Source organism: Mercenaria mercenaria, chromosome 1 (genome assembly GCF_021730395.1).
Source record: "Mercenaria mercenaria strain notata chromosome 1, MADL_Memer_1, whole genome shotgun sequence".
Classification (NCBI taxonomy): domain Eukaryota; kingdom Metazoa; phylum Mollusca; class Bivalvia; order Venerida; family Veneridae; genus Mercenaria; species Mercenaria mercenaria.
The window spans coordinates 44,561,422-44,705,600 of NC_069361.1; the positions used below are offsets into that span (position 1 = coordinate 44,561,422).

A 144,179-nucleotide genomic window follows, 5' to 3' on the forward strand; every position below is an offset into this window, starting at 1 on the left:
TTCATTAGCTCGGTTCATATTAGCTGATGATGTTGGATAATCGGGTAATGTCAGAATATTTTTTTCAAATGTGAATAAATTTCTCTGCTCTTTTCTCACTTATTTTATTCATATATTTATATGTTTAGAATGATTTTCTTACAACTTTCATTATTTATAATTGCTTTTTTGTACAGCTGTGATTGAAACATTATTTTGCTTTCTTATGAACATTATTATACATTTTAGTCAATATATTTTTATACCATTTGTTCTGTAAAATAATCATTTTCATTATTTAAACACCATTCGTTACAATGGAATTTATTTTCATAATAAAAGCATGTACATGTATATCGTTTGTTCAACCTAAAGAGGCGACATGAGTTTTTTGTTTTGAATCATTTAATTCTGAAATGTCGAGCGCTGTTCACGGACATAACTGTTTTATACACATTTTTGTAACACTAGACTGATTAAAAGCACTACCTGTTTAATTATTTCGCAATCAATAATTTCGTTAATGTTACTGAGTTATGTTTTGTTCTTTTTCAGTTTAGTGCGTTTAAAGAATACGTGTCAATGGAGTCAGTATATATGTTTGTTCTTTCAGGAAGGCATGCAGTCTCAAGGATATTATACACTTGATTGATTTAAATATGTTTCTGCATTATGAACATGTTCTATAATTCTTTACCTTTTGGATTTTTCAGAAAGGCCAGCAACCGATTGACGAACAAAGCCAACTATATTATCTCTATTTTGTTTTATTCATTATCTTCGGATCATTCTTCACACTCAACCTCTTCATCGGTGTCATCATCGATAACTTTAACAAACAGAAGAAGAAGGTAAGTTCCTTGTTACTCAGGTTAAGTCTATGAATAGATAACATTGTTAAAAACTCGGGGAGGGAATGAAGTTATAATATACTGCTTTAATGTTTAAACGTTTACATTAATACTAAATGTCTGATCTCGTATCAAGAAATTTAGAACTTCAACATGAAGACATTCAAATGACTTACAAATACAACTGCTTTGACCATAAAAACTTTTATTGAAATCACATGCCACGTACTTTCTTTTAAAAACAAAGACAAATATCCAATACAAATAGCAGCTTTCTGAGTCCATCCACTTTTAAAACGAAAGCGGCAGTGTAAGTACAATAGTTGTTGTTTTTATAAAGGATACTTACATCAAAATACATATACATGATAAAGAATACAAAACAAAAATAAAGAACAGTTCGGGAAACAGACAAAAACACTTTAATGGTAGAATTATAAAGTACAGGCAATCATATGTGCATTTACAAAATAATTTTGTAGATGAGTAGCAACAAAAGAAATATTATTAGAGTCCCAGTGAAACTATCTCTTCAGCCACAACCAACGATGGAAGGGAAGAGTCTAACTGTTAATGGAATGGACATCAAACTTGCGGGATATAACCTGTTATGATTTTACTGAATTCTCCTTATGACCAGGATTCTTTGAAAATAAAATATCCATAAAAGTCAAGTTACGAAGGACCGTTCCGCAGAGGTGTCTTTAGAATACAAACAAATGAGCCGCGCCATGAGAAAACCAACATGATAGTGGCTTTGCGACCAGCATGGATCTAGACCAGCCTGCGCATCCGCGCAGTCTGGTCAGGATCCATGCTGTTCGCTCACGGTTTCTCTTATTGCTATAGGCTTTCAAAGCAAACAGCATTGATCCTGACCAAACTGCGCGGATGCACAAGCTGGTCTAGATCCATGCTGGTCGCAAACGCATTATGTTGGTTTTCACAATGCGCGGCTCGTATATGAACGAGAAAAGTGAATAAATGAATTTACTGAAAGGAATATATCCATAAAAATGTAAATTCTTGTCAATGATATAATTAACAAAAATAGTATGATGAGGCGTTTTATGATTTTACACTAAAATGAGCATATCAGTCAAGGTGGTTTAAATGTTATGACATTCGAAAATGCTCGTATGATTACGGGTTATTGTATGCTTTTTCGACAACCTTTAGCCATAAGAGAAAATTTCATTTTTCATAGAAAAAAAACAACAAAACAAACAACAAAAAAAACGAAGTTCCATCCGAAGCAAAAGTAATCGAAAAGTAATTGCCGATTTGCTATTACAGGTCAACTACCTTCATTCTGTATCAATAGAATGAATGAAATATCACCCAGTGGATGTCAAAACAATATGTTGGTCTGTACAAGTCAGCAAGGAATACACTGAATGTCATATACATTTTTACCAATTCATACGTTGTAATAATACTATCCACCAAATAGAATAGAACATTTTATCAAAATTAATCAAAATAACAGCTTCTTCAAGATTCAAGATGAAAGACCAATTAGTGAATTACGTTTGAAAAAAAATACCTTCAGCTTTCAAATAAAAGAAAAAAAAAGAGGAACGTAAAAAAGGAGTCAAGTCGCAATTGTGCAATTGCTATATATGTTGTAGGCAATTGCCGAATAAACTGCACACTTACTGGATATTGCACAATTTGTTATGCCCCCGGCATCTACTGATGAGGGAGGCATATAGTGATTGCCCTGTCCGTTCGTCCGTCCGTCCGTACGAGGTTAACCAAATGGGACCGTTTCGTCTAGCATCAATACCCCTAACTAGATTGACTTGATACTAATGCAGATGTAACCTGTGACTATTCCTCATCTTCAGACATCACCTGACCTCAGTTTGACCTTGACCTTGAACTTGACCTCGTTTTGGACTTAGGTTGCTTTGTATCGACAAGGATGCCACCGGGGGCATCAAGCGTTTATTGAACGCAGCTCCTTGTTTTATGTTCTGTAATTATTTCATTATCAGTTCAAACAAGCTTAAAGATTCAGACGATATTTGACAAATAGTATCAAACTAAAGAAGAAAGAAGAAGAAATATAAAAACATGGGATGTATTGTTAGATGCTGTAATACCATCAGACTATGTGTGGAGAATACTCGAAATAATGAAATTTAACTCTTGATTCTGGATAAATTATAGACCTAACAAATACCTAATAAAAGATCGGGATCTTACTAACTGATTACTTACATTTCTTAGCAGACAAAAGTAAACAAAGACTAAATATTTGTAATTCACTTGAAAAAGCATAAACAATATAACGATATTTAACTGTTTTGAACAAGTATGCATAACCTTATTTTCCGACATAATATTTTTTTCGATAATTATCATAATTTGTTGTGATTAGTTACAGGTTTGGACAGATGTTTCCAGAATTCGAACGCTGTGGATTATTCTGAGTCCGTTTTAAATACTTAAAAATATTAAAACTCTTATTAATGAAGAAAAGTGTTACAATGTTTATGGGGGCCTCCGTGGCCGAGTGGTTAAGGTCGCTGGCTTCAAATCACTTGCCCCTCATCGATGTGGGTTCGAGCCTCACTCGGGGCGTTGAATTCTTCATGCGAGGAAGCCATCCAGCTGGCTTACGGAAGGTCGGTGGTTCTACCCAGGTGCCCGCTCGTGATGAAATAATGCACGGAGGGGCACCTGGGGTCTTTCTCCACCATTAAAGCTGGAAAGCCGCCATATGACGTATCATGTGTCGGTGCGACGTTAAATCAAACAAAACAAACAATATTTATGGTAGGCTTATTCAAAGCTATTATAGGATAGTTTTAATGTCATTGAATGTGTACGGTAGTGTATTGAATTTGTGGTGTAAGAAACCAATGTTTTTGACCTGATATAGCAATTGAATGTAGGTTTTATGGTTTTAATTAGTAATGAGGAAGATATAACAGTAAAAATTCTCGATTTTAAACTGATGGTATGTCCTTCGCAATGCAATGCCGACCAGTGGCACTTTAAAATTTATTCTACAATACATTCACTATATGCACGGTATAAACGAGGAAAGGTTTTTCGTTTTAGAAGAAAATGAGGTATACTTTTTCAATACACTTTTTTTCAGTATTACCTTAATAATAACAAGTAGGTTTAAAAATACTATTATAAGACTTAACAAATAAACTACTGGAAATTCATTCAAGTTTTAGGAAACAGCAGCAGCAAAGACAAAATCCGATCATGGTGCAAGAATCATAACACTAATATTTGATTGTTTCATTCATTCTTGATTTATCAGGCAGGTGGTTCATTGGAAATGTTCATGACAGAAGATCAGAAAAAGTATTACAAGGCGATGAAGAGAATGCAGGCCAGAAGTCCAATAAAGGCCATTCCACGTCCTAACGTCAGTCTAAGCCGCGACTATCTGTTTTGTCTTACTAAATCCTGGCATATCTATTGTGGATGGCGCTTTTCTAATGGTTGTCGTCTTTGTATATTGTCGGTCATTTTTGATTCCTTTTAAATTTTGCAAGTTTCAGTATATAATATAACATTTTCTTTTTCTGAAATATACACCTCCATTTACGTTATAATCTTTAATGAGCACTACAGTAGATTCATAAACTAAAAGAATGATTTACATAACATCTCGTTTGATACATATATCACAAGTTATCTTAAAATCGGTACATTTTTAGCAAAATAAACATGGTCTACTCAAAATAAAATAAATAGTTGAACGAATGTTTATAGAAATAAGTACAATAACAAAGGGAAACAAAAATGTACCTGCTGTGTCTTTCATGTATTATGCCGATACTGTAATCTAGTCCGCAACTAATAGCAACTAATGTGTGAGCTGATAATTGGGGCTTGGGGTCATATTAGTATAATTACAGTATGTGTGAGTTGATAATTGGGACATGGGGTGATATTGGTATAATTACAGTATTGTCAGGCTTTTCCTAGTGTTTTACAAGGCGTGTGAGTTTTCCTGGTACTTGTATTGAAAGCCATGTAAATATATGTGTTTGTTCCTTTGGTATAGCTCATGTCTTCTTGTTATGCTATTATGTTTATCATACTTTCCAGTGCAGTAGACAGTAGAAGTGCTTTCAGATTATCTGACTACTATTGCTGTGTCAGCTTAATAGGAATGCTATTAATTGAAGTCATGGGCAATCCAAAAACAGAATTTTATGGCTCAAACAAGTCAAGTAGGCATACTTGTCTTTTCTAAATAGTTATTCTATGATTTTGGACGTGTTGTAAAGAACATTTTTAGTGTTCCGCGATTTCTGTAACATAAAAATAAAGTAGAGACTGAAATGTTTAATATTTGGTATTTAAAAAGTAATTGACCATTTCTTTAAAACCTGTATAAAAGAGCATTGTTAAAACAAAATGTTAGTTTGAGTCATAAACACTACTATATCTGTTGTTGCGTGTATGTCCTGTGTTTTGCATTGCAGAGAGTTTGTGTTCTTTCAACGAGCTTTTATTTGTAGGTGGTGGAGCTGTCCAAGTCATTCATGCCAGTGATCAGCTTTCGTATCATAATGTTAGTGAAGATCATTTACTTTGTCCTGGAATGTACACGCTTATATATCTTACTACTTCAGGCCGGTTCTCTAGAAATGTTCATGACAGAAGATCAGAAAAAATACTACAATGCCATGAAGCGGATGCAGTCAAAAAGTCCCCAGAAAGCTATACCTAGACCAACTGTTAGTTTGCCCCTTCAGACCACATCATTCTTTTTTCTTTCAATAATTCTTCCTGCAATAAAATGAAAATATGAATAATTGAACCGCGCCAACATAATGATATTTCGGTAAATAAAATTGATATGTCATGAAGTAAAAAGGAAATTTATTCGTTTTACACATAAAACGAAACTAACATTCAGCCTTCAGAACTGAACATTACTTCTGTTTTTCGGTCAATGAACTGTTTATTTCACTCAGAAAAAAATGTAGATAAATATGATATTCTACTGATGATAAGTAAAACATGTTTTTGAAACCGATGTACATTTAGGCGGTTAAAATTATGACTGTTATTCTAAAACGGAGTAATAAACGCTTTTTTATAGAATTTACAACTTAACGTTGTAAGTATATTATAAAATTTAAAAATATTGTTTTAATCGCATTGAACAAAAACTAAATTTATGTAAGAAGATAGTATTCCAAAGACATTCATTTAATATTCTGCCTTGGTGACTTTTTTTTTAGAATACGCCTATACAAGATTCTGTCTGGTTGAGCTTTATGCTCTTAATACAATTATATGCAGGAAGAATTATAAAGACCTGTACCGATGTTCTAATACTGCACAAATGTTCCGAATATGTTTTCTTGATAAAGTAGCAGGATAGATCTGTGTACAATAGTTTAGTTTACATTAAATATTTCTTTTTAAATATATATTTATATCCTTGTAGTTTGTTTTAGCTAGAACTTAGTTCTATTTCCCTCAATTTTACATATAAGGTATTTTCATTGTAAAAGATATATTTCGTTTTAACGACACATGTAAAATATTTCAAAAATTCCGTATTTAAGTTCATTACCTCATAGAAACCTATAAAAAGGTAAACGGTCCAAAGATTCCCATTTCACAAGCTACTATTAAGAAATGTATTTGGAATTGTGCATTAAAAAACATCCGTTATAGGAATAAAACACACTTGTTCGAAAGCCTATCTCCGTGCCCAGTAAAAATTCAAGTCCGAGTGATACCTGATGGGATGCACCCGATGCGCATGCGCCTGACCCCTTAAATCTTTTTACCTTTTCCCAGATTTTTTCTCAATAAATTTCTATGCCGTAAGAATCCCTGATTTGTGAAGGTACTGTTTTGTAAAGAACAAGTATGTTTTCTTATACCAATACTTGCACACTTTTTTATCTCACTTTTAGCACTTAAATTATATATAATCACATTATCTTACACGCTTTCTTACTACAAAGCCTTGTTACTTGGAATAGGCGTATTATTTTATTTTTACACAGAATATTTTTCTTTTATATATGTATGAACAATTTTACTTTGAATTCATTTATCATTACTGGCCGTTTTAAATTCGGCAAACTTTGCCTTCAGCAGTTGCATCGTTTTCCAGTATAAAAAATACTGTAACAACCTTCCTACGAATACGTACACCTCTTTCGTATCTCCTTTCTTTATAAAACTATAAAATAGTAACTGTGCCCACTTCATAAACTGAATTGTATCTGTGTAAAATTTGCACAGCAAAACAAATCATATTAACATAAAAAGTCTGACCTAAATCTGACATTGATAGAACTGGTAACAAAACTTTTACAAAATTGATGTTCCCTGGCCTTTTTCTTTAACATAGTGCTGCATATGTGATTTCTTGAGTGGAAGTACCCAAGGTATACAGACATGAATCTTATTTATTCCTTAGGGGCGCAGTTTCGTTTATTTATCTTTTTTATGAAATTGATGTGTAGGTACATGCTAGAAGATTGGTGTCGGTGTGGAACGAGCTAAAACAGTTACCACATTTGAACATGCCTAAGCGATAGCCAGTTACCATATACAGCCATTTAGCTCACTTCCTAAAATTGACATTTTATTTTAATTTCAGCTGGTTTTAAGCAGCACACCTGATTCCACCAGCCATAATATGTTGTTGTTTTTTAATGGGTTGACTGCTTAATACCAATTTGATTACTTTTTTTAAGTAAGCCAGTAGTTCTACGATGATATTGGTTGTAAGGATAAGGTGACCCATTTAAAAAAGACTCTGGCATCATGGCTCTTTTTCGAAATTACCCTTTTTGAAAAAGCCTACTTCCTTTTGAACTCTCGTTTATCAATGTGCTGGACCTGTATTGGCAATTGGCCGTTTCCATGCAATTTGGTATTACACCTACCACCTACATTTTCGACTTTCTTGAGCGGTTGTAAATATATAGTTTTCCTAACAAAAGCAAAATGCCGAAATCAGCATATGCAAAAAAAACGTTGAGCGGTTGTAAATATATAGTTTTCCTAACAACAGCAAAATGCCGAAATCAGCATATGCAAAAAAAAAACATAATCAAACGGATGGCCATTAAGGGTACAATATCTTTTTTCTTATACGACTCGATTAATTTTCCTATCAAACAATGGAAATTGAAGCTTTGTGTTGAAATAATTTTTCTCAAACAGTGATTTGCTTTCGAACAAAATTACTGTTTTGTCGTCCAGATGCGTATCATTATATAATTCGGGTTGCGTGATACAATTTCTTGAATCTGAACTCCAATGGCCTTCAACGACAAATTACTATTTGGAATACATTATTTCTTAAATATCCTGGAACGTATCTTTATTGTATGGTTGCAAGTGAGTATCCCTTGACATTATTCTGTAGATTTTTTTTAGCAATTTTATGCAGATTCAACTTATTTTAATCATAAACCTTTTTATGAAGTCCATTTTTACGTTATCAGACATCGTTAAAGTTCTTCTGTAATGTGTCTTGTTTCAGTAGGCAAAACTTACTACCCCTTTTCTAATATGTCTGCTTTTGTCCTGTGAAACTTGACATTTTTGTAAGACTGTTATTTGATTAGTTGAGACTTTATTACGTAGTATCTTCGTTCATCCACGGAGCCTGCTATTATTGATATTCTATATTAATATTATGGCCTAATCGTTTGTGTTTTCTATGAAGTGTTTCAATAATGTAAGGATTTGGGTGACGATTTTACTTTAAATCTTGCTATTTCCATGAACATTTCTTTTGCTCTTATATATGCGATAATCATTCTTGAATCGTTGTGTAATATGTTTGTTCTTCCGTGACACCTGAAATTTTATAAGACCCTGTCTAATAATCTTTTGGCATGATTTCATAAGATCTTGCTTCTTAAAAATTTGCAACTGTCGCATGGCTAGTTCCGATAGCCTTTCTGACATTATTGCGTAAAATTTGGCTACCCTGTGATACCACGTGTGGTAACTATAATTCTTATGTATAGATAAATATGTAGTCATTGTCATAATAATACTTGTGCTACCCTTCTTGCATTATTGTGTGATTCTCATATCCTAAAGGCAACGTTGTAAGGCCTTTTCAAAATATAACGTAATACCTTTGCTTTCGTTCCTTTATGATACAATGTCAATGCATAATAGGATACAGATTTTGGCTTTATCATAAAACTTGTGGTCAGTGTCGTAGCGCTACTTGTGATGAACTTAACTTAATTCTCCTGTGAAACGAGTCACAGAAGTGACACTGTAAAAACTAATCATTTTACTTATCTCGCTTTTCTAACATCCTGAAAAATGGAATAATGAATGCGCATGCATGCATGCTTCCTTTGTTCATTGCGGTATAATTTGATCTGTTGTGTTATTTGTTATCTATATTACCTTAACGTACTTTCCTTAACTTCTTTAAATCAATTTTCGAAAACGTTCTTATATCAAAATAGTGTCTTGTTATTAAGCAGAAGAACAAGAGCATCAATAACTGTTATATTTTACACTATCTTGGTAAGAATTTTAATATTATGCATTTAACTATTATCGATTCCAAGATTTTTTTATTTATTAAATGATATTACATTTTAAGGCAAATAATACATTTAGATGTTTACAGACAATTTCACACTTTCGCTCTACTCCGCGTTATTTTACTGTAAAATACCATGTTGCTTAGAATAATTCCAATGCACATCATTATGACTACATATTTGACCAAGTTAATCATCATAAACAGTATGTCTTAACTGACAAAATATATTTTGTTCCTATCTTTATAGTGGTTTCCAGCAAATCACCTTTTTGATCTGACGACGAGCCAGAAATTCGACATTCTTATCATGATTGTGATTATGCTCAATATGGTGACCATGACGATGGAGCATTATGGCCAGACAGAAACTTTCACCGATACTTTGTACTGGGTGAACTTCAGCTTCATCGTCATATTCACAGCGGAGTGTGTCATGAAACTCCTTGCCCTTAGACAATACTACTTCAAGATCCCGTGGAATGTCTTTGACTTTGTAGTTGTCGTTTTGTCAATATTAGGTATGTTAATAGTATAACTGAAAATATTTATGTCGTTTTGTCAATATTAGGTATGTTAATAGTATAACTGAAAATATTTATGTCGTCGTTTTCCCGTATAAGGTACGTAACTAATAAAGGTGTGATAATAAAATTGTCATTTTGTCCATATTAGACATGTTTATAATATTATTGTGAAAATGTTTTCGCCGTTCTTGTTCGCATGAGATATATAAATTGTAATGTCGTCTTGCCCAAATTAAGTATGTTAACTGTTCCATTGTAAAATAATTACAAAATCTTCCAAACTTTCTTAGGATATATGTGCATTCAACGAAATATTTGCATCCCTCACTGTAATAATAAATCATTCGTTGCAATATATGAGTCCAGGTACCTTTGCCTGGTTCTAAGACAACAGTTTTTTGCAACTTTAACAAATCAATAACTGATAAATAAAATGTCTTGTACAAGAATATTCGGAGAAATGACCCAGTTTTCTTTGACTTTCTGTAGTTTGTTTTCATTTAACTTATCCAATATTTCATTATCTTTGTATATGAGTATTTCATCCACATTTTTGCAACTCATGCAGTCTATGTAGAACTGAATGATTCGGAATCTATTCAAAAAGTTTGTTGTTGTTTTTTTTTCAAAATTTCTGGTTCCATTCTGTAAGCATAATTGATAGTAAAATGCACTGTTTAAGTATGAATATTTTACTTTTTTTTAAAAAAATTCTAGAGGAATTGGTTAGTATTTTCTTTTAAGCCAGAGCTAAAAGTAGCAACTTCTCAAGATCCTATTTATTCATCTGAAAGATCCAAATAAATGAATTTACATGAAAACATAGTATTAAATAATAATGACATAAGGTCGTGTATTTCAGCTGAAACAGCAAGTAAGTGGATGATTTTTAAAGAATGAATTGAAATCCTTGCATTTCTTTATTTGGAAAAATAACACTTTAAGCATTTACGGTATGAAGCCCGGTGTGCGTTTGTTTTTATTCCCGTTAAACAAATGAACCAATGACATTGCGGCATTGAATTTTGAGAATTGCAGTGTATTACCACTTTATTTTGTTCGCCTGTCTCAATAAATTATGTAATAGGAGTATCCTACCGGTCCTTTTTACTAACTAACATTAATAACGTTTTATTTGAAGATCCTTTCAGTTTTGTGACTTTTGGTCGTGATTAATTTCTTTATTTATATTCCCTGTATATAGATAATTCAACACATACTTTTGATTTAAAGAATGTCATTCCGTTTTGTGGGAATTGTCCTGAATTATTTCAGGTTTTTGTTGTAAGTTTTTGTTAAAGAATCTGGAGCATTAACGTTTAGTTTCAAACTTTGAGTGCCATATATTTTTACTGGGTTAAATCTTGTCTGATAGAAATGATATTTATATAAGAATTAGGGCTAATTGTACATCTGAAATTTCTAATTTTAAACACGCAAAATATTTCTATGGTTAGTCCTGCCTAATAATATATGCATCTACTGGAAATTCGATTGGCTTGAACTACCGATGACTCAATCAAATTTCTACGGACCGTGGGGGTTCGAGCGAGCGAAGTTTTAGACTGTATATAAAATTAATTTCGTAAGCATGCTTTCAAGTGCATTTTTATTTTAGCATTAATTGTTTGTAAATTGACTTAAATCAAAAGGTCCATTGACAATTCACTGAAAAAAATCGAAGTTTTCTTGGATACATCCAGCCGTTATATCTATTGCTCGATTAGAGTTTTCTTGGATTATATTTGCATAGCGTAGTGATACATTCAGAAGAAATATGTGATAGTAATTTAGTAGAATTGTATATGTGTCCATATGAGGGCTAATGAAATACGAATTGTATCGTTCATGATGCAATTAATTTTTTATATATGTTTAGAAATGTTTGTCGAATACATGCATTAACTTTGTTAGACAATTTTAAACAATATGGAATTTTGATCAATGCATGTTCCATTGAAAAATGCAACAACGTGCAGTTTTCTGAAAATGCTATAATAAGCTGAGAGAGTTTTGAAGAACAAAAACAAATACAGTGTGTGCAATTATGAAGTTTTCGTCAAATGGACATCTGTTATCTTTTTAGAATTTTCACCAAAGAAACGTCAAGTTATTAACCATATACATTGTTGATATACTAACAAATTACACCTATTTAAACCGTTCATTTTAGGATCAGTTGTATATATGTTTTAAACTGTCTTCGATCAACTATATAAAACCTAAGTTTCGTGTTTGACAATATCTGTTAAAACTTACTTTATTTACCGGAATTCAAGGCATAATCATAAAACCAAGTATATATGTTGTAAAAAATATTATGAAATACCACTTTTACACTTGTCTTTCTTTCGATTGCAGGTTTAGCGCTTGGAGGGTACTTAGAAGAATTTCTAGTTTCTCCTACCTTACTTCGAGTCGTTCGTGTCTTCCGGGTTGGCAGAGTGCTACGTTTGGTAAAGTCAGCTAAGGGGATTCGAACTTTGCTTTTTTCGCTCGCCGTATCACTGCCAGCTTTGTTTAACATTGGTTTATTGTTGTTCCTCGTACTATTCATCTATGCTGTATTTGGTATGAATTTCTTCAAGGATGTTCATGTACCATACGCTGGTTTGGACGATGTTTTTAACTTTCAAACATTTTTCAAAAGTATAATTACGCTGTTTCAAATGTGCACATCCGCGGGATGGGATGGTGTTTTAGATGGTTTGATGAATACCGAGGATTGCACGAAAAAGGATGAAGAAGGGAAAAACACATGTGGAAACTATCCATTAGCAGTGTTGTATCTTATCACGTATCTCGTTATAAGTTTTCTAGTTGTAGTGAACATGTATATAGCTGTCATTCTGGAGAATTTCAGTCAAGCAACTGAAGATGTTCAGCAAGGTTTAACTCCGGAAGACTTTGACATGTATTATGAAAAATGGGAAAAATACGATCCGGATGCAACGCAATATATTCCACTGGAGAAATTATCCGATTTTGTTGACTATTTAGATGAACCATTGCAGCTTCCAAAACCAAACTACTTTTTATTGGTGAAATTAGATATACCAATTTACGAAGGAGATTTGTGCTTTTGTCGTGACATTTTAGATGCTCTGACAAAAAATTTCCTCGGGACTTCAGATACGGGTGACATTCCCGCGGAGGAAGCTGGAGATAAGAAAAAGATTGAATACGAAGTTATAAGTAGTACATTGCTGAGACAAAAGGAACATTACGCTGCAAGAATTATCCAAAAGGCGTATCGAAATTATCGTGCAGCTCACGGAGGCTTCCCAGACCCACCACCTTATGATGTTGCCATTGACATTGCTGGTGATAATACTGAAAGTAATTTAAACGTTGAAAGACATCAAGGAAATGAAATTATAGAAATGCAAGATATTCCAAGCAAAGAATCAGAAGAAAAAGATAAAGAGAAGGAAAAGGATAAAGACAGTAATGAAAATTTTGATAGAGGTGAATCTGATCATACAATTGTTGAAGTAGACTTAAAACCAGATAGTGACGTTGTTGCATGACAACTGGTGAAACGTTGAAACTCATATTATACTTATTTCTTTTTTGAAAAGAGTAGTAAGGTACATTGTGATATTAATTCAAATGCTGATGTGGAAGAGGTTCCTGACAGGGTGTTTTTCACACAACGATTAATATAAAGTCTGTTTATTCATAAAAATGCAACAAAAATGTGATTACAATGATAGTAGTAACGTAAATAAAAATTTGAATGGCATCAAATGACTTAAGATGTATTTAGTACGAAACTGAATAGCTGTAAAAGCTCTGATATTGTTTGATTTTTATTTATACCGCTTTAAAAATAATACGATGATGACGTCTATGTTATAGTGTGTAACTAAAACAGTACATTGAGTATTTACACACATTTACCAGGAACTATCAAAATAACGTTCAGATTTATACATTGTTTTATAACAATACGTCAATACAGAATGCTTTACTGATTATGGTATGTTTTTCATGACTATAGCTGTAAGAACAAGTAAGCACATGTAATAATCACAAAGTAGAAATATTGTTTGTGTCCAGGGCTTTTATATTTTCAAGTATATATTATGTTAAATGTTATGTAAAACACAACTCGACATCAACACCAACTTATTCCATTATCTCATTGATATCCATTTAAGACGATGCAATATAAATAAGCCATTTTTGCGTTAGTAAACTTGTCTGTTGATTGGTGGGTTGTAAGAATTATGTGTATATGTTAACTTTACCTCTTGTTATTTGGTTTTTACTTGCTAAATTTTGCACGGCAATAACATATGTTAAGTTTTATATTGTATTGTGTATATGTTTATATGATTGTTAAATTTTAACTGACGAATTCTTATAGCCAGAATGTATTAGCTTTTTAGGCTCAAATGATGTAGCCAGTTTGGCATTCTTCTACTACTTTGACTGTGTTGTTTCTAGATCTGTATGAAAAAAAAACAAGAAAAACAATATGCCTACGCCTAAGCTTGCGCATGTGATGAGTAGTAAAGAAACATTGTGTTGTCGTTTAAAGGCTTTATCTATGCACTCTGTTTACATAGTATACCACCGTAATGCCACTTGTGATTAAAGATATCTGTCGTGCCAAAAATGGTATCTTTACAGAAATTGTATTCCCCGACGTTTATTGTCAGAATTTCAAACAAACTTGGACCTAAGATTGCATCATTCCGTTTGCTAAACTTTCATTTATAAATCTGTAAGAGAGTCTGGAAGAAAAGTTTTACTACATATCTAACGTTGAGTTTCAACAAAATCAGTACCTCGTTGCCAAATTGACAAACACTTTCAAACCGTCTCTGAGTCTAAGTCTGCAACTCCTAATTAAAGAGAGTTGTCGTGCTTCCACTTCCGCTTCAAATGGAATTGTGGGTGTAAGGAATGCCAACTTATAAAGGATTCTCGCGGCATTGCACAGTTGTCTGTCGTATGATGATTGATAGCATGTTTTTATTGCTTACTGGATCAAAGACTGTCTGTGATTTTTCTTCGAGTTTGACTTTATTTTATTCATGTATTTAACATGGAATGTGTTACTTTCTAGGAATTGTAAACATTGTCTGCTACAAATATTCCATACACCATTTCATAATCTTTTATGGCACTGGTTATGAGTGTCCTCTATGTTTTATTTTTGTCATAACAAGTATGTGGTTCGAAAGTCTGAACTTTACGCTTGAAACACGACACTAAAACATATAACTGGTTTTTAAACATATATTCATAGAAAAACATGTGTTCTATTCATCGATAACAAATGTAGAAAATGTCAAAAGAAATAATATAGAGTTGGACACTTTATAATAACCATTTTACTTCTAATACCAAGCCAGATGTAAAACTTACCTCCATTATTTTGTGTGCCTATCAATAAGTATAAGTTAAACTGACAGAAAAGCATGTTTTCTACTTGCAACTCCCTAGTAGAGGTTGTATCACCAAGTACATGTTAAAGATAAGAATAAGTAAACTTCAAATAAATCAAAGCGAATGCGTTAAAACTTAAAAATAAAGTCTTTTTACATATTATGTAATATATTTTATTGATGGCATATTTACGGGCTGAATGTAATACGTGTATCTGAAATATATTTAAATGTTAATTGTGGCTTACTGTGTTTTTGTCCCGAGACGGGCATTTCAACCAGTCATTTACATCAGTTTTTATCATTGTTTGATGAATAAACGTATCATCTCATTAATTTGCTAATGTCATTGTTCAGATACGATCATTACTTCATAAGCATCATGTCATTACAAAATTATCATCGTGTCTCGGCTGGTGTCATGTTGTACAATCAAATTACCCTCTTCTCTGACGTAGTACTCATCTAGCAAATATTACATTTGCAAAATCTAATTACTTATTCTTAGATATCTTTAATTATTTTTTTACTTTATTAATTTGATATCACTATGGAAATGTTTAATACACTATTATATGTAATGCGAATATTATATTCAGTTTTCGGTAAGACGGTTTAGTTTTCTAATTCACATTAGATATGAATATTAACTTTTGGATAAGATGGTTAAAATATTAAATTCACTTCTGGATATGATGGTTCAGATAAAGTCACTTTACGGATATGATCATTCCCATGTCAAATTCTTTGTCTGATATGAAGCTTAAAGTGTTAAATCCGCTTTGAGATATGATAATTCACTTTTGGATATTAGTGTTCATATATGAAATTCACTTTTTGGACATGATGTTTCAGATGTTGAATTCGCTTTTTTATATGAAACTTAATGTGTTGAATTCGCTTTTAGATATGATGATTCACTTTGGATATGATGATTCAAATATTTAATTCACTTTTAGATATGGTGGTTCAAATATGGAGTTTACCTTTTGAACATGATCATTCAAATGTTAAATTCACTTTTTGTTATGAAACTTGAGATGTTGAATTCGCTTTTTTGTATGATAACTCAGTTATGACTTTTTTTGGATATAAGGGTTTTGCGTTATGTGAACATCTAAATTATCTCTTTTCAGCCATATGTGCGTTGTTTTGGTAGATAAATTTAACACACGATATCCTTAGAATAGTACAGAAACATGAGAAATGACGTGCTAATTCATTCTTATAACTAATAATTCTTATACGAACTGACACACACACACATTTATGTTTTTGATAGTTTCAGTTCTTGAGTTCTTCCAATTTCTTTTCTGTCCCTGTGTTTCTGATTTTTCATTCTTCATACCTAGCTCATCCTTTCTCTTATACGATGCCTTTTTTTCTTCGGGTAATAATGTGAAGAATGTATGTGGTGCATAAACAAATACTGAAAACCAGATTGGGATACGTTAATTTGACTTGTTCTTTACCACACCAATCAGTGATGGTTTGAAAAAAAAATGTGAAAGAAAAACAGGGACAACAGTCCAACAAAAAGCTACAGTTTAAAACATGCAGCCACCTATACACTTTATGGCCTTAATTGGTCATAATTAACGCCATTAAATAGGCCAGTAGAGTTTCTTTGACCTTAACTGGTCATAGTTGACTCCATTAGATATGCATGTACTAGAAGAATTAATTAAATGATAAATTCCTAAAGGTTAGTGGCTTAGATATTTGGAATACGAATAATTGTGATCAACATTCAGACAGACTCAGGATTTTCCAAGTGATTTACACGTGCGCAGACTCACGTATGCGATCAATGAAAAAACAGAAAGTTCTACCTGACACCAAAGAGAGCGAGGCTTGCTTTTGTGTTGTTAAAACTATCAGAATATTGTGTCGTTGTGTTTGAGAGATTATGTTGTGCCATATGTTCTATGAATGTATTACGTGTTAACTATTGCGTTCATTCTGCAATTTTCAAATTATGCTCAAATTTTATTAATTCAATCATTTTTATTCCATATTTGATAAAATGTGATATTAATGTGTTTTTTCTCTCTATACGTGTATGTGTGTATGAGTGTTAAGACTTATTACAAGAAGGTGTTTCATACTTTGTTGCATAGTGAAGTCTCGTAAGAAAAGGCATGGCAAATTTAGCCAGCAAAATAAACCCTTGCTAATTTGGATGTCAAAGCATATTTCATTTCATGTTATTACTAGCTAAATGTTTCGGCCAGGAACGAAAAGAAATCATTTGAACTTTTCTTAATACTTGACATGCCGGATTTTGCATAAAAGCAGAAATGAGAGCCTTCGTATTCCCTGTTGTCAGAACTATGTTATACTATATAACGTATAATGTTCGGCTGATATAAGTAAAACAGTACCTTCGAAGGACAGAACTGTTCACTTTGTAACAAAGTATGGGAAGCATAATTATAAAATGAGCTCCTTACTCTTAGCATATCTTGCTTTAAATCTTCGTGGATTTTTTCATCAATAAATAAGTTTAAATATTTGAAATCAGTTTAGTTTAAATCTGTGTTACTGTTAATTCTAAACAAGCTTCTTGCAAATGTATAAGAATATATATTAATTATATGCATACGGCTGTATGTTTATAATTATACAATTCTACTATAATATATTTTTGCCTTTTACAATACATACCTATATTAAATTGTACATCACATGTATATTGTCACACGGACAGAATTACTCCAAGGCACTTCTACGTTTGTTTAACATGTGTAGGCGAACGAAAACGCCCGTCGCTCCATTATTTATGTTTACAAATATATGCTGAACTTTTAAATTTACAAACAAAAATATAGATTTAATTTCTGGAATGATTTACCTTTAGAAATATTGATAATGTCATCGTCTTTAGGATGTAAAAAAGGCGTTTTCGTCCGCCTATATTGAATGGGCGTGGAAGCTTTCGCCTCGGAGTAATGTTGTCGTATAGTCAATAATTATCACAGAAGTGTGTTTTACAATTATCTTAATCAGGATTTATGTTAACAAAGATATAAATAACCATCAAATACTTTAAATACCTTGATAAAATAAAAGCCATGTTTGTTTTGTTCTATTTAACATACAGAAGCCCATTTTTTCAACATAACCTTTTTGTTGTTTCGAAATTTTTCTTCGAAACAAAATGCTTACAAAACACTTACGCAGTTAATTTATTCTTACCTTTTACGAGTACAACTTTTAAATTCAAAGTGAGAAAATGGAAATGTGTTTTCTATAATATTATTAATGTCAGCATGTTTCATCATTAAGGTATCATGCAAGAATGAAGTATCTCTTTAATATAATCAGGTAGGTCATTCGTGTTCCTCGCCTTTCTACAATATGGGCACTTTCTTTCACTCTGCTTTAGTATCCGCTATATTTTGCGCATACGTCACTATTAATTTGAGTGTGACTGGGCACAGTCTTAGCGTACCTACAAATTAGCGTCATATGATTGGCAACAGCGCCTGCGCGATATAATCGTCGAACAGAATGACGCCAGCGCATGCGCATAAAAGGAACGCTGAGACTGTCCCAAGGAAAAATCTATTAATTATTGCCGTGGTTAACTTAGTTCATGTAGATTTTTTGTAAATAAAATTTTACACATTACTGGAATTAAGGCATTGTTGTTTTATTGTTATTAAATGACCCGAGGATATCAGGGATTAGCTCACCAAAGGATGGGTTATTGTTACTAGGCCTACCCTTCATTCACAAGTTTTTGTCTGTCAATTCGTCGGCCGTCAACAGTTGAAATGTTAATTTATAGAAAACATCATGCTTTAAGCTTTATCAGAATGTATAAGACAATGTGCACTTTCTCCGACCTAAAATAACCTAAAGAGCCCCAGTAGGATCAGCCTTGTATTAATATGGATTTCCTCGACAGCGCTATCCTGTCACCAACAAGCAGTGTAACTAATAATATTACCATTTCACTGTTTTCAACACATTAGAAATCGCATTTCCTTGGCAAACTTCACAAACATGCATACAATGTGTATGGCCACATGATCTTGGAAGGCAAAATCAGAGATATGGCCATTCGCTTTGTCAAAGTTACCATATTTCAAATTGTTATCTCGTTAGAAGCCGTATTTTTGAAAGGTGATTTTACCAAAATCATCTCTTTGTAACCTGCAGAATTTAATCAGGAATAGATTTCCTCACAACTATTTCGTATCTATCCGCTGTACAATCTAGTTCAATGTGGAATAATTTACCACCTCTGACGTCATTATCGTTACAGACTACTCTATCACCACCTTTGAGGCAGCCGTGGGCTTGAGCACAAACTTACATGTACTCATGGCCAGTAAAAAATAGTTCAACATACTTTGAATATATGCCAATGGCGCAGTAATTTACTACGAATAACTATCGGCTGCATGCCTTTACTTCACATCTATTTACTTTACAGGGGGCTTGAATGCATAACTGTATATATCTCCAAAGCGCAGTATCATATTGATGATATGGTTAGCCGAATCAAATCCCATATGTATTGGGATTCTAACTATCAAAGCGCTGTTAGCGCGTGTATCATTTTTGGAATGGATTATTTTCATAAACGTAACTGACATAAATCACCTTCCATCAGTACTGTACTAACAGTACTTCGATTATATTTCAGATTGACACAAAATGTAAATAGAAAAGTTTCTGAGTTTAGAAAACTTCGACATAAATGAGGGAATTTTTCATAAACTTACTTGTGAGATGAGCGATATATGACCCCTTTGGCATCTAGTTAATTAACATTTTTTTGTAAGCCGTCGTGGCCCTGTTCGAACCTCACTCCTTTATAAATATATACGTTTTAGAAACCTTAAAAGGTCTTCTCTCCTGAAAAAAAAGACAAGAATGTCGATAAAGTAATATTATGAACATTTTAACATCAACGTTTTAATGCTATACTTCTTAAATAGTGTCTTAATCAAGTTAAGATAACATCATTTTATATACATATAAACATTCTGTAAAAACTGCGTATATGTCAAAAGAAAATCCGAACAAGCAGAAAATAAAGTCACATTTTCCACTTGGTTGAAATTCATTGATATTCATGACCCGCTTTTTCAGTATAGCATTAAAAATATAGAATAATAACTATCTTACACTGTAGGAACAGTGTGGTCTAAACTCACCTTAATATATAAAGTACTGTGAATACTGCTACATTAATTTAATAATTTATTTAGACATGAAACACATCGTCTTGACCGTAATTAAGTACCGTCAATTTGTAACTATATTCTTTTATTTCTCTTTTTTATGCAAATTGTGTATAATTACTTTCATGGAAATATAAAAAAACGGTTATTCTGTGACGCATCTTTAAAATAAATTAAGCATCTGGTACATAAAATCTGAACTAGTCTAGTGGTCATAAGCCTATAGAGCTGAAGTATGTTGGTTACCTATATAGTTCGATAAACAAAATTGCACCATTTGATACGTCACCAATTTTGAAGAAGAAAATACGATTAATAAAAGCATGGACGGCTGAAGATACAGAAGAAATGCTCCCTATTTTCTTCCTGTAAAAATATTAAAAGCTTGATCTCATTTTGGAAGCGGAGATTCAAACGGCCACTCGTCCTTGTATCTCCCGGTTAGACATGATCAGGCTCCATATTTACCCGTTAAACATGTGTACGTGATAATAGATTGTAATGGAACTCCTTCCAAGCCGCAGATATATCTCAGAAAATAAAGCAATGTCGTAAACCCCATTCCTATCCAATTCTGTGGGACGAACGCACAGTTTATCACAAGCTTACAATGAAACAGGAAAATGTTTCAACACGGACCATAATTATGGTCTTATTCACTCAGGTATTGGGGTTAAATGTTCAGGATGACCGACCCCCACTGACTTAATCATTTCATGGAAAAGCCATGATTCCTTATAAAATGCCACTTTTGTGTGATTTCAATTTTATCATAATGGTAAGTGCTGCTAAAATCTAATGTCAACTCACCACTAGAAAGATTTAATATGTCTATGAACAAACTTATACAGTTAAATCTATACACCAATTCTGCAATTTCCTTCACTTAAAAATATGTGTCAATATTGTCAGAAAATTCCTCAACTGTTCCAAACAAAATGCACGTAAATATCAGTATATGCTTAAGCATATAAAAATTAACATAAAACGTTCTAAAGTTTTAATTTCTTCTCAAATAAAAATAAAAGTCCAAAAGTCCTTAAATTGTCTCTAAATTTTCATGAAATTTCCAATCCAAAAAGAAGTGTTAAGTCCAAAGTGTAAACTAGAAGAGCAAACTGATAAGCGCATATTTATAGAAAACCACCAAAAATGCTCCAATCTGAATGTCCAATGATATTTTTCCAAATATGCAAACCTTTTTCTCATTAAATGCAAGAAATTGAATGAATGTTTTCAAAAATCAATTACATAAACATAAACGAGAGGAAAAAATATACCTTATCAGTATATTTCAAATTAAAACTATTGATATTTTAAGTACCTAAATCAAATGTCACAGAACTGACACAGAAATGACACAAATTCACCCCAAAAATTCAATATGGCCACCAAAACTTAATGTTCACGTCTAATGGTCATTTTTAATGGATTACAGGAGAACAAGGTTTGAATTAAGAATAATCTACAAAAATCAATGTAACTAAAATATAACATCCTTAACATGACTGTACAATTTCAGTCCTGAAAAATATCTTTGAATATTTTAACAAATCATTTCCGATGGCCAGCTCTAGTTATCCAAGAGAGTGGCTTGCAAAAATGTAAACAAAGGGACATTTTTCAAGATTTCTCTATAACTACAAAAACTCACGTCTTCAAACTTTACATAAATGTTAAAACATATATTTACAACGTATTGAAGGTAAAAATATCATACCAAAATATAAAATATTCATTTAGGAGCATGTATTATTTTTTTCAGCAATTGTGTTCCGAGTCGGGAAAAGTATGCAATATGCTTTTGCTCATAACCTATTCAATATCCGTCGGATTGACATGAAAATTCCACAACAGTTGCGCAATAATATGCTCTCCATGCCACTGTCCTTAAAACAGTGTAAAACAGTAAAATCACAAAGATATTCACGAAAAGCAATATTTATTTTAGCCAAAATCCAGGTTTACACAGCAGCATCATTTTTTATATACTTACCTATTTTAGGTAGATTGTAAAGCAAGTTCTGCAACTTATTTTTTTTTTTTTTTTTTTTTTTTTTGATTTAACGTCGCACCGACACATGATAGGTCATATGGCGACTTTCCAGCTTTAATGGTGGAGGAAGACCCCAGGTTCCCCTCCGTGCATTATTTCATCACGAGCGGGCACCTGGGTAGAACCACCGACCTTCCGTAAGCCAGCTGGATGGCTTCCTCGCGTGAAGAATTCAACGCCCCGAGTGAGGCTCGAACCCACATCGATGAGGGGCAAGTGATTTGAAGTCAGCGACCTTAACCACTCGGCCACGGAGGCCCCTACAACTTATTTTAATCACTCTCGACACGTTATCCCTGACAGAATCCATCGCCCAGAGGATTTGAGAGAAGAGAAGCCAGTTTTCCCTTTTAATGCTGAGCGCCAAGAAAGATAGCTACTGGTGCCATTATGCCATTGTTATTATCATAAATATTTTGTACAGAAAAATGTGACCAGTTGAATATTTTGCTTTTTTTAAACGTTGATGAAAACAAAAAGAAATTAACGATGGATATATTGATACAGCTCAAAGATCGAAGATCTTGGTCCATTTTTTTTTTGCCTTGAAGTTTTTCTTACTTTTTGTGTATGTATTCAACAGAACGGAAGTGCAGATCAATAGTATATTATTACTAAACATTCAGTTTCTATTGCTGTCTAATGTGAAAGTGATTTTATGGACCTACCCAAATCAGAATCCCGGGAAAGTTGCTGTTTAGTTAAGTTTAAAGTCAATAACGAACATTAAAGAAACAAGATACACCCCTAATGCGTAGCACAATTGTACCTACCGCACACTGCGTTGAAATCATGTTTGGTCGAATACAATGAAAATTCACCGGTTACGAAAAAATAGTTGTTGCTTGACAGTGTCATACTTGCGATTGGTGCAAAAACGTGCTCTGGGGTCGCTTTGTACAAGATTTTACTATTTTTGATGGAAATTCTACAAAAACGGCAGTCCCTCGTCAAACTGTACAGAAGTGTTTACATTAATGACAAAGAATTGCACTGTACAAGTGTTTATGGCTGGAAGATTACACATGTGAGCTCCTGTACATTCTAAAGGGAAAGTATTTTGTCCTGCCAATAAAAACAAACTGATGGCGGGATTGGATTGATCTTAGCAGCTCCAGTGGCAGGGGCCAGTTACGTATTTTTTAAATAAAATAGATACATGTACATTAAAGGCATTTGTATTCAATTGATTATATTATGATGTTAATAGAACTATGGATTCCTGCGTACGAGTAATTATTGTGTAAAATAGATATGTGCTTGAATCGATTTTCCTAGCTACTTGTAGACGGCCGGGTCTAAAATCTTACCTGAGGCAACGGAAGTCACACGAAATGGAAAGGGTCATTAAAAATTAATTCATCCAGATTCAGCTCAAACCGGAAAAAGTAAACGGTTATGAGACACTTTTCTGCCCACCATTATTTTCGTCTGGTCACTTGCTTTAAAAATATATATGTGTTTTTAGGTCAGTCATTTGCAGATAATACGGTACAGGTCGCACAAGGTGTGCATTTTGGGCCATTTTTGCCTCAAAAATTAGTGTCCTGAAAGCATAGTTTTACTCGTTTTTCATGATAGGAACAACAGAATCGGCAGGCTGAAAATGTCACATAATGAAGTGCTTTAGTATATCTATGTCTTTTTTTTACTGCTTCGCAATTGTTAACTATTATGACTAGCATGCGCGTTGTCAGGGATAGCTGTTAAAAATAGTAAAAACACAGAGATTATGTGCATCATAAAAGATAAAGTAAAAGAACTATTTTACAGGCCAGTTTAAAAGTAAAAGCAGTAAGTCGAATTAGAACTGATAGAAAGGTGGTAGCTGCCCAGCAAATATTTCTAAGCTGGGACTAGCTTGCAAATACAAATACAAATACAAATACATGGCATTTATATAGCGCAAAAATTATAAAATATTCTATTGCGCTTTACAATTACATAACACACATTTAACATATATACATACAAAATATGAACAGGATTCTAGAACTTAGATTTAAAGATTTGGACATGTATAAATACTATTTTACACCACTTCTGATATTTTGTATTTTAACAAGACTACACTCATTGTTCATGAAACTGCCTAAATAAATGTGTTTTCAGTTTTGATCTAAAGCTGGCTTCAGACTGAATGTTTTTCAGATAGCTAGGCAGATCGTTCCACCATTTGGGACCAACGACTGCCATAGATCTATCTGCTAATTTTGTTCGCCGTCTAGGGATGTTAAAGTTAGTGTCACTTTGTGAGCGAAGTCTGTATCGTTGTCGAGTAGGTACAAACATTTCCCTCAGATATACTGGAGCTGTACCATTGATGACACGGAAGACTATTACTAAAACTTTGAACATGACTCTAGCCTTAACTGGAAGCCAGTGTAATTCTTTCAGAAGTTCGGTACTTGGTTTTTCATAGGAAGCATTCTTGACTATTCTAGCAGCATGATTTTGGACTCGCTGTAGTTTATTGATTTGGTAGGCTGGAATTTCTGTAAATAAACTGTTGCAGAAGTCAATGTGAGAATGAACCAATCCATGCACTAATGATTCAGTTGACTTTATTGTGAGATGTTTCCGTATAGCCCTAAGGTTTCGTAACTGCACATGAGCTATCTGACACTTTTTCTGAATGTGATCCATGGTCAAAGTTGAGTGTATTGGTCATAGTTACACCTAGGTCTCTGACATGATCGACGCATTTTGCGTCATACCCACCAACGTTTACACTTGTGATGTTCAATTTCGCTAACTGTTGTCTTGTTCCATACATAATAATTTCAGTTTTAGACAGATTCATTTTCAGTTTGAAGGTTGTCATCCATTTTATGATTTCATTTAGACAACTGTCGAGTTGTTGAAGAACAGTTGTCTCATTTTGAGAATTTCCCGCTTGAATTTTTAACGCAATCTTGTGGTCGTCCGCGTATCCATAGAGATCAGTTGGATATTTCTGCACCACTCGGTTGAGAGCCGATATATACAGGGTAAAGATCACAGGTCCGGCACAAGAACCCTGCGGGACACCAAACCTCAGTGGCTCCGTGTCAGATGCTGACTGTTCGACTAAAAATTTCATTGTTCTGTTCGTGAGATAAGATTCTATCTATTTCAAGGGAGTGCTATGTATACCAAAGTCATCTTGAAGGATTTGAATCAGTATCGGGATATCGATGGTATCGAACGCTGCACTCAAGTCGATCATGACCACGATTGTTATTAACGTTGCGCATGCGTAGCAATGGCGGGTTGAAAATTTTCGTAGTGATGTAAAACATGAAAAAAATGGAATAATATTGGTATAAGGATATTATTTCAGCAATATATTGGATGTAATAAGTGATTTGACTTTTGTTGTTTAAATGAGAAAGAATTCTGTGGTCTATGGGTAACAGAAAACGTAAGAAAAGTAAGGAGTCACCACAGTCACCGCAGAACAAAGACAGTCAAACAAATCAGAAAAAACGCGCAAATATGGCATCAGGGACGCAGACTGTGGTTGGAGGTACTCTAAATGGACAACTGCAGCAAAATGGTATGAGCTATAATTATAATCAGGCAGGTCAGTGTTTTACACCTGTGCAGAATTTGAATCCAATGTTTTCTTCACCTGTTTATCATACACCTGTCGGAAATCAGGGGTCACCAAATATGGCACAGCCTTACTTTCCGCAAACGGTAAATACAAACAGTGATCAGCTCTCAGTGATTATTCAACGTTTAGAGAATATTGACAGTAAGCTGTCCCAGTTAGACACTATACAAAGTACCGTTAACAAAATAACAGGCCGTCTAGACAAAATAGATCAAAGGGTGATCAAAATGGAGACGAAAATACAGGACATTGAAAAAAGCAGAGAATTTGATTCTAAAAGTTTGGAAGAAATTAAATCAAAACAAGAAGAAATTGATCTAACGCTGAAAAAAGAACGACAGGATATTAATTCTATGAAAACAAAAGTGCAAGAATTTCAGAACGATCAGGTCGTAAATAGCTTAAAAAGGGAGGTAATAGACTTGAAAAGTCGCAGTATGAGGGATAATTTATTATTCTTCGGAATACCAGAAGAAAAAGAAGAAACTAGTGCAAACTGTGCTGATAAAGTTTTAGATTTGATAGAAACCAAGCTTGAAATAGACAATGCAAAACAGGACATCAAAATACATCGCGCACATAGAATCGGAAAATACGATCCGCGGAAAACACGTCCAATCGTAGCAAAATTCGTGTACTACCCCGATCGGGAAAAAGTGCGGCTTAATGCCAACAAACTTTCAAGGCCCTATGGAATACGTCAACAGTACCCCGCTGAAATCATGGAAACCAGGAAGAGACTCGTTCCAATTATGCTAGAAGTTAGGAAACAACACAAGGAGGCATACCTGGTGGGAGATAAACTCTACATTGACGGACAGTTGTACCGGGATACAGAACCACGAAGCGCAGCCACCGGAAGTCATTAGGACGGGAGCGGGAGTGTCGTAAAATGTTTGACTTGGAATGTTGAAGGTCTTTCGAAACAAAAAACAGAAAATTGTGATTTTGCTAATTTTATAAGTGGATATGATTTAATTTTTCTGAGTGAAACATGGACAAATAAGAATTCGAAAGTTAATTTAAACGGATATAAACTTTTCCATTCATATCGTAGGATCCAAAACAGGCGCGCGAAAAGGAACAGTGGTGGCATTTTAGTATATGTTAGAAATACACTCACAAAAGGTGTTAAGATGGTAAAAAATGATACAGATTGTATCATGTGGTTGAAGTTAGACGGGCAATATTTTCAGACAGTAGAAGATATTTATCTGTGTTTTACTTACATTGCTCCAGAAAATTCACCTATCTATGACATATACAATATTGACATATTTAATGAACTGGAAACAGATATAAATTATTTCCACAATAAAGGTACTGTATACTGCTTTGGAGATCTGAATTCTAGAACAGCCGTAAAACCTGACTATGTTAAATATGATGATCATTTGTTGGGTCACGAAAATTTTGACGTTGATATTCCTCTCCCAAGGACATCGTGTGATCGCGGAACGAACCGTTTTGGCGATAACTTGTTAGATTTATGTAAATCCGTCGGTTTAAGAATATGCAATGGTCGCTTAGGCACGGACAAAAACGTTGGAAAGTCAACCTGTTTCACACATAACGGCGAAAGCGTGGTGGATTATTTATTGACCAAGTCGTATAATTTTGACAACATCGCGAACTTCAACGTGCACAAGTTCAGTGTTCATTCAAACCATGCACCGGTAACGTTCGATTTGAAAATCATGACTTTGCCGCGGAGTAATATCCAGCAAGAACGCGTTACGCATAAATGGAGCGCAGAGTACAAGACGCAGTTTATGAATGATGTTGCGCGTGACGCGGATTCTTTGTGCGATGATCTTTTGAAATGTAAACAAGATAATCACGACCCTGACCAAATGGTCTCCATATTCACAGAGTTTTTAAATGTTAGAGGTAACCTATATTTTGAGAAACGAACGAAAACGAAAATTGAAACATATTTTGTTGATAGCAGTAACAGACGAAAGAAATGGTTCGACGCCGAATGCAAGAGAAAATATGATTTGTATATTGACTCTGTACAGCAATTTAATTCAAATAAAAATGATGTTAATAGGCAACATCTTTATAGCTGCAAAAAAGATTATAAGTATCATTGTAGAAAAGCGAAAAGGAAATATCAGCAAAAAGAAGCATCTAAATTAAGCGAAATGAAAAATAAAAATCCACGTGAATTTTGGAAACTATTTAAACAAAATAAAATTTCTGAAAATGGTGAGAATATAAATTTGAACGAATTTTATCAGCATTTTAAAAATTTAACTTCAGAAGTTGTTATTGAGGAAGATACAGAGGTCCGGGATTTTTTGGACAATTTTGAATTAAATGATGGGCAATCAACATTTGATGAGCTAGATTTGCCATTTACTTTAGAAGAAATCAGATGTGCAGTCAGATTATTAAATGTAAATAAATCATGTTCTTTCGATAATATTATTTATGAATATTTTAAAGAAGGTATAGAGATTTTAGAAAAACCGTTAGCTATTTTGTTCAATTATATATTAGATAAACAGTGTTTTCCCAAATCGTGGTCGAAAGGAGTTGTTATTCCAGTATACAAAAAAGGTGATCCGTGTGACACAAATAATTATAGAGGTATTACTTTAATCAGCTGTTTTGCCAAGCTATTCACAGTTGTTATAAATCAAAGATTAAAAAAATGGTCAGTCGAAAATGATATCCTGACAGACGCACAGCTTGGCTTCAAAACAAATCACAGTACAATAGATGCAATATTTTTATTAAAATCTTTTATTGATAAACACATTAGTTCAGGAAATACTTTATATTGTTGTTATGTTGATCTTATGAAATGTTTTGATACTATATATAGAAATGGCTTATGGTTAAAATTGATAAAGTCAGGGATAGATGGTCGCCTTTTCAGAGTAATTAGGTCTTTATATGATGATGTCAAATTATGTGTTAAACATTTAAAGGCCTAGATTCACTACTATATAAGTGTCCCCCTCCCCAAATCCAATATACAACTCCCATCTTATCTGCTGCTTATCAGCGATTATGTAATAGCAACTGATTAGAGGGCAATTAGCACAGCAGGGACCCTAACTAGACCATGAAGATGTGTGCAGTGGAGTTGAAAGAAGTTAATTTTTCTTCATAATAATTATAATGATGATGTCAAATTATGTGTTAAACATTTAAAGGCCTAGATTCACTACTATATAAGTGTCCCCCCCCCCCCCCCCCCCCCAAATCCAATATACAACTCCCATCTTATCTGCTGCTTATCAGCGATTATGTAATAGCAACTGATTAGAGGGCAATTAGCTCAGCAGGGACCCTAACTAGACCATGAAGATGTGTGCAGTGGAGTTGAAAGAAGTTAATTTTTCTTCATAATAATTATAATAATTATTATTTTGATATTTTGTAGATGATAATAACTATCACTTTAATGTTATAATAATGAAAATAATAATAATAGAAATAATCATAATCATAATAATAATTATTATTATTATATTATCATTAGTATATTATTATTATTATTATTATTATTATATTACATATAGGATGATAAAAGATACAGTAATAATATTGAAAATAATAATGATAATAAAACACAAGTACAGTGAAAACTTCCTGAGTTCTTTGTGCTGATAAACAATATTTTTCGATGTGGAAATTGATTTTCATGTATTCATGTAATCAACATTATTTGAATATAAAATTGTGTTCCATCTATACTCGATTTTCATTTTCAGTATGTTGCCTAAAGGGACTTTTATCATGCTTTGCTTTGTAACTTTGAAATTCACATTCTGTTTTCAATTTATACAAATGTTATTTACAGTATTCTGCAAGCTTTAGATGAGTGAAAGTCACATTTTTCAGAAATATCACAATTCTTATTGTGAAAATAAGTTTCTGATTATTTTATTATTGTGTTTGATCAACAAATATTTTTCTTTACATAGAAATGCCAAAAAAAATCTAGTATAACTTTAAAAGTTATCAATTATTCATTAATTTGCAATAAATTACATCTTTTCCCCTTTTCACTAATAGATACACTTGTAAGGTAGACTGACTCTCCAATAAACAATGATCCTTGTTTATTGGAGTCATACTGTGATGGTCATTAGCCCCCAACTGTGCTGGTGAAGACAAAAATCCCTTGGCCCACTGCCAAAATCTAGGCCTTTAAATACGTTGTCCGATTTTTATGAATGTGATATTGGATTATTGCAAGGGGAGATAATGTCGCCGATTTTATTTTCACTGTTTATTTATGATATTGAGATACACCTTCAAGAAAATGATAGTTCTTTAACATTAGATCAGCTTTCTATATATTTACTGTTATTTGCTGACGACGCAGTTATTTTTTCAGATTCAGCAAATGGATTGCAGCAATCTTTAGATAGCTTACATTCATACTGTGAAAAATGGAAACTTAAAGTCAATGTTGAAAAAACAAAAATCATGATCTTCAAAAAAGGAAGACGTGGTAATCAAAATTATCAATTCTATTATAATGGTGTCCAATTAGAAATAGTCACATCATTTAATTATCTTGGATTGGTTCTATCAAATGGTGGATAATTTATGACTGCAACGCAAACACTAGTTGGAAAAGCCTTGAAAGCTATGGGATCTTTATTTTCTGTAACCAAAGATTTAGAAGTACCTGTAAAATTAATGTTAAATCTGTTTGATACATATGTAGCATCTATATTACACTATTCATGTGAGGTTTGGGGTTTTACTAGGGCTGAAAATATAGAAAAAGTACATAGAAAATTTTTGAAAAGATTATTAGGAGTAAAAATGTCGACATGTTATCCGCTTTATACGGTGAATTAGGAAGATTCCCTTTATATATAGTTAGAAATGTTAGGATATTGAAAATATTCTTGAAATTGCACTCAGAGAAAAACAACAATGGTATTTTAAAAACAATGATTATGACAATGAGACAAGATATAGACAGAAATGTTAACTGTAATAACTGGGCCACACAAGTAAAACAGATGTTACAAAACGCCGGCTTTCCTGATGTATGGTTATTCCCAGAATCTGTAAATGTTAATATGTTTATTCCTTTATTTAGAAACAGACTTGTTGATATATATATTGGTAACTGGAGAAATGATATTGCATTAAGAAGTTCAATGATATTGTTTAAAGAATTAAAAACTATTGACAGCTTTGATATATCAATATATCTGGAAAAGATAAAATGTTATAAACTTAGAAACATGATAGCCAAAGTTAGATTGTCGTCACACAACTTAAACATTGAAACAGGAAGACATCAAAACATCACAAGAATAGATAGAAAATGTATTTTATGCACAAAAAATGACATTGAAGATGAATATCACTTTGTATTGATATGTGAAACCTATAATTTTTTAAGGCGTAAATATATATCTAGATTTTACTACGAACGACCAAGCATGTATAAATTTATACAACTATTAAATTCCACAAATGAAAAAGAATTATATAAGTTAGCCATTTATTGTAAATATGCTTTTAGACACAGATTAGAATTGTTGAATAATATAACTTAACTTTGTATTGTAATGGAAATACTCTGATGCATACTTTATGTTATTGCTAATTAATGTGTGACCGACCGTGAGGATTTGCGCATAATAATTTTATATAGTTTTACCTCTTTAAAAGAAACATTGTGTTAGTTACTGTATACTTTTGAATAATCTTAAATACAATTGCAAAATATACATACAAAATGCTCTATTTTTAGTGAATGCTTTTCGGCATGTTCAAGTCTTAAGATAAACCTTGTGTTTCTTTTCGGCAAGGTTTATAGTGATTTAAGATTGTTCGTGTCAACCAGTATTGTTCGTGTCAACCAGTATTGCGCGTCTAAAGTAATCCTTGCATTAGGTAAGGTTTACCAAAGTTCTGCATACTTTTACTTTATAATTATACTAGACGTACAGCGGCACGAAGTGACAGACAGTATTGTCTCGCGCGCTTTTTACATTCAATGAATGTGTACATTGTATCCTTCGTATGTTATCGCTCATATTATGCAATCGCTGAAGAAAGATTATCCCTGAGGGAATACTATCTAGAAAATATTACATATATGACTTTGGTTCTCACGGAAGGTCACACTGCAAATAATAATATTGATGAGTGTTCTTTTGTTTTGTTCACTCTCGCATTGCTATGCATGTTTAGTATATTTTGTTCTTATAACGATGAACTGTACATGTTCAAGTTGTATCAATAAATTACTGTTCTGTTCTGTTATTTGATTTTCATCTATGGTTTCCAAAAGATCATTATACATTTTGACCATTGCTGTTTCAACCCCATATTTTCTATAGGCACTTTGGTAAGCTGGGGGGAGATTGTTAGCTTCAATATGCTTGTTGATTTGATTTAGTGCAGCTTTTTCAAGAATTTTGGAGAGGAATGTTAAATTTGACACTTGGCGATAGTTTTGCAGTTCAAGTGGGAGACCTTTCTTCTTCAACAAAGGTTTTATCACAGCACTTTTCCATTCCTCAGGGAACACACCAGATAGCAGTGATCGATTTACAATTTCTGTCACAACGGGAGCAAGTTGTGAAAAATGCTCCTTTAGTTTCTTAGTTGGTATCACATCAAGTTCACAAGTTGTAGATTTTGATGCATATACAAGTTTCAAAATATCGTTTTCGGAAAGTGGTTTGAACGCAGTAAATGTATTCATAATCACAGGTGGATTTGAGTAGGAAGAATTACCATTGGGTGTTTCAGTTGATATGTTGTCAAGATCATTTCTCAACTTGATTATTTTATCAGCAAAGTATCGTAGAAAGTCATTTGCCAAAGATAGTGCACTTGTGTGTAATGGAAGTGGATTGTCCTTCGACCTTCCCAGTAAATCGGATGTTACAGCATATAGCTTTTTGATGTTTCCTTCTGCTTCTCCAATCTTGTTCTAGTAGTACTCATCCTTGGCCCTAGAAAGTTCAGCCAAAGAAGTATAAAATATTTTTTTTATTTTATAGCTCTTTGGTTCAGCACTATATACATTTCTTACACCACTATACACTTTCTTTGAAAGGTCAGATTTGTCATTCATAAAGATTTTTTCTATTGATCGTTTGTATTGTTTCAGCTGTTTTAAGGATCCAGAGTACCAAGGAACTGTCGGTCTACAGAGAATAGACACAGGGAGACAGTTCCTACAGCAAAAATCGAACTTATAGCGTTATCAGACCACAGAAATTGATTCTCACAAAATATTACTATCACAATTAACACCGAATAGTTGTAGACGGGGGAAATATCCGAAGGTGTCCGAAACTGTTTATCGACAAGTATTTTCAGGTTCAAAATGTATATTTTGATGTAAATATTCATCCGTTTGGAAATAGCATCATAGAAACATGGGCGAGAAAACAGCCCCTGCCTCACAGCTTCGCTTAGAATGGGTTTATGGTTACAGAGGACATCAATGTCGCAACAATCTTTTCATAACCGGTAGCAAAGATATCGTTTATTTTGTAGCCGGTGTTGGCATAGTTTATAACCCTAGAGAAAATAAACAGCGTTTCTTTCTTGGACATGATGATGACATTTTATGGTATGTAAAAGTGTACTCTTTAGTTTCTGTACTCTGGTAAACTTGTAATGGTCAGTCAAAGTAACTTAAACAGAGATTACATGACAAATGAATACCATGATAACTTAAGAGCATTTAGCTTATAAATTTGTATGAGAATATTTTCTGTTGTAAAATAAAATATGATGTTGTTTATTCTTTAAATGCAAGTATTTTAACTGTACAGACAACAGTATATTTGAACGTTCAATGAGGTTTTAACATGTTATATTTAGATGTAAATAATTGTAAATAAACATGTTTAAACTTGACTCAGATAAATGCTTCACTGGCTTTTCAATTTCATTGATTGATGTCAGTTATTTAAATATAGTACCAAATGCATTCTCCCTTTCACTATGTAGGCTGAAGGGCATACAGTATTTTGTTTCAATAAATTTATAATATTTATTTGCTTATTTGTTTTTTATATGCATTTTTATTTTCATTTTGTCTTTTTTTCTTATTCTAAAATTGAATATATGGCAGTGGCTAGAGAACTGAAATCGGTTCCCTAGACAGCCAACATATGCGTCCGGAACCTGTTCTCTACCTCAAGTACTGTGCATAGGCTAAGCAACCGGAATTTTATTTCTAAGCTGCCGAAATTCACTTTGTTTCATTTGTATCACACATGCTATTATCTTAATTAATAAGCCATGCCCTTGCATTTATGATTTATCTGCGTTCTCTAGCCACTGCCTAAATATATAGACTGCATTAACTAATTAGCATTATACTAATAATATTATGATGCTTGAAATCATTACAGCCTAACACTTCACCCTGACAAATCCCTGATTGCAACTGGACAGACTGGTAAATCTCCTTACATTTGCATCTGGGATAGCATCTCTCTTAATACCTGCTCCATTTTAAAAGGAGGACATACCCATGGAGTTGGAGCTGTTTCCTTTGATAAGGATGGGAATGTGAGTAAAATTCTTCAGTCCTGTAAAATGCTATCTGTCTTGTCTAAACTTTAGATGAAGTGAAATTTTTCAACATGTTTAATATTTCCAAAAAGTGTGACACATAGTGTATGTTTGACACTAAAAGTTGTTAAAGTCAGTGGATATAAATGTTAGGTACTGGTAAAATGCAAGAAATTACAGAAGAGTGTTGATTTTCTCATTTCTCAAGTGTTACACAATTTACTCCTTCTGATATTTTTGGTAATTATATTTAGGATATCTTGCAAAATTGATAGGTCAATATTTATTAAGTTTGTACTACTGGTCACTCACTTTCACAGCACCCACATTTTATTAATTATTTTTTTTTTTTTTTTTGAGAGAGAGAAAAAATCACATGAAAAGTGTGAATGCACAGGTTACTTTAAAAAACAACAAGAAATAATCATAAAACATTATTTGTATAGGGTAACAACACAAAAATTAGTAGGAAAAGTAGGTAAGCTGTTCTGTTTTAAACAGATCATCAAATTTCAAAAATGTTTTAGATTTATACCAGAAACTAAAATTGATGGTGCTATTTTTAATAGATAGAAAACATGAAATTGTATTGACAAATCAAGAGTTTGCTTGCATTATTCTATTAGAATCCCTGTTTTTTGCTAACTAATGAAAATGTTGCTACATAACTGGAAAAAAGTCTCTAGGGTTGGAAGAGATTTGCTAAAAAAGGTAGTAATACCATAAAAATATTTTTAAGCCAAATGAGTTTGAAAATTAAAGGGCCTCTGTCAAAAGAAGAGACATCTATAGGTCCCATGTATTCAAATGTCCATTTGTCTCTGTTACTAAACTTACTTTATGTTATGTTCAGTTATAAATTGTAACTTATATATTTTATTTTTTTCAGAGACTGGTGTCAGTTGGCATTGATCCTCAAGCAACAATCTGTGTTTGGGACTGGAAAAAGGGCAAAGTCATTGCTACAGTCAGAGGTCACACAGACAGGGTAGATATATTTACATTATGTAAAGTGGTAAAAATGGTTCAGTCTTGGAAAAAAATTACCATGTTAAAGCGCAGTTGATGTGTGATAATCAAAACCAGTATTTTTCATTTTAAGGAAACTTGTATTAAAATAGCATCATTTGATTTAACTTATATTTTTCACAGATTTGTGTTATGCCGTAGAGTGAATATTTCAGGTATTTGATGTTAAGTTCAATCCATATCAAGACAATGTGATTGTAAGCTGTGGTGTGAAACATATCAAGTTTTGGTCTCTTTGTGGAAATGCTCTTTCAGCTAAAAAGGGTAAGAATTAATTTAACTTAGACAAACAAATACTTCTTGTCTGAACTTAAACTTCAGATACATAGCCTGTTTGGCACTGCATTTTGCAAAAAATTGATCATTAGTGGGCACTTCTATGGAGCCAAATTTGGTAATGGTTGTAGAAATAAATGGTCACCTTAATAAAGTGCATTAATATTGTACAAAGTGGTTTTGTGTAGATGTCAGTATAATATTTTAATATCTCCTCTTACCGTATTAGATGTGCTTGTTTTCTGTTAAGTTGGTTTGGGCTATTGCAGGATCTTAAGGGTCCATGTTATATGACAAAAAAAATAGATTAAGAAAATATGTTTGTTAATATTATGCATGTAGTTACTTATTTCTACTGGTCAATTATATTCACTTTGATTTGTTTAAGTAATGCAGAAGGTACAGTACAGTAAAACTCAGCTCGCTCGAGGCCGCAAGGGGATGAGCAAAATGCTCGAGTTATCCATGGTTTTGAGCGACCCAAACATTGACCAACATACAAAGAAAATTGAAGTTTTACCAATTGTCATCGAGAGCATTTGCAGAGGAAACAGTGATGCGTAATAATAACACACTCGTGATATTAAAAAAAAAAACGTATTACAAACGTTATTTATGATAGATCGTAAATGACACATGTGAAGAAACAGCTAAGACATTTTATTCTTTTATTTGAAATACTGTAATCGAATTCGCAGTTTTCTTCTCCAAATTAAGATCTCGTAATTATCGTCTCAATTTTATGAAAAGGCTATATTATTTCCTTTATTTGCATGCAAACAACTGTTGAACAGAATATTAAGATCTCATAATTGTCTTCTCGATCCCGCAGAAAAAAAATAAGTAATAATTAATAACAATTTGGATCAATAAAATTTTTCTTCCACCTTTCATCAATTATTATTATAATTAATCTCATAATCAGATCAAATATACCGACAAACAAACATTTAAGATAGTCGGGGAACAGACCATGCAATTCTCACAGCGTGCGAAAGTTTTAAAATAACCGATACATTCTGACAGCCGAAGGTGTGAAATTTTTTGACACATCTGCTTGAGTTTGTCATAAGCAACAAAGAGTAAATTAATACACAGGGACCAGGTGTCATGCTCAAGCGATCGAGTTATCGATGCTCGACCCAGCCACGGTAATTTCACATAGAAAATAGAAGGAAATCGGCCGGGACTACATGAAGTGCTCGAGTGAGCACGGGTGCTCGAGTCACCGATGCTCGAGCGAGCGGTGTTTCACTGTATTTGGTTAAGTCAAAAATCAGTTAGGTTAAGTTGAAATTTCTATCAAGGTAGAGTTTCTTTTTGTCTGAATTAGTTTTTAAGGTGGTTGTTAACCCTTATTTTAACACTGTCATGATAAAATGCTAGAAAATAGCTCCAAAATCGCATTAGTGAAGTTATTTAACTGCTCAGCAGGAAATTCAACCAAATTTCTGTAGTATCCATACTCTCTAAATTCAGGTTTATCCACCTTTATATGGCTGATTACTTGCTTTTATACAAATTGATACGTCAGTTGAATTTCAATAACCATAGCTTGGTCTATGATTTAATTGTGTTAACCGAGTAGTTATCTATGACCAGGTATTTTCGGCAAGGAAGGGGAGATCCAGACGATATTGTGTGTTAGTTTTGGTCCTAGTGATATCACATACTCTGGTACATTGGGTGGGGATGTGTACATCTGGAGAGGAAATAAACTTGACAGAGTTATCCAAGCTGCACATAAGGTGAGATCTTGAATTGCCTACATGTAGGTGAGATGTTCAGTTACTGAGGTCAGATATTTATATGTCAAGGTCAGATATTCAATTGTTGTGTAGCAGATGAAGTTTTATCTACCATAAGCTTAAGTGAAATGCAGGGAAAGATCCATTTTTTGCAAAGACATGCCAAAACTTGACAGTAGAAGTCTTTTACAATGTTGACTCTAGTCTACCAAAATGAAATAGAATTACTAAATAGAATGGGCAGAAAGTGAAATTATTGTTATTTTAAAGTTTTTATGCCCCCGAAGGGAGGCATATTAGTTTTCAACTGTCCGTTCGTTCGTTCGTTAGTTCGTTCGTCACAATGTTAACTTTTTGCTTGAAGGCACTTTACTCGCGAACCACGTCATCCAGGACCTTCAAAATTCACATGCTGATAGTACTTATTGAGTACACTACCCCTACTGACTTTGGGGTCACCAGGTCAAAGGTCAAGGTCACAGGGGCCAACGTTAACTTTTTACATGAAGGCATTTTACTCGCGAACCACTGCACCCAGGACCTTCAAACTTCACATGCTGATAGTACTTATTGAGTACACCACCCCTACTGACTGGGGTCACCAGGTCAAAGGTCAAGTTCACAGGAGCCAACTTTAACTTTTTGCATGAAGGCACTTTACTCGCAAACCACTGCACCCAGGACCTTCAAACTTCACTTGCTGATAATACTTAATATTGAGTACACCACCCCTACTGACTTAGGGGTCACCAGGTCAAAGGTCAAGGTCACAGGGGCCAGCGTTAACTTTTTGCATGAAGGCACTTTACTCGCGAACCACTGCACCCAGGACCTTCAAACTTCACATGCTGATAGTACTTATTGAGTACACCACCCCTACTGACTTTGGGGTCACCAGGTCAAAGGTCAAGGTCACAGGGGCCAACATTAACTTTTTGCATGTAAGCACTTTACTCGCAAACCACTTCACCCAGGACCTTCAAACTTCACATGCTGATAGTACTTAATGAGTACACTACCCCTACTGACTTTGGGGTCACCAGGTCAAAGGTCAAGGTCACAGGGGCCAACGTTAACTTTTTGCATGAAGGCACTTTACTCATGAACCACTGCACCCAGGACCTTCAAACTTCACATGCTGATAGTACTTACTGAGTACACCACCCCTACTGACTTTGGGGTCACCAGGTCAAAGGTCAAGGTCACTTGGTCAAAGGTCAAGGTGCTGCGGGGGCATTTGTCACCATTAGTGACAGCTCTTGTTTTATGTTTTTGTACACTTTCTGTAAATGTTTTATGTTTAAATCCCTAACACTTATGATATTTAAGTCTAGTATTAGAATTTTAGAGTTGTTTTTCAGACTTTCTCATGTCTTGTAAATATGACATGCACATTTTAGCCAAAATTCCTACTGTAACAGTCAATTATTTAATTAGGATAAAACTTTCTAGATTTTAATATCTGAATACAAGTTAGTTTCCGTCAAAACATGCATTTTCTCCAGGATAGACCAAGTGTCACTTTAATAACCTTATGTATTATCAGTATGATCTCATCTTGTTTACAGATCATTCAAAATGTACAGATTTAAATGATGTTCACATCTGTTTTGGGAACAATTATATTGTGAAGTTTATATAAAGAAGGGTCCCTTAAAATAAAAATAGAGTATTTCAAATAAAACTAGACATTTTGCTTTGTATTTTAAGGGTGCTATATACTCCATGGACATGTCAGAGGAGGGTTACAGTACAGGAAGTAAAGACGGAACCGCTAAACTCTGGGATGGAGACTTCAAACCTATAACCACTGTGAACCTTGTCACAGCTAAAGATGGTTATAAAGGTATACAGTAGTTTGATGGCTTTTCGAAAGTTATTAATTTTGTTAGCTGTGTAAAGACACAAGAATGAGTTGTTTTCAGGAGACCATTGTTTAGACCATACCATATTAACATTAACATACTATATCTGTTATTAAAGCTTCTTTCTTCTGGTTTTGAACTGCAAGAGTATATATTTTTTGTGCTCAATGTTTTAATTTTAACCAACAAAAATGGAAGTACCTATTTGGAACTGATTAAAACTTTTGCAGGTCTTTGTGTTAGAAGTGTGTGTTGGCGTGGAGAAAAGGTTCTGATAGGAACTCAGGACAGTGAGATATTTGAAGTAGGAGCCCATGATAGGGACAAACCTCGCTGTTTGGTTCAGGGTCATGCTGAAGGAGAGTTATGGGCCTTGGCAGTGCATCCTCGTAAACCAGTGTTTGCCACAGGAAGTGATGACCAAACACTCAGGTAGGCATTCATTTGTTGTGTGATTTGAGTGTAAGTCATGGAGGATGTGCTTTGTTGTTGATTTGACATCTTCCTTGACCGTTATGTGCAACATTCACCAACAGACTGCCAGCCACTGCAGGTCGTATGCATCTGAACTTTGTAGAAGACTGTCCAACCCTTAACTGTCAATTTTGTGCAGACATGCTGAAACCAATTTGCCAAAATGATTCTCTAAACTAACATATGTGTGCAAACTCAGAGGACATTGTGCTACCAAAAATGTTGTTTACCTACTTACATGCACAAACTGCAACAAACAGTATGTCAGTGAAAGTAAACGCGAATTCCAAATTTGAATAAAAGAGCATCTAAGAGATATTTGTCTGAACAAAGACACACCAGTCACCAAACACTTTAACACAGTAAATCACAAGGTCGAACATGTACAATATCAAATTATTGAAATCATAAGTTCTAATCAGAACACAGAAAAAAGCACAAACGTAAGATGCAATAGAGAAATTTATTGGATCCACCAGCTGTGCACTCTTCACCCTGTGGGGATCAATATTTTCAGATAGAATGAGAATACTCAGCCACTTCACTTCTGCAACCATTTGTTATTTTTCAATAACAAGTGGAAAATAGAGCAGTTATAATTTCATCTTTGTATAAGTAATTTAGTACATGTATATGCAGGGTTGTGAAAACATTGTGTTATATATTTCAAAAAACGATTGGGAGTCAAAATTCAGAACATGACAATTTTGACCAAAATAATCTTTGGCATTCAGAACTTTTTGTGAGCAGCTTTATTAATTTTGGACATTTTTTAGTAGACACATTATTATATACAGAGGTTTTATCTAATACGTTTGGTGGATAATTTTTAGCTCATCTGATTTTTTGAAAAAAAAATGATGAGTTATTGTCATCACTTGATCGGTGTCGGCGTTGCCTGGTTAAGTTTTATGTTTAGGTCAGCTTTTCTCCTAAACTATCAAAGCTATTGCTTTGAAACTTGCAACACTTGTTTACCATCATAAGCTGACCCTGTACAGCAAGAAACATAACTCCATTCTGCTTTTTGCAAGATTTATGGCCCCTTTTGTACTTAGAAAATATCAGATTTCTTGGTTAAGTTTTATGTTTAGGTCAACTTTTCTCCTAAACTATCAAAGCTATTGCTTTGAAACTTGCAACACATGTTCACCATCATAAGCTGACCCTGTACATCAAGAAACATAACTCCATCCTGCTTTTTGCAAGAATTATTGCCCCTTTTGGACTTAGAAAATCAGTTTTCTTGGTTAAGTTTTATGTTAAGGTCAGCTTTTCTCCTAAACTATCAAAGCTATTGCTTTAAAACTTGCAACACTTGTTCACCATCATAAGCTGACCCTGTACAACAAGAAACATAACTCCGTCTCGCTTTTTGCAAGAATAATGGCCACTTTTGGACTTAGAAAATATCAGATTTCTTGATTTAGTTTTATGTTTAGGTCAACTTTTGTCCTAAACTATCAAAGCTATTGCTTTGAAACTTGCAACACTTGTTCACCATCATAAGCTGACCCTGTACATCAAGAAACATAACTCCATCCTGCTTTTTGCAAGAATTATTGCCCTTTTTGGACTTAGAAAATCAGCTGTCCTTGTTGAGCATTATGTTTAAGTCAGCTTTTCTCATAAACTATCAAAGCTATTGCTTTAAAACTTGCAACAGTTTTTCACCATCATAAGCGGATGCTGTACATCAAGAAACATAACTCTATCCTGCTTTTTGCAAGAATGATGGCCCTTTTTAGACTTAGAAAATCATGGGTAGGACAATATTTCTATTATACAAAAAAAATCAGATGAGTGTCGGCACCCGCAAGGCGGTGCTCTTGTTGTAATATCTACCTCTCTGGTGTTTCTCTCAGCATGATTCGTTTACATGTGATTTTGAGAAATAAACTAAAGCATTGTAAATAAACATTATAGACTTCTAATATCATCAGGTAATTTTTTTCTCATATCTCTTGCCTAATCCTTTTTAAACAATCATTGAATACACTTAGTTTCATGGTTAGCTTTTATTAGAATGATACAGAAGAAATTTCTGTGAGTGCATGATAACTACATGACTGTTATGTACTTGCCTACAGGCTTTGGAGTATGAACAGTTTTGAGATACTTTCAAAGACAACACTAGATCAGAAGATCCGCTCTTGTGCCTTTGACAATGATGGTGGACAGCTAGCTGTTGGCATGATGGATGGATCTTTCTTTGTGCTCAAATCTAGGTAATTGTTATGTGAAGTACATGTAAATATATTGTCAGATATGCGGCCAGATTAGCTCATTCAGGATAAAATAAGGCTTCCATTTGAGAGTTGGACAACTGGAAAGACAATTTATCTTTTTTTTAATTTTTATTTATGCAAAATATAGGTCCCAAGAAAAAAGCCCACAAAGTAAGCTCAGTATTTATAGCACAAAACTATTAATTGAGACTTTAAATCCTTGATGTTGTGACTATTTAACATAAGACAAAGTTTCTGAAGATAATGTGTCCTGCAGCTTTCATTCATTGGGAAAAGTTGGCAGTTACTTGCCAGAAACAATAGAGTGCTTGTTCAAAATCTAGGAACACTGGTTAGGCTAGCTGGCCAGTTGCATAGCTGAAACAGTGTTGAAAACTGGCATTAAATTGCTAAAAAAAAGACTGGTTCAAAGAATTGACAAATTGAAAATGGTTGAATTTATGCAAATGTTAAGACTTGAAAATATGGCCGAAATTATTACATCCGACTACTTTATAGAGTCTTAAAGTATTACCCAGATCATAGTGTTTAAGTGTTATGTATTGATTTAGCGTTAAACTTCAAAACATGCAATTGATAGAAATAATAAAACATAGATATATTCCTAGGCTTTGTAAAGATCATAGTAACAGAAAAGACTAGAAGTCAAGAGAAAAATCCAAGCAGGATTTGCATCTGATTACAGGTAATATATATTTCTTTTACCTTTGCAGGGATTTATCAGAAGTGATACATATTAAAGACAGAAAGGAGGTGATACATGAACTTAAATTTTCTCCCTGTGGTAAATTCCTGGCAGTCGGCTCAAATGACAACTTTGTAGATATATATTCCGTAGAACAGAGATATAAACGTGTCGGAACGTGCTCGGGCAGCTCAAGCTTTATCACACATCTTGATTGGTCTGAAGACAGCAAATACATACAGACGAACAGTGGAGCTGCAGAGAGACTTGTCTTTAAAATGCCAGGTAAGATAAAAATGTTGAGTTCTAGCTTTGGAGGCATGTATGAATTCAGGTTTACTATTTGAAAAGTGTGCTCAGAAACAGCATATCAGATACTTTCATTCTATAACCTAAAATCCTATGTTCAAGATTGAACAATTTGATTGAAAAGGAAAACTTAAAAAGATGCATGTTGTGACCCTGTTCCTGTCATGTTTCATAGGACAAGTAAAGTTCGCCACAAGTTTAACAGGAAAATATTTAAACCAGAACCAAAACCAGGTTCTATTGCCAATTTTGTACTAAACTCAGCATTTGCCTGAGTTAATTGTTTAGTCTGCAGGCCATAGTTAATTTAACCTGTGTGCTTTTTATGCCTCCGAAGGTGGGCATATTAAAATTGCATTGTCTGTGCTTCTGGACGTCCATCCATCCGTGTAAATTCTTGTCCAGGCTGTAAATCTGCCATCCATGAAGGAAATTAGAAGTAAATTGGCATAGATGTTTACCATAATAAAACAATGTGTCATGAGCAATGTGTCATGAGCAAAACCCAGACCCCTAGCTCCAAGGTCAAGGTCATACTTAGAAGTCAAATGTTTACAGGGTCTGTAGTGTTCGGTTCATAACTCAGCCATTCGTCAAAGGATTTTGAAATAATTTGGCATAAATGTTCCCAATAATGACGTGACATGTCATGAACAGGATCCAGACCCCTAGCTCTAAGGTCAAGGTCACACTTAGAGGTTAAAGGTTAACATGGTCTGTTTCTTGTCCGGTCCATAACTCTGCCAGTGATAAAGGACTTTAAAATTACTTGGCATAAATGTTCCCTATAATGAGATGACATGTCTTGCGCAAAACCCAGACCCCTAGCTCCAAGGTCAAGGTCACACTTAGAAGTCAAATATTAACATGGTCTGTTTCTTGTCTGATCAATAACTCTGCCATTTATCAAGAAATTTGAAAATAATTTCACACAAATGTTAATCATATTGAGAGATGTGTCAAGCTTATGACCTGGGTCTCTCAGGTCAAGGTCAAGGTCACAGAATTATTCATACCTAAACTATTCTGGCATATTTTGCGCAGACAACTGTAGCATTCTTGGGCATGCTTCGAAGGCATTTGTCACTATTAGTGACAGCTCTTTTTTGCACCGGGGGGTCGGGGAGGGGATTATGCTTCAGTGTTGAGAATGACCAAAATCATTGACAACTGATTCAAGGAAAAGCTAGAATTTCCTTTAAAATGACCTAAGGGCTATTTCAAAATCTTCATATTGCTAAGTGCTACAGTAATAAATCTAATTTTCACCACACCACTTTGATTTTAAGAAGTGAACGCAATAATATGTCAAGTTTATAAATTTATTATAATATTTCACTCATAAACACACATTAAGTTCTACAAAGTTCTAATTTGTCTGCTAATGAACTTGTGCAGTCATTGATTGTAAAGAAAATAATGCATAAATTCTGCAATTTCTTTCTTATAAAAATATAGATATGTGTCAATATTGTCAGAAAATTTCACAATCTGCATATAACTATGTCCAAGATAAAATTAACATAAATTTAAGTATATTCTTAGGCAACAAAAATTATGATAACACTTAGCAAAGTTCTGTTTTAATTTACAACAAATTTAAAGTCCAGAATTCCTAAGATTGATTCTATGTTTTTAAATAATAAGAGTTCAAAAAGCTGTGTTATATCAAAAGAGTAATTTACAAGAGTGTTGTAAACTTGATTCCTCTCCAGTTGCTTGGGATGATTGCAATTTACCTTGGGCTTAACAAGAATTTTTCAAAAAGGACCAGAATTATTTTTCCTTAAAATTGTCATTTTGCACTCAGGTTCAGTTGTCAATTTTGTATCAAACCCTGCATCTGTCCATGTGAAATGTTCAGTTCACAGATCATAATCATTATTTGACCAGAGGGTTTGTTTTTTTTGCATTCTGGTTCCCATGCTTCTAATGTTCAGGATGACTGTTACCACAGACTTAATGTAAGAAAAAGGAATTCCTTATAAACCACTTTCAGGGCAATTTCACAGTCTTTATTTTACTAGATGCTGCAATTATCAATTTAATTATTACAACACCGCTCCAGCCCGCCCACTTAGCTCAGTAGGTAGAGCGTTGGCCTATGGATCACGGGGTCGTGAGTTCGATCCTCGGGCAGGGCGTATGTTTTCCGTGACTATTTGATAAGTTTAGACATTGTGTCTGAAATCATTAGTCCTCCACCTCTGATTCATGTGGGGAAGTTGGCAGTTGCTTGCGGAGAACAGGTTTGTACTGGTACAGAATCCAGGAACAGGAACACTAGTTAGGTTAACTGCCAGCCGTTACATGACTGAAATACTGTCGAAAAACGGCGTTAAACCCAAAACAAACAAACAAACAACACCACTCTGATAATAAGAAAAGTCAACACATTTGTTTAACACAAGAATATTTTAGTTTTATAAATCTATTCTTTCACACCGAAAAAAACAAAACACTCATAACTAAAAGTGCTTACATGTCTATATATAAGTAAACATACAGAACAGAACATACATTTTATTATGACTTGTACATAGTACATTATCAAGTTCAAAATTGTAACAACTCAATATATACAAAAATATTAACAAAGTCACACAGTCGGTTGAAAAGTAAATAAACATTCACAAAATGTCAGTTAAATAATATACACAAATTCTGCAGTCTCCCTTACTTTATGATACACTGTCAGTATTGTAAGTTACACAATCTGCTTATGACTCTGTCACATATAGATTTCAACTTGATTCAAGTGTATTCTTAAGTAAATAAAAATCAACATAAAATTCAACATTTTATTTTATTTCTCCATCAAAGATTAAATCCAAAGTTCCTAAACTTGACTCTAAATTTCCAGATTATTTCAAAAGCTATGACAAAATGTTAACTAGAAAAGCTAAGAAATAACAGACAAGCCCATTTATCTTGCCTCCTACAAGTTTCTTGCATTTCTATTTGTCAATAGACGTCATGTGGAGACAGGATATATTCCATATCCTCCTAGTACATTTCAGGTATGAATTTTGATTTTAAAAAAATGGCTGCCGCTTTGTTAATTTACAAAATATTAGATTATAGCATGTAAGTAAAGGGTAGTCGGCAAGATAAAATCGTTACACAGCTTGTCAGTGACAGGATATGGGATATACGCTGTCTCGAAAATCCATATCATCCCGTATCCTGTCACCAACAAGCAGTGTAACTAATAATATTAATAGGCAAGCAATAGTTACTGCCATCTGATGGGTCAATAATATTTCCCCAGATATGCATTATATTTTCTTATCAAATGCAAGAAATTGAATGAATGTCATCAAAAACCAACAACAAAAATATTGACTAAAGGAAAACTTCCATCATTAACCTTTAGCCTGCTGGAGGTGAGTTATTCTGCCTTTGTGACCAGTGCAGACCAAGATCAGCCTGCACATCCGTACAGTCTGATCATAGTCTGCACTGTTCGCTATCCAGTCAGTAATTTTCAGTGAACACCCCTTGGAATAACTACTGGTATTGCCCAAACTGAATGATGGACCAGTCCATTTCAGAAATTTAGCATGCTAAGGGTTAAATAATAATCAAATTACAAATACTGGGTACTTAAATCAGGTGTAAAAGAATTGATGCGGAAATGACACATTTTCTTCCCCAAAAAAGTCCTGTACAGCTGCTCAAGTTCTCCGCATCTCTAAATTTGCATATAGGTTAAAGTATAAAATTTATTTACAACATATTGAAGATAGAAATGATCACAAGAAAATAAAATAGAATATATGTATTTAGAAACATGTGTTCTTAACTTGACTATTCAAAGAATAAGTAGAGCTATTCTACTCACTAAGGCGTTGGTGTTGGCGTCACACCTTGGTTAAGTTTTTCGTACCAGTCCATATTTTGACAAAGTCATTTGAGATAAAGCTTTGAATCTTTCAACACTTGTTTATCATCACCATGTCCAGTTTTAGGCAAATGTGCATAACTCCATCAAGGATTTTGGCTGAATTATGACCCCTTTTAACTTACAAATCTTGGTTAAGTTTTTTATACCAGTTCATATTTTGTGTGAAGTGTTTGACATAAGGCAGCTGTAGCAAGAGTATAGAACTCTGTCAACTATTTTGGCCTTATTATGGCCCTTTTTGTACTTGGAAATTGGTACATTTTTTGTACAAGTCCATGTTTTGTCAAAACTATTTGATATGTGGCTTTGAAACTTTGAACACTTGTTTATCATCATGATATCCATCAGTAGGCAAGAATACATAACTCTGTCAACTATTTTGCTGAATTATGGCTCTTTTTGGACTTGGTAATTGGTTCAGTTTTCATACAAGTCAACGTTTTGTCAAAATGATTTGACATGTGGCTTGTTTATCAACATGATTTCCATCTGTAGGCAAGAGCATATAAATCTGTCAAGTATTTTGGCTGAAATAAAGCCCTTTTTGACTTGGAAATCAGTTAAGTTATTCATACCAGTCCATATTTTGCCTAACCTGTTTGTCATATGGCTTTGAAACTTTGACCACTTGTTTACCATCATAGTCTACATATGTAGGCAAGACTACATAACTAGGAGAAGGACTTTAGCTCACTTATGGCCCTTTTTATACGCCCGTTTGAAAAACGGGACGTATTATGGGAACGCCCCTGGCGGGCGGATGGGCGGGCAGCGTCCACAGACCTTGTCCGGAGCATATCTTCTACATGCATGGAGGGATTTTGATGAAACTTGGCACAGTTGTTCACCATCATGAGACGGAGTGTCATGCGCAAGAACCAGGTCCCTAGGTCTAAGGTCAAGGTCACACTTAGAGGTCAAAGGTCAAATTCAAGTATGACTTTGTCCGGAGCATATCTTCTTCATGCATAGAGGGATTTTGATGAAAGTTGGCACAATTGTTCATCATCATGAGACGGAGTGTCATGCGCAGGAACCAGGTCCCTAGGTCTAAGGTGAAGGTCACACTTAGAGGTCAAAGGATACAAAAATGAAAACTTTGTCCGGAGCATATCTTCTTCATGCATAGAGGGATTTTGATGAAAGTTGGCACAATTGTTCATCATCATGAGACGGAGTGTCATGCGCAAGAACCAGGTCCCTAGGTCTAAGGTCAAGGTCACACTTAGAGGTCAAAGGATACAAGAATGAAAACTTTGTCCGGAGCATTTCTTCTTCATGCATGGAGGGATTTTGATATAACTTGACACAAATGTTCACCACCACAAGACGGAGTGTCTTATGCGAGAACCAGGTCCCTGGGTCTAAGGTCAAGGTCACACTTAGAGGCCAAAGGTCAGATACAAGAATGACTGTCTGAAGCATTTCTTCTTCATGCATAGAGGGATTTTGATGTAACTTGGCACAATTATACACCATCATGAGACGAAGTGTCATGCGCAGTTCCCTTCTTTAGAATTACTTCCCTTTGTTGTTACTATAAATAGCTTATATTGTAACTTTTTCATTACTAGACGTAGAGAAAAATCGAGACCACTTTTCTGTAGTACAACATGCATGTTACATTCAATTTTGAGGTGTATTTTGACCAATCTCTACCTAGTAAGGATTTTTATGTGGACTTATAATTTTTTTTTTGTATTTTTTTTTTTTTTTTTTTTTTTTTTTTTAAAAAGATTAACTTCCCTTAGTCGTTACTATAAATAACTTATATTGTCACTTTTTTATAAGTGACCGTAGGGAAAAACCAAGACCACTTTTCTGTGGTACAACATAGTTGTTACTTTCTAATTTTAGGTGTATTTTAAGGTATCTCTACCTGGTAAGGAGTTTTTTTGTGGACTTAAAAAAACAAAAGAATTACAATGATTACCAAACAACCACAAAATTAAAATTACATCAGCAAATACAGGTGCTAGAGTAAAGAAATTTGCTGTGACGGGCGTATATTGTGACATTCTTGCACTCTTGTTTTGACATAGAAATTTGTTAAGTTTCACATACTATTCCATATTTAGCTCACCTGAGCCAAAGGCTCATGGTGAGCTTTTGTGACTGCTCATTGTCTGTTGTCCATCAACATTTTCTAAAAAAATCTTCTTGAAAACCACTGGACAGAATTACATCAATCTTCACAGAAATGAGCCTTGGGTGGTCCCCTTTCAAAAGTATTCAAAGAATTGAATTCCATGCAGAACTCTGGTTGCCATGGCAACCAAAAGGAAAAACTTTAAAAATCTTCTTGTCCAAAACCGCAAGGTATAGAGCCTTGATATTTGGCATGTGACATCATCTAATGGTCCTCTATGAAGGTTGTTCAAATTATGCCCTTGGGTTGAAAAGAGGCCCCGCCCCGGGGGTCACAAGTTTTACATAGACTAATATAGGAAAAAACTTTAAAAATTTCTTGTCTAAAACCACAAGACCTAGGCCTTTGACATTTAGTATGTAGCATAACTTTGAGGTCTTCTACCAAAATTGTTCAAATTATAACCCTGGGGTGAAAAGAGGCCCTGCCCTGGGGGGTCTCAAGTTTTACCTAGACTTACATAGGAAAAAGCTTCAAAAATCTTCTTGCCTGAAACTGCAAGGCCTATGCTTTTGATATTTGGTATGTTGCATTGCCTTGTAGTCCTCTACCAAAATTGTTCAAATTATGCCCCTGGGGTGAAAAGAGGCCCTGCCCTGGGGGTCCCAAATTTAACATAGACTTATATAGGGAAAAAAATCTTCTTGTCTGAAAGTTCAAGGCCTAGGCCTTTGATATTTGGTATGTAGCATTGCCTAGTGGATGTCTAACAAGAATGTTCAAATTATTCCCCCTGGGGTAAAAAGAGGCCCCGCCCTGGGGGTCACTTGTTATATGAGATATAGGAATAAATACCTCAAAAATTATCAGATCATATTTCCTAGACTGTTTAATCATAATTACCTGATGACCCCAAGTGATAAGGGGTTACCTGACTGTGACCTTGACCTACTGACCTACTTTCTTGTAATTAAAGATACAGCCTTGAAATTTGGATGACACAAACAGTTTTGCACTCTGATCATAAAACTGACTTTCATTGACCATGAATATGACCTCCTGACCTACTTTCTAATATTGTTTTTGCTCATATTTTTATCAATATTGATACGATCAAGTTGAAACTTACTCTTAAGTTGCATATTAAGATGCGGTCTAGATAACTATCCTTAAAACGGTAAATTCTAAAATATACTCACAAAAAGCAATATATTTCTATGCACAGGTTAGCCACAACAGCAAAGAAATATGTGATAAGCCCATACATTTAGACAAGCACCTAAAACTGCTGCAGTCGGATTGATCAATGACATTTTCCCAAATATGCAAAACATTTTGTCATCAAATGCAAGAAATAGAATGCATGTCATTTATTATTATATAATAAACTAATAACAAGAACATGAACTAAAGCAAAAACTACATTTTATCAGTACATATCTAATTGCAAATAATGATTTTGAATTACCTTATTCAGGTGTCAAAAAATGAAACAATTTCTCCCTAAAAATCCATTATGACCATCAAAGTTAAGATCTTTACATCTAAGGGCCATTTTTAAGGATTACAAGAGAGCAAGACTTCTAAGAATACATAAATATCAGTAGAATTAAAAATAACAGCCTTAATATGACAGTAAAATTTAAATGTTTTTAGTTAATTATTTCCATTGGCCAGCTCTAGCCATAGATGAAATTCATAAGCAAAAGTGCATTCTTCAAGATTCTTCTAAAACTACAAAATATCATATAATCTAAATTTGCATAATGGTAAAGGTTTAGACAGACAGTTTATTTACAACATATTGAACACTGAAAGAATCACAAATAAATATGAACTATGTATTTAGGAGCACGTACATTTGAACCAATGTTAAAGACCACCTCTGAACAGAGACCACCTGGCTCTAAAGACCACATGTTTTGTTTCCCATTTTAACATTTCCAGTGTATTTTAGTCTGGGAATAAAGACCACCTCCCAATAAAGACCACATTTTCGCTCTCCCAAGAGTGGTCTTTATAGACAGGTTTGACTGTATGTTTACATGCAGCAGCTCAATTTGATTAACACTAAAAATGCATACTAAGATGAACTATCCTCAAACAGTACAAAACAGTAAACTCAACAAGAAATTCACACATGAAAAATATTTCTACATGAAAATCCAGTTTTACCACACATGCATTAATTTCACTAACAGGAATCCATTCTGAACAATAATGCTTTTTTGTGCATAATGTAAAAGTGTTCTATCCACCATGCTTTAGTAATCCTGTGATGTCACTGAGAAATCATGACATTTTACCTTATGTACAGTTAGACACCGATTTTGACTAAATGAACAGGTGACATTAGTAAATAAAGGAGATAAGCTGAAATCTTTCTGTTACGTGGAAGAATGAACTAATCATTGCACAAGGCACGGAGATTTTTTCATTCTTCCAAAATACAGGTAGTTCAAGGCTTTTCTCACAAACATTTAGGGGCAGGACACCCCCTCCCATCCGTCACTCCTGCCAACTGTTAGCCAATATTTTTTTTTGCATTTTAACATGAACCAAGCATAGAGGACAAAAAAGAGCATGTTTTATTACAATTTAAGCATATTTTTAACTGCACATTTTGCCATCAGTGCTCATTACGTTACAAGACAGAGATGTGAAGCTCCACTTAAAACAAATGGTGGATACCCATGATATTAAATGGATTTTGATCATGGTGACTATACAATATTTTTTTCCAGCTTTGAAATTCAGTGAAAACTTTGAATATATTATGTTAATGAATTAATATGACAATTACTAGTACATTGATTACAGTTAATATGCATTCTTGTCTCACTTTTATGCTCACCTGTCACATAGTAACAAGGTGAGCTTTTGTGATCACCCTTCGTCCGTCGTCCGTCGTCAGTCCGTGCGTGCGTGCGTCAACAATTTCTTGTCTGCACGATAGTGGTTTCATTTATGATTTTATTTTAACCAAACTTGCACACAACTTGTATCACCATGAGATCTCGGTTCCTTTCTTGAACTGGCTAGATCCCATTATGGGTTCCAGAGTTATGGCCCCTGAAAGGGCCAAAATTAGCTATTTTGACCTTGTCTGCACAATAGCAGCTTCATTTATGATTTGAATTTAATCAAACGTACACATAACTTGTATCACCATAAGATCTTGGTTCCTTTCTTGAACCAGCCAGATCCCATTATGGGTTCCAGAGTTATGGCCCCTGAAAGGGCCAAAATTAGCTATTTTAACCTTGTCTGCACAATAGCAGCTTCATTTATGATTTTATTTTAACCAAACTTGCTCACAACTTGTATCACTATAAGATCTTGGTTCCTTTCTTGAACTGGTGAATTTCCATTATGGGTTCCAGAGTTATGGCCCCTGAAAGGGCCAGAATGAGCTATTTTGACCTTGTCTGCACAATAGCAGCTTCATTTATGATTTGAATTTAATCAAACTTGCACAAAACTTGTGTCACCATAAGATCTCGGTTCCTTTTTTAAACCGGCCTGATCCCTCAATTGGTTCCAGAGTTATGGCCCCTGAAAGGGCCAAAATTAGCTATTTTGAATTTGTCTGCACAATAGCAGCTTCATTTATGATTTGACTTTAACCAAACTTGCACACAACTTGTATTACCACAAGATCTTGGTTCCTTTCTTGAACTGGCCAGATTCCATCATGGGTTTCAGAGTTATGGCCCCTTAAAGGTCCAAAATTGGCTATTTTGGCTTTTGCAGCCATATAGATACTTCATTTATGGTTTTGTTTGATACAAACTTCCAAAATATCTTCAACAACAATAAATCTTGGATTCCATGACAAATCAGATCCAATCGTAGGTTCCAGAGTTATTTTATATCTGATTACCTCCCCTGATTGTAATCAAAATGGATTTATATCAGTAAGTACTTATAGGACTTATTTGAAATTTCATTATTGTCATTAGTTGGACTGAGCCAATCAGGGTAGATAACTATGGACTGATTTTATGTCAAATTACCTCCCTTTATTTCAAATTAAGATGGGTATATCTCCATAACTTATGAAGATACTGATCTGAAATTTCATTTATGTCAACAGATTTATTTGGCAGATCCTTCTTTTGTTCACTTACAATAATTTTTTTTTTAATTACTTCCCTTTTACATTACTATAAATAGCTTATTTTTAGTAACTTTTTTATTATTGGCCGTAGGGAAAAACCGAGACCACTTTTCTGTGGCACAACATGGATGGTACCTCCAATTTTTAGGTGTATTTTGACATATCTGTACCTTGTAAGAATTTTTTTTCTTTTTGGTTAAATTTCTTCTCTTTGTTGTTCCTGTCCTTTGTGGACTTAGATATTTTTTCTGAGGACCTTCTTGTCCTCAAGTGCAATGATAACAGGTGAGCAATATAGGGCCATCATGGCCCTCTTGTTTTTATTTTCATTTATTTTATAAACATGTAGAACTTTTTGCTCTTTAGCATATATTAAGTAGACTCCTTTCAGTATATATTCAATAGTCCATTGGAAGTTCTTATAGTAACAGAATAATTTATGTTATAATTTTTGTTCTTACTCTGTATGTTTGTATTTTCATCATTCTTGAAAGGACTGTTAACAGAATTTTTTATGCCCCCAAAGGGAGGCATATAGTTTTTGAACCGTCTGTCGGTCTGTCAGTCTGTCGGTCTGTCCGCAATTTTCGTGTCCGGTCCATATCTTTGTCATCGATGGATGGATTTTCAAATAACTTGGCATGAATGTGTACCACAGTAAGACGACGTGCAGTGCGCAAGACCCAGGTCTGTAGCTCAAAGGTCAAGGTCACACTTAGACATTAAAGGATAGTGCATTGATGGGCGTGTCCGGTCCATATCTTTGTCATCGATGGATGGATTTTCAAATAACTTGGCATGAATGTGTACCACAGTAAGACGACGTGCAGTGCGCAAGACCCAGGTCCGTAGCTCAAAGGTCAGGGTCACACTTAGACGTTAAAGGATAGTGCATTGATGGGCGTGTCCGGTCCATATCTTTGTCATCGATGGATGGATTTTCAAATAACTTGGCATAAATGTGTACCACAGTAAGACAACGTGCAGTGCGCAAGACCCAGGTCCGTAGCTCAAAGGTCAAGGTCACACTTAGACGTTAAAGGATAGTGCATTTATGGGCGTGTCCGGTCCATATCTTTGTCATCGATGGATGGATTTCAAATAACTTGGCATGAATGTGTACCACAATAAGACGACGTGTCACACGCAAGACCCAGGTCCGTAGCTCAAAGGTCAAGGTCACACTTAGACGTTAAAGATCATTTTTCATGATAGTGCATTGATGGGCATGTCCGGTCCATATCTTTGTCATTCATGCATGGATTTTAAAATAACTATGCATGAATGTGTGACACAGTAAGACGATGTGTCGCGCGCAAGACCCAGCTCTGTAGGTCAAAGGTCCTAAACTCTAACATCGGCCATAACTATTCATTCAAAGTGCCATCGGGGGCATGTGTCATCCTACGGAGACAGCTCTTGTTTTAAGGTTGTTTAATAACAGTTATGTAAATCAAAGCTTACAAATAACTTTGTTACAAGTTATTGCTAATTAAGGCTGCTGACTTAGAACCATTTGCCCCTCAGCTCTCTGGGTTCAAACCCTGCTTGTGGTATCATACAAGGAAGCCATGTAGCTGGTTTATGTGGAAGTACAGTGGTTCTACCCAGGTGCATGCTTGTGCCTGAAATACTACTTGGAGCACACTTTGATTTTCCTCCTTCATTAAAGCTTGAATGTTGTCATTTGACCTGAATTGTGTTAGTATGATTTAACCCTTAGCCTGCTGCAGGCGAATTTAACAGCCTTTGCAAACAGCTTGGAACCAGATCAGACGCCGATTAAATCGGCGTCTGATCAGGTTCCAAGCTGTTTGCTACTCTGACAATATTTCTTCCAATTTTGGAGCAAATTGAATGAACTTTACAGTTTTAGCAGACGACATTTCCAGCAGACGACAATTTATCTAGCATGCTAAAGGTTAAAACAAAATCAAGAATGGGATCATTCATTGTTTCAAGTTGTGATGTCAGCAGCAGTAAATGTATCTTATTCCAGTTCACAGACTTTTATAGTATTGCTGTCTTCGTGAGTAAAAACTAGTTTGTTCTGGTAGGGATCAATGCAGATTGATCCTGGATTTGGTTCTGTTTTGATTAGGCTGAGCTGTGTTTTTGAATCCTCACTTATCTGGACAATATTTGATGATTTCCACCCACAGACCAGTATGTTTCCTCTTTTATCTGTACATACTCCCTGAGGCCAAGTTAAATCAGGATCAGTAAATGTTGATAGATAATTTCCCAGCATGTTTAGAGTTATCACACCTTTGTCCATATCAGCCACATACACACAGTCTCTGTTTGTACTCACACTAATATGTCTACAGCGAGTGAAAATTGGTTTGCCAAACTTGTCATTTGTTATTTTATGTAACATGGTGCCCGTTATGTCATAAATATAAACTGTACTGTTTCGATCAGATATGAAAAATTTTCCATCATTGAAGGCCAAACCTTCACAGTGATGATCCATCTTCAGCTTCCGTGTTGTTGCCATCTTGTCTCCAAGTGATACAAACTGTATGATGTTACCGTTAAGACTTACTGCAGCTTCTTGTTTACTGGTTATACATACAGCAATAGGTTTCGACTCTAGATCTATATGATCTATGATGGTATATGTAGACATATCCAGATGTTTCAACTTTAGATTATTGAAATCAGCAAGCAGCAGGGAGCCATCCTCAGTAAAACAGGACCCATATATTGAACATTTATTTTTGTCTTCTTTAAGCTTAGTATCAATATATCTCTGTTGTTTTACTTTGTATGCTGTGGTTCTTGGCTTGTAAGTTGCTTCTGCTATGGACACCTGACCTAATGTCTTTAACTGTTTTAGGTAGTTTTTTATTTTCATATCTGCAGAAAAAATTATTTTTGCTTCTTCTTGTTTTTGAATGCAGCTTGCAAAAGTTTTAGTTGAAACAATTTTTTTCTGGGAAGTTTTGACACATACATATTCTTGGGCTTTATTTCCAACAGAATTTTGCAGCTTGTCAACAGATTGTTCCAGGTCATCTATATGCTCCTCTGCTTCCTTGATCTCACTTTGTAAATTACTTTCCATACCAGTATACTGCATTTCAAGTTCTTTGATCAATTCATTTTCAAGTCTCTTGAGTTCTACCTCCAGTTCTTTTCTGTAGTTTATGATAGAATCAGTTGCTCTCTGCTTTTGTTTCTTTACCTCACTGAGGATTTGTTGTTTTGCTTTCTTTATATCTTCTACATTCTTCTTTGATGCAAGGAGTTGTTTCTTCGTTTTATCAGAAGCTGATTGTTTGTACAGATTGTCAACTTCATCAGGAATGGAGTGTATATCCAGACATGTTCTGAAAAAAGGGGAGGTGATTCACTGATCTGCATTTATATTCTTATATGAAATATTTCCATTATTTTTATAGGTGTTACATATTTTCCTATATTTTTCATAATTTTTATCGAGCCCGCTTACGGTGAGATTGATATAGTTGTCACTTTTGGTGTATGTGCGTGTGTGTCCGCCTTTGCATCCATCTGATTTTGTCCAGACCATAACTTTGACATGCATGGACCAATCTTGTTTATATTTGGCATGAATGTTAACCTCAATGAGAAGGCATGTCATGTGTAAACCCCATGTTCCTATCTCAAAGGTCAAGGTCACAGTTGGAGGTCAAATGTGAAATTTAAGTTTGTCAAGACCATAACTTTGACATGCATTGACCAAATTATATTTGGCATGAATATTTACCTCAATGAGAAGGAGTGTCATGTGCAAACCCCATGTTCCTATCTCAGAGGTCAAGGTCACAGTTGGAGATCAAAGGTCAAATTGAAGCTTGTCCGGAGCATTTTTTCTTCATGCATGGTGGGATTTCGATGTAACTTGGCATGAATGTTCACCTTTATGAGAAGGAATGTCTTGCACAGGAACCAGGTCCTTAGGTCAAAGGTCAAGGTCACACTTAGCAGCCAAAGGTCAGATACAAGAATGACATTGTCTGGAGCATCTTCTTCATGCATAAGGGGATTTTGATGTAACTTTGCACATATGTTCAACACCTTGAGGCAATCTTGTTTTTTAGAATTACTTCCATTTGTTATTACTATAAATAGCTTATATTGTAAATTTCTTATTATTGGCAGAGGGGAATAATTGAGACCACTTTTCTGTGGAACAACATGCATGTTACATCCAATTTTTTGGTGTATTTTGACATATCTCTACCTGGTAAGGAGTTTTGTTGGACTTATATTTTAAAATTATATATATTTTTTTATGAATGATCAAAAATATTACAAATGCAAATACAGGTGCTAGTATAAATCAGTTCTGACGCCACCAAATAGGATAATAAATGTTTCTTTTTTAGAACCGCTGGCAGGCTCAACATTCTGCCCATGGGCATGCAGAATGTTTTTCTTGTCATATAATTATGTTTTTGTGCATTACTGGTTGACCAGAAACAACGTTTTGGGGTTCAGTAATCGGATATTATTTAAAGGTGTATAAGTTATCATTAATTTAACATAGCAATGTTAAATGTTGACAAGCTTTAAGGTTTTATGTAAAAATGACACAGGATGAGAATTGCAAAAAAGTAAACTACATCTTGAAAATGTAACAGATCACAATAATTAATATTTCACAATTTAACTGTGATTTTTAATAATTTCCTGCAAAGTCAAGGCCATTTCTGTATAAATTAACATAGTTCTATGTGTGTGTGTGTTCAGGTTTAACGTTCTTTTCAACAATGTTTCAGTCATATAAACGACGGTGTCTACTTGTAACAGTGAGCACAAGGCCCAGGTTTATAGTACTGCCTCACTGGAATATCACGCTGTATACACGTGGCATGATACCCCACCCAGTCACATTATACTGACACCGGGGCTGACCAGTCTTAGCACTGTCCTCTTAATGCTGTAACGTAGTTCTAGCATGGTGGGCAGAATGATGTGTTTGGGAATATGACAGAACAGACAGATCAACTAAAGACTGGCATGACTCTTAGCTTACAAGACCAAACATTATAGAAAAATCGTCCACACAGTAATGAAAAATATTGACAAACATAAACAGTGTCTTGATTGCTTCAAAAAATGCCATGTCAAGGAAAGATTCAGGATTGTGTCAAGGTCAAAATTATTAGTCTCTTATTTCCTTAATATATATATGAGCCGTGCCATGAGAAAACCAACATAGTGGGTTTGCAACCAGCATGGATCCAGACCAGCCTGCGCATCCGCGCAGTCTGGTCAGGATCCGTGCTGTTCGCTAACAGTTTCTCTAATTACAATAGGCTTTGAAAGCGAACAGCATGGATCCTTACCAGACTGCGCGGATGCACAGGCTGGTCTGGATCCATGCTGGTCGCAAACCCACTATGTTGGTTTTCCCATGGCACGACTCATATGTATTTTTTTTATGCGTCTGTGAAATGGAATGAATTATGTGATTACAGGCTGGCAGGCGGTGTCAAAAAAAGTTGCTGCTGTCTAACTTGAGAAGTTTTTATCCATTGTTTAACAAACTTGGTCACATTGTTTATAGGCATAATATGTTGGCCAAGTTTGATAACCTTCTGGAGTGTCCTGACCCTGTCTGGCTCTGAACATATAGCCCTTGAATTATCAAGATGTGTAAAAATTGACAATGTCAGTTCTGTAGCTTGAGTAGTCTGCTCAACCACAGGAACCTGAAATTCTGTACATAAGCCAACACAAGTCTATATAAAAAGCCCCACTTTCCCACTCTTTATAAGGGGGTGGGGGTCTTTTTATAAAGACAAGTTTGTGTTGGCTTATGGATATAATTCCAGGTTCCTGTGGCTCAATAAGTACAGTAATTAAATCTCAAAAGTGATTTTCTTTGATGGGTGTGATTATACTTTGAATGTTTAGCACTCTAAAATAATGTTAGGATTGCTGTAATTATAGTGAAATCTAAAAGTATTTACCTGTGATTTAAAGCAACACAAGTGGCGCAGACAACCTCATCATGGTTCTTACAGAACATATCCATTAGTTTTGCTTTATGAATCAAGCATCTCTCAGTAGGGAAACATGGTAATGTTGACTGTAAAGCATGTGTACTGAAAGCAGCTTTATCCAGCAATTTGTGTGCTCTCAATGCCGGAAAAGCTTTATGCATGTCTATACATGGAATACAGTAATAGTCCTGACATTCTACACAGTATTTTTCAGCTTCTTGCGTTATATTTTTTCCAGCACACACGGAACATTTGGTTTTTATTATTTCATCTGATGCATTATCCTCACCCTTAGCCGCCATTTTATCCAATTGCCAATTTTACTCCCTTGTTTACAAATTAAGTAAGATTTAAGATTTACATGTATATCTGCGTAAATGTATCTCAGGTATTGCAATCAATAATTTTCTACCTTCAGTTTCAGTTCCTTTTCTATGAAAAACTTTAAAGGTAAAGTTTACATATTTATTTCAGAAAGTACAAAGGCCACCGGCCCATACACAAAAGTAAACTGTATTATAGCTTAAAGCTGATTTCAAAGTTTACGTCAATATGAAAGCCGTTATCTTTCAATGACATACTTTATGCTTATAAATTGAACTGAGCATTACCATTTATTATTCGAAGGGATGTTCTCTGAAAATTTACTGACAGAATAGCAATGAATCTGCACTGGTTGCAAAGGTGCCAGCAAGCTAAAGGTTTAAAAATTCACACTAATATTCCAAAATAACTTGCTAAGGCATCCAGGATACAAAAATTAAATTTTAAGAAAAAATTTGTTGCAGATTTAATCTTGAATTTAGCACTCAGTGAAAACAAGTGTTAACTGTAAAAGATCAGTTGTTAAAATTGGGAACAAATCTAGCTGTTACTTGGCCAAAATCTGATTAACCACCTTTAAAAGAGTAATGTCACTTACATAACATATCTTAAACTCAGAAAGAAGTATTAGTAAAATGAACTTGGTTGAATGGTTTAGATACACATTTTTATTGAAAATCAGCTGTGCAATTGATAAAAAGATTAATGTCATAGTGTAATCAAATGAATTGTAAAATCGCTGTTGACTAAATGAAGAAGTAAAAATTGAATTATCTTTTTGAATAGGGTAGCCAGTATAAAATTTACTTTTAGGCAAGCATGAATATAAGATAACAGCACAGTAAGATTGTTGCAGATATAAAGGTAAAGGTAAATTTGTGAAACAATGAAGTTCAGTAGAGCTTTTGAGCGATCCTATTTTAAGACAGTTAAAACCAGTTATACCTTACACACACCAATTTGCTGGTACCCATTTACAGCTGTGGAAGCCCAAGGACAGACTGCAATGGGAGTAGCCAGGAATCAAACCTGGGGGGGCCTTCACCTTCTAAGGAAAGCGTCTAAGCCCTCTCTCAACTAATGGGTCAACAATAAAGGGTGATAATTAGCTGCTTATCGGTATATGAAAAAGATCACAATAATTGACCCAGATTTAATGAAGCTTGGTCAGAAAGTTTGTCATTTTGAGTCAAAATCTACGTTTTAGGTAATATAGTAGAAAAACCTTGTTAAAAATCTCGAACGTGATCTGTATGAAACCTGGTCAGGCTGTTTGCCTCTATGATACCCAAGTCAAGCTTGAAACTTGATTATCTTAGGTCAAAGACTAGGCCACTGGGTAAAATCTTAGAAAACCTGTTTAACACTCTAGAATCACATTTTCTTCCTGGTCCTCATGAAATATAGCCAGAATGTTTGTTTTTATAAAATCTTTGTCAGGTTTGGAATAAGTGTGTTATTTAGGGTCCAAAACTAGGTCACTGGTAGCCTGGGATTCAGGCATTGATATTTTTTGCTTTGTCATAACATACGCGCTATTTGTATGAGCAAGTTGCTGTTACTGGCCCATTTAGTTTCTGATAGCGTTGATTTGCAGAACAGAAACACATGAAAAATTGACAGACTGGAACCCAGGCTAGGTCACTGGGTCAGATCAGAGAAACACTGGATTAACACTGCAGAAGCTAAAATTAATCTTAGTTCTATAATCATGAAACTTTGCCTTTATGCAATTTGTCTGTTAACTTTGAACCTGAATACTCTGAGGCCAAATACTTGGTCATTAGATAAAATCATAGAAATTATATGGTCTTAATAAAACTTTGTGGGAATTTTTGTCTTTATAAAATGTAGGTCAAGTTAAAGCAAGGTCATTTGGAGGAAAACAAGGCCATAACGTAAATCGTAGAAAACTTGATTGACAACTGTAAAGGCCACATGTTCCACCTAATATGTATAAAACATGGTCAGAATGTTTGTCTCATTGCAATTTAGGTAAAATTGAAGGCTGGGTTACTGAGAGAATAACTAAGTCAGGTGAGTGATATAAACCCTTCATGGCCATCTTGTTTAGATAAACTGTCAAATGTTGTTTGTTTTTTTCAATTTTCTGAAATGAAAGTTACGTGCAAAACTTCATTACTTGAATCCATTTTGACCATCTGGGAATCTTGAAATACAAGAAGCTCAAAATTTTTAATGCACCGGATGTAAAGATCAAATGTGTTAACAAGAACATGACCTTCAGTCTGGCAGTGCTATCTGTATGGATGGAATAGTTTGTTTTACTCGTATGTTGCCCAGAGAGTTTGATTTTTTCCAGCAAACTGGTCTAATTGGAAATAAAAATCTAGTTGAAACTGCCTTTGTGGCTATACCTATATTAAGCAGCCCTTAGGTGGCAAGTCAGCTAACTTCTTGCATTGACACTTTGATCTTGTTTCCACCTGCCTTAAGTAGTTGCATTGTGTTACTCCCTTGTCCCAATCCGGTGAACCTTTAGCCTGCTGGCGACAAGTGATTCTGCCTTTGTGACCAGTGCAGATCAAGTTCAGCCTGCACATCCATGCAGGCTGATCATGGTCTGCACTGTTTGCTGTTCAGTCAGTAAATTTTCAGTGAACACCCCTTCGAATAATAAGTGGTATTGCCCAAATTGAATGATGGACCAGTTAACTTTAGAAATTTAGCAGGCTAAGGGTTAATATCATTTGACTGTAACCACTTGTATATGTAGGAAGGCATTTTGTTTTTATATTTGGCATTAACAGCGGTCAACATACAATTAAGCAGATGACACTGACCAGTTTGGGTGGAATTTTCATCATAATCAGGCTGTTTGAATTTAATTTTTCCTACATTCCTAGCTGGAAAACAAGCCACCAATAAAGATGAACTGAGTGCTATACATTGGGCAACATTTACTGGAGTGTTGGGTCAAGAGGTGAATGGAATCTGGGAGAAGTATACAGACACCAATGATGTGAATGCAGTAGACTCTTACTTTGATGGAGAGACTGTTGTCACTGGAGATGACTTTGGTCTTGTCAAACTCTTCAAATTTCCTTGCTTGAAAAAGGGTAAGCTTTTTTGTCAGTGCCTTAACTTGTAGTGATTTCCTTTTCATGGTCATGTATTTGTTAACTTTTAATTCAACTTTTTTTCGCTCCATACTACAGGTAATTTTTCTTAATATTGAGAGAATTTATATAAACATTATTCAAGGTCATTACTTCAAGGTCATATTCACAAAGCACATTTGACTGATTTTCTACTTGTCTTGGCAATGAAGATGTATGTCTATCTATATCGAACTGGGCTATAAGAATAAAGCCCACATGTATGTGTGGAAAAATGCATACAACAAACAATTACTATGAAATCATTAACTTTTGAGGGCGACTTATTTTTGCATAAATCCAGGAAATGTAATCCAAACAAACAAATGAAATTCCCATTCTTAAATTTTATAAAATTGGAAATCTGCCAGTATATGCCCACATGAAATAGATGTTTTGGCCCAACCACAAATTAAACTATACAAGAGCAAATTTAAATTTCACAGCATGCCTACTAGTACTAGATTTTCAATAGGAAATTTGGAGGCATAATTCATATTCTGTTCAGTTTCCATTTTGCTATTCTATCAATGTAACTATCTATTAGTAAATGGATATCTTCAGGTGCGAAGTTTCGGAAATATGTTGGTCACTCAGCCCATGTGACCAATGTCAGATTTTCCCATGATAAACAACGTGTGATATCAACTGGAGGTGGAGACCATGCTGTTTTCCAATGGAAATTCCTACCGGAGGGTCACTCAGAGAATGATATGTCCGATCCACAACATGGCAAGTGTACTTTGTCATCTAATATGTGACTTAGTTTATTTCATGAATGAAATTTAATATTTCATATACCATAATTTGCCAAAAGTATTGCCTTGAGTGATAAATTAGATGATTTTAATTAAGAAATAATAAGTTTCCAAACGTGGTTTATCGCAAAATAACCCGAGTATTGAGTTCTTATGCGCAAGAATATATCACAAAGGCCGTAGGGAACTTATTATTTCGATTCTAACACGACATACTAGTAAAAATGGTGTTAGAAAAAATGGTAACTACTTTTTACGACCGTGCTACACACCTTGATCAGATGACATCATTGCACGCGAGTGGTTTATTGCAGGATAACCCGAGATAGATTTTGCTCTACATGTATGTAGGTTATTTGCTGGTCATGTTAGAATTATCAATAAAAATGTCAGCAAAATACTGCCCTTATTGCAGTAACTAATGGAACCTGTTTTACTCAAGGATAATCTTATTGAAGGATAAATATGGTAGTTTATGCATATTTTCTTCCACAAGAGATGCATCATGTCAGTTTATTGTTATAAAACTTGGAGTTTGAAAACCAGTTTCAAAATGCAGACATGTCATTGGTCAATTTCAAAAATGAGTTTTAAACCAACAAATAAGATGCTTAGGGTTTTAGACTTGTGTCTAGATTCAAATGTATAACCTGGAGCGGTATTATTTTTTTCCAGGCTTTGTAGACTCCAACAGTGAAGAGAGTGACTCTGACCTGAGTGATGTCGGAGCTCTAGACAGTGATCTAGAACAAGAAAAACAGGTGTCATACCAGCGAGCCGTGTACCGTGAAGATGCCGTCAAGATGAAGAAACTGATGAAAGAAGAACTTGGTGCTGGAAAGAAGAGGAAATGTGCTCCGGCGGACAGTCTTAAGTTGGAGTTTGTACATGGGTAGGCTTTTGTAGATTTTCACTTCTTTTTTAAAAAAAAAAAAAAAACGCAAATGCACTATGTCATTTAAATTTTTCACAGTAATTGACAAATTTGGCATTTTATGCTAATTTATTTTATTTTTTATATAGAAAGCTTCAAGTTATTTTTAAGTCAAGCACTGAAGTACTGGTCTCAGCTGTCTAGACATTGCAGATATTATGCAAAATATCTTATAAATGGATCAGTTAAATGTCAAAATTTGATAACTTAAGACAGTGATTGAATATCTATACAATAACCTTGGATAAATTTGAATATTAGACAGATAAAATAAAAATGCCTAAAAGTGGTAATGTTGGGCATATTTTCAACTGTCTTTGTTTATTTCAGTTAATTTGAATATTGGGCTGATAAAATAAAAATACCTAAAAGTGGTAATGTTGGGCATATTTTCAACTGTCTTTTGACAAAAGATAAAAGTTTTAAAAAGTAATATTTTGCAAACTCGGAATGAAGAGAAAGATTTGTTTATTTCAGTTACCGAGGCTATGACTGTCGGAACAACCTGTTTTACATGCAGTCCGGTGAGATTGTGTACCATGTTGCTGCAGTAGGCATATTATACAGTAGGGAGAAAAATACTCAACGATTTTATCTCGAACATACAGATGATATACTATGTCTCTCTATACATCCTCTCAAAGATCTGATAGCAACTGGACAGGTTAGTAGACTGAATTCTTCATATTGCAGTCATGAATTTAAAGTGTTGTCCTATGCACATGTTTTATGTTTTGATTGAGATTATTTGTCATGCTCTCCTCATTGCAAAGCTTGTGTTTGTACATTTGTACTTGTGTAATTTGTTTGCTTAGAGTTCTTATAGCTACTGGACAGGTTGGTAGGCTTAATTATTGAGATTGCTATTGTTTTAAGTGCCATTTCCTAAGCATGTCTTGTGTTTTATGTTTTGATTGAGATTTTCCAAGTGGGGACTTCTGTCCAGCCTTCCCCACTGCGAAGTCTTGGTTGTAGTTTGAACATACAGGGTGCATTATATGTTCTCTCAGAAATCTTAAAGCTAATTGCCAAGTAGATAGACAGGTTGAGTATGAATTGAGTCAAAGCCAAGACTTCATTTGAGAAACTGTAGGGTAGACATATAGCAGAGGTCATGGTCCAGGGGTAACACTGTTTAGCTACAAAACCTGGGATTGTGTGTTCGATTCCCTGGCCCCGATTTCACGAAAAAACTTAAGTAATTACTTAGCTAAGTCTGTTATTTCAAATGCCTGTGTTTGCTCTTTATGTGTCTTTAATGTTGACTTTTTCAGCTATAACAGAACCGTATGTGTCTATTTCATTAATTAAAAGACAACAATTATGAATTCTAAAGAAAACAGAGTATAAAAATAAAAAATATACTAAGAAAATAATTAAGTTCGTTATATCGTGCTTAAGTAGAAATGTGATATTTGCTTGACTAAAATAAGTACTGCAGACAAAAACTACTAACCATAGTATAATTTAGCTACAAATAAATTGTTATAGAAAAAATCAACATGAAATAACAAGAAATTAAGCAATAGCATAATTTTGAAATAACATACTTAACTAAGTAATTACTTAAGTTTTTTCGTGAAATCGGGGCCTGGTCCCCTAACTAAACTAACATTGCCATAATAGACTAAGGAACTTTGGAAGCTTCTGGAATAAGAACATCTTCTGTATTTTACATGGTTCACAAACTAAAATTAAACATGGTCTTTTTATAAGGCAGAATGTCGTTGATGTCTAAAAATGTGCAGAAGTTTTTGCATGGTAGAAGTGCCATCATAAAATGTTATAATGTTAATTTAATAAAAGCTTTTTATGGCTAATGTATTACACATTTTATGTTCATGTAACTGTCATGTAAGTTCTGTTATTCAGGTTGGGAGAGATCCATCAGTACATGTGTGGGATGCCGAGACATTGAAATCTGTGTCAGTACTCAAAGGTCATCATGAGAGGGGAGTGTGTGCGGTTGACTTCTCAGGTTAGATATAACAGTCGAGTAGATCCAAGTTTGGAAATTTTCTAAAAAGAATGTTTATTTTATTCTTTACAAATTTAGTTGGGATAGTAGATCTGTCTGTGATATGCAATGATAACTTAATGGCTGTTACACTTTAAAATTGATAAAAGTTCCCTTATGACCTTATCTTTTTTTTGGTGTGACTCTAAACTAAACACAAAATTTAAGAATAAAAAAAAGAACCAAATAAAAAAAGAAATTTAATGTTATTAAGATATTTATGGAGAACATATTTAAACTTTAAAGTGGTCAGTCACGTCTTAAAATGTTCTGTTAGAGATTTATTTAAGGAACAAAAAGACAAATTACATAGAGTTAAATCCCTATTGGAATGGTATATTTTATTACTTTTTATGAAATTTTGTAGTTATCTCCCTTTAATACAAAATTCTTCAAAATGTGGATTATTTCTTTTGATTTCAATATAATTTCTAGTTTTACATTTGCATTTGATAAGTATTGGGATATTTCAACTACCTAAAACAAAAGGCAAGTTTTAAAACAGCGTGTAGCTTCGGAATTAATTTATTTTCAGTCTATCTAGACGAAGGGAGGTAATAATAGTTTTATAAGCTTGCAGTTCAAATGAATTTTGACAATACATATACTTGCCAATGCGAATCTTTGACATCTCTAATACAAAAGCGCTTATATTCATATCATTCCTTACGCAGAATGTGTTTATTAAATTTATGCATATGCTAAAATAACGCTATCTTGGTTCGGCAACCGGGATAGGAAAATTGAAGTTTAAAAATACTTCCAGTGAAAATCTGATGTGTATTAAGAACTCGGTGAATAAGTGTAAATTATCAGTTTCGAACAATTCTGTTAGTTGACCAAAATCTGATTAACTGCTTTTAAACTGAATACTACAGATATAACCAAATTGAAGCTCATTTCAAATAGCATTTTATCAACAGGTCTTTAAGCACACTGAAAAATGTTAACTTTAATCTGTTTTATGTATACTTTCAGGTGATGGAAAGAAACTTGTATCTGTTGGCCTTGATGATAACCATTCCATTGTGGTATGGGATTGGAGAAAGGGAGAGAAACTAGCCACTACAAGGTTTAAACCATTTATAGTTACTCCCCTTTTTGCTAGCACTTGCACACCTGCCATTTATGGCTAAAATTACAAAACTCAAATAATTGAGAAAAAAAGAAACATACATCTCTGTTGTAGACAAGATGAATTTTCTGTATGAAATCTGAATTACAAATTGTAACCTTTCAGGTTTTTATTCCATATCTAACATTTCCTTCATCCTGTATGGTACTGATTTGTACATGTTCTTTTAACCTTTACCCTGCTAAATTTCTAAAATGGACTGGTCTGTCATTCAACTTGGGCAGTACCATTTATTAATGGAAGGGATGTTTACTGAAAATTTATGTACTGAATAGCGAACAGTGCAGACCACGATCAGCCTGCATGCTCGATCAGCTTGCACAGGCTTACCTTGGTCTGCACTGGTCACAATGGCAGATTCACTTGCCACCAGCAGGCTAAAGGCAAATAAACCATATGTACTGCATTTCAAATACTTTAGCATAGCATTGTTTCACTTTTCCTCAAATTTGCAAAGGAGATGTTAGAAATTTATCCCCAGTCGTCACATTTAAATGTGTAAACTGAAGAGTTTTTAGCTCATCTGATTTTTTGAAAAAAAATGATGAGTTATTGTCATCACTTGAGCGGTTGTCGGCGTCGGCGTCGGCGTCTGCGTCGGCGTTGCCTGGTTAAGTTTTATGTTTAGGTCAGCTTTTCTCCTAAACTATCAAAGCTATTGCTTTGAAACTTGGAATACTTGTTCACCATCATAAGCTGACCCTGTATAGCAAGAAACATAACTCCATCTTGCTTTTTGCAAGATTTATGGCCCCTTTTGTACTTAGAAAATATCAGATTTCTTGGTTAAGTTTTATGTTTAGGTCAATTTTTCTCCTAAACTATCAAAGCTATTGCTTTGAAACTTGGAATACTTGTTCACCATCATAAGCAGACCCTGTACATCAAGAAACATAACTCCATCTTGCTTTTTGCAAGAATTATTGCCCCTTTTGGACTTAGAAAATCAGTTTTCTTGGTTAAGTTTTATGTTTAGGTCAGCTTTAATCCTAAACTATCAAAGCTATTGCTTTAAAACTTGCAACACTTGGTCACCATCATAGGCTGACCCTGTACAGCAAGAAACATAACTCCATCCTGCTTTTTGCAAGATTTATGGCCCCTTTTGGACTTAGAAAATATCAGATTTCTTGGTTAAGTTTTATGTTTAGGTAAACTTTTTCTCTTAAACTATCAAAGCTATTGCTTTGAAACTTGTAACACTTGTTCACCATCATAAGCTGACCCTGTACAGCAAGCAACATAACTCCATCCTGCTTTTTGCAATAATTATTGCCCCTTTTGGACTTAGAAAAATCATTTTCTTGGTTGAATATTATGTTTAAGTCAACTTTTCTCATAAACTATCAAAGCTATTGCTTTAAAACTTGCAACAGTTTTTCACCATCATAAGTGGACACTGTACATCAAGAAACATAACTCTATCCTGCTTTTTGCAAGAATGATGGCCCTTTTTAGACTTAGAAAATCATGGGTAGGACAATATTTCTATTATACAAAAAAAATCAGATGAGCGTCAGCACCCGCAAGGCGGTGCTCTTGTTCAACTATGTATTACTAATATGATTGCAGGTTAATTTATCTTTCAGATATGATTTTTAACGTATATTTTATATTCCAGGGGTCACAAAGATAAGATATTTGTTGTGAAATGGAATCCTTTTGATGCAAACAAGCTTATCACAGTCGGTGTGAAACATATCAAATTCTGGACGCAGGCAGGTAATAATCTTTTGACTTGTAATAACTCCTAAAGGTGGACATATTGTCAAAGCTTTGTCGGTGTGTCCATTCATTTGTTGTTTATTCAAATTGATGTAGATGGTTGGTGTTCTGTTTATTTTGATCAATGATCTTTATAATTGAGCCAGGCCATGAGAAAACCAGCATTGTGGCTTTGTGACCAGCATGGATCCAGACCAGCCTGGGCATCCGCGCAGTCTGATCAGGATCCATGCTGTTCACTTTCGAAGACAATTGCAATTAGAGAAACTGTTAGCGAACAACATGGATCCTGATCAGACTGCACGGACGCACAGTCTGGTCTGGATCCATGCTGGTTGCAAAGCCACTATGTTTATTTTCTCATGGCATGGCTCATATGATGTTTTAATTAGATGAAACATGTGACAAGGGACAGGGGCCTCCACGGCTGAATGGTTAAAGAATTGACTTCAAATTATTTACCCTTTTCTGCTGAGAGATAATAACCTGGCTTTTTACATAGAATTCTTTCATGTGAGGACTCCGAAGCCATCAAGCTGGCTTTCAGAAGGTGATGGTTTTATCCAGGTGCTAGAAAATGATGAATTAATGCACAAAGGGCTACCTGGGGTCTTCCTGCTTTAAAAGTCATCATACGATCTGTAATTGTGTTGGTGTGATATTTAACCCAACAAAAACAAAATTTGGTAAGGAACAAATTGTATGTGTTGCTTTAAGTTGATTGATAATATTAACATTTTGTTAAACACTGCTGTTTAGGATATTCTTCTGAGTGTTGCCATTTTTTTAAAAGTTTTTAACTTTTATTGATATCTGTATACCATATATAGGTGGAGGTTTTACATCCAGCCGAGGAACTTTTGGAAAGATCGCCAAGAACTGTGATATGTTGTGTATAGCTTTTGGAAAAACTGAAGACGTAACATATTCCGGTGGCAGTGATGGTAATGTGTTTGTCTGGGCTGGAACTAATTTACAGAAAATTGTCAAAGCTCATGAGGGACCGTTGTTTGCTATGCACTCACTTGATAAGGTATAACGTGTGTACCTAATATTAGTGTGACAGTCATAATTCTTAACATTACACCTGTCTTACGTGTGCATATTTACGGGTATTATCTATTTCAGCTGATTAAATTGTGTGATAGTTGTCTTAAAAGTAATCACTAACAGTAAGGGTGAAAATTGCAAAAATAGTCATTTGATACACAGAATCTGAAATATATCAAATATATTTTTCACTGATTTTTACTGAGTGTGTAAAATCTGGTTCATACCATCAAAATAAGAAAAACTGTTTGTATAACACTTAAGATGAAAATACATTTCACTGGGAATCACCAAATCTTACATTTTCATTCATTTGCTATGCCACTATTGACAATATTTATCAGGTATTCACTCGGTAAAAGGTATTTTCATCTTGCGCTCAATCAAATGCTTTTTGACGTAACTAGACACAAGAAATTTACGTATAAGAAAATATTATGATAATTTTATTACTGCTTACTGGAATTTATATTGCTTTGCAATGATTCAAGATAGATGTTCTCCTAATATGTTAGGGGTTTGTGACGGGTGGAAAGGATGGTGTAATTGGCTTGTGGGATGACCAGTTTGAGAGATGCCTGAAGAATTACCACATAAAACAAGAGAACCTGTCCCCACAGTCACGGGGTCGACTCCTCACGGACTCACCAGCCGTACGTGCCATAGTGTTAGGACATGGGAAGATATTAGTGGGAACTAGAAATGGAGAAATTTTAGAAGTGGATAAAGCTGGACCAATTACACTTCTTACACAAGTATGTATTTTAACCCTTACCCTGCTAAATTTCTATATTGAACTTGTCCATCTTTCAATTTTTCGAAAGTACCATTAATTGTAAAAAGGAGTGATTACCAAAAAGATACTGACTGAATGGTGAACAGTGCAGATCTTGATCAGACTGCACTGATGTGACTTCATATCTCTTGCATTTCAGAGTAATTGATGCTGCTGTTCTTAAATTCATTGGTTGAAAAGTTTGATTTCTCAAGTTATATATTTTTCATTATTCACAGGGTCATTTAGATGGAGAAGTATGGGGTTTGTCCGTTCACCCGATCAAAGATTTCTGTGTGACAACCAGCGATGATAAAACATTAAGAGTTTGGGATATCTCAGACAGCCACAAAATGGTGAACTTTAAAATACTCAAACAGGGAGCTAGATGTGTAGATTTCTCACCTGATGGGAAATTCCTGGCTGTCGGTCTTAGAGATGGTTAGTTTATGATGTTTTATAATTGCTCTTAGTCATTCACTCTCATTTAATACAAATGAAACTATGTGTAGCACTGAATTGTTTCAAACTGATGGAATATTCTAATAGTACATTTTTGCTGTTTAAACAATCCATTGAACTTCTGGAAAACATACAGTCATGATTAAAGTCAATTACTGTGAAATCATTGATTTTCGTGGGGGACTGATTTTCGTGGATTTCGTGGTTGAGTCGATCCATGAAATTTAATCCCGATGAACAAGTAAAATTCCCATTCATTTTTGTCGAGCCCGCTTGCAGAAGTGAAGACATAGTTGTCCAAATGGCTGTCCGGTGTATGTGCATGCATCCTTGCGTGCGTCTGTGCGTCCATCCGGATTTGTTTGTCCGGACCATAACTTTGACGTGCATGGAGCAATTTCGTTTATATTTGGCATGAATGTTAACCTCAGTGAGACGGAGTGTCCTGCGCAAAAGTCAAGGTCACACTTGGAGGTCAAAGGTTAAATTCAATAATGACTGTCCGGAGCATTTCTTCTTCATGCATGGAGGGATTTTGATGTAACTTGGCACAAATGTTCACAACCATGTGACGGAGTGTCATGCGCAAGAACCAGGACCCTAGGTCTAAGGTCAAGGTCACACTTAGAGGTCAAAGGTTAGATACAAGAATGACTTTGTCCAGAGCATTTCTTTTTTATGCATGGAGGGATTTTGATATAACTTAGCACAGTTGTTCACCATCATGAGATGGAGTGTCATGTGCAAGAACCTAGAATTACTTCCCTTTGTTGTTACTATAATTAGCTTATATTGTAACTATTTTATTACTGGTCTTAGGGAAAAATCAAGACCACTGCATGTTACATCCAATTTTAAGGTGTATTTTGACCTATCTCTACCGGTAAGAATTTTTGTGTGGACTTAGATTTTTTTAAAGATTTACTTCCCTTTGTTGTTACTATAAATAACTTATATTGTAACTTTTGCAATCATTTATCATTTGGCATAAATGTTTGCCTTAATGAGACAGGGTGTCAGGTGCAACTCCTAGTCCTTTTGACAGCTGGCGGGCTTGACATGTTGCCCGTGGGCATCTAGTGTGTTTAAAAGTTGAAATCCACGAATTTAAATTAAATATATCCCTACAAAATTGCCATTTGGACCAAAACCTCGAAATTTCATGTCCACGAAATTAAATGATATTACAGTATCACAATATTCAGTTTAAAAAAAATAAAGATGAAATTGTCTGTTAGCAGGTCACTTTAAATGTATAACCTTTGGTCTTTGTACAGTTGAACCTGCCTTAACAGCCACCTGTATTAAGTGGCCACTTGCCTTAAGCAGCCAGTCAGCTTACCTCTCAAATTTAATTTTGGTTCTATTATCAACTTGTCCTAAGCAGTCACCTGTCTTATGCAGTCAGGTTCTGTTCCTTCCTTGACTGTATGCTTAATACAGGTTTGACAGTTACTGTAGTCTTGTGTGTAATATGATCAAAATACTTTATTTTCAGGGAGTTTTACAGTGTTGAATTCAGACACAATGGAAGAAATTATCTCCTTACACCACAGGAAAGAGGAAATTGCTGACATCAAATTTTCTCCGGGTAAACTTTGAGCTCACAGCTTTAATAAACTTGTCATCAGAGATTTGCATTAGATAGGACTAAACTGTACCAGTCCAGAATTTATGATATGCTTGAAGGTTTCAAAGTTAGTTCTTAGGATGGTATGTGGTGTGAAAAGACGTAACAAAAACTCAATGGACAGTTTTCTTTTCTGTGCTATAGTTTATAATATATGCAGTATAATCTTCATCCAAAGCACCTCTAAAGACTGAATAACTCCATAAAGAGGCAAACGTTTTCTGACTAGAATTATTTCTTAGTAAGCTCCAGGCAAGAACCTGCAAACAACAAACAAATTTGTCTTTTATCTGCTTTGCTGTAATGAGATTGAGGGTAACTGTTTGTGGCAGTTGCTATAGAATTCCCTAGTATACATTTACTGTGTTGCATGTTAACTTTGGCCAATATGTTTTTAATTTCAGACACAGGAAAATATTTGGCAGTAGCGTCACATGACAACTTTGTTGATATATACAATGTTCTAGGCAAGAAACGAGTGGGTACATGTAAAGGGGCTTCAAGCTATATAACCCACATAGACTGGGATAAACAGGGTAGGTCAAATTTTGTAGGGAACACTGTAACAGTTACTGTTATGTTCAAGTGAAACAGTTTTTGAGTAGATAGAATATGTTTTGAAAAAAATTGATTTATCACAGGTGCTTTAACTATGTATTTTTTAAGGAAAGAAAAAAGTGTTTATTTTCATATAAACAACATTGGTTTAATGATATCAAAGAAGGGCCTTTCTGCAAAATTGTAATCTGATGTCATTCACAAATAATGTAAACAATATGGGTCAAAAAATTGTTCAAAGCTTTGACACCAGAATTTCAAAAAAGAACATGAAATTACAGCTAAAACTAATTTTTTGAAGGTAAAGATCAAAATTGAATAGACATGACATAATGAATTTTCACTGGATTTAATGATACTTAAATAAAAACTAAGAATTGTATCTATATTGAAAGTCAAAGTACAGTTGAATATGGTCGAGGTCTTTTTTGCTGTTCTATTTAGATTTTGTAAAAATCGCTATCCTGACATTCATTATGATTTATTGATCCTCATAGCAAACAACTTGTTTTTGTAGTTTTTGTAGCAAGTTTCTGTAAATATGTAAATACATTTATAAGGATAAGCTGCTATTTAGTATGAATTTTAGTGTGTTTTATGGATTTGCAAGATTATACCCATAAAAGTGGCACAAAAAAAGCATTTAATTCATAATGAAAGAATGATCCGTCTTTTTTTTTTAGCATTGATTGATCAATTTGGAACTTTTGACCAATTGCCCACTTTATTTCAGGCAAAGTCATAATGTTGAATTCTGGAGCCAAGGAGCAGCTGTTCTTTGAAGCACCAAGAGGGAGAAGGATTACTTTGAGGAATCAGGAAATTGAGAAGTTTGCTTGGCATTCCTGGACGTCGGTTCTGGGTGTGACGTGTGAGGGTCTGTGGCCACCAAAATGTGATGTAACAGACATAAACGCTACTTGTGCCTCAAGTGATATGTCAGTGATTGCTACAGCTGATGATTTTGGATTTATGAAACTCTTTAATTACCCAGCTAAGGTGAGATTATAAAACTACTTTGTTCACTGATGAGGTAAAAAATTTCATAGGAGTTAACATGTGAGAATAGTTGAAAATGAGAGTCTGTTTTCCACTAATATAGGATATAGTATTATTTCCAACATCATGTTTGAAAATTATTCTTACATTCACACCTGTATTTGTATCCTCGGATGGGGTGTATGTTCTAAGTGATGATTTGATAGAAGACATTGTGTCTGAAATCATTTGTCCTCCACCACTGATTCATGTGGGGAAGTTGGCATTTACTTACAGAGAACAGGTTTGTCCAGGTACAGAATCCAGGAACACTGGTTAGGTTAACTGCCCACCATTACATAACTGAAATACTGTTGAAAGATGGCGTTAAACTCAAACCAAAAAAAAAAACCACCTGTATTTGTGCAATGATGATTCCCCTTAAACATCTCATACCTTTCTGTTTGAAAAAATAATTTATTTAGAGAAATTTTACTATTTTTAGGGGAAGTTTGCCAAATACAAGAAATATGTGGGTCACAGTGCCCACGTAACAAACTGTAGATTTTCTAATGGAGATAAGAAACTGGTAACTACAGGCGGAGCAGACACATCTGTCATGGTATGGAACCATATTTCCGCTGCAAATCGTACAACTGCATCTGGCGAAAGTGATGAGTCAGACACTGATTCTGAGGAAGAGGGAGGTAATTCATGATAAATTGAATTTCATGATAAAATTGTGATATTTGATTTTAAAAATATTGCCGTTATTTTTAGCTCACCTGCTCAGGTGAGTTTTTCTGATCGCTCAATGTCCGGCGTCCGGCGTCCGTCGTTTGTCGTCTGGCGTCTGTCGTCTGTCAACATTTAGCTTGTGTATGCGATAGAGGCTGTATTTTTCAATTAATCTTCATGAATGTTGGTCAGAATGATTGCCTTGATAAAATCTAGGCCGAGTTCGAAAATGGGTCATCTTGGGTCAAAAACTAGGTCACTAGGTCAAATCAAAGAAAAACCTTGTGTATGCGATAGAGGCTGTATTTTTCAATTAATCTTCATGAATATTGGTCAGAATGATAACCTTGATGAAATCTAGGCCGAGTTTGAAAATGGGTCATCTCGGGTCAAAAACTAGGTCACTAGGTCAAATCAAAGAAAAACCTTGTCTATGCGATAGAGGCTGTATTTTTCAATTGATCTTCATGAATTTTAGTTAGAATGATTGCCTTGATGAAATCTAGGCCGAGTTCGAAAATGGCTCATCTGGGGTCAAAAACTAGGTCACTAGGTCAAATCAAGGAAAAACCTTGTGTATGCGATAGAGGCGGTATTTTTCAATTGATCTTCATAAATTTTGGTCAGAATGATTACCTTGATGAAATCTAGGCCGAGTTCGAAAATGGGTCATCTGGGGTCAAAAACTAGGTCACTAGGTCAAATCAAGGAAAAACTTTGTGTATGCGATAGAGGCTGTATTTTTCAATTGATCTTCATGAATTTTGGTCAGAATGATTACCTTGATGAAATTTAGATCAAATTCGAAAATGGGTCATCTGGGTTCAAAAACTAGCTCACTAGGTCAAATCAAAGAAAAACCTTGTGTATGCAATAGAGGCTGTATTTTTCAACTGATCTTCATGAAATTTAGCCAGAATGATTACCTTGATAAAATCTAGGCCGAGTTCGAAAATGGGTCATCTGGGATCAAAAACTAGGTCACTAGGTCAAATTGAAAAAAAACATTGTGTATGCAATAGAGGATGTATTTTTCATTGATCTTCATGAAATTTGGTCAGAGTGATTGCCTTGATGAAATCTAGGTCGAGTTTAAATATGGGTTATCTGAGGTCAAAAACTAGGTCACTAGGTCAAATTAAAGAAAAATCTTGTGTATGCGATAGAGGCTGTATTTTTCAATTGATCTTCATGAATTTTGGTCAGAATGATTGCCTTGATAAAATCTAGGTCGAGTTTGAACATGGGTCATCTAGGGTCAAAAACTAGGTCATATCTAAGAAAATGCTTGTTTTATCGCAAGAGACCAATTTTTTGGTCCAATCTTAATGAAAATTGGTCAGAATATTTGTTTCCATGAAATCACTAGGTCAAACATGTTTTACACTGTTATGGTGTGTTTCTTAGGTGAGCGACCTAGGGCCATCTTGGCCCTCTTGTTAATTCATTAAAGGCAGTGTTTCAAATGAGAATTGATAGTTTTTGACAAGTCTAATTTGATGCAGTTGTTGTTTTTTGTTACATTATTGTGAAGTTTACTTTTGATTAAGAATGGTGCTAGTCTAATGTGCATTATTCAGGATTTAGCAGCAATACCTTGAACCAGAATTTAGCCCAAAAGTACCTTATTTTTTCTTGAAACACAAAAAAAGAGAACTTGATATCTTTCCTGACCAGAATTACAGGTAAGTATAGTATGAGAAAATACAAGTCACTCAGATCTTTTCTACATCGATTTTATTTCAGGTTATGACAGTGATGTGGAAAGAGAGAAGAACATAGACTATTCCAAGAAAATTTACTTGAACCCCATACAGGAAAAAGAAGGTGTGAGACCCCACCTACAAGAAATAAAAGCTATTGACAAGTAAGTACAGGGTCAGAGGTTATAGAAACTAAATTTGGGGACCAGTCACATAATTCCAGTTTTTGGTTGGTTGTTTCTGGGTACAATATTTAAATAAACCAATGGCAAGCTTGCATTCAGAGACTGGTTTTCAAAATCTGTGTTATATCCTGTTTATAGAAGTTTCAGCATAGCAAGCTTTCATTATTAATGGTGGCCTCCATTGCTGAGCGGTTAAAGCTACATGACTTCAGTTCACTTGCAGTTGATGCTGTGAGTTAGAAACACTTTAAAAAAATGATTAGGTTCTGCCAATATTACTGTCATTAATTTACTTATACATGTCCTGATTGTCCTAAAGAAAGCTCAGAGGAGCACCTGTGCTCATTCTCCACAAGAAAGGAGTCTCTGAAGATAAGTAGTTACTGTCGCTGACTTCAAATCTCTTGCCCTTCTCCACTTGGTTCAAAACTTTACTTTGGTTTGTGGAATTCTTTTCCTCCAGCTGGTTTGTGCAAGGGTGGTCATTCTACTCATCTGTGCCTTAAATAAAACTCGGAGTCTTCTTCACTTTGAAAAGCTGGAAAGTCGCCATGTGACCTAATATAATTGTGTTGGTGTCATATTAAATCCAACAACCAACAGGGAAAAAAATGTCTATACCCAACAAAATAAACTGTATTTCTTCATATAATTTATATATTTGTGTATGTAGATATATATTTGTATATGTAGGCCAAGTGTCAGTAGAAGTGCTCCTGAACCTCCTAAAGTGAAGAGAGCAGAAACACCAATGACGTCTGGCGGGAAAAGAAGGAAAACTACGCAAGTCACTGTAAGTTGGCTTATAAGTAACCCTGCAGTCGTGGCCTCAACGGGAAACTAGTCTATGTGTTAATAGAAATAGAAGCGGATAGACTAGTTTCGCGTTGAGCCCACATGCACAGGTTGTTACCACACACCCAGATATGACACCAGTACTGGTTTTCCCATGAGTTGAATGAGAGCGATTCATGTAAGCTCACAGTTGTTTTGGGGGCCTCTGTGTCCAAATGCTTGAGGTCACTGACTTTATATCATTTGCCATATATTGGTTCATAACCTCTCTTGAAGTGTAGAATTTTTCATGTGAGGAAACCATCCAGCTGGTTTGCGGAAGGTTGGTAGCTCTACCCGTGGTCATGCGTAAAAAATGCCCAAAAGGGGCTACTGGGATATTCTATTATTATTTGCTGGAAGAGTTGCCATATGACCTAATATGGTGTTGATATGACTGTAAAGCCAACAAAAAGCTCTTTTCACAACCGAGCTAATAGGATTTTTGAAGTGAGGTTACTATGAACCTCCTGTCTGATATTGTTTTGAAGCATTTGATTTTGCAATCGGGAGTAAAATTTTGAACTTTTGATACTGTCCTTAAACCAACAGCATAACAAAAAAGTTATAGAAATTGTTTTAAAGTTTAGTGTGTTACAACAGTTTTCTCTACAATCCTATAATTTATGAAAAAAATGTACTGAAATAGGACCTCTATGAAATAATTTGTAAACTAAATGCACTTTATTTGTAAACAGGATCTCCAGTTAGAGTATATCCATGGTTACCGTGGGTTTGATGCACGGAACAACCTACACTATGTTAATGATGGTGCAGACATTGTCTTTCATGCTGCTGGAGCAGGAATTGTGAAGAACCTTGCCTCAGGTTTGCAATATTTATCCCTTCCAAACAAAAGAAGAGAGGGTATATTGTTTCATTCATTGTCTTGTCTGTTGGTCAGTCCATCTCTAGATGACCCCTTTTGGTTTAGGGGTCATTAGGTCAATATCATAGTGACCTCAGGACTTGAAACAATTTCCAGTCAATAACTAATGAAATTTTTGGCCTTCATAGAATGATTGCCTGTAGTCAGTAGATGACCCCTTCTGTTTTGGGGGGTCAGTAAGTCAATGTCAAAGTAACTTTTGTACTGAAAACAGTTTTCCGCTAAGAACCTTAGAACACTTTGGCTACAGTCAGTCAAACTTCATAGGATGATTGCCTGTGATTAGTAGATGACCCCTATTGTTTTGGGGTAAGTAGATCAAAAGTCAAGGTCACAGTGACTTTGACACTGTAATTGGTTTCTGCTGAAAAAGAAAAGAATGCATTGGCCTACAGTCATCAAACTTCATAGGATGGTTGCCTGGAGTCAGCAGACCAGAATCAGAATTTTCCAGTGGCCTAAGTGCAATAAATATTGATTCACAGAATATCATGCAATTGTGTGAAAGAGTTTGAATTGGAAATAGAGGATGTCCTGAATAAGCATGCTCCTCTAAAAGAGAAAACTATAATTCAGAGAGCACCTAAACCATGGTTCAATGAAAATTTGCCAAATCTAAAACAACAGGTTAGAAAGTCTTGAGTGTACATGGAGGCATTACGGTAAAACAGATGAGTTTAAGTCATAAGAATAAATTAGTTTGAAACAAATACAATTTTGAAATCAAATGTCAAAAGACTAACACACTCAGTGAAAAGATAGAGAACTCTTAAGGTGATTCCAAGATTCCGTATGGATTAGGATCTGAACTAACTGGTACCAAATTTGAAAACCCATTGGCTCAAGGAGAGTCTAATAATTCAATGACGGAAAAATTTGCTGACTTTTTTCATGGCAAAAATCTCAAAAAAAAATGTCAATCTGTAAGCGAAAACTTTGAACCTCAAGTAAGGAAATTTGCTGAATTGACTCAAGATGAAGTGAATAGAATACTACGTCTTCAGAGCTAGATATTCTGCCAACACGTATTCTGAAATCACATGTAGATGAACTTACCCCTAGTATCACTAAATCTGTGAATCTCTCATTACAATAGGATGTTTTTTCTGTGAAATAAAAACAAGCATAAAAATGCAGGTCTTGAACTAGAGCTTTCCAACTATCTTTCCTCTGAATAATTTATCAATTCTGTCAAAACTTATTGAGAAAGCAGTTCTTTACAGATTAAACAAACATGTATATAACAAAACAGTCTTTTGCCTAAGAACCAGTCAGCATATAGAAAATATCACTCCTGTGAATCTGCGCTGCTGGAGAAACAGGATGTAACGGCCCTTATTGCAACTTATTTACTGTAAAAGCAGAAATTTTCATGTTTAATTTAATTTTCACTATATTCACGAGGCCCTACATCTCATGGAAATATTCAGCATTTGTATAATTCAAATTCAAGAAGAATACCATTTTTACAATTTTGCATATTTTCAGCCTCAGTAATTTCAAAATCACGAAATTTTGACCCAGCAAAAATATGTGCTTTTACAGCAAGTGCGGCATTTGACACTGTCGACCACAACATTTTGCAAGTTGTCCTTAAAGCACAGTATAGTGTCTGTGAAACAGCTCTTCATTGGGTAGATTCCTACTTAAGGTTTCATACTTGTTAGGTTAATATCAACAATACATATTCATCAGACCATCTTGAATACAGTGTGCCTCAAGGCAGTTGCCTTGGTCTGTAGCTGTATCCCACCAAGGCTGGAACTCTTTTGATGTCAGTCTATGGTTTTGCTAATAATCATACACAAAAGCTTTTGTCCCACATCTGCTAAAGAATCACAGGTGGTCAGAGACCTCAGACAGTTTGTAGTTATAATCAAAGAAACAAACTGAAAACGAACACTTTAAAAATTGAATTTATTTTATACTCTTCTGTGAAATATTGAAATTTATCAGTGAAATAAAATTGATATTTTCACTGTTTCAAACAGTGAAAATATCATTTTTATTTTTCACTGGTACGGAACTACATTTGAATGCGAAATGATATGATTTATAAATGATATGAAATTCCTTGCAAACTATTCTTCAGTAAAGGTAAAGATGTATAAGAATAATAAAAGGATCATAAATATTTACATTTTATCATAATAAAATGTCAAAGAAATCAGAAAACGTAATAGAACTATTTATAGTTTTTCTACAAAGACATCCTGACGTCACGACATTATCACGTTATGATGCGATGCACGCGACGTTGCGCGGGCAAACTGAATATAATTTGGTTAAAATCATTAAAAATGCATAAAATAAATAGAAAATTTGTTTGTTTCAGTGCAAGATAGAAATATATTTCACTCGTGAACACCATAATTTACATTTTCACTCGTGGCTGCGCCACTCGTGAAAATATTGCATTATAGTATTCACTCAGTGAAATATATTTCGATCTTACACTAAAACAAACAAATATCCTCTATTTATTATACCCCCACAAAACGAAGAATATAGGAGTGAGCTTGGCGGTCGGTCGGTCGGTTGGTCGGTCGGTCAAAGGTTTTGCATGGTTTCCAGATGATAACTCAAGAAAGGATTGACCAATTGAAATAAGTTTTGGTACACAGGTGTAACATCAGAAAATACAGGTCAAGTTCGAATTTGGGGTCAGTAGGTCAAAGGTCAAGGTCACAGTGACCCTGAACAGTTAAACGGTTTCCGGATGATAACTTGAGAACGCTTGGGCCTAGGATCATAAATTTTGGTACACAGGTGTAACATCATGAAATGCAGGTCAAGTTCGACTTTGAGGTCTGTAGGTCAAAGGTCAAGGTCACTGGGACTCGTAACAGTTAAATGGTTTCCGGATGATAACTTGAGAACACTTGGGCCTAGGATCATAAATTTTGGTACACAGGTGTAACATCATGAAATGCAGGTCAAGTTCGACTTTGAGGTCTGTAGGTCAAAGGTCAAGGTCACAGGGACTCAGAACAGTTAAATGGTTTCCGGATGATAACTTGAGAACGCTTGGGCCTAGGATCATAAATTTTGGTACACAGGTGTAACATCATGAAATGCAGGTCATAATTTGACTTTGAGGTCTGTAGGTCAAAGGTCAAGGTCACAGTGACTCGGAACAGTTAAATGGTTTCCGGATGATAACTTGAGAACGCTTGGGCCTAGGATCATAAATTTTGGTACACAGGTGTAACATCATGAAATGCAGGTCAAGTTCGACTTTGAGATCTGTAGATCAAAGGTCAAGGTCAGAGTGACTCAGAACAGTTAAATGGTTTCCGGATGATAACTTGAGAACGCTTGGGCCAAGGATCATAAATTTTAATACACAGGTGTAACATCATGAAATACAGGTCAAATTCTACTTTGAGGTCAGTAGGTCAAAGGTCAAGGTCACAGTGACTTGGAACATTTAAACGGTTTCCGGATGATAACTTAAGAATGCTTGGGCCTAGGATCATGAAAATTGATAGGGAGGTTGGTTATGACTAGCAGATGACCCCTAATGATTTTGAGGTCAGTAGGTCACAGGTCACATTTAAACAGTTTTCGGACAATAACTTGAGAATGCTTGGGACTAGGATCAGAAAACTTAATCTGGAGGTTGGTCATGTCAAGCAGATGACCCATATTGATTTTGAGTTCCAAAGGTCAAAGGTCATTTAAACCTTTTACGGACAATAACTTGAGAACGCTAGGGCGGAGGATCATGAAACTTCATAGGGAGGTTGATCATGACTAGCAGATAACCTCTGTTGATTTTGTGGTCAGTAGGTCAAAGGTCAAGCAAGTTCGGCATTGACATTGGCTTAGTTCTGTGACAAGGCCATATTGTGGGGGTATAATTCGTCACTCTTGTGACAACTATAGTTATGTTTGGTAGCAGACATAAATTGAACAAATGTTTTACAAATTCAATTAACATTGCTGATGATGATGATGTCAAACATGAAAGCACAATTATATATCTTGGTGCATTTCTTGATGAAATCTTGAACTTCAAAGATCATGTAAATTGCAAATGTCATACAGCCATGAAGAATTATCTAAAAATTAAGAACATCCAAAAATATTTAACAAAAGCAGCCACTGAAATTTTAGTTTTGTCTCTAGTTATTCCACATCTCGATTACTGCAATGTCATACTGTATGGTGTAGCTAATGATGAGGTGCGTAGGGTGCAATGTATTCAAAACATGTGTGCAAAACTTGTTCTTAACTGGAGAAAATTTACAGTTCCAAACAAGCATTGTATTACATACATTGGTTGCAGGTGATAGCAAGGATTGAGTTTAAATTGTATAAAAAGCACTGTGCTTAACCTTTAGCCTGCTGGCGGCAAGTGATTTTGCCTTTGTGACCAGTGCAGACCTAGATCAGCCTGCACGCCTGTGCAGGCTGATCATGGTCTGCACTGTTCGCCATTCAGTCTGTAAATTTTCAGTGAACTGCCCTTCGAATAATAAATGGTACTGCCCAAATTGAATGATGAACCAGTCCATTTTAGAAATTTAGCAGGGTGAAGGTTAAAGGGTGGCCCAGATGTTACCTGTGGATTTGCCAAAATTTATGAACCATATGACTATGAAGTAAACGTGTAAATTGTCAGGTATGGTGTTTAGATAGGGCCTAATGTTTCACCCCTTCACCTTGTAGATTGGTAAGGGCAACAGTGTGGTAATACAATGTGATAGCACAGTAAAACAGTGCTCAATATGACACTTACACATTGTGTTTTGTAGCATAATTATCACAATAACACTGTCATAATATCACCTCATGGCCAAAGGGGCGGTGGCATGTTAACATAATGGGAAGGTTCAATGATACAATATTATGATGCAAAAACACAATATGGAGGTGTGATAATAAATTGTATTATAAATATTTTTTAGCTCACCTGTCACAAAGTGACAAGGTGAGCTTTTGTGATCGCGTGGCGTCCGTCGTCCATCCGTCCGTAACTTTTGCTTGTGACCACTCTAGAGGTCACTTTTTTCATGGGATCTTTATGAAAGTTGGTCAGAATGTTTATCTTGTTGATATCTAGGTCAAGTTTGAAACTGGGTCACGTGCGATCGAAAACTAGGTCAGTAGGTCTTAAAATAGAAAAACCTTGTGACCTCTCTAGAGGCCATACTTTTCAATGTATCTTCATGAAAATTGATCAGAATGTTCACCTTGATGATATCTAGGTCAAGTTTGAAACTGGGTCACGTGCCATCAAAAACTAGGTCATAAGGTCAAATAATAGAAAAACCTTGTGACCTCTCTAGAAGCCATATTTTTCATGGGATCTGTATGAAAGTTGGTTTGAATATTCATCTTCATGATATCTAGGTCAAATCCGAAACTGGGTCAGCTGCGGTCAAAAACTAGGTCAGTAGGTCTAAAAATAGAAAAACCTTGTGACCTCTCTAGAGGCTGTACTTTTCAATGGATCTTCATGAAAATTGGTCAGAATGTTCACCTTGATGATATCTAGATCAAGTTCGAAATTGGGTCATGTGCCATCAAAAACTAGGTCAGTAGGTCAAATAATAGAAAAACCTTGTTACCTCACTTGAGGCCATATTTTTCATGGGATCTGTATGAAAGTTGGTCTGAATGTTTATCTTGATGATATCTAGGTCAGGTTCAAAACTGGGTCAACTGTGGTCAAAAACTAGGTCAGTATGTCTAAAAATAGAAAAACCTTGTGACCTCTCTAGAGGCCATACTTTTCAATGGATCTTCATGAAAATTGGTCAGAATGTTCACCTTGATGATATCTAGATCAAGTTTGAAACTGGGTCACGTGCCATCAAAAACTAGGTCAGTAGGTCAAATAATAAAAAGACCTTGTGACCTCTCTAGAGGCCATATTTTTCAATGGATCTTCATGAAAGTTGGTTTGAATATTCACCTTGATGAAACTGGGTCACGTGTGGTCAAAACTAGGTCAGTAGGTCTAAAAATAGAAAAACCTCTTGACCACTCTGGAGGCCATACTCTTCATGAGATCTTCATGAAAATTGGTGAGAATGTTCACCTTGATAATATCTAGGTCATGTGCCTTCAAAAACTAGGTCATTAGGTCAAATAATAGAAAAACCTTGTGACCTCTCTAGAAGCCATATTTTTCAATGGATCTTCATGAAAATTGGGTCATGTGGGGACAGGTGAGCGATTCAGGACCATCATGGTCCTCTTGTTTATTGTGTTATAGTGCCATAGCAACATGTTTTCATGTCCTCCCATCGAAATATCATAATTTTGCCATTAAGTCAAAGGAACAATAGTGCAGTAATACAATTTGAAAACCTGATAATAAGTGTGATAGTAATATCATGTCTGTGCATTATGTCATCATATTTGCTTAATGTATTGTCACACCAACACATTGTGTCTTCATATATTTGCATTGGGTTATTACACTGTCACCCTTACTTATCTAAGGAGCAAAACAATGATAGCCCTAACCGAACAATGGGTCTAGCCATACTTATACTATTCAAGCTTTACGAGTTATGGCACTTTGAGATTTCTAAACATGCTGTAGTATTGTGCTTAATATGTCAGTGACATTCCTAAATACATGATATTTGTTAGTGCAACTGGGATAGCTTTCAAAGCAGCATTTTTATATTGTCACTAAAAGACAACAAGAAATATACAAAACTAAAGAACATCATCGAATATATTATTTATTCAGACCAAACAAAGAACAGAAATCAGACTTATACAAAAGCATATCATGTTGTCTACATACAGTACATTTATCAATCATAATCACAAGATAATCGCATTTACTGGCAAAGTGAAGATATATAAGAAATACTTTGTCAGGGCATTGAATTCTTCATGTGAGGAAGCCATCCAGCTGGCGTACCGAAGGTCGTGGTTCTACCAAGTTGCTTGCTTGTGATGAAATAATACACAAGAGGGCACCTGGCGTCTTCCTTCACCATCAAAGCTGGAAAGTTGCCATATGACCTATACTTGTGTCAGTAAACCCAACGAAAAAAAAAATATAAGAAATAATTGCAAAAACACACACATTATACAGGTACTAGTCTGAATGATTGAATGAAACTACAGGCCAGATTTTAAAATAAATTTGCACAAATGTTCCTTTGATAATAAGATTGTTCAGGTTATTCTGATTTGTCAAAAACATGGCCACCAGGGGATGTGGTCACTTTTCCCATATGTATATGCGTTCAAACTTCATTCACACAAACTTCAAGGGCCCATGAAGATTTGTTTGAGCCATGGGTAGTTTGAGCCAGTCAAGTTCCAGAGTTGTCAAATACAATTATATTTTTCCACCTTCAGTAACATGCATTGTGCATACATGTGATCTCTCGGGCGGGAGGGTCAAAATCCTGCTATTTTCATCTTGCCTCCCATCTCCCAACCAAAACCATAATTCTCCCGCTTTTTAAAAACAGAATTCAGTTTTTCCTCGCACAACTATTATTACTGGATCAATAATTAATGAGGACTGCCAAACATGTTTACATGGTCAAATGTGTATTATACATGTGTGACACACATGAAGCTGGAGGGAAGAGTTGTTTTTCACAGGTGAATTTTGATAACATGATTGTTTGTTTTGATAAGGGATTAGACCAGCCTGTCTCACTTGACCGAATATTGGTTAATTCCTAATGCCAATTAGGCTCCATTTTTAGCTCACCTGAGCACAAAGTGCTTAAGGTGAGCTTTTTTGATCGCCCTGTGTCCGTCTGTCGTCCGTCGTCAACAATTTGACTGTTAACACTCTAGAGGTCACAATTTTGGCCTAATCTTAATGAAACTTGGTCAGAATGTTACCCTCAATAAAGTCTTGGATGAGTTCAATATTGGGTCATCTGGGGACAAAAACTAGGTCACCAGGTCAAATGAAAGAAAAAGCTTGTTAACACTCTAGAGGTCACAATTTTGGCCCAATCTTAAGGAAACTTGATCAGAATGTTACCCTTAATAAAATCTCGGACGAGTTCGATATTGGGTCATCTGGGGTCAAAATCTAGGTCACCAGGTCAGATCAAAGGAAAAATTTGTTAACACTCTAGAGGTCACAATTTTGGCCCAATCGTAATGAAACTTAGTCAGAATGTTACCCTTAATAAAATCTTGGACGAATTCGATATTGGGCCATCTGGGGTCAAAAACTAGGTCACCAGGACAAATCAAAGGAAAAGCTTGTTAACACTCTAGAGGTCACAATTTTGGCCCAATCTGAATGTTTATCATGATGATCTCAAAGTCCAGTTTGAATCTGGGTCATGTAGGGTAAAAACTAGGTCACCAGGTCAAATCATAGGAAAAGCTAGTTAACACTCTAGAGGCCACATTTATGACCATATCTTAATGAGACTTGGTCAGAATGTTAATCTTGATGAACTATAGGTCAGATTCAAATCTGGGTCAGGTGGGGTCAAAAACTAGGTCACCAGGTCAAATCATAGGAAAAGCTTGTTAACACTCTAGAGGCCACATTTATGATTGAATCTACATGAAACTTTAGTCAGAATGTTAATCTTGATAATTTTTAGGTCAAGTTCGAATCTAGGTCATGTGGGGTCAAAAACTAGGTCACCGGATCAAGTCAAAGGAAAAGCTAGTTAACACTTTTATGACCATATCTTAATGAAACTTTCTTGATGATCTTTAGGTCAATAGGTCAGGTGAGCAATACAGGGCCTTCATGGCCCTCTTGTTACCAATTTGAAGCAAAAAAAAACTCTACTCTGACATAAGAAAGAATTCACAACTGAAACAAATTTTTTATTATTCAAATAAAAAAAAAATTCAGTAATGAAATCACGCAAATATTTATTGAAAAACACAACCCGTTACTATTTTTAACCAGGTTTTCAACGAAAACCTGAGTTATTAGATTGGGGTAGATGTCGGTCGGGCGGGCGGGCGGCGGCGGCGGCATCAAACTGGTGTTTCCAGTCAATAACTTTTGTTTCGGTAAAGATATTTGAATAAAACTTGGTATGTATGTAGCTTATATCAAGACAAAGGCTGGGATTGATTTTGGGGTTTCTGGGGTCAAGGTCAAGGTCACTGTTACTTAAAATAGAAAAAAGGTTTCCGGTCAATAACTTAACTTAGGAATGAGCTATCATGATGAAACTTGGTGTATAGAAAACTTATATAAAGTTGTAGCTTGGGATTGATTTTGGGGTTTCTGGGATCAAGGTCAAGGTCATTGTTACTAAAAATAGGGTAAGGGTTAGGTTAGGGTTTAGGTTAGCTTATCTTCTACATGCATGGAGGGATTTTGATGAAAGTTGGCACAATTGTTCACCATCATGAGACGGAGTGTCATGCGCAAGAACCAGGTCCCTAGGTCTAAGGTCAAGGTCACACTTAGAGGTCAAAGGATACAAGAATGAAAACTTTGTCCGGAGCATATCTTCTTCATGCATAGAGGGATTTTGATGTAACTTGGCACAATTATACACCATCATGAGACGAAGTGTCTTGCGCAGTTCCCTTCTTTAGAATTACTTCCCTTTGTTGTTACTATAAATAGCTTATATTGTAACTTTTTCATTACTAGACCACTTTTCTGTAGTACAACATGCATGTTACATCCAATTTTGAGGTGTATTTTGACCAATCTCTACCTGGTAAGGATTTCTGTGTGGACTTACAATTTTTTTTTTATTTTTTTTTTTTTTTTAAGATTAACTTCCCTTAGTTGTTACTATAAATAACTTATATTGTAACTTTTTTATAATTGACCGTAGGGAAAAACCAAGACCACTTTTCTGTGGTACAACATAGTTGTTACTTTCTAATTTTAGGTGTATTTTAAGGTATCTCTACCTGGTAAGGAGTTTTTTTGTGGACTTAGAAAAACAAAAGAATTACAATGATTACTAAACAACCACAAAATTAAAATTACATCTGCAAATACAGGTGCTAGAGTAAAGAAATTTGCTGTGATGGGCGTATATTGTGACATTCTGACACTCTTGTTTATTCTTATGAAAAGTGTTGAAAACCTGGTTTCGTGGCATTGCCGCGTTTCTTGTTGGTACATGTCTGTCGTCTGCACCTCAGTAAAAATTATATGTACTATTCTGCAGTAATATTGCATATTTTGTATGTAAAAACAGCTCAGAACGTATAAATACATCAACATTTATATAAAGTACCAAAACCAATCAAATGTCACATATTTTTGCAACCCGATTTTTCAAACCAAACACACACAATACTTTTTGGACAATAAAGTTGTAATTGTGGTGAAACTGTAAACCGTAAATACGATAAATTAGGAGTTACATGTATTCTATTTTTGCAAGGATTGTCAACAACCAGCAACTTAGAAAAAAAATCCTAAAAATCAAATTCTCTAATTTTCACTAAGGGATACTTTAAATTTGTCATTCATTTCAAGGTCTACCAATGTTAAAAATTTGAAAAGTTAATGTGCTACTTGTTAAAAGTTGTTAAAATACAATATTGTATCACTTTGGATTTTGTCCATAAGTTGTTTGTTCGCACGCTTGATTTATGTCAATAAAAAAACTCCAGTTTTGAGACCTCAGCTCCAGCAACCTCCAGTTTTGGGATTCTGAACTTATCACATGTATGATTGTGTTGGTATGACTTCAGACAAAAGTAAGTAAGTGATCATTCAGTGTTTCTAGTTGTGATATCAGCAGCTGTAAATGTATCTTACTCCAGTTCACAGACTTTTATAGTATTGCTGGATAGATGAGTTACAGCTAGTTTGTTCTGGTGAGGATCAAAGCAGACTGATGATGGCCCTTGTTCTGTTTTGATGATGCCTAACTTTGTTTTTGAATCCTCACTTATCTGGACAATATTTAATGATGCATACCCACAGACCAGTATGTTTCCTCTCTTATCTGTACATACTCCCTGAGGCTTAACTAAATTAGGATCAGTAAATGTTGATAGATAAATTCCCTGTATGTCTAGAGTTATCACACCTTTGTTGAAATCAGTCACATACACACGGTCTCTGTTTGTACTCACACTTATATATTGACTGCAGCTGAAAATTGGATTGCCTGATTTGTCAGTTGTAATTTTATGTAACATGGTGCCACTTATATCATGAATATAAACTGTTTTGTCTACATCAGATATGAACAATTTTCCATCATTGAAGGCCAAACCACGACAGTAATGATCCATGTTCAGCTTCCTTGTTGTTGCCATCTTGTCTGCTAGTGATACAAACTGTATGGTGTTGTGAAGACTTACTGCAGCTTCTTGTTTACTGGTTAGACATACAGCAATAGGTTGTGTCTCCAGGTCTAGATAATCTATGATGGTATCTGTAGAGACATCCAGACGTTTCAACTTACCATTATAGTTATCAGCAAGCAGCAAGGAGCCATCCTCAGTAAAACAGGATCCATATATATAACATGTATATTTGTCTTCTTTAAGCTTAATATCAATCTTTCTCTGCTGTTTCATTTTGTATGATGTTGTTCTTGGCTTGTAAGTTGCTACTGCAGCAGACACCTGTCCTAATGACTTTATTTGTGTAAGGTAGTTTTTGATTTTCATATCAAAAGAAAAATTTACTTTCACTTTCGTTTGTTTTTTAATGGAGCTAGCTGAACTTTTAGCATTAACAATTTTCTTCTGAGCAGATTTGATGCATACAAATTCTTGGGCTTTATTTCCATCAGACTTTTGAAGCTTGGCAGCAGTCTGCTCCAGGTCACCAATATGTTGCTCTGCTTCCTTGATCTCAAACTGCAGATCCCTTACTATACTACTATACTGTGCATCAACTTCTTTGAGTGATTCAGTTTCAAGTCTCTTGAGCTCAGCCTCCAGTTCTTTTCTGTAGTTTGTGATAGAATCAGTTGCTTCCTGCTTTTGTTTCTTTAGGTCACAGAGGAGTTGTTGTTTTTCTTTCTTTATGTCATCTACATCCTTCTTTGCTGCAAGGAGTTGTTTCTTGGTTTGATCAGAAGTTGATTTTCTGTATAGATTGTCAACTTCCTCAGGAATGGAATGTATATCCTGGCATGTTCTGAATAAAAGAGATGAATCACTAATCCTTTGAACTCACATATTCTGGCCATCTACCAATTATATTATTATGTAAATGATTTCCTATATTTTATACATTTTTAAAAAAAAAATTTTCATTTATCTTCGTACATTAAATTATTGGTCAACTAGAAAAGTAACAATAGCCCGCCCGCTTAGCTCAGTAGGTAAGAGCGTTGGTCTACGGATCGCGGGGTCGCGAGTTCGATCCTTGGGCAGGGCTTATGTTCTCCGTGACTATTTGATAAACGACATTGTGTCTGAAATCATTAGTCCTCCACCTCTGATCATTCATGTGGGGAAGTTGGCAGTTACTTGCGGAGAACAGGTTTGTACTGGTACAGAATCCAGGAACACTGGTTAGGTTAACTGCCCGCCGTTACATGACTGAAATACTGTTGAAAAATGGCGTTAAACCCAAAACAAACAAACAAAACAAAAAAGAAAAGTAACAACAGATTTTAATTCAAATATTATGTAGTCCGATATTTTCGCAAAGCTTAAATTTTGCAAGCGTTGATGTAAAATTAGTACAAGATCAGAATTGCATATAAGTTCACTATGATTTGGAAATGTAAAAATATCACAATTTATTACTGATTTATACTATTCCTGCAAAAACACGACTGATCTGTGAACTGTTAATTTGCGTGCCCAGGGATCAGAATGATGTGTTTGGAAGCAAAACAAAACATCAACAGACAGAATATTGTGCAGACACTAGACAGATATGATAAATAACTGACATGACCAAACATAGAAAAAACCACCCACATAGTATTGAAAAGACAATGTAAAGATGTCTAGTCAATAAAAGATTCAAAATGATATAAGGGTCAAAATATCAATTTCATTTTCCATGCTATTTGGTTTTTAGGATTGCTTTAATTATAATCATGTATACTTTTAACAGTGCCATCTTAAAACTCAGTTCCTCAAAGTTTTGAGTAATATCTATGATAACTTTGGTTTCTGGTTGTTCCTTTTTCTTTTTAGCATACCTGTCACAAAGCTTTTGTGATCGCGCAGCGTCCGTCATGCGTCCGTGCATGAGTAAACTTTTGTTTGTGACCACTCTAGAGGTCACATTTTTCATGGGATCTTTATGAAAGTTGGTCAGAATGTTCATCTTGATGATATCTAGGTCAAGTTTGAAACTGGGTCATGTGCTGTCCAAAACCAGGTCAATAGGTCTAAAAACAGAAAATCCTTGTGACCTCCCTAGAGGCCATATTTTTCAATGGATCTTCATGAAAATTGGTCAGAATGTCCACCTTGATGATATCTAGGGCAAGTTCGAAACTGGGTCATCTGCGGTCCAAAACTAGATCAGTAGGTCTAAAAATAGAAAGTCCTTGTGACCTCCCTAGAGGCCATATTTTTTAATGGATCTTCATGAAAATTGGTCAGAATGTTCATCTTGATGATATCTAGGTCAAGTTCGAAACTGGGTCACGTGTGGTCAAAAACTAGGCCAGTAGGTCTAAAAATAGAGAAACTTTGTGACCTCTCTAGGGGCCATACTTTTCAATGAATCTTCATGAAAATATCAAAACTGGGTCACGTGCCATCAAAAACTAGGTCATTATGTCAAATAATAGAAAAACCTTGTGACCTCTCAAGAGGCGATATTTATCATGGGATCTGTATGAAAGTTGGTCTGAATATTTATCTTGATGATATCTAGGTCAAGTTCGAAACTGGGTCAACTGCGGTCAAAAACTAGGTCTGTAGGTCTATGTCGTCCGTGTGTCAGTGCGTAAACATTTGCTTGTGACCACTGTAGTTTAAGATCCAGCCTTGAAATTTGGATGACATGTACAGTTTTGCACACCAATCTTTAAACTGTCTTTCAGTGACCATAAATGTGACCTGCTGATCTACTTTCTAATATTTTAGCATCAGTTTGCCATTTGAAACATGTGGTTCAATATACTCAGGTGAGCGATTCAGGGTCATCATGACCCTCTTGTTAAAATCCTGTGTTGCCACAAAAACATTACCTTGATCTGATATATTAATTAAATGCAGTTAGGTTGTCATTCAACAATATCAATCAGACCTTGATATTTGGTCAACATGAGATTTTGATGCATTATCTTTTGATATTTTGATGAGTCTGTGTCTTGTCGTGTTGATGAAATGCTGTGTTGACATTTTGTCTGTCCATGTTTTTAATACTCCCAGTGGATGCATGATTGTTTTGTTGTTGAATTGTTGTTAAGTTTATCTCATTCATTTATTCTGAATTATAAATTAATCTGTCACAAAAGAATTTTACTTGGCAGTATGCAACTACTAAATCTAAAAGTATTATCTGTGATTTATAGCTAAATCTAAAAGTATTACCTAATACCTTTGATTTATAGCTAAATCTAAAAGTATTACCTGTGATTTATAGTTAAATCTAAAAGTATTACCTAATACCTGTGATTTATAGCTAAGTCAAAAAGTATTACCTGTGATTTATAGCTAAATCTAAGTGTTTACCTATGATTTATAGCTAAATATAAAAGTATTTACCTGTGATTGATAGCTACGGTAAATCTAAAAGTATTTACATGTGATTTATAGCTAAATCTTAAAATAGTTACCTGAGATTTATAGCTAAATCTAGAAGTATTTACCTGTGATTGATAGCTAAATCTAAAAGTATTTACCTGTGATTGATAGCTAAATCTGAAAGTATTTATCTGTGATTTATAGCTAAATCTGAAAGTATTTACCTGTGATTGATAGCTAAATCTGAAAGTATTTATCTGTGATTTATAGCTAAATCTAAAAGTATTTACCTGTGATTTATAGCAACACAAGTGGCACAGACAACCTCATCATGGTTCTTACAGAACATATCCAAAAGTTTCGCTTTATGAATCGAGCATCTCTCTGTTGGGAAACATGGTAATGATGACTGTAAACCATGACTTTGTGTAGTGAAATCAGCTTTATCCAGCAATTTGTGTGCTCTCAATGCCGGAAAAGTTTTGTGCATGTCTGTACATGGTATACAGTAATAGTCCTGACATTCTACACAGTATTTTTCAGCTTGTCGCGTTATATTTTTCCATATACATACACAACATTTGACGTCTATTATTTCATCTGATACAGTGTCACTAACCTTAGCCGCCATTTTATCTACTTAACAGTTATCAATTTAATTTCCTTTTCACTGTAAAAAAAGTTATAGGGAATTGAAATTTGAGGCAATTCAATAAAACCTGAGCGTATTAACCTTTGTTATACATGTACGGGTATATCTTAGCTGATTGAAAACAGACTTTGGTCTATATGACAGACCATATCTTTCACAGATAAAGATTTTAAGGACATGACAATGATTTATAAATGTGTTGGAGATAAATCTAGAGTGATATCAGTGACTGCAGTCTCACATCACAGTGACTGTAGTTGTATTTGTATTTATAATAAAGAAGTAATGTAATAAAAATTAAGTGGATAGAATGGCTATGTGCCACAATACATTAAAAGCTCAATTATCTTCTCTGCATGCCCCCCAATCTTTGCATTTTTACTTCAAATGTATCTGGATATATTATGCACTCCCTGCCCCCGACAACCCCATCCATGTATCACACTTTCTTGTTAACTGAACTTTGCTATAGTTTCCATTCAATTCAAATGAAACTTCGTTGGTATGTGTCATCAATATGAAGTGGACTTGCACAAGTTGTAGGGACTAACATATCAGAATATTTAAGAAATAATAGTTCCCAAGTGTGGTTTTTGAGTTCTTATTATAACGTAAGAATATATCACGAAGGCCGTAGGCCTGAGTGATATATTATTTCGCATAAGAACGAAAAACTAGGGTTATTCTATGATAAATCACACTTAGGAACTTGTTATTTCGATTCTAACACGGCATACTAGTATCAACAGTGTTAGAAAAAATGGTAACTACTTTTTACGACCGTGCTACGCACCTGGATCAGATGACGTCATTGCACGCAAGTGGTTTATTGCAGAATAACCCGAGATAGATTTTGCTCTACATGTATGTAGGTTATTCGCTGGTTGTGTTAGAATACTCTTTAAATTATGCCCCCTTTTGGCTCACCAGAACCAGTTCAGGGTGAACTAGTAGTATAGGTGGATAATTGTTAAGCATCCATCGTCCGTTGTCCATAATTTATATACTGTAAACATCTACTCTGAAACTGCTGGCCAGAATGACTCCAAACTTAATATATAGCTTCCTGGTAAGGTCAAATGGTTAACTTGACCCATTTTAGGGGCCACTAAGGCTGAAAATAGTAAAGCATTTAAATGACTTCTATGATATTCTTGATGGATTTTCGTCAAACTTGGTCAATAGAATCATGGTAAGGTCCTGGCCCAATTTTTTTCAAACCGATGCACTTGACTGTCTTAAGGGTCTTCTAGAGCTAAAACTAGAAATACCTTGAAACAACTTATTCTCATGAACCACTTTATACATATTCATCGAACTTGGTATGCGGCATCATTATTAAGTAGACATGTATTATCATGACTTTCATGTCATGTTTTTTGTGGATTTTATGATTTTATTCAATCCAGCAATTTCTGGGGGCATGTTTTATACAATTTTCACATCGCTCTTGTTACTTTTTTTAAGCACATTCAAGTGGCATGAGAACTGTCAGATGTCATTATATAAATGATATGTGTGTTTGTTTTGGGTTTAGTACCATTAATAGGTTACATGTGCGACCATGATCAGTTTTAGCAAAAAAATTTAGCCATTTAGCTGTTTTGTATTCCGTAGTATGTTTAGTCAATTTATGATATATATTTTAAATGCATGCTTATTAGCTAGATGTTAAAGTATTCACTTATTTCATATTTACAGCCAGGATAATACCGTTGGGATTATATTTAGTTGTTTGAATATTATAGTTGAATAGAAAAACAGTAATGAAACACTGTAGAATGTCAAAAAACTGATAAAATTTTAGTTTTATTTCATTATAAGATAAAGAAGTTTGTTGGGATTTTTGGCTCATTCGAGTCCTGCACTTCCAGCTTTGCAAACAGTATGTGACTGATATTTGTTTTATTCTATTTTTTCAACAGGAAGTCAATCATTCTATTTGAAACATACTGATGACATCATTTGTCTTGCCATCAACCAACATCCAAAGTTTAAAAGTATCGTAGCGACTGGACAAATTGGCAATCCGCCAAGTGTACATATCTGGAATACTCTCACCAAAGAAACGTTATCCATTCTAAGGGGAGAGCACACTAAGGGTGTGTGTGCAGTGGATTTCTCATGCACAGGAAAATACGTGGTCACAGTGGGTCTGGAAAATAATGTGACAGTTTGGAGATGGCAGGAAGGTAAGTACCAAGTAGTTTAGAAAACCCCAAAGCTGTTGGCTCATGCTCCAGTGGCATCACAGCTGCCTTCAGTACACAAACTAGATTATTTACTTTTGTTAATCTGTGCTTATGACACTCATATAATTTGGAAAGATAAATATGGGCATGGTCTGTAAAACTTTTGAATGAGAGCTCAGAATGATTTTGTCACCAAAATTTACCCCAGGATTAAAAAAAAATCTAAAATGGGCTTTATTTCCTTTGTTCTAAGATATGACTTTAGACTCAGTCCTTTTCAGTAGTCGCCTGTTTTAATATTAGGCAGAAAAGATTTTCAGTCTCAAGTTTGAAATGTTGTTATCATAGTATACACTTGCTAGAATATGATATTTGGAGTGTTCTTATGTTCGCAGGTGCTTGCCTAGCTACTGTTGCAGCTCACAGCCAAAGAATATTCCGTGCAGAGTTCCGTCCAGACTCGGATAGCCAGTTTGTTACTGTTGGTGTGAAACATGTCAAGTTTTGGACAGTGGCTGGCAACCAGCTTGTTGGCAAACGTGCTATACTCACTGATGCTGGAACGGGAACTGAGATAAAGAAATTACAAACAATGCTGTCGGTCGGATTTGGTGCAGTAAGTATCTTGTGATTTAATCTTCAGAGAATTCATTGAATAGGTATTTACCGTAACAATTTACATTTTGATTCCTGTTTTCTTTGAAATCAATGTAGACTGAAAATTTTAAAAGGATAGTACTGTGCTACCTCTGTACAACAACAAACAAAAACGTGTTGGTTTAATAGATGTTTGGACTCTGGAAACAATGACTTATTTAACCTTTACCTTTCTAAAATTCTAAAATGGACTGGTCCATCATTCACTTTGGGATGTACCACTTATTATTCAAGAGGGTGTTATTGAAATTTTACTGACTGAACAGTAAACAGTGAAGGCAAAAATCACTTGCCACCAGCAGGCTAAAGGTTAAGAAATGAATAAAAAGTTTAGTAGTTTTCTACTGAATATGAAACACATGCAAAATTAAGTGTGTACTGTAAAATCATTTAATTTCGTGGGCATGAAATTTCGTGGTTTTTGGTCAAAACGGCAATTTCGTGTGGATATGAATTTGTGGATTTCAACTTTTGAACATAAAATGAATGGGAATTTTACTTGTTCATTGGGATAAAATTTCATGGATTGACTCAACCACGAAATACACGAAAATTAGTCCCCCACGAATATTAATGATTTCACAGTATGTAAAACCCAATAAGAAATTACTCACATGATGGTTCATATCTTGTGTTAACAGTTTTGTTTTCTATTCATACTTTTGAAACTGTAAATCTCTGAAAGGACAAAATGATCAACTAATGTCAGTTTATTGTTCATATAAAAAAGTTTTAAGGTTGTGTCACAATGCATGTACCTACATGACAGTGGGACTTAAGTAACCGAATTTTGTAAACCAGAGTGTAATGACCTCTTGAATGTCTTGCCTTGGGAACAAAACATTTTATTGAATTTGACAGCAAGAGCTGTATGAAGTTCCATCAAAGGAAACACATTTAAACTTTAAACAGAAATTGATCTTGCTGGAATAAAATATACCTTATTTGGAGGATTTTAGTCTTCACGGGTACTTTTATCCAAGGTCTTACTGTAATGTTGTTATTTCAGAACAATGTTACATATACTGGTGCAATGAGTGGAGATGTATATGTGTGGAAAGATAACACACTTCTTAGACTGGTACAGAAGGCTCACAATGGTCCCGTGTTCACAATGTTCACTACGCTCAGAGACGGTCTTATTGTGACAGGAGGAAAAGAAATGCCGTAAGTAAAATAAATATTCATTCCTGACTTCATAAAGGTCCGTAGTTGTTTTCTTCAGTGTTACCTTTTTTGTATCACATCATAGTTTTACAAGTATTGCTTACCCCCATCCCCGCAGTGGTTCCTGTTTATCTTCAAAATTATTTTTTTTGATTACCGGTATAGTCTTTTTAGCTCATCTGATTTTTTGAAAAAAAATGATGAGTTATTGTCATCACTTGAGCGGTTGTCGGCGTCGGCGTCTGCGTCGGCGTTGCCTGGTTAAGTTTTATGTTTAGGTCACCTTTTCTCCTAAACTATCAAAGCTATTGCTTTGAAACTTGGAATACTTGTTCACCATCATAAGCTGACCCTGTATAGCAAGAAACATAACTCCATCTTGCTTTTTGCAAGACTTATGGCCCCTTTTGTACTTAGAAAATATCAGATTTCTTGGTTAAGTTTTATGTTTAGGTCAACTTTTCTCCTAAACTATCAAAGCTATTGCTTTGAAACTTGGAATACTTGTTCACCATCATAAGCAGACCCTGTACATCAAGAAACATAACTCCATCTTTTTTTTGCAAGATTTATGGCCCCTTTTGGACTTAGAAAATCAGTTTTCTTGGTTAAGTTTTATGTTTAGGTCAGCTTTTATCCTAAACTATCAAAGCTATTGCTTTAAAACTTGCAACACTTGTTCACCATCATAAGTTGACCCTGTACAGCAAGAAACATAACTCCATCCTGCTTTTTGCAAGATTTATGGCCCCTTTTGGACTTAGAAAATATCAGATTTCTTGGTTAAGTTTTATGTTTAGGTCAACTTTTTCTCTTAAACTATCAAAGCTATTGCTTTGAAACTTGCAACACTTGTTGACCATCATAAGCTGACCCTGTACAGCAAGCAACATAACTCCATCCTGCTTTTTGCAATAATTATTGCCCTTTTTGGACTTAGAAAATAATTTTCTTGGTTGAGTATTATGTTTAAGTCAACTTTTCTCATAAACTATCAAAGCTATTGCTTTAAAACTTGCAACAGTTTTTCACCATCATAAGTGGACATTGAACATCAAGAAACATAACTCTAACCTGCTTTTTGCAAGAATGATGGCCCTTTTTAGACTTAGAAAATCATGGGTAGGACAATATTTCTATTACACAAAAAAAATCAGATGAGCGTCAGCACCCGCAAGGCGGTGCTCTTGTTGAACTTATGTAAATTTTCATAAGATTGCTTTCATTCTTTTCCTTTCCTTTTTTTTTTGCATTTCTATTTTAAAAAATCAGCAACATCAGTTTTAGTAATATGTATTTAGATGATTATCATCATCGTCATCATCATCATGTAGTGATGACTATATTATTTATTCTACCACCTCTGCAGCTATGTTCATTTTTGCTATCATCATAAATTATAATGTGATTTGATCTATATTGATCGTTTGTACATTTTTGTACACAAACAGATCAAAGGAGAATGGTCCAGTTAAACTGTGGGATCAGGAGATGAAGAGATGTAGAGCATTCCCATTACATGATCATGGCTCTAAAGCTGATGTTGTCAAGTCTGTCTGTAGAATTAAGGTAAGTGTTTCCTTTCTATTTTTAGTTTGACTTTTTGAAAAAAATGTAGAGCTATTGCATTTGCCCCGGCGTCGGCATCAGCATCGCCGTTGGTTAAAGTTTTTGATAAAGTCAAATATCTCTGTTACTATCAAAGCTATTGACTTGAAACTTAAAATAGTTATTTACTATCAAAGTCTACACCATTAGAAACAATCCCCATAACTCTGTTTAGAATTTTGACAGAATTATGCCCCTTTTTAGCTTAGATTTTTTTTTTTTAAATTTTGATAAAGTCAAATATCTCGGTTACAATCAAAGTCTGCACCAAGAGACACAATTCCCATAACTCTGGTTTGAATTTTGACAGAATTATGCCCCTTTTTAACTTAGAATGTTTGGTTAAAGTTTTTGATAAAGTCAAATATCTCTGTTACTATTAAAGCCTTTGATTTGAAACTCAAAATAGTTATATACAATCAAAGTCTGCACCAAGAGACACAAATCCCATAACTCTGGTTTGAATTTTGACAGGATTATGCCCCTTTTTAACTTAGAATTTTTGGTTAAAGTTTTTGATAAAGTCAAATATCTCTGTTACTATCGAAGCTTTTGACTTGAAACTTAAAATACTTATTTACCATCAAAGTCTACACCAGGAGAAACAATATCCATAACTCTGGTTTGAATTTTGACAGAATTATGCCCCTTTTTAACTTAGAATTTTTTGTTAAAAGTCAAATATCTCTGTTACTGTTAAAGCTTTTTACTTGAAACTCAAAACATTTATTAACTATCAAAGTCTACACCAGGAGACACAATTCCTATAACTCTGATCTGAATTTTGCAAGAGTTATGTCCCTTTTTAACTTAGAAATTTTTTTACTGGCAAAGCTCTAATTCAGAGTCAAGCACTGAGAAAAGTCGAGTGCGCTGTCTTACGGACAACTCTTGTTCAGAAAACTGATGAAAAATTAGTATTTAAAAATGTGAAATGCAAGAGTTTGAGTTCTGATGAAATAGCTGTTTTTGACAATAAAAAAAATATGTGAATAGAACATTAACTTATTAGAGAGTATTCTAGACCTTTCTGAAATATTTCATAAGCATTTCTTGATTGAATATGTGCATTGTATGATAATATTAGCTACTTTTTGCAAGAAATTGATTTTTGCTAAGTTTCACTGTCAGTAGTTGTGCAAATGAATATAATAAAAAAGGGCATCTATGTTTAAGGTCAGTTGCTCCAAGCAGCTGTTGGTTTGCAACCTGGCTTCGTGTGTAGAATTCTTTCATGTGAGGAAGCCATCCAGCTGACTTGCTTATGTCTTCCTTCCACCATGAAAAGCTGGAAAGTCGCAGTTTGACCTATAATTGTGTCAATGTGATTTTAAACCAAAATGAAAAATGGAAGTCTTATTATTGTTGTTAGTAGACCTCAATTTTTCACTAGTTGGTCATATACTGTGACCCAAATACAGTTTTAGAAATAGTGAGTTTCTGGTCTTGCCAGTTTTTCACTGCATTTCCACCACATTCAACCCTGAAATATGGATAGCATAAAACACACTCAAAAGATATTATTGATGTTCATGACTTACCAAGTGAATTTAATTTAGGGTAAAATTTTGGTGGGGACCAAAGACAATGATGTTATTGAGATTGGAGAGAAGAATGGAGTTCTACAGGTTCTGGTTGGTGGCCATGCTGAGGGTGAAGTCTGGGGTTTGGACCGACACCCAACTCTGCCTCAGTTTATCACTGCAAGCTATGATGGTACTGTAAGAATATGGGATATTCCAAGTAAGGTAAGTTTTACTTCAGTTTTCTGTATACAAGTATAAGTGGAAAACAAAAATTCCCAAAAAGTAGGAGATATTTTGAAATTGCTTTGGAGTAAATGTATGTAAAAATCTCATTTTCTTTCAAAAGTTATTGAACTGCTTAAAAAATATTTCTTCAGACTTTTTGTAAGATTAGCACAGCTCTTCTTGCTAAGTTAGTTTCTCCAAATGCTGATAATGAAGAAAATTATATTTTTTTTATTACACATTTTAAAAAGGAATTATATATAGCAGAACCGAATTTATACTGATACCGTCATGAAAAATGGTTAAATAGGCAGTAAAATTATTTTAGGATTAAGTCTGTATGAATTATTTTGTGAGGTGAATAACCAATTTTGAGTGTTTAAACTATTAAAAATACACTTCTGCTATATATTTTTTTATTCTTTATATACATGAAGTAGCAGTTCAGATATGGTAGTGCTATACAGTGAAACACTGTGCACTTGAGCCATTCATTTGATCCCCAAACGTTAATTTCTTTGGCTGGAAACTCAAGACAACTCAAGCATTTTGCTCCATAGTGATGTCAAAGATCACTGTGTTACTTTATGTATAATTTTCAGGCATTGGTTGCTAAGCTGTCTGTGGGTCAGGCAGTATCAGTGGGCTTCAGTCCAGATGGTGAAATGATTGCTGTAGGGCTCAAGAATGGAGAATTCCTCGTACTGATGGCCAAGGGACTCAAAGTTTGGGGACGTCGCAGAGATAGGGCTGGATCTATCAATGATATTAGGTAATATTTAAAAAGATGACCTGCCAAAAAAATTTCTGAATTTAAAAAGAAAAGAATTCCCTTGCTGTTTTGCAGACCTTTGAAAGCATTTGTTAGAATTCCTATTGTTACGCATGCACATTGTTTTTTGTTTCATTTAATTTAAACAAATTTCTCTTGTTACAGAAAAAGTAGCAACATGTAAAATACATCTTTTCAGTTAACAAATACAAAATGTTTCAAAGGAAGTGTTTGGTATGCTACTAACTGTTGTTTCTAGGTCTTCCATAAAAAGTCCAAGTCATCATTTTATGGTCAGTATTGGTATTGGTGAAGAATTTTATTTATGTCCTTTTTTGTGAGCTGTAGCTTTGAAACTTTGAATATTTGTTTGTCACCATTAAGTGGGTAGGGCGAAGAATCATTACTTACTGATGCATTTGAAAGAATAAGAATTATGGCTTTTTTTGTACAAATAGTTATTTCATGTCTCAACATTAAGATACGGGGGGCCTCTGCAGCGGAGAGGTTAAGGTCGCTGACTTCAAATCACTTGCCCTTCATTGATGTGGGTTCAAGCCTTACTCGAGGCATTGAATTCTTCATGTGAGGAAGTCATCCAGCTGGCTTGCAGAAGGATGGTGGTTCTACCCAGGTGCCCGCTCATGATGGAATAATGCGTGGAGGGGCATCGGGGGTCTTCCTCCACCATTAAAGCTGGAAAGTCGTGATATGACATATAATTGTGCTGGTGTGACATTAAACCCAACAAAATAAAAAGATAAAATACATTGTTAAGATATTTTTTTCTGTTATCTTTCCTTTTTTAGTGTTAGAACTATTGCTTTGCAACTTTTTATATTAATTTTATTTTTCATCAGTAAACATATGCATAAATCAAGAACCATAGCATTTTGCATGTTGCTTAATATGAAACACTTACAGATTAGCATTAGCACCAGTAGGCAGTACTTTTGATAATTTTTACAAGGCCCTTAAACACTTGAGTAATTTTGTATGATCCAAAATGCAGAATTATGCTGAAACAGTTACTTACCTTTTCAGATTTAGCCCAGATGGTAAATATCTGGCAGTGGGATCAGAAGATTGCTGTGTAGATTTCTATGACATCAGTAAGGGGCCGACACTACAGAGGTCAGGATATTGTAAAGGAATTCCAAGTTTTGTTATCCAGCTAGACTTCTCTGCTGATAGTCAGTATATAAGGGTAAGGCTGACATTCTTGTTAAATAAGGGTAAGGCAGATGTTAAAGTTAAGTAAGGGTAAGATAGATATTTTACATAAATAAGGGTAAGGCTGATGTTCTCGTTAAATAAGGGTAAGGCAGACATTCTAGTTAAATAAGGGTAAGGCAGACATTCCAGATAGATAAGGATAAGGCAGACATTCTTGTTAAATAAGGGTAAGGCTGATATTCTTCGTAAATAAGGGTAAGGCTGATGTTCTAGTTAAATAAGGGTAATGCAGTCATTCTAGTTAAATAAGGGTAATGCAGACGTTCTAGTTGAATAATGGTAAGGTAGACGTTCTAGTTAAAAAAGGGTAAGGCAGACGTTCTAGTTAAATAAGGGTAAGGAAGATGTTCTAGTTAAATAAGGGTAAGGCTGATGTTCGAGTTAAATAAGGGTAATGCAATCATTCTAGTTAAATAAGGGTAATGCAGACGTTCTAGTTGAATAATGGTAAGGTAGACGTTCTAGTTAAATAAGGGTAAGGCTAATATTCTTCGTAAATAAGGGTAAGGTAGATGTTCTAGTTAAATAAGGGTAATGCAATCATTCTAGTTAAATAAGGATAAGGCAGACGTTCTAGTTAAATAATGGTAAGGTAGACGTTCTAGTTAAATAAGGGTAAGGCAGACGTTCTAGTTAAATAAGGGTAAGGAAGATGTTCAAGTTAAATAAGGGTAAGACAGACTTTCTAGTTTAATAAGGGTAAGGCAGACTCAAGTTAAATAATGGTAAGGCAGACTTTCTAGTTTAATAAGGGTAAAGCAGACATTATAGTTAAATAAGGGTAAGGCTGCTGTGAAGTCATAATTATTCATGGGGGACTAGTTTTCATGGATTTTATGGTTAAGTCATTGCACAAAATTAAACCCCTTGAACAAGCAAATTTCTTCAAAAACTGAAATGTATTCATATCCCCAGGAAATAGCTGTTTTAACTAAAACCACAAAATTTCATGCCCAGGAAGTTGGGCGGTTTTACAGGTAATGTATATGAATATGGTATTCACGAAATAGCTTGTGTCATTGCCATGTACTTTCCTGGCTAGCCTAGTGTAATGTTAATTTCTTTGAATGAAAATTCAGCTCTTCTTCTTCTTTTATGATAATGGCTTCATTCAATACGGTTAAAAAAGTGAACCAAGCTACTCAGTCCACCTAGTACTCCCTGACAGTTGGTGAAAAAAAAGGTGCAAAAACCTAACACCTTTTAGCCCTAAGTGTAAGACATGTACATACATATGCTGTGCAGGAAAAGAGAAATATTAGTAGGGTGTGCATTAACATGTGAAAGATATTATTAACATTTATTATATGAAAAACTTACTCCATACATTGTGAAACAGTCTTGTTCAAGATGAAAATTTTACTGCCTCAAGTTGCAAATTAAACTAACATGATAGTTACTTTGGCTACATTTCCCAGTAATAGTTGTCTTGATGTGCTACATGTACAGCCCATTTTTATGTCCCCGGCATCTACTGATGCGGGAGGCATATAGTGATTGTCCTGTCCGTCCATTCGTCTGTCCGTATGAGGTTAACCAAATTGGACACGTTTCATCTGTCATTAATACCCCTAACTAGAATGACTTCATACTAATGCAGATGTATCCTGTGACCATTCCTCATCTTCAGACATCACCTGACCTCAGTTTGACCTTGACCTTGACCTCGTTTTGGACTTAGGCTGTTTTGTATCGACAAGGATGCCACCGGGGGCATCAAGCGTTTATTGAACGCAGCTCCTTGTTTACATTGAATTTGCCTTCAGAAAACAGAAAATAGTAAATTCAAGATTATGATATACCATAGCTGGTGGCAAGATTTCTTCCCTGTTTTAGGTCAGCACAGGAGCGTATGTCCATCAAGTGTTTGCTGTGCCTGAAGGTAACTTAGTTGAGGATGAGAAAATCACCAGCAAGATTACATGGGCGACATGGACCAGGTAATACATGTTAATTATCATGGCTGCATTTTGGAATAAGAATAGATTAAATGTTTGAAATCTCGTATTTCAGTTTAAACATAGAGTCTAACAATAAACTATGTAAGCCTGTACCTTACTGTATAAAAATGATTGCACAGGGAATATAGAGACAAGTAACTCTGGGATACTCCCAAGTCACAGGGAATATAGAGACAAGTAACTCTGGGATACTCCAAGTCACAGGGAATATAGAGACAAGTAACTCTGGGATACTCCATGTTTGTTGTTTTGATGTGTTTACAGCTGCATGAAATGTGTACTGTAAAATCATGAAATTTTGTGGGCATGAAATTTCGTGGTTTTGGTCAAAACGGCAATTTCGTGGGGATATGAATTCGTGGATTTCAACTTTTGAAAATGAAATGAATGGGAATTTTATTTATTCGTTGGGATTAAATTTCGTGGATTGACTCAACCACGAAATCCATGAAAATTAGTCCACCACGAATATTAATGATTTCACAGTATTCCCTAACAAAGAGGAACGCCTAGGAGAAGAATTATTGTTGTTATGTTTAAGTGTGGTTTAGACGAGTCTTGGTATAGGGATAAGATGATGGCTTGTATCCCAATCGGTTAGCAAGTTGAAGCCTTTATTGGGACATGACCTTACCGTAAATGTAGTGTGTAAGGAGGTGGCATGCTGTATAGTCGAGACAGCATGTCTTCAGCAATCAGCAGCATATCCTACTGTATTTTTGCCTTGGAAAGAGCTCGATAGTGATTCATACAAGCTTCAAGCTTCTTCACTATCAAACTGATTGATATATATAAACTAAACTAAAATTGAGCCGTGCCATGAGAAAACCAACATAGTGGGTTTGCGACCAGCATGGATCCAGACCAGCCTGCGCATCCACGCAGTCTGGTCAGGATCCATGCTGTTCGCTTTTAAAGCCTATCGGAACTGGAGAAACTGTTAGCGAACAGCATGGATCCTGGCCAGACTGCGCGGATGCGCAGGCTGGTCTGGATCCATGCTTGTCGCAAACCCACTATTTTGGTTTTCTCATGGCACGGCTCAATTATGTTGATTAAATTTATTGCGCATTCATAATACTTGGGACAGAATCAGTCAGTATATTTGTATGCGTTTGTAGCGTGTTGGGTCAAGAGGTTGTGGGTATCTGGCCAAAGGATGCTGACAAAGCTGATGTTAACTGTGCCCATCTCTCACACCATGGAACAGCACTCGCTACAGGAGATGACTCGGGACTTGTCAAACTTTTTGACTTTCCATGTACTGAGAGATACGTAAGTTTCACCTGCAGCGTACCATATTATTCACTTGTACAGTTGAAACTTAGTAACTTGATGTCTGACAGGCCTATTGAAAAACTTGCCACTCATTAATTTTCTCGAGAAAAGCACCCAGCTGGTGTCAGGTGAATTGGCGACTCTCTGCAGTTTCATGACCATGCCTGAAATAATGCCAGCATAGGGCATCAAGGGTTTTTGTCTAACATAAACAGTATGTAATATGATCCCCTAGTTGGCAGTATCATACCAGTTATGATGGTATTATTTAGGCAGACTCCGGACTATTTTTTTTTTAATCACGAAAGTATACCAGTTTAGCAACAGGTATAAAGTGAACATTCAGTCAAAGTAGGATTGATTTCAAGCTACCAAGTATTCAACTGAACTTTTGATTAAGTCTGTGAATTAATTCTACACATATCTACTTAAATTTTCAGTCAGTCTGTACTTGTATTTGTAAACTAGTATTTCCAGTTTTATTTTGGTGTACCTGTTTGCAAAAACTGTAGATAGTGAATATTTTGCAACATTTTTATTTCTTGACTTGATAATTTTAAGCTTATTTTTGCATTCCTAAGAATTCGTGCCTGGAATTTGGTTATATTTTATGGAGAGGAAAAAACTGTCTAATATTGATAGTTGTATTAAATTTGCCATGAGACTGAAATTTATATTTTTAATGTAGATAAGATAATTTTCACATAGGTTTTATTTAGTTATTTCAATGTTAGCAGCTTTATTTGCAGTGTCAAGAATCAGTGAAACATGAATTTTTGTGTTTTAGTACATTTTGCAGATTAATATTTATTAATATTTTGAATTCACAACTAGAAAAATATGTTTTGTGTTTTAGGACATTTTGCAGATTAATATTTATTAATATTTTGAATTCACAACTAGAAAAATATTTCTCAATAATAGGCAAAAGTAAACCATTGCGAATATGACCCTATCTACAGGAATGTTGAATGGAGTTTATGCCATGTAATATATATGTCTGTCAGCATGTTGAACTCAGTCTTTATTTTGTGGTATTCTTCTTACTTTTCATAACAGGAAATGGTAAGTGAAAAAAATATGATACAAACGTTGTTGCACTCCTTGTCTAGTGCATGATCAGATTGCTATGGATTGTGTGCTTGTTTGATAAATGTACACCCCAATGTTAGACTAAACCTTGATTTATTTATAGCTTATATTTAATATTGCTTCATGCATGTATATATATATGCACCAAAGTAAGCCATTGCAGAGAATAGGTAGTATGTATAGTGCCAGAAAAATGTAGCTGTAATTTTGAAGTGGTTGATGTCTGATTCTGTCCTACAGAGGCCAAGTGTAGTAATGTTTTTAGGATTACGGATTAAATGGACTGGTCCACTGCCAACTATAGGAATTGGAAGAAGTGGACCAGTCTATCAACAGGGATTCCAGATTAAACTGGGGGTGTGAAACTTGATTCTGGTGTTTAGAGTTTTTATGACTGTTTTATTTTGAAAAAGTAACTCACAGTTTCACTTACTGACATCAACTATTGCAGTGGAGAAGTAACTTTGATTTTGTAAATGTTTGTAATTTTTATGCCCCCGAAGGGAGGCATATAGTTTTTGAACCGTCTGTCGGTCTGTCAGTCTGTCGGTCTGTCTGCAATTTTCGTGTCCGGTCCATATCTTTGTCATCGATGGATGGATTTTCAAATAACTTGGCATGAATGTGTACCACAGTAAGACGACGTGCAGTGCGCAAGACCCAGGTCCGTAGCTCAAAGGTCAAGGTCACACTTAGACGTTAAAGGATAGTGCATTGATGGGCGTGTCCGGTCCATATCTTTGTTATCCATGGATGGATTTTCAAATAACTTGGCATGAATGTGTACCACAGTAAGACGACGTGCAGTGCGCAAGACCCAGGTCCGTAGCTCAAAGGTCAAGGTCACACTTAAACGTTAAAGGATAGTGCATTGATGGGCCTGTCCGGTCCATATCTTTGTCATCGATGGATGGATTTTCAAATAACTTGGCATAAATGTGTACCACAGTAAGACGACGTGTCATGCGCAAGACCCAGGTTCGTAGCTCAAAGGTCAAGGTCACACTTAGATGTTAAAGGATAGTGCATTGATGGGCGTGTCCGGTCCATATCTTTGTCATCGATGGATGGATTTTCAAATAACTTGGCATGAATGTGTACCACAGTAAGACGACGTGTCACACGCAAGACCCAGGTCCGTAGCTCAAAGGTCAAGGTCACACTTAGACGTTAAAGATCATTTTTCATGATAGTGCATTGATAGGCATGTCAGGTCCATATCTTTGTCATTCATGCATGGATTTTAAAATAACTATGCATGAATGTGTGACACAGTAAGACGATGTGTCTCGCGCAAGACCTAGCTCCGTAGGTCAAAGGTCCTAAACTCTAACATCGGCCATAACTATTCATTCAAAGTGCCATCGGGGGCATGTGTCATCCTACGGAGACAGCTCTTGTTAGTACATTTATTTAATGCACAAACTCTTTTTCACAAAGTGAATTTGTTGGCAGATGAGCAGGAGTCAGCTAAGGGTCAGTTGTTCATGTGGTTGGTTGAACAAAGCAAAGATTGTAGCGCAAACCACTTTTACAATTTTAAAGGGATTCCAATGAAACTTCATACATATGATAATCTTAAGATGTGGATAGCCTGATTTATTAGTCCCTTACTGGTTGAAAACCAGTTTCGGGGACTGTAAGATTGTGCTTTTCCATCCATCAGTCTGTCCTTCCAACTGCAATATATAAGGGATTTTAATATTCCTTGGCACAAGTCTTCCCCATAATAAGATGGCATGTCATGTGCAAAACCCGGATTTCTAGCTCAAAGGTCAAGGTCAGACTTGAAGGTCAAAGGTCAACAGGGCTTTTTTCCTGTCTGTAACTCAGCCATCTGTCTAGAGATTTTTACTTTACTAGACACAATATTCCCCATACCCCCATCACCGTTTAGTATGAGTGAACTGCTTCCACAATTTTAAGTTGTTTCAAGTGAAACTTTATACAATCATGTGATTCCCCTTCTTCACTATGAAAAACTGGAAAGTCACCATGTGACCTAATATATTTGTGTTGGTGTCATGTTAAATCCAACAACCAAGCAAAAACTAGGTCACTAGGTTCAAATCAAAGAAAAACCATGTCTATGCAATAAAGGCTGTATTTTTCAATTGATCTTCATGAAGTTTGGTCAGAATGATTGCCTTGATAAAATCTAGGCCAATTTCGAAAATGGGTCATCTAGGGTCAAAAACTAGGTAACTATGTCAAAAGAAAGAAAAACCTTGTGTATGCGATAGAGGCTGTATTTTTCAACTGATGTTCATGGAATTTTGTCAGAATGATTACCTTGATGAAATCTAGGCCAATTTCAAAAATGGGTCATCTGGGGTCAAAAACTAGGTCATAGTTCAAATCAAAGAAAAACCTTGTGTGTGCAATAGAGGCTGTATTTTTCACTTGATCTTCATGAAATTTGGTCGGAATGATTGCCTTGATAAAATCTAGGTCGAGTTTGAATATGGGTCATCTGAGGTCAAAAACTAGGTCACTAGGTCAAATTATAGAAAAATCTTGTGTTGTGTATGCAATAGAGGCTGCATTTTTCAATTGATCTTAATGAAATTTAGTCAGAATGATTGCCTTGATGGAGTCTAGGCCAAGTTCGAACATGGGTCATGTGGGGTCAAAAACTAGGCCACTAGGTCAAATCAAAGAAAAACCTTGTGTATGCGATAGAAGCTGTATTTTTCAATTAATCTTCATGAAATTTGGTCAGTATGATTGCCTTGATAAAATCTAGGTCAGATTCAAATATAGGCCATCTGGGTTAAAAAAAACTAGGTCACTAGGTCAAATAAAAAAAAAAAACCTTGTGTATGCAATAGAGGCTGTATTTTTCAATTGATCTTCATAAAATTGTGTCAGAATGATTGCCTTGATGAAATCTAGGTCATGTTTAAATATGGTCATCTGAGGTCAAAAACTAGGTCACTATTTCAAATCAAAGAAAAACCTTGTGTATGCGATAGAGCCTGTATTTTTCAATTGGTTTTCATGAAATTTGGTCAGAATGATTGCCTTGATGAAGTCTAGGTCAAGTTTGAATATGGGTCATCTGGGGTCTAAAAGTAGGTCACTAGGTCAAATCAAAGGAAAACCTTGTGTATGTGATAGAGACTGTATTTTTCAATTGATCTTCATGAAATTTTGTCAGAATGATTACCTTGATAAAATCTAGGTCAAGCTTGAATATGGGTCACCTGAGGTCAAAAACTAGGTCACTAGGTCATATCTAAGAAAATACTTGTTTAAACTCAAGAGATCACATTTTTGGTCCAATCTTATGAAAATTGGCCAGAATATTTGTTTCCATGAAACCACTAGGTCAAACATGTTTACACTGTCACAGTGTGTTTCTCAGGTGAGCGATCAACGGCCACCTTGGCCCTCTTGTTTGTGATTGTCGGCACCCATACCCCTCAGATTTGTGGCATGAACGACCCTCACAAGTTTAGATAGATTCCAAAGAAACTTTATACACATGAACATCATGAAATGTTTGTGTGTGTGACTTAATTTTTCAAAGCAGACAGATGCAGAGTGGGGAGGGACTGTGCTGCAGACAGCCTTCACCCCATTTTTATTTCTTTACTTACTGCAGTTAATCTGTTAGTTTTATAAAGGTCAGAGTCACTTGGCTTATCTCACCCACACCACTTCAAAATGTCATCAGACAAAGCAGTATTTTTGGGTATTAATCACATTTAGTGATAGCTCAAGTTTTCACTCAGTCACATCAAACCAGTTGTTGTTTTTACTAGCATTTGAGAATTTTTTAATATCTTTGACTGAATTATCGCAGTCAAAGTTTTAATTTGAACTATTTTAATTACAGAACTATTTGTTATATCTTAGTCATTAGTAAATTGCTTTAGAAAATTGCTTTAGACAGCTTTACAGTTCATACATAGAGTAGCCATTATGAGCCAGTTCCTAGTTCTGTGCAAGTTGTCTTCATATTAAGCTTACCACTCCTATAGGTAGGGTGCTAAGAAAAGTTTCTGTGCAAGTATGAGGGGATAAAGTAGTTCAGGAAAAAATACATTAAAGTTATTTTGGACAAACAAACAAGAATAATGTATTAACATAACCCCTTTTGGCAAATCTGTTTTTATTTACAAAAAGGTGTGTGTTGTCCAGGTCACAGGAGCTGTACAAATGTTGTAGATAATGTCTTCTCCAATAAAATTCTTAAGCATAAAATATAGATACTGTATAAACAATAATTTCAATATGTATTTTTATTTTTCTTTTCATTCATTTACAGGCACCCCATAAAACATTTGTTGGCCATTCAGCACATGTGACCAATGTAAGATTCACAGCGGATGATAAATATCTGGTGAGCACCGGAGGAGATGATTGTTGGTAAGTTGTTTAATGTTTTGATAGATATAAAGCATTTACTGGCTGTAATTTGTTCCACTATGGCTGTTACTTGTTCCACTGTGACTTATTTATTCCACTGTAGCTATTATTTGTTCAACTTCTGCTTATTTGCCCCACTGTGGTTGTTATTTGTTCCATTTTCATGGTTAGTTGTTCCACTGCAACTGTGGCTGTTATTTGTCCCACTGTGGTTGTTATTTGTTCCATTTTGATGGTTAGTTGTTCCACTGCAACTGTGGCTGTTATTTGTCCCACTGTGGTTGTTATTTGTTCCATTTTCATGGTTAGTTGTTCCACTGCAACTGTGGCTGTTATTTGTCCCACTGTGGTTGTTATTTGTTCCATTTTGATGGTTAGTTGTTCCACTGCAACTGTGGCAGTTATTTGTCCCACTATGGTTGTTAGATGTTCCTTGTTCCACTTTGGCTGTTGTTTATTCCACTCTGGTGGTTATTTGTTCCACTATGGCAGTTATTTGTTCTACTGTGTTGGTTATTTGTTCCTCTATGGTGGTTATTTGTTCCTTTATGGTTATTTGTTCCACTTTGGCTAGTTGTTTATTCATCTATGGTGGTTATTTGTTCCCCTATCATGGTGGTTATTTGTTCCGCCATGGCTGTTATTTGTTCCACTGAGGCTGTTATTTGTTCCACTTTGGCTGTTGTTTATTCCTTCTTGGTGGTTGTTTGTTCCACTTTGGCTGTTATTTGTTCCACTATGGCTTTTTAGCTCACATGTCACAAAGTGACAATGTGAGCTTTTGTGATCATGCAGCGTCCGTCGTCCGTCGTCCGTGCGTGCGTGCGTCCGTGCGTGCGTCCGTGCGTGCGTAAACTTTTGCTTGTGACCACTCTAGAGGTCACATTTTTCATGGGATCTTTATGAAAGTTGGTCAGAATGTTTATCTTGATGATATCTAGGTCAAGTTCGAAACTGGGTCAACTGCGATCAAAAACTAGGTCAGTAGGTCAAATAATAAAAAAACCTTGTGACCTCTCTAGAGGCCATATTTTTCATGGGATCTGTATGAAAATTGGTCAGAATGTTCATCTTGATGATATCTAGGTCAAGTTCGAAACTGGGTCAACTGTGGTCAAAAACTAGGTCAGTAGGTCAAATAATAAAAAAACCTTGTGACCTCTCTAGAGGCCATATTTTTCAATGGATCTTCATGAAAGTTATTCAGAATGTTCACCTTGATGATATCTAGGTCAAGTTCGAAACTGGGTCACGTGCCATCAAACACTAGGTCAGTAGGTCAAATAATAATAAAACCTTGTGACCTCTCTGGAGGCCATATTTTTCATGGGATCTGTATGAAAGTTGGTCAGAATGTTCATCTTGATGATATCTAGGTCAAGTTCGAAACTGGGTCAACTGCGGTCAAAAAGTAGGTCAGTAGGTCAAATAATAAAAAAACCTTGTGACCTCTCTAGAGGCCATATTTTTCATGGGATCTGTATGAAAATTGGTTTGAATGTTCATCTTGATGATATCTAGGTCAAGTTCGAAACTGGGTCAACTGCGGTCAAAAACTAGGTCAGTAGGTCTAAAAATAGAAAAACCTTGTGACCTCTCTAGAGGTCATACTTGTGAATGGATCTTCATGAAAATTGGTCAAAATGTTCATCTTGATGATATCTAGGTCAAGTTCAAAACTGGGTCACATGCCATCAATAACTAGGTCAGTAGGTCAAATAACAAAAAACCTTGTGACCTCTCTAGAGGCCATATTTTTCATGGGATCTGTATGAAAATTGGTCAGAATTTTTATCTTGATGATATCTAGGTCAAGTTCGAAACTGGTTCAACTGCGGTCAAAAACTAGGTCAGTAGGTCTAAAAATAGAAAAACCTTGTGACCTCTCTAGAGGCCATACTTTTCAAGGGATCTTCATGAAAGTAAGTCAGAATGTTCACCTTGATGATATCTAGGTCTTGTTCGAAACTTGGTCACGTGTTTTTAATAACTAGGTCAGTAGGTCAAATAACAAAAAAGCCTTGTGACCTCTCTAGAGGCCATATTTTTCACGGGAACTATATGAAAATTGGTCTGAATGTTCATCTTGATGATATCTAGGTCAGGTTTGAAACTGGATCAACTGCGGTCAAAAACTAGGTCAGTAGGTCTAAAAATAGAAAAACCTTGTGACCTCTCTAGAGGCCATACTTTTGAATGGATCTTCATGAAAATTGGTCAGAATGTTCACCTTGATGATATCTAGATCAGTTTCGAAACTGGGTCACGTGCCTTCAATAACTAGGTCAGTAGGTCAAATAATAAAAAATCTTGTGACCTCTCTAGAGGCCATATTTTTCAGTGGATCTTCATGAGAATTGGTTAGAATTTTTATCTTGATGATATCTAGGTCAGATTCAACACTGGGTCACATGAGCTCAAAAACTAGGTCACAATGTCAAATAATAGAAAAAAACGACATCGTACTCGGGTTTAAAACTGGGTCATGTGGGGACAGGTGAGCGATTCAGGACCATCATGGTCCTCTTGTATAATGTTCCTCTCTGGTGGTTATTTGTTCAACTGTAGCTGTTACTTATTATATTATGACTGTTATCTGTTCCACTGTTCCATTATAGCTGTAAGGTGGTTATTTTTTCCACTGAGGCTGTTATTTGTTCCTCTGTAGTGGTTATTTGTTCCACTCAGGCTTTTATTTGTTCATCTTTGGCTGTTACTTGTTCCACTGCGGCTGTTATTTATCCCTTTTTGGTGGTGATTTGTTCCGCTATGACTGTTCCACTGCATATCAGTAAGGCTGAGATTTTCACCTTTAGTTCAAAGCTGGAAAGTTAAAAAGTCCTGAATTACAGCTTGTTTCATCATATTTTAAATCAGTAACTTCTGCATTTTGAAAATGCAGCTCCTTGTTTCCATTTGTAAGAGTTAATGTTCATGCATAAATTAGAAAGAGGAGAATGATCGAATGAATGTCGTTGTAGATCATTTGATTGTAGACTGACTGGACCAGTCCTCGCCCAGAAAAGGCATTAAAATTACAATATTTTTATTGTAATACTATATACCAACTTCTTTGCCTTATTAGTTCTACCCAGGCATTGCCCCATTCAAATGACCCAATTTTTAGTAAACACTTACATCCGGGACTTTGAAAATCGGGCATAACACCACTATACTGTTTCCATCGTTTTTCCAGGTGGACAGGACCCATGCTCGCCCAGTGGTATATTTTTAAAAGAAAACCATTTATGTATTTAATGACAAGATAAACATTTAGTCTTATCTATCAGTATTCTCAACAACATATTTACTCCCGCAAAAAGCATGATAGTTATACAATAGAAGTTATCAAAACGTATTTACTGTAAAAACTAATGATGCAGCATTCTTGCCTAGAAGTTATGGGTAGAGTGCAGACGAATCACAAAATTGCATAAAAAACATATTTTTAATTACATTTAAATAAACTAGATGTAAAAGATGATGGTAAAATTGTCTGTAATTGTTTTTGCCCTGGAAGCAGCATTTCGAAAACAATTTTGACAGCCCGGAGTCGACGAATATTTGCTGATATAAAATCATTATTTGGTCTGATAGTTTGAAATAAACTGCATAAAAAGTTCATAATATGTTTAACCTTTAGTTTTGCAACAGTTTTTAACCAGTGTTTTTGAAAATATTTATTTTAAGTCATGTCTCTTTTTGGCCACTTTCACTTTTGGTTTCACTTTCACTTTTATTTTCGTCTGCTATCGACCTTGACCGGAACCGGAAACTCTTCAAAAGTAAGGACAGAAAGTGAGACACAAAGGGTACAAAAAATAAACAACACATCTGATAAAAGTTTGCATCTTTATTACACAATCTGGCATCAAATTAAAAAATGGGCGAGCATGTGCCTGGGCGAGCATAGGTCCAGTGACTCTATTTTAATTGTAACATAATTATTTCTATTCTCATTTCAGTGTGTTTGTATGGAAGTGCCTATAAAAGTCCTGAAATTGGAGGAAAAATTTAGTGAGCACAAAAAAGAACAGAAATTCCAACAAATATATATGTGCAAGTCTTTAGGCCCCAGCTGTAGATTAGGTTCAAAGATGTTAAAAGACTTTATATTTGTAGAAGGACTGACTGTCGAATGGAAGTTGGTTCTTTTACTATAGAATTTGTATATTGGAGTACTGAATTGCTAAATGCAGAAAGATAATACAATAAATGATTTTGAAGATCAGATGGTCCACTGCACTCAGATATGACACAACATTTCAGCAAAATACTGCATTGTATAGATCATTACTTTGACCATCACAGTACTGTAGACAGTTATTTTAATATGTGAAATGTTTCCGAAAGAAATTAATTACGGTACAGATTTTTGTGCCACTTTGTTACCAGTATTTTGTTAGTGTATTTTCCAGTCACTTATTTTAAAGAAAGGCATAAATTGTTTATCAACTTAAAACAGTTGTTGACCCCTGCAAGAGGATAATTTGCCTGGTAATTCCAGATCTATTTTTGCTCAAAAAGATTCATTTTATAAGGGAAGTATCCTCATTTTGTAATAGTTGATCATTTGAAAACAGTATGTCACTGGCTTGTTGAATACCTATTAAAATATCTGTGGGACCAATTAACTGTAAACTAGATGTCTTTATGAATGCTTCTTGCTTATTAATTTAATCAGCAAAAATGCTATAATTAGATAAGTATGTATTAATATATCTTTGTACTTTATTAAAATTGTATTTTCATATTAAAATATTTCAGATCGGGACTTTTAGAGATCTGATTTGTGCGTATTTATACATACTTTTATACAAGTGTATTTGTCTCAAATTTTCCGTCCTTTATTAAAATACGTATATAAGTTTTACAGTATATTTTTTAACACAAATATTCCTTAACACCTCATTAATGAATGTGTGAATGTTCACACTGGCCATAGCTTTATCAGATCAAGTGGTTCCAACGTTGTTTCAGCGGTGAATTTTACGCCGATCAGATGGAGAAATATGGCCGATACTACAAATTTCCGGAATTGTAAGTATGAGTTAAAGGAATTTCTACCCGTTAGATAACGAATCAAATGAAAACGATGGGTGCACCTGGAGCGCAAATGTGTCAATATTTTAGCACATGTGTCTATTTAGCTGAGTATTGTGCCGTTTATTTAAACACTTCTGTACAGTCCGGCGGGGGAAGGAGATTTTTGACAGTTTTTGACAATATCGCCTCAAATTTAGTGTTTTTCGGGAGCAAGTAACTGTTAAAACACTTTTTATGTAAAGGGCTACCTCTTAAAACAAAGCGTGTGTAGTTTCATAGAATTATTCAGGGTTGTTTCTGAACAATCCACCGAAAACCTAATACAACGCCGTTTCGAGCGGGTCGCTATGCAACGCAATCAAGTGGATACCGTTCTGTGTCTTACTTGCGAAGTCTTATCCGTCTTAAAAACAGTCATTATTTTCAAAGCCTAACAATGAATAAATTAATTTGGAGAGTTTTATATCATCATAATGATCCCGCCATTTCTAATATATTGTACTTTTACATTTTTATGCTCACTTAACATTTCACATATTTTTGCGGACATTGTCAAAAAACATCAACACATTTATAAACATAAAGCAAGGATGAACATCGAACAATATCATTAAGTAAATAATAGTATTAGTTCGTTAAAACAAGAACCAGTTCACAGATATTTTTCTCCTCCACGAATGGCACTGAACAGCATACCGAAATCGGGTTGACTCTTTAAATCTGTATAGTTACAGTTGGTCACTTTTAATCCCTTAAAACCAATACATTGTGATTTCATTACTGATTTGTTGTGCATTTAAGCTGTTCATACAAAATAAATAAAGTTTGGTCCATGATAAAAGTATTGACCAGTTGTTTGTATATATTTTCATTCATATTCCTGGTGAAACGTTCATTTATTTTCAGAGAGATAAATCACAGAGACCGTTAAAATTGGCCAGGGAAAAGGCAAGGTTTTATTTGTCCTCCATAAAACAGAAACGATGTAATAAAACTCTATGGCCGCCGTTTAAAAATGAAAATACAAATGAAATACAGACACCAATGAAAGAAAAGTTTTGTTGGAGGCAGTTAAATAGTACAACTGTAACACGTATCTCTTAGTATTGCTAGTCCGTTTATTTTCTTTCATTGGTGTCTGTATTTCATTTGTACATTTATACATTGATACCACGCCCATTAAAATCCGTTCACTTTAGCTGTGTCTATCCCTCGCTAACATTGCCTACTCGTGTATACTAATACAAAAATGGTTGGAAGAAGGTCAGCGTACGCCGTTGAAATACGGTCCTATATTAAGAATCGTTGTACTCTTGGCATAGGATGTAAAGACATTTTTGATGATATATGTTCTGTTTATGGGCATAATGAAATATCTTTTTCGACAGTTATCCGTTGGTTTAAGAAATTCAAATGTAGGTTAGTTTCAACAGAAGATGAACCACATGGCCGTCAGCCGTAAACAGCAACGTTTGCCAAGATGGTTGCTAGAGTGAAAGAAATAATTGCTACTGATGCAAGATACTCCGCTAGGCAAATAGCTAGTATGATTGGCATCTCATAAGAGCAGCTCGTACAAATCTGAAACGTAATTTGAAAATGAGGAAGATTCCCCATCTGTTGACAGATGAGCAGAAAAAGGCACGCGTGCAATGCGCAAACTTGTTGCTTAAATAGTTTCCAAATTACAATGCACGATCTTTCGCAAATGTCGTCACTGGTGACGAGACATGAGTTCACTTTTTCGAGCCCAAACGAAAGATTCAGAACAAAAAATATGGGCAACAAGTCTGGCAAAAGACCATGCATTGCAAAGCGGACCATGAGTGTCAAAAATGTAATGGATGCCATATTCTTCACAACTCTTGGTCCTGCCATTCAGGTTGCTGTTCCTAAAGGCAAATCCGTAAATTCGAAGTTTAACAAGACTAAAGTTTTTCGAAAACTGAAGAAATATTTCAAAACTCGAAGACCCGCAACTGGTTTGGCCAATGTCAGATTGCTACATGAAAATGCGTCATCGCACAAGGCGTCTATTGTACAAGACTTTCTGAAGCAGGAAAAGGTTGTTGTGCTCCCTTCATCACCCTCCTTATCCGCCTGACCTTGCCCCGTGTGTTTTTTTTTTTGTTCCTAAGGCTCAAGAATACCTTTCTGGTCGAAACTTAGTGCAGCGCAAACACCTCGGTTCTGCAATATTCCAGTGTCTTCATAGTATACCTAGAAAATACTACGAGAAAGGCTTCAAGGATTGGATTAGAAGACTGAAATTTTGCAAATCTGTTGGAGGTGAATACTTCGCGGGGACCAAATAAAATTTTCATTGAAATCTATCAAGGATACATTTTTATGTGCTCAGATGCATTCATATTTGAACAATCCTCATAAAGAGTCAACCCGCTTTTGGCATGCTGTTCAGTATACCGTTCGTGGAGGAGATAAATGTCCTTGAACTGGTTCTTGTTTTTATGTTCACCCTTGCTTTATGTTTTTGTGTTGATGTTTTTGACAATGTCCGCAAAAATATGTTAAATGTTAAGCGAGCATAAAAATGTATTATATATATTTAGTACAAGATATTAGAAATGGCGGGATCATTATAATGATATAAAATTCACTAAATTTATTCATTGTTAGGCTTTAATGACTGTTTTTCAGACGGATAAGACTTCGCAAGTAAGACACAGAACGGTATCCACTTGATTGCGTTGCATAGCGACCCAGTCGAAACGGCGTTGTATTAGGTTTTCGGCCAATTGTTCAGAAACAACCCTGAAAAATTCTATGAAAATACACACGCTTTGTTTTAAGAGGTAGCCCTTTATATAAAAAGTGTTTTAACAGTTAATTGCTCCCGATAAACACTATATTTGAGGCGATATTGTCAAAACCTGTCAAAAATCTCCTTCCCCCGCCGGACTGTACAGAAGTGTTTAAATAAACGGCACAAATCTCAGCTAAATAGACACATGTGCTAAAATATAGACACATTTGCGCTCCAGGTGCACCCATCGGTTTCATTTGATTCGTTATTTAACGGGTAGAAATTCCTTTAAATCATACTTACAATTCCGGAAATTTGTAGTATCGGCCATATTTCTCCATCTGATCGGCGTAAAATTCACCGCTCAAACAACGTTGGAACCACTTGATCTGATAAAGCTATGGCCAGTGTGATGTTACTGATGTAGAAAGATTCTAGTGTATTAAGCTGTGCATTTTAAATTGTTTTTTTGACAATATTGATCTATATTTCTTCTTGTGTACACTGTGGTTGATAGGGAATGAAAAGTTGGAACATAAGAAGTACTTGAATTTCTGGCAAACATAACACAGCATAAAAATGAATAAGTTTGTGTGGAGGGATTGGAAAGGAGGTATTCTTGCCTTAGATCTGATGTAAATATTATCATAGATGATAAATAGGAATGAATAATGACGTTATTGGAATAGTACCACAAAACTATATTGTTTACTGATTGCTTTTTGGTAAATGGATCATCTACTCCAAAATAAATCACGGAAAATCTTGAACTTAGACAATATATTCATATTATCTGTCCTTCAGGGAACTGCTAGACAACATTGGTCTAAATGAGCGTCATTGTGTGAAAACCAGTGTTAGGGCTTAGTGACCTGTACGGCTTGCTTCATAGTTGCATACAAGTATGGAAATTTATAAACTAACAGTATGGATGTGAGGATAAATAAACAGTATGGATATGCTCTGATCCAGACCCTTGCTGGTCCCAAAGTCCTGAAGTTAGTTTTCACACAATGACCTTCAGATGTTGACATTTTTTTTATGACTGTGATAGCGGTACATTTTACAAATTGTATCATATTTGTACTGTAAATTATTCCAATATATTTATTTACTTGTAAATCAAGATTTTATTTCAAATGTGCTTTATATGTATTAGGCTTTATTACAAAATATTTACTGCAATTTATAGATTAATGCTCTACACAGAACCTTTTTGAATACTGATTTTCCATTATATACTGTGAAATCATTAATATATTCATGGGGGATTTTTGTGAAGTTAGAAGTTCGGTCAGCCCCAGAAAGAATGTCTCGGTGAACAAATCAGTATCCTTTTTATTTTGTGTACCGTTTATAAATCATGAATTTGAACTCCCAGGAAACTGCATTTTTGGAGGAAACCACGAAATTTTATGGGAAATAAAATGATTTCACGGTATGGTATGAGTATTTATGAGATATAAATTTATAAATACACTGCATACCAAGCTTTTATACCCGTATGTAAAATGAGAACAGTTACTGTTATTGTTACAATCATACTTTATAATCCATCTTGACTTTCAGAATTTTGTAGTTACATGATTAAAGCGTTAGAAACTGTCCAGGCAGCTAGTTTTAGTTTGAAGTAACATTCTACATTATAATTTTGTAGTCATTTCATGTACATTAGGGAAATAAAATGTAATATTCAGTTCACTTTTTGTTGTAACTACAAGTTTCCAAAAAATTGGGTGCAAACTTCTTTTAAAATGAAATTCCAGTAAAACTGATGCACATGATCCTCATGGAGTGTAAATGTTCCCACGCAAGGCAGTGTAGAGAAATCAAACTGTCTATCTCTTTCTGTCTATCCATCCATTACCACTTTCTTGTCAGTTGCATAAACTAAAAACTAGGGCCTTTTTATGCCATCCTTCGAAGAAAAGAGGGAATATTGTTTTGCTCATTGTCGATCTGTCTGTCAGTAGACCATTTGAATAACAATGAATAACACTAGAGATTGCTTAGTGTCATAGAAGTCAAACTTGGAGTGATTGCCTATTGTCAGTAGTTGACCCCTATTGTTTTGGGGGATCAGTAGGTCAAAGGTCAAGGTCACAATGACTTCAAGACTGGAAACAGGTTTTAGCTGAAAAACTAAAGAATGATTTGACCTACAGTTGTCCAACTTCATAGAATGATTGACTGTGGTCAGTAAATGACAACTTTATTTTAGAGTTCAGTATATCAAAGGTCAAGGTAACAGTGACCTCAAGGCTGAAACAGTTTCCACTCAGTAAGTACAGAATGCTTTTGATATACAATGTCAAACTTCATGATGATTATCTGTGGTCAGTGGATGACCCTGTCATTTTTTTTGGTGGGGTGGGAGGGATCAAGTGACCTAGAGACTGAAAAAGGCTTCTGCTCATAAACTTAAAAGCCCCTTGGCCTACTCCCTTAAAACTTCATAGAATGATTGCCTGTGGTTAGTAGATGACCTGTATTGTTTTGGGGACAAGTCAAGGGTCAAGGTCACTGTGGCAATGTGGTTTTAGAGGAGCGTTTGTAAATCAGCTGCAGCAATAGCTCTTAGTAGGTTTGATGATTGAATCCTGTTTTTCAACAGTTGTTTGCTATGGTCAGTTAAAATAACCAGTGTTTGTATATTTCTTGAATTAGTAATGTATCTGAGGAAGATGTAACATTTCGAGTGAATCTTGATAAGGGGCAATGATGATTGCTATATTGCTCCTATACACAGTCATATCAGTCATTAGTTTCAGTTTAACAATGAAAGGACATTCAAACTAAAATACTATTAAAAATGTTGGTGTATCCTACATAAACGACGCACAGTCTAATCTGGTTTGAAGTTCTTGGTGAGGAATGTCAGAGAAATTCAATGCAGATAAATTTGTCAGTTGGTAATATCAAGTCCCAATGTTTTTCCTTTGCATCCACTGTAATGGCAGTTACCATACTGTGATATTTAGGCATTATCCAAATTTGGACGTTCTTACCAAAAACCATGGTCTATGTAATTCTTATCATTGATTATTCTTCTGTCTCATCCAGTTCTGGTACGTTCAATTTTAGCTTTCTGTAGAGCTAGGGAATAAGGCCAATGGCTGCTAAAGATTTGATAATTTCCATCATGAATTGAAAGACGACATACATATTCCTCTTGTCAAGAAATCACACTCCATAACTTTTTTTATTTTCTGTTTTATTGTGATGAAAGCTTAAAGCTTATTTGAACCTCTCTCGAGTCTGCTTCCTGGAAAAACCAGTACTGGTGTCATATTAAAGGTCATGGTCATGATCCAAATGGGGTTCGAACCCATGACCCCCGGCTGAGCAGTTGACTCCTTAACCACTAGACTACCACTCATCTTTTTTTTTTGAGGGGGTGGGGGGGGGGGAGAGAAATGCCAAATAGTATTTTTTAATATTTTATAATTTAAGAGAATTTTAGATTCATGTGTCATTCCATTCATGAATTTTAACAGCCATGAATATTACCAAATCTAGAGTAACTATATCCAAAGTATGGTAAACAAGAGGGCCAAGATGGCCCTAGGTTGCTCACCTGAGAAACACATCATAACAGTGTAAACATGTTTGACCTAGTGATTTCATGGACACAAATATTCTGGCCATTTTCATTAGGATTGGACAAAAAAATGTGGTCTCTTGAATTTAAACATATATTTCCTTTGATATGACCTAGTGACGTAGTTTTTGACCCCAGATGACCCATATTCAAACTTTCCCTAGATTTCATCAAGGCAATCATTCTGACCAAATTTCATGAAGATCAATTGAAAAATACAGCACTCTATCGCATACACAAGGTTTTTCTTTGATTTGACCTAGTGACCTAGATTTTGACCCCAGATGACCCATATTCAAACTCAACATAGATTTCATCAAGACAATCATTCTGACCAAATTTCAAGATCAAGTGAAAAATACAGCCTCTATTGGATACACAAGTTTTTTCATTCATTTGACCAAGTGACCAAGTTTTTGATCCCAGATGACCCATATTCAAAGTCGACCTAGATTTTATCAAGGCAATCATTCTGACCAAATTTTATGAAGATCAGTTGTAAAATACAGCTTCTATCACATACATAATGTTTTTTTTTGATTTGACCTAGTGACCTAGTTTATGACCCCAGATGACCCATAGTTGAACTTGACCTAGATTTAATCAAGGCAATCATTCTGTCCAAATATGTAGATCAATTGAAAAATACAACCTCTATCACATACACAAGCTGTTTCTTTGATTTGACCTAGTGACCTACTTTTTGATCCCAGATGACCCATATTCAAACTTGACCTAGATTTCATCAAGGCAATAATTATGACCAAATTTCAAGAGGATCAAGTGAAAAATACAGCCTCTATCGCATACACAAGGGTTTTCTTTGATCTGACCTAGTGACCTACTTTTTGACACCAGATGACCCATATTCAAACTCGACCTAGATTTCATCAAGGTAATTATTCTGACCATGTTTCATGAAGATCAATTGAAAAATACAGCCTCTATCGCATACATAAGGTTTTTCTTTGCTTCGACCAGGTGACCTAGTTTTTGATCCAAGATGGCCCATTCTCGAACTTGGCCTAGATTTCATCAAGGTAATCATTCTGACAAAATTCCACAAAGTTCAGTTGAAAAATACAGCCTCTACTGCATATACAAGGTTTTTCTTTGATTTGACCTAGTGACCTACTTTCTGACCCCAGATGACCAATTTTCGAACTTGGCCTAGATTTCATCAAGTTTATCATTCTGACAAAATTTCATGAAGATCAATAATTACTGAAAAATACAGCCTCTTTCACATACACAAAGTTTTTCTTTGATTTGACCAAGTGACCTAGTTTATGACTCCAGATGACCCATTTTCGAACTTGGCCTAGATTTCATCAAATTTATCATTCTGACAAAATTTCATGAAGACAAGTTGAAAAATACAGCCTCTATTGCATACACAATGTTTTCTTTGATTTGACCTGGTGAACTACTTTTTGACCCCAGAAGACCCATTTTCGATCTCGACCTAGATTTTATCAAGGCAATCATTCTGACCAAAATTCATGAAGATCAGTTGAAAAATACAGCCCCTATTGCATACACAAGGTTTTTCTATGATTTGATCTTGTGTCCTAGTTTTTGATCCCAGATGACCCATTTTCGAACTTGGCCTAGATTTAATCAAGGTAATCATTAAGACAAAATTTCATGAAGATCAGTTAAAAAATACAGCCTCTGTCGCATACACAAGCTAAATGTTGACAAACAGACGTCGGACATCGAGCGATCACAATAGCTGACCTGAGCATTGCTCAGGTGAGCTAAAAAGTACTTAAAATGGACCTATAATGACAGTCGGAAATTTCTGTTTGATTACATTTTACAGTTTCTGCATTCTCCGGTATGAACGGAAACGAATTTCTCATATTGGCTACAGTATTATCTGAAGAATGCCAAAATTCCACATATAAGAATAAGTAATCGCACAGAAAATACCAACAGCTATTAAAGGTCCACTGCCGTAATAAAAACTACATGCAGTAAAAGTTTCTTTCAAGTTTATTAACAACAATTTCAATGTATAGGTAAAATAAATATATATCACAGTGATTAGGGAAACAAATCAATCAAAAAATGTTAGTTGTGATAAAAACAATACTGTTTAGGGAACAATTATTACAAAAACACACACACACATACACTCTGATTACAACCCTGTCTTTTTGGCTTTTACAAAATGCTGAGAATATATTCTATGCAATGCAACAATCGCTTACAACCTAACAAACATTCATCTGTGTTTAATCATCATTGACACTTGAATATATGAAATTAAAAAACAAACTGTACAAATACTAGTAATGGATTATTCAAAGCCTCTTATAGTATACATTTGAAGAAGTCTAAAAAATATTTGATTTTTTTTATTTTCTGGGCATGAAATTTCTGGGATTTGGCCAAAACAGTTATTTATTGGGGAATATGAAGGAAAGGATTTGAACTTTTGAAGAAAACATGAATGTGTATTTCATTTGTTTAAGATTTAGTTTTATTGGTTGTAATGCAACCAGAAAATCCTCAAAAAGATTGTACACTATGAATATCAATGATTTTACAGTATACTGCTGAAGAAAGCACTTTCATGTGCTAATAGCAGAAAAAATATGAAAGCAATGTAGTCAAATGCAGTGAAATCATTAATTCTTGTGGGGGGACAAATTTTCGAGGAATTTGTGGTTGAACTACTACATGCAATTGAATGAAACAGTGAAATTCTCTTTCACTTTATGTTCAAAGGTGGAATTTACATCTCCTAAAATCATAAAATTTCATGTTGACAAAATCAAATCATTTCATAGTCTAAGTTACATTAACGAAGCAACTGTATTGTCCATCAAATGTGTAGAAAGACACTTCACCCTGTTAAATGTAATGGGATTTTAGCTTAACATAAATAGATAGAATTCTTTATTACCTCCACACAGGAACAGAATACAATTTCATAAATAAAGTGGCAAAACAGATTCAAGATTAACAAGTCACCCCTTATTAGTTTGTTAATTTACTACATGTTAATCATAATTTAATTTACTAGTAGTCTTTTCTTCTAGTGCATTTTCACCTAGTTATGTAACCAGTCAACTTAAATTAAGCATCTGATGCTACCCAGTAAGCATTATCAGGCCAATATTGGACCAGTATGGTTTTCAATACTGGCCCAATATCAGTTCTGCAAGGTTGACATAATATCAATCTAACATTGTTCCAACAGATAGCTGTTAGATGTTGATATCTGATATCTGCTCAAAGTCGGGCAAACATTATTGCCAATATTGGTCCAATATACCAATGTTAACTGGGTATATTACAGTAATTTACATTTCAATTAAGTAAAATTTACAAACCTACCCTACAAAAACTTTGCAAAATGAAATCTCATGATACTTCAAAGTGCATAATTCAAACTATCCTCACCTTTTCTCTTAATTTACATAAAGATTATTCATCTTTTTGCTATAATGTAGTAGTATCTAATATCCCTTGAATACAATAAGTATTGTGTTCAATTTGTATAAATTTGAGAGTGGGAGAATTACCTGGCATTATCTTATTACATAATATCGACAAAATTATTTATTTCAGTGCCTGACATATTTTTCTGTATATGCAACAGTAAAAGATATACCATATTATTATCATTACTTGTGTACACACTACATTACAATCATCAGATGTACACAGACTAAGATTATTTAATAAATGCACTAGTGGTGTATAATATCATTCAACAGTACGTACAGTCGGTCTCAATTTTTTATTTCTGCATGATTTACTGCAATAGGAAGAAATAGTATTAATAGTGTTAAAAATCTTTTTTACCTAAACCAAACCCCAGTTTGCTACCTTTAATTTTACATTTCTTTGGCAATATGCGGAATAATAGTGACCATCAACCCTACAAGATTCACACAACTTCATACACATACAAAACTGCACTGCATAAAACATTTATCAATTGATCTTTGCTGTATCCATACATCACTAACATAATAAATAGATAAATATAATAATTATTTCTAATAATAATAATAATCAAAAATAATTAATAAATAGTATTTTCACCATCATAGCTATTTCTTGATACTAAATACATGTATATGGCATACATATACATCAAATTGTGTTACTAATTTTTCTTTTTGTGAAAGAAAATTTTTAAGTAATCGCTTTGAACGATTTTGTGAGAAGATCAGATGTGACAGATATGATGAAACTTTGTATATTACTTTCAGAAATGCTCTAGACTGTGTTGTAAGAAACTTGTACCTTACTCAGTTTTTTAATGGTAGCACACGTTTATACTGTGCAGAAATATAGCACATGTATTAGGTAAAACCTTACACACAGTACTGTTAATACATAAAAAATATGTTAAGTTTATATTCACATGGGTACTATGAAGTACTTATTCCTATTTGAGTCTAATATGTCTTAAAAAAAAATAATAATGTCGAAGTTGATATTTCATATATCATACTCAATATTAATAAGTACATCATTTTCTACTGTGTGATCAACACAGTAAATAGCTTATCTGTAAATTTTACAAACTACTAAGATATTTTTAAGTAAAATCTACCCAAGAACTAATGGAATAATTTGTTTTCACTTTTCCACACTAATGTTCAGATGAAAGATTTTTTTTTTAATTGATAAACTAAAAAAATAGACTTAAATATTGAGACTTACCTCTTTAAAAAATAAGATGAGGTAAATTACTGTCTGATATACAATGTTCTACATATTACTACATTGACTAGGAATCACAAGATGTACGTATCTCAACAATTATGTTACATGAAAGAATTTAGGTGCACAGATAGTTGTTGTCCCAAATTACAAACGGCGGAAAGATTTCAAGGAAGTAAAACATAAACCTTAAACAATAAAACAATGAAAAAACAAATAGCAGCTAAGCTCTAATGTTTAAACAAAATTTTGTCCTCTTAACACATAAAACAGTATAATACAAGTAAAAATATTGCTTCAAATTTCAGCTGCAAGTAATATCATAATGTTCTTTGGTTTATGAGACCTATTTAAAGTATAAATGAAACATCAATGGTAAAGAGATATCATAGGGCAAAACTAATACAAAAAAGTTCTTCAGGATTTTTTTTGTTGACTTTGTTCTTGGTCTCTCTCTTTCTTCATTCTCTCAACTTCTTGCATCATATGTTCCAATGGGCGTTCAGGTTTCGTGTATACAATGCTCGCAGTGAGTTGCTGCAATAAAAAAAAAAAAGCTACAATTGTTTTATTTTCATAAAAAAGATTTAAGTATTTTGTGTATCATAAATATGTATGCTGAAAAAGATTTAGTCTATACACATTAATGAGCCAACATAGTGGGTTTGCGACCAGCATGGATCCAGACCAGCCTGCGCATCTGTGCAGTCTGGTCAGGATCCATGCTGTTCGCTAATGGTTTCTCTAATAACAATAGTCTTTGAAAGCGAACAGCATGGATCCTGACCAGACTGCACGGATGCGCAGGCTGGTCTGGATCCATGCTGGTCGCAAACCCACTATGCTGGTTTTCTCATGGCGCGACTCATTTTATTATTTTACTAAATGAATTCACACTGTAAGGAATATTCAAAGCTAATTAAGAAACAGTGGTACCCAAGTGACTTACTTGGAGAAAAGGAGAACCCCAGCGCTTTGATTATTTTTAAAGTCTTGATATATAGCTTTATTAAAAAGATCTGAATCTGGTTTTTGATTTAATATTGGCTCAGTTGCTAGAGCAATTAACAAAATATTAACAAGGCCTTCGGGTGGTTTGCCGTCTAATTTATCATAATTCAGTGTTCAGATGTGCAGAAATAATTTAATGAACCACAAGGGTGGTTTAATATCTAAGCATCTGAACAATGAACTGTGGTAAATTTAAAATGACAAAAAAGTAGAAAGCCTCAATTGTTCTCATTCTTACATATTCAATGAAATATTTTGAAAAGAAATTATACTGGGCTTCATTTATCCTCTAGTACAAAAGAACCTCACAGCATGCGGCATTTTGATGTCATATTTTACGTCATAATGCTCTTTTAACAGTCCACGCATCAACTGAAGTGAATTACAGACTAGACAGAGCTTGAAATTCTTCTTTGTTTAAACTGGGAATCAAATTGAGCCGTGTTAGATTAATATATAAGTACGCATGTTTACAAGCATGTGTTAAGAGGTAGCATCCCGATCAAACATAAGTGAGCAACCTTAAATATTGTCTATTAACATCTTGATTTGAAATATCAAATCACAGTCTATAAAAGAGCCTAAATCTTTCTGCATTCCGATTTGACCAGTTTTATTGAAAGATAATTCTATTTAAATGAAAAATTGTTTTAAAACATATAACTCATATATCACTGAAAAAGGCATTTCATCACTGAAATTTATCTTTTTGAAGTTAAAAGTAGATCAAATTTGGATTTCATCTGCAAATTTTGTTTTGGAGTTTTTTTTTGTATGAATTTAAAATGGCCAGAATGAATTCATTGATGTTTAACACACATTGTTGATTCTATTGTGTTAAAACATCTTTACATGACTACTGGTTTAGCTATTTTGTTCTAAACAGGTTATTATTCCTTTTCAACAGCTTTTAATTGAACACATCCGTGCATCAAAATTAAACTCGTAACTGGACATTAGACATCACCTGTCGGAACATTTCTGGATGTTTCTTCTTCCTTGTATGCAATTCTGGATGTTTCTATTATGGAAGTGTCTAGGGGAACAGTTTCCCATACCCCTAGAATCTGATTCTAGAGCTAGAGATCCATACCCCTGGACAACCCTGTTAGGGATTGTCTACAAGTTTGGACATCATTTGTCCATACATTGTGGAACACCAAATAAATCATGTGGAATGGAACAGGCACAAATTGATTAAGCATAATTTGTTGTTAAATTATGTTGTGACAATTACACTTTATTTTATATCTAGGACACTAATACTGAAAGATCAGGACATTTATGTTTTCCGTGAATATGATGCCCATTACGAAATTCAATGAAAGATTTCACAAACAATTTTTTCTAGAGGTTCTAATGATCAACATACCAGTTAATTAACTATAAAAATTATGTTCTGTCCTGGTCAAATAACAACATAGTGCATGCATATCATATTTTAGCGTGTTTTTATCAGGTTAATATAAGTGTTGTTTTCTTTCTTCAGCAGAAATTCAAATAAGATACATTAAATCTTTTATCAACAGTTGATTTAATAAAACAAATTAATCAATTGACATGGAACAGTACATTCATCTGGTGTTCCTAGGTTATTTGCATTTCAAAAAAAAATTATACAGTCAAGGGAAATCTGGTATTTCCAAACAGTTTATATTTATGTCTCCCCCTGGAGACATATTGTTTTTGCCCTGTCCGTCCGTCCGTACGTCACACTTCATTTCCGATCAATAACTGGAGAACCATTTGATCTAGAACCTTCAAACTTCATAGGGTTGTAGGGCTGCTGGAGTAGAAGACACCTATTGTTTTTGGGGTCACTCCGTCAAAGGTCAAGGCCACAGGGGCCTGAACATTGAAAACCATTTCCGATCAAAAACTAGAGAACCACTTGACCTAGAATGTTGAAACTTCATAGGATGATTGGTCATGTAGTGTAGATGACCCCTTTTGTTTTTGGGGTCACTCTGTCAAAGGTCACAGGGGCCTGAACATTGAAAACAATTTCCGGTCAGTAACTTGAGAACCACTTGACCCAGAATGTTGAAACTTAATAGGATGATTGGTCATGCAGAGTAGACGACCCCTATCGATTTTGGGGTCACTCCGTCAAAGGACAAGGTCACAGGGGCCTGAACATTGATAACCATTTCCGAGCAATAACTTGAGAACCTCTTGATCCAGAATGTTGAAACTTCATAGGATGATTGATCATGCAGAGTAGATGACCCCTATCAATTCTGGGGTCACTCTGTTAAAGGTCAAGGTCACAGGAGCTTGAACATGGAAAACAATTTCCAATCAATAACTTGAGAACCACTTGACCCAGAATGTTGAAACTTCATAGGATGATTGAACATGCAGAGTAGATGACCCCTATTGGTTTTTGGGTCAGTCTATTAAAGGTCAAGGTCACAGGGGCCTGGTCATGTAAAATCATTTCCGGAAAGTAACTCGAGAACCACTTGACCTAGAATGTTGAAACTTAATAGGATGATTGTACATGCAGAGTAGATGACCCCTATTTATTTTGGGGTCACTTGATCAAAGGTCAAGGTCACAGGAGCCTGAACAGTGACTTGAGAACCAATAGGCCAAGAGTGTTGAAACTTAGCAGGATGACTGGACATGCCAAGTAGATGATCCCTATTGCAGCCAACCATCAGTGTCTCTTTGACTTTTGCTCCTGACCCCTATTGACTTCTTGCCTATAGGACTTTGCAATGGGGGAGACATGCGCTTTTTTACAAAAGCAATTTCTAGTTAACAATAATCAAGGCCTTTGAGTGGTTTATCATCTAAATGACCACAGTTCAGAGTTAAGTTGAGTAGGAATTGAACCGCGAGGGTGTTAGCCAGAGTGGTTAAATACTGAAGCAACAGAACAATGAACCGTGGTAAATTAGACGATAAACCACTCAAAGGCCTTGATTGTTTTCATTCTGACACGCTCATTGAAATATTTAAATAAATATTATGCTGGACTTCATTTACCCAAGGAGTGTAATGTATCGGACGTCATGCGGCCATTTGACATCATACTGCTCTCTTACTGCTCCGTACGTCAACCGTTGTTTATCACAGATATAATACAAAGCTTGATTTACTTCTTTGTTTTACTTAGCAAATAATCAAGGCTTTTGAGTTGTTTATCGTCTGATTTACCACGGTTCAGAGTTCAGATGCAAGGAATTGAACCACGAGGGCGTTAGCCCGAGTGGTTAAATACTGAAGCATCTGAACTCTGAACCGTGGTAAATTAGATGATAAATAACAAGAAAGCCTTGACTGTTTTCATTCTGACATGCTTATTGATATATTTTAATAGATATTATACTGGACTTCCTTTATGCGAGGAGTAATGTATCGAACGTCATGCGGTAATATGACGTCAATTATGACGTCATAATACTCTCTTACCGGTCAGCGCGTCAACCATTGTTTATCGCAGAATATATCGAGCTTGATTTTCTTCTTTGTTTAACTGGAAATCAAATCAAGCCATGTTAGAACGGAAATTAGATTGAGCCATGTTTGAATCAAATTTTTATGTGATATATTGATTAAATGATTTAATAAATTTTATTTACTTGTTCATTTGCAAGCAAAGTCAAGATGTAAATAACCAACAATATATACAAAAAGGATCTAAATTCTAATGCCTAACAGGGTTGTCTAACGGTACAAATCCATACACGTAGACACTTCCTTCTATCAATATCCCATGACAGTTTTTGAAACAAGTATTAATATAAGCACCAAAGTCCATAGTCATAGCTTCTTTTCCGTCTAAACAGCTGATCGCATGTACTGACATGCTGCCATTTGACTGAGGCCTGATAGGGGTAGCCAAATTCAGAGCTCTATGTATATCCTCAAGTATCCATCATTCGTTACTGTAAGCATTTGCAAGCGCATAAAAAATAATTATCGAATTTCAAGGTAAACTATGCACTTACCAGTAGTTAATAGCCTTTAATCCATAGATTTAGCACGTTTTAGCTGCAAACCATCAAAAATAATTTGTCCCCATTCCATTAAAATTTACAACATACAACATACTGCAAAAAATATATCCCTATTGTAACTGTGGGAAACTTACCAGGTGGAATCAGTCTGTACTTTATGCTAATTGGGACAATAGCCAAATAATATTGTCTAGCAACACCAGCAACGTCTTTTCGTGCTGCCCGCGCCAAGGGAAATCACTCTTGCTGTGTTCCGGGTTCAGGCTATCGCCCCGTAGGCCGTACCAGACCGTACGCGAGCACTACATCCCTCACATTTTGGTCCCAAGGTCGTTAACCCACCTCTTCCTGTGACGTCACAACACGAGAGCGGGAAATTTTCGGTCACATGGCTTTCATTCATTTTGTAAACAAGCTAACGAACTGTCAAATTTATTTTGAGGATAAAACTTCTATTAAAATTGAATTTAAATACAAAAAGCTGTTGGCACACAGGTAAAATAATACTTTTTTACATTTTCTTAGAAGGTAGAGAAAAATTACCTGTTATTTGCGCATTCTGATGCTGTTGTTTCATTTTACATTTACCTACTACGGTTGTAAAATATTTTCCCATGGATGGTCACATGCACCTGAAAAATCTCGCGAGACTACACGAAAAACAATTCATAATTTTAACATGTCCAAAACAATGCGGAATGATACTTATTTCACTTGGGTATTGATTACATTTTACTCGGACTTTATCATAGACTCCCTGTGTAAAATCTAAAACTTTTAACTAAAATAAAGGTATTTAATTGATATAATAATTCAATGAAACTTCAAAGTTTTGTTGTTTGTAGCATCATCTGGGGCATGTGCAGTGAAAAAAATTTATTTGATTTCTTAAATAGTGTGATATTTATTTCTAAAGTCACTATATGTTCATTGTAAATATACTTCATTGTACCCAAGTGGAAACTGGCAGGTACTCGAAAATGCAGCTCTCTGATTGGTCAGTTAGAACCTCTAATGTACTGTGATGTCATGATAAAGTTATGAATATGGTGTCGAATGAAGGCCAGTGACGAATGATGGACACTCAACGATAGATCTACTGAGTCCATCGCTACACAATAGCAAAAACTACACACACAATATACACACTATAGCTAAATGTTTTCCCATCAGATAGGCAAGACCAAATTTAATTACCTGAAAAAGCTGCAGAATATTATGGTTTTCTAGGTACTTTATTGCCTTATTGTATGGATCTTGCATTGGTTCAACATAGTCCACATTTTCTTCAAAAACTTGCTTTTCTTCTGACAAGTTTTGCTTAAGAGGTTCTGATGGTTCGTTATCTTTAGAATTGGTTGAAATATTGTTCATTGCTTTGTTCATCGCCTGTGCTATTTCATTTTGAGCAACTTTAACGAGCTCATCTTGATTTTGCGATGAGGTAGCATCAGTGGTACGGCTACCTTCTCCGTCCGCCATATTTGTTTACTTCCGGTGTCATGGAATTATGGTTGAAGACCACTAAATCAATGTCAATTCAATTCAATTCAATTCAATTTATTTTCGATCATGTCATATTACATGCATGTGATCATGACAACACAAGTAACAAAATATAACAGTCAAGAAACAGTTACATAAACATATGAACAGTATGCTCTTACATAATAAGATAATGTAGTCAATTGCTACAAGTATCAGATTTGAAAATATTTTGCCTAACATTACAGTTAGTAAATTATCTAAATCAAAAGAAATTTTACATGGAGGATGAATCTATCGAAAAGCAGCCAAAATAATTTTGCAAAATAAAGCTAGTTTAGTAAGTTTTGGTGTATTATTATTGTTCATGAGTTCCTCAATTCGGTGCGAAAAATGTGTGGGATTTATTCGGGTGCCGTTGCTCGCTCGTGATGCGTAAACGGTTTGGAACTGGGTTTTGAAGTAAGGTTTTTCTGAAAGATTAATCTTTTGCCGAAAAGGCGGCCAACCATTGATAAGGAAATATTGTTTTGAAAAAAAAATACGGACCTGGAAGCACATGACAGATCTATGCTTGACATAGGTAGCATTTTCATAATGAAATAACATGACAAAATGTTTCATGGAAACTTAGATCATTCACCACCAGTATCATTTGGGGTCTCATTTTTCAGCTGATTTTGCAGTTTGTGTGTATGACTGAAATTACTTTTCTTGCATCAAACATGACCCCCACTTTTCTTTTGATTTTTAGTTAGCACTGACAATATTCTTCAAGAAAATGTAGGTTACAGACATTTAAATTGGGTCCTGATGTGTGCTGCTGTCATTGAAAATAGGTCAATTTTATATAGAATAAAGAACAACAACTATTTAGTGCGTTTTAACCTATATACTCACATAATTATTAAATGGATTCTTTCACAGCAATAGATCTATACACAGAGCTCTGAATTCGGCTACCTCTATCGGCCTGAGTCAAACGGCAGCATGTCAACACATGCGATCAGCTGTTTAGACGGAATAGAAATTATGTGACTTCCATATCAAATGTCAACATCATACTTTGATAAATTTAAACGCAAGTGGCTTTTTATGCGCATATCGACCACCAAATCTGAAAAAAAAACATTTTGTGGACTTATCATGAAGGCTTTCACTATATTGAATGCGTTACCTGTTAAGGTCACTATGCAGCTATTGGTCGATTTGAATTATGGCCTACTTTGTGAATTTAAAAGCAAAATATTATCTGACATAAACCAAGTAACTGCCGACGATTTCAGACACATTGTCTTTTATCAAATTGTCATGTAAAACATACACCTACACGCCCGTGGATCAAACTCACGACCCTGCAATCCATAGATCTCTGCTCTCCCTTGTGAGCTAAGCGGGTAGGTCTCAGATATACTGGAGCTATTATGGAGCAGTTCAACTTCACAAACTTGATTAAAGAGACAACATGTTTAAGAAAGACTCATGAACCACACCTGCTTGATTAGATTCTTACTAATTCAAAAACAGTTTCATAAGAACATAAACTCTTCCAACTGAAGTAAGTGACTGCCATAATATCATAAGCCCACCATCTGTTGAAAAGCCAAAAATCTATATTATAAGTTTAAAATGGTATGTTGAGCAGTACAAAGGGTTCAAAACCATAAACACTTTCTAATTTAGAAAAAGCAACGGGTGTTGACAACTATCTCCCAAATTATCCAAGCTTGGTAAAAAGCCGTTGGCCCCTTCATAACTATAAATCGGACTGTATCTACCGGACAGACTTAAGGAAGCGCGAGTGAGACCAATACATATGAAAAAATAATCCTTTATGATAATCGAACTATAGACCTGTTGGTATTTTGCATGTACCGTTGAAAAAAATGCTTTCTGAGCAGTTAACATCATAATCTGATAACAATTAAATATACATGTATTCGATAACTTTAATATGCATTTAAGAGGGGACATGTTTACCAGACTACAACCATGAGGCTTCAATCTGGAAGACTTAACACAAGTTTTTGACTGCAATAAGTACGTGCCTGTCATTCTTGTGGACTTGTCCAATGCCCGTCTATTGCCTCTCTAGCAACTCTGAAAAACTCAACTCCTAGTATTTGTCGGAAAGGTTGCAGCGAGTCAAGATTGGAGGCATTGTCAGTACCTTTGTTCAAATAAACAATGCGTCAGAGGCAAAACTGTAGAGGTCACAATTTTAACCCAATCCTAGTGAAACTTAAGCAGAATGTTTCCGCTCAATAAATTCTCGGAAGAATCTGTAGTGGTCGTCTTGGGACAAAAACTGTCACAAGGTCAATTAATTGAAAAGCACTGTATATACTATATAGGCTACATTTTGACAAAGTTTCTTGGTGCTGATGTATAAAACGTACGTATTAATTAATAAATTAAACGAGACTTACCTGGAAGTTGAAGTTCAATTATTATTCTACTGCTACTGGACCACAGGGTTTAATGAGATGAACATGTGATCTTATCACGTGACCAGGCATACTTTCAGAGCATATAAATATAAAAAGCGGCCAATGGTGAGGGTGGGTAAGAAAGGGAAGGCATTAAACCCTGTGGTCCAGTAGCAGTAGAATAATAATTGAACTTCAACTTCAAGGTTAATTTCGTTTAATTTATTATTTCTACTGCACTGGACCACATTTCATAACTTAAACTCATAACTATATAGAAATAGATATGACAAATACCAGAACCAGTAGAAACTACTAATCTATTTATTTTTGGGATGATGAAAAAAGAAACGATAAAATGCAAATCATGTAAAGCAAATAAAACTGTAATAATAAAACTGTAAAGTGTTATAGTACTAAATTACGAAACTGATGCAATTTGTATACATTATTTCTGACTTACAAGATCGCCTGAACCAATATACAAAGATATAACACACTAAAATAACTAGAACTTAACTAAGTATACAGTTACAATCTCTCAAGTACCATAAATTAATAAAATCTTTATCTGATCAACTGAGGTCTAGACCGTTTTAAAAGATCCCCGATTCTAATATTAAGATAGTTCTCATTGCACGTGATATTTCGAACATCTAACAGATTCTTTGTCCTGTAGTTAAAGCAAGTAACGTCGCTAGTTTTCGAGATAACTGAAGTAATGATAAATTATCTAATGGATGCAAACTTTGCAAATATTTAAGAACAATCTCCACGTCCCAGGTGCAATTATATTTAGGAAAAGACAGACGTAAGTTAAAAATCCCTCTCGTAAACTTTTTTATTAATGAATTATTACCTAAATTGTCACCGTTAAATAGATTTGACTGACTCGACACTGCAGATTTCGCTGTGTTTATTGTGCTGTAGCTTAACTTATCGTTTTTCATATCACACAAAAACAAAAGAATCTCGTTTACAGATGACTGAAATTGATAATTTTTTTTCCCGATTTCAAAATTCAGCCCATTTCTTGAGATACGTCCCATATTGTTTTTGAGTACTGTTTCGCCATGCGGCGAGGATAACGTCGGCAGCGTCTGTTGGTACTCCAGACAGGAGGAGCTTATTCCGGAGACCCGAAAGGCTCCAAGTCTCATTTTCGGAATAGGATGCCGAAGTCGCGGCCAACACGCTTGAAGGATTGTTGCTACTGATGGGAGAACAAATGACTGCTGACAGACCATTCCTAGAAGTAGGAGGAACCACGGCTGTGTCGCAAAATAATGGTGCTATGACTTATGCCTCTGCTTTGTCGTTTGAAAGTTTCTGTAGAACTGGTCCTACCATACTGAAAGGACAGAATATGTAAGAGAAAAAGTCTTTCAACATCAAGGAAAATGCGTTTATAGCATACGCCTGATTATCTGGTACATAACTTGCATATTTCACTAGTTTCTTGTTTTTGGATGAAGCGAATAAATCATTGACAAATTTACCAAACTTGCATTCAATGGTCTGAAAACAGAAAAACTGTTTAAGGACCATTCCATGTCATCTGATAATTTCCTACTTAATTTAGCCGCGGTTTTATTCAAGTGCCCAGGTAAATGGAAACAACTTAACCATACTTGTCGATCAATGCACCATAGTCAAATTTCTCGTGCTAGTTCACTCAACTGTTCTTTTCTCCCTCCCATTTTAGATATATACTTTATTGCTGTCGTACTGTCCAAAAATAAATATATATGTTCATTATGTGAATTTGAACACAGATGTTGCAAAGCAAGAAAAGCTGCTTTTAGCTCTAGGTAGTTTATATAGTGTAGTATTTCACTTTCAGTCCACTCCCCGCTGCACTTAACGTCGCGTGTGACGTCGTGATAACCCCAAGCAAAACCGGAACTTTCAGATTCAATTTTCCTTTCTGGCTTCTTTAATGTAATAGGTTTGATTGCAGATGGTAAATTATCAACCCACCACTTTATATGTTGTCTAGCTTTTTCAGAAAGTTTCACTAAAGCTTCAAAATCTCCCTGTAAAGTATCGTATACATTACTTTTACACTACCGGGAGCTTTGAATCACCCTGAAATAAAATGTAGGCCACATTCAAATGGCCGATTTTCCTGAGAGATGAAAACATAGGTTTGAGCAATTTTGTAAAAATGCGGGGTGTTTTTGAAAGACCATTAGGGAGACAAGTAAATTCGTATATCTGTCCTTTCAACATAAACCTAAGAAATTTTCTACTCTTTTTCGAAACAGGGACACTATAATAAGCCTGCGCAAAATCGATACTCGCGAAAAAACAGTTTTGTTTAACAAGATTAAGTGCCGTTTTTTAAAGTTTCCATTTTAAAATGATATTTTTCCACGTGTTCATTTAATGCTATTAGATTCAGTACAAGTCGGTAGGTACCATCCTTTTCCGGTCTGAGGAAAATTCCTGATAATAATTGTGATGATTGAAAATCAGCTTTAACAATGACTTCCAGTTTTAGTAATTTCTCAATTTCATTTGATATGAATAAAGTTTCTTGATAGTTAAAGTTGTCATTTTGTCTAACAGGAGATAACACTGGTAAAGATTGGAACTCTATAGAATAACCATTTTTTACGCAGATATTTGTCAGAAGTAATCAACTTCCAACTTTCAAAATAATTTGAAACGTTTCCTGCATGGAAATGCTCAGGAGTATTTTTCAAACAGTTTATACTCACAGATGTTGCGTTATCAGAGATCACTATTTCAGCGCATTGTGCTTCTGTTGATGCTGCTGCTGATGATGATGTTGTTGTTGCGGACGTGGAATTCTGCCGCGTCCTCGGTAAGATGGGCGCTGGTATAAAAAAGAGGTGTCACCCTGTTCATCATGTGCCCGCCTCCTGTACGGGTTGTTATGTCGTTTATGGCACGATTCATAGCGTCGTTTTTTGTGTTTCTTTTCATCAACAGTCGCCAGCTGTCCAATACGTTTGCTTTCTGTGTTAGCTTTCAGTTGTTTTTCCAGATCATCCCCAAAAAGCTGCGACGTTAGTGGTACGCTGGGGCTGCAGAGCTTTTGATATTTCTTAGCCACTGCTGGTTTTAGCATTTTCCTTCTAATGTTAGACAGATCCCTGTGGGCATATGCAAGAAGTTGTATGCTTTCCGCCGCCAAGTCGAACAATTCTTTTTTTTCAGTTTTGTTTTCAATCATAATGTTCATCATTTTTACGATGGGGATCATGTCTTTTGTAAGGAAAAATTGATTCTTCTGGAAAGTGGCGTCAGTCTTTTTGTATCGAGTATCAATGCTGTCTTCAAAAACAGTTCTTCGTTCAGTTTTGGCACTGATAGATACTGACAGTTCTCCGGGGTTTTAAACTTTTCGCCCATTTCCAAGCCTTGTCTCAAATCAAAATTGTTTGAAATACCCCTGTTTACTGTTTTTGCCAAATTTTCGTTTATAGGGGTACCAAAATTTGTCTTGACCACAAAAAGTCCATCAAGTTTCTGTAACTTCCCCGAATCAATGTTCCCCCGTGACGTGGTGAGAACACTTTCGCCCCTCCCTGTTCTTTCAGCCCAAACAACTGGCTCATCATTACTTGAGTAAGCTGCATTGTTCGACTGTGCATAGTCATCCGATTCAGAGTCTGACAGTTCGTGATGCCTGCGTTTTCCCAGCAAGTTTGGTCTAGTCTCTGCAGAACTGCTGCGGGATGAAGGGGCAGATGAAAGTTTCTGAATTGTTTCTGCTAGTGCTGTTAGAGTGTTCTGTTGCTGCTGCAGCAACGCTCGTGTCGATGCGAATTCAGCATCAACATAATTTTTTAAGTCATCATTCTTGTTGCTTGTGCGCATGCGCAAGTTTTCACTTCCGTCGTCAAGCGCGCTGTTCAGGCGGAACGAAAATGAGTTGTTAAAGGACCTACTGTCCGTAAACCCTGGTTCTTGTGGCAACAGTTTGTGTTGCGAATTGTCACAGTACGCCTCAGTACCTACTGTACTGGATTTTTGAGCGACTGGCGGGCTTGTTAAAGTACAATTCCATACTGGAATTGGTGTACTTTGCCCAGTTTCATAATCCTCCATATTGAATACGTACACGCTATTGAACACGTTGTATGGCTGATAAGAAAAAAGTAATTTCCAAAATTAAAGGTATAAACACTTCACAGATGTCAAGAAATACAACAAATCCATAATCACTGTCACATAATCCCAACGTTAGAAATTTATGAGTCAACAAATGTACATAAATTGATAGAACAACTTATTTATAATCCGAAAAAAATATCTGGAGCCACGCTGATAAGAAAACTTTTGGTTCTGCTTGGTCACGTGATAAGATCATATGTTCATCTCATTAACCCTATGTAGTCCAGTGCAGTAGAATAGAAAAACATTGTATATACTATATAGCCTACACAAAATCTAGGATAAGTTTGAAACTGGATTACCTGTGGTCAAAACTACTGAATCACCAGGTCAAATAATGGAAAAAAAATGTTAACACTCTAGGGTTTGATCTTGAATCTTTGTCAGAATGTTTGACTTTATAAAATATATGTCAAGTTAAAATCTGGATTACCTGATGTCAAAAACTAGGTCAATAGGCCAAATCATAGAAAAAACTTTTTTTACACTAGAGACCCCATTTTCCGTTTTATCTTCTTGAAACTTTGTCATAATGTTCCTCTCTATAAAATCTAGAATGAAGTCAAAAATAGCTTACGTGAGGTAAGAAACTAGGTCACTGGGTTAATTCATAGGAAGATTATATTAATACTGTAAAGGCCATAATTTTAACTAACTTGATGATCATGATTCTTTGTCAAAATGTTTGTCTCTATAAAATCTAGGCTTAGTTTAGAACTTGGTTACCCGAGATGTTAAACAAGGTCACTAGGTCAAACCATATAAAAACATTGTTCACACTCTAGAAGCCACACTTACTATTTGATCTTCATGAAACTTTGTTTTTGAAATCTAACTCGAGTTCAAAACTGAGTTACCTAAGATATTTAACTAGGTCACTATGTCGAATCATAGAAAAATCATGTTAATACTCAAGTCTTGATTTCATTAAGCTTTGTCAGAATACTTGTCTCCATGAAATCTAGGTCCAGTAAGATACTGGATTATCTAGGTAAAAAACTATGTCACTTGGTCAGATCATTGAAAAAACATTGTTAACACTCAAAAGACCACATTATCTACCTGATCATGAGACTTGGTAGGACTGTTCGTTTGTTTTAAATCTTAGATTCATTTGTAATTTGGTCACTTGGGAAAAACAAGGTCATTATATAGCTCGAAGCATTTAACTTTAGAGGCCACTTTTTCAGCTTCATCATCATAAATCTTTGTTATAATATTTGTCTGAATGAAACTTAGGTCTTCTCAAAAGTGGGGTACATTATGTCAATAACTACCCTTACCAAAATGAAATGTTTGCGGCAAATTTGCCGCAAAGTTGCGGTAAATTTGCCGCAAACATTTTAGTTCACCAGAACAGAGTTATAAATGTTTGCAGGAGTTCGCCAGTAGCGGCGACCTTTCGGCAAACGTTTCGGTGACTTTGCTGCAAACTCACCACAGACTTTACTGAATTAAGAGTTTGCCATAACATCGCCAGAAACTTTATCACATGATTTTGTTCACCAAAACGTCACCAGAATCTTTTATCTATATTTTCTTCTCCAAAACGTTCGCCATATGATCTTTTAATTATCTGACCATGTCCAGAAATGAGCCCGTGTTTTGAAGAGTATTGTCCCTTGATTATTAAGCCAGATCGGTTAAATTTGGCTGTTTCCCTTTATACCATCTTAACGCGAGTATCGACTTTTGTTAAATCTCTCTTATCTTGATAATCTTGACCTTACACTGGTTTTGTTAATTAGGGGTATTTCGACAACATTGTGAAACTTTTTACACCAGCGGAGTTTATACCTTGCCCGAGGCAATTTGCAGTGTATTCCTCAAATTGGTGATTTTGAATGATAATCGGGTTTTTGTTTCAAAATTGAGAGCCGGAATGGATATTACCATTTTAGATATGTATTTAAACTTTTGATTATATCTTTTAAGGGCAAAATATATGTGAATCATAAATTAAAAGTTAATTGATTAAAAAATAATTTTTGAAATTTAAATATTTTTATTCAAACATGTAATTTAAAATAACAGTTTTAACCTAATTTGACAAAGACGGAATTAGATCGACGTACATGTTTATTACCTGATATACATAACATTCTTATTTCTTCAAATTGGTGATTTTGAATGATAATCTGGAATTTGTTTAAAAATTGTCAGGAAGCATATAATTCCCATTACTCAACGTATTTCTAAAATATGTATTTAATGACCTCCAGATTTGGCTAAAAATAATCTTTCTCTCAAATTGAAGTTTGTTAATACTAGAAGATGTGTTTTTGTGTCTAAAATATTTCGTCGAAACCAATAGCGCTATAGCAGAATAAGTGGATTATGACTTCAAAATATAGATTTTTTTTTATAATCGAGACACTTTACCTTGAGTAAAGCGTTACAATCGCTTTTCGATTTTCATCATATAGAAAAACAGCAAATTCTCAAGTATTTCCGTAATATATAGTTAAACTTTGTCAGTAATTAAGTTTTAAAGCATAGCATTTATTTCC

General features: G+C 35.0%; 4 protein-coding genes across 16 annotated transcripts in view; 2 read left to right on the plus strand and 2 right to left on the minus strand.

Annotated features, from left to right (window-relative positions):
* The window catches only part of LOC123540363 (sodium channel protein para-like), a 196,690-nt gene extending 177,762 nt beyond the window's left edge, over positions 1-18,928 (plus strand). For 9 of the 12 annotated variants that reach the window (XM_053546008.1, XM_053546020.1, XM_053546026.1 and 6 more), the window contains 4 exons: positions 693-830; positions 4,117-4,224; positions 9,614-9,884; positions 12,252-18,928. In XM_053546008.1, the coding sequence (XP_053401983.1) occupies positions 693-830; positions 4,117-4,224; positions 9,614-9,884; positions 12,252-13,420 (1,686 nt within the window). In that variant the 3' untranslated portion in view covers positions 13,421-18,928. Of the gene's footprint in view, positions 1-692; positions 831-4,116; positions 4,225-5,443; positions 5,549-9,613; positions 9,885-12,251 lie in introns of all 12 variants that reach the window. The other 3 variants (XM_053546021.1, XM_053546042.1, XM_053546039.1) reach the window with 1 other exon arrangement.
* Positions 18,929-33,406: 14,478 nt separating this feature from the next.
* On the plus strand, positions 33,407-117,455 carry LOC123540353 (echinoderm microtubule-associated protein-like 6). Its single transcript, XM_053546048.1, has 37 exons — positions 33,407-33,720; positions 34,511-34,670; positions 35,563-35,661; positions 35,858-35,966; positions 37,581-37,726; positions 39,437-39,572; positions 39,822-40,023; positions 42,156-42,293; positions 43,028-43,284; positions 62,597-62,809; positions 63,413-63,580; positions 64,282-64,498; positions 65,018-65,204; positions 66,413-66,518; positions 67,536-67,629; positions 69,314-69,414; positions 70,248-70,450; positions 70,983-71,222; positions 71,482-71,683; positions 73,203-73,295; positions 73,739-73,870; positions 74,626-74,891; positions 75,376-75,577; positions 77,355-77,475; positions 78,190-78,289; positions 79,029-79,158; positions 96,368-96,634; positions 97,030-97,250; positions 98,301-98,458; positions 99,910-100,027; positions 101,626-101,814; positions 102,420-102,589; positions 103,634-103,796; positions 105,662-105,765; positions 106,908-107,061; positions 112,430-112,530; positions 116,496-117,455. The coding sequence occupies exons 1-37, from the start codon at positions 33,524-33,526 to the stop codon at positions 116,518-116,520; spliced, it is 5,889 nt and encodes a 1,962-aa protein (XP_053402023.1). The 5' UTR covers positions 33,407-33,523; the 3' UTR covers positions 116,521-117,455.
* Positions 54,622-95,228, minus strand: LOC123540358 (uncharacterized). Of its 2 annotated transcripts, none has more exons than XM_053546052.1 (2): positions 94,081-95,228; positions 54,622-56,759 (listed from the first exon to the last, which is right to left on the minus strand). In XM_053546052.1, the coding sequence occupies exons 1-2, from the start codon at positions 94,419-94,421 to the stop codon at positions 55,415-55,417; spliced, it is 1,686 nt and encodes a 561-aa protein (XP_053402027.1). In that variant the 5' UTR covers positions 94,422-95,228; the 3' UTR covers positions 54,622-55,414. The 2 variants fall into 2 exon arrangements, with proteins under 2 accessions (XP_053402027.1, XP_053402030.1); XM_053546055.1 differs by lacking the exon at positions 94,081-95,228 and adding an exon at positions 59,373-59,891.
* Positions 117,456-125,921: 8,466 nt separating the features above from the next.
* On the minus strand, positions 125,922-135,108 carry LOC123540343 (uncharacterized). The gene is made up of 2 exons (XM_045325299.2): positions 134,807-135,108; positions 125,922-129,167 (listed from the first exon to the last, which is right to left on the minus strand). The coding sequence occupies exons 1-2, from the start codon at positions 135,089-135,091 to the stop codon at positions 129,048-129,050; spliced, it is 405 nt and encodes a 134-aa protein (XP_045181234.2). The 5' UTR covers positions 135,092-135,108; the 3' UTR covers positions 125,922-129,047.
* Positions 135,109-144,179: the final 9,071 nt, after the last annotated feature.

Coding starts and splice junctions, on each gene's coding strand:
- LOC123540353 (XM_053546048.1), top strand. CDS start 33,524: ATGGGCGAGAAAACAGCCCCTGCCTCACAGCTTCGCTTAGAATGGGTT. Junction 71,223..71,481: donor CAATTACACTTCTTACACAA/GTATGTATTTTA, acceptor CATTATTCACAG/GGTCATTTAGATGGAGAAGT. Junction 97,251..98,300: donor TGTCGGTCGGATTTGGTGCA/GTAAGTATCTTG, acceptor TTGTTATTTCAG/AACAATGTTACATATACTGG.
- LOC123540358 (XM_053546052.1), bottom strand. CDS start 94,421: ATGGCGGCTAAGGTTAGTGACACTGTATCAGATGAAATAATAGACGTC. Junction 56,760..94,080: donor TGTGTTGCTATAAATCACAG/GTAAATACTTTT, acceptor CCCTTTTTTCAG/AACATGTCTGGATATACACT.
- LOC123540343 (XM_045325299.2), bottom strand. CDS start 135,091: ATGGCGGACGGAGAAGGTAGCCGTACCACTGATGCTACCTCATCGCAA. Junction 129,168..134,806: donor ATATTCTGCAGCTTTTTCAG/GTAATTAAATTT, acceptor TTTTTATTGCAG/CAACTCACTGCGAGCATTGT.